At 33.6% G+C, this 144,179-nt stretch overlaps 8 protein-coding genes, 1 long non-coding RNA gene, 2 other non-coding genes and 1 pseudogene across 13 annotated transcripts; 8 read left to right on the plus strand and 4 right to left on the minus strand.

The window, feature by feature from the left end:
* Positions 1-12,885: 12,885 nt before the first annotated feature.
* On the plus strand, positions 12,886-18,999 carry LOC131602889 (alternative NAD(P)H-ubiquinone oxidoreductase C1, chloroplastic/mitochondrial-like). The gene is made up of 11 exons (XM_058875109.1): positions 12,886-13,120; positions 13,236-13,429; positions 13,530-13,625; positions 14,233-14,299; positions 14,382-14,565; positions 14,945-15,038; positions 15,136-15,354; positions 17,582-17,980; positions 18,078-18,154; positions 18,345-18,448; positions 18,549-18,999. Exons 1-11 carry the CDS (start codon positions 13,072-13,074, stop codon positions 18,701-18,703), a joined length of 1,638 nt encoding a protein of 545 aa, XP_058731092.1. The 5' UTR covers positions 12,886-13,071; the 3' UTR covers positions 18,704-18,999.
* A 3,981-nt stretch (positions 19,000-22,980) lies between these two features.
* On the plus strand, positions 22,981-26,972 carry LOC131607628 (fatty acid amide hydrolase-like). 2 transcript variants are annotated; one of them, XM_058879606.1, is made up of 18 exons: positions 22,981-23,207; positions 23,356-23,462; positions 23,556-23,616; positions 23,709-24,029; positions 24,112-24,189; positions 24,271-24,418; positions 24,555-24,743; positions 24,830-24,901; positions 24,984-25,035; positions 25,155-25,226; positions 25,346-25,426; positions 25,600-25,700; positions 25,792-25,884; positions 25,973-26,041; positions 26,135-26,199; positions 26,283-26,344; positions 26,424-26,519; positions 26,765-26,972. In XM_058879606.1, the coding sequence occupies exons 1-18, from the start codon at positions 23,108-23,110 to the stop codon at positions 26,825-26,827; spliced, it is 1,830 nt and encodes a 609-aa protein (XP_058735589.1). In that variant the 5' UTR covers positions 22,981-23,107; the 3' UTR covers positions 26,828-26,972. The 2 variants fall into 2 exon arrangements, with proteins under 2 accessions (XP_058735589.1, XP_058735590.1); XM_058879607.1 differs by having other exon boundaries at positions 22,986-23,207; positions 23,712-24,029.
* A 3,273-nt stretch (positions 26,973-30,245) lies between these two features.
* Positions 30,246-34,117, plus strand: LOC131607629 (uncharacterized; annotated as a pseudogene).
* A 4,497-nt stretch (positions 34,118-38,614) lies between these two features.
* LOC131605645 (uncharacterized) lies at positions 38,615-39,272 on the plus strand. The gene is made up of 2 exons (XM_058877978.1): positions 38,615-39,037; positions 39,096-39,272. Exons 1-2 carry the CDS (start codon positions 38,615-38,617, stop codon positions 39,270-39,272), a joined length of 600 nt encoding a protein of 199 aa, XP_058733961.1.
* Positions 39,273-40,605: 1,333 nt separating this feature from the next.
* On the minus strand, positions 40,606-40,677 carry TRNAQ-UUG (transfer RNA glutamine (anticodon UUG)). The gene has a single exon. It is a non-coding gene; the product is annotated as a tRNA-Gln (tRNA).
* A 5,788-nt stretch (positions 40,678-46,465) lies between these two features.
* TRNAM-CAU (transfer RNA methionine (anticodon CAU)) lies at positions 46,466-46,549 on the plus strand. Its single transcript is given in 2 exon segments — positions 46,466-46,503; positions 46,514-46,549. It is a non-coding gene; the product is annotated as a tRNA-Met (tRNA).
* Positions 46,550-46,588: 39 nt separating this feature from the next.
* Positions 46,589-50,177, minus strand: LOC131602890 (filament-like plant protein 3). Its single transcript, XM_058875110.1, has 5 exons — positions 50,024-50,177; positions 49,303-49,478; positions 48,874-49,078; positions 47,315-48,624; positions 46,589-47,219 (listed from the first exon to the last, which is right to left on the minus strand). Exons 2-5 carry the CDS (start codon positions 49,411-49,413, stop codon positions 46,926-46,928), a joined length of 1,920 nt encoding a protein of 639 aa, XP_058731093.1. The 5' UTR covers positions 49,414-49,478; positions 50,024-50,177; the 3' UTR covers positions 46,589-46,925.
* Positions 50,178-58,884: 8,707 nt separating this feature from the next.
* Positions 58,885-60,820, plus strand: LOC131607630 (H/ACA ribonucleoprotein complex subunit 3-like protein). Its single transcript, XM_058879608.1, has 4 exons — positions 58,885-58,962; positions 59,065-59,145; positions 59,260-59,302; positions 60,488-60,820. The coding sequence occupies exons 2-4, from the start codon at positions 59,092-59,094 to the stop codon at positions 60,583-60,585; spliced, it is 195 nt and encodes a 64-aa protein (XP_058735591.1). The 5' UTR covers positions 58,885-58,962; positions 59,065-59,091; the 3' UTR covers positions 60,586-60,820.
* Positions 60,821-69,920: 9,100 nt separating this feature from the next.
* LOC131602892 (CBS domain-containing protein CBSCBSPB3-like) lies at positions 69,921-78,356 on the plus strand. The gene is made up of 14 exons (XM_058875111.1): positions 69,921-70,193; positions 70,393-70,561; positions 70,671-70,803; positions 72,126-72,296; positions 75,242-75,320; positions 75,425-75,544; positions 75,824-75,890; positions 76,442-76,547; positions 76,621-76,679; positions 76,976-77,082; positions 77,167-77,288; positions 77,470-77,549; positions 77,632-77,721; positions 77,839-78,356. Exons 1-14 carry the CDS (start codon positions 70,069-70,071, stop codon positions 78,004-78,006), a joined length of 1,596 nt encoding a protein of 531 aa, XP_058731094.1. The 5' UTR covers positions 69,921-70,068; the 3' UTR covers positions 78,007-78,356.
* A 3,585-nt stretch (positions 78,357-81,941) lies between these two features.
* LOC131602894 (uncharacterized protein At4g08330, chloroplastic-like) lies at positions 81,942-82,657 on the plus strand. The gene is made up of 2 exons (XM_058875113.1): positions 81,942-82,075; positions 82,155-82,657. Exons 1-2 carry the CDS (start codon positions 81,975-81,977, stop codon positions 82,504-82,506), a joined length of 453 nt encoding a protein of 150 aa, XP_058731096.1. The 5' UTR covers positions 81,942-81,974; the 3' UTR covers positions 82,507-82,657.
* A 59-nt stretch (positions 82,658-82,716) lies between these two features.
* LOC131602893 (uncharacterized) lies at positions 82,717-87,546 on the minus strand. The gene is made up of 10 exons (XM_058875112.1): positions 87,060-87,546; positions 86,427-86,547; positions 86,134-86,219; positions 85,627-86,038; positions 85,439-85,539; positions 85,252-85,318; positions 83,982-84,209; positions 83,363-83,821; positions 83,215-83,287; positions 82,717-83,131 (listed from the first exon to the last, which is right to left on the minus strand). Exons 1-10 carry the CDS (start codon positions 87,440-87,442, stop codon positions 82,884-82,886), a joined length of 2,178 nt encoding a protein of 725 aa, XP_058731095.1. The 5' UTR covers positions 87,443-87,546; the 3' UTR covers positions 82,717-82,883.
* Positions 87,547-122,081: 34,535 nt separating this feature from the next.
* Positions 122,082-127,022, minus strand: LOC131607631 (uncharacterized). Of its 2 annotated transcripts, none has more exons than XR_009285356.1 (5): positions 126,951-127,022; positions 126,624-126,742; positions 126,119-126,161; positions 125,495-125,568; positions 122,082-122,623 (listed from the first exon to the last, which is right to left on the minus strand). It is a non-coding gene; the product is annotated as an uncharacterized LOC131607631 (long non-coding RNA). The 2 variants fall into 2 exon arrangements; XR_009285355.1 differs by having other exon boundaries at positions 126,119-126,218.
* Positions 127,023-144,179: the final 17,157 nt, after the last annotated feature.

Genomic DNA, 144,179 nt, shown 5'->3' on the forward strand with positions numbered 1-144,179 from the left:
TTCAAATTTCAGACCATTGTCATTACTCACCCGACCTCACTCAGAATTTTCTTTGAAACATTAATTTTGAGTCCCAAGATATTCACATTTTTGGCTTCTTCACTACGGGTATTTGCAGACCGATTTAGTTTGATTTTAATAGAATTCGATGTCAAAACCGATTAAGAATATAAGCAATTTTGCATCCCATATGGGGTGTACCTCTGAAAATTCAAAAATATTTTTGGGTAAATTCAGAGATGCATTTCCAAACGCACAAAATACTATTTTTTTTGTTAAAATTTAGTTCGAAAATGCATCTCTGAATTCACTCGTAAGAAAAATCCTGAGATGTCTCTTTGAAGTTACCTTTTATCCTAATAAAATCAAACAACCAACATGTTTCTTAAGGAAATTGGTTCTGAGATGCATCTCATAAATTTTGCTTGTGTTTCTAAGGGTGTTTGTGGTGCGGTTTTGACGTTAAAAATCACCCGAACAGCAAGAGAAAAAAACGTACGATTCGGTTTGGTTCGGTTGACTTTCAAAAATAAAATCGAACTGAATCAATCCAAACTAATGCGTTTTGACTTGGTTCGAATTTTTACAAAAAAATTATTGAGCCATATATACACGTATATAGGAAAATATAATTTTGTATTTAATTGTTCATACATTATCATAAAAAAGTTTATAATTATCAAAATAAATTTATAAATTGATATATAAAAATGCGTCTTATAATTTTATCTTAGGTCTAAAGAATGGTATACATGAAATTGCATTCGTAAATAAATGTAATATAAAGAATACGATAAAATATATTTTATCAAAATAGTATTTATAAATGAATAATATTTTGCTTTTATGATGATATATAAATTAAAATAAATTTCATACAAAGAATATGATAAAATATACACATAATACTAGTAGATTTCTCTAAAAAAAATAAAATTAATTAGAGAGATTTTGTAACACAATGCGGTTTGGTTTGCAAAATACAAACCGCAAACCGAACCGCGCGGTTCTGTTAGAAAATGGCCCAAACGCATCCGGACTAAATGCAATTTTTTGCGGTTTCGGTTTAGTTTTGCGGTTTTCTATTGGACCGGTTCGGGTTTGAACACCCCTAGTTTCTAGAATCATTTTTTAACTATTGTGGTGTTTTCAATCAAAACTAATTTCAATTCGATTAAAAATACTGTTATTTATTTCAACGATTAATAAAAACGAATATTATAGAACCACGTAAAGCTTTAATAAAATCAAATATTATAGAAACTGAATATATTAGTACAACCATTGTTCTCAAAGTCGATTAAAATTAAACAAAATATAATCAAAATACTCTATTGTGTATTCTTAATCCTAACACCCTGGTTACTCCTCTGACTACGGTAAACCACAACACTCCGTGCCTTAGAAAGAATGAACTCTGCTAGGATGACCACTTCATCTCCATCTTTCGCAAGCACCCTGGACTTGATGCTCTGACGTGTAAGCCACATAATGTTCTGATTGCACGGTAACACATCAATGTCATGGTTGCCAAATGCCTGCTGATCCTCCAATAGCTCCTCATGAGCAGACCTAGGTGGACTTCCAAGAGCGTCCCACGTCATGTAAGGGCGTGACACTTTAGAGAACCATGTCATAAAACCCTCAACATAGCTCCACTGAGATGTGGCCTCATGAGTCTGATACTCCTCCGGTACCAGATGATTCACCAAATCCGCCATAATTTCATCCAAGTCTCTCCGGACAATATGTATAGAAGTAGCTTGGAAGGGTGATCTGGGAATAATCTGTACATAACCAAACAGATGCATGCATTGCTTAGTCAGATACATGCACATGATGTTGGCCCCACATGCCAAGCATCCAGCGTATAAGGAAATAGAGTCGAATGAAACTCTGTCCCGGTGAGCACCATATGACCTCATTTTACATCGTCGTGCTAAGTACGGTCAATATACACATGGTACGATAAAATATGATCATTTCCTCTGTTAAGGACAAACCAACTAGCATATGACCAATCATAAGTATAGGTCGGGTCACCTGAAAACCTGTGGATGCAGTGATAGTGAGCAAGTATCCATTCCTGAAAACCAATAAGAACAAAATTATCAATAACAAGTGTAAAAAGAAAAAAACTAGTTTGTAACTTAATAGTGGGATTTGGAAATTACCGTAAACTGGGTGCATGAACCCGTCATCTGCTTTGTCGTCTATTTACAAGCTTCGTTCAGGTTGTCGTACAGATAAACCAAGGACGCTACCCCCCTAATTCCACTTGTGAATGGACTCCAAGTCGATGACATATTTTAGGTAGGCCACATCCATGTAGGTAGCACTTTTTGTTAGACGATGATAACTTATCTAGAGGGGTGAATACATCCCCCAACTTAAAAAAAAAAAACAGATTTTAAAGGTTTTGAAAACATTTAAACTACAACAAGTGGAATTATCATGTTTAGATCGAAAGTCATCTAAACAAAACCAGTTACTGGATACTCAGATATGCGCACAACCCTTTGTATGAAATAACAATGATGCAATTAATTAACAAATAAATTCTCAATTAACAGTTTTAATGTGATCACTAAGCAATCAATTTCCAATCAATTTAAACACAAAAATTCAAAGTGTCAAATTATCGAACACTTGGTGTGCGGTTGATTTTTCAGTTTTTTTCCTTTAAGTTTGTTGATAACAAAATCCTCTTACAATCTAATTGATTGTTAGATAATCAACAAATCAACAATGTTCAAAGCAATTACCAGAAAATCTTTACGAATCAATTGTTCAATCAATGTGTTTAACAATTTGATAATGGAAATTTAAATGCAAGAGATAAAGATAAAGAGAGAGGACATGAGAAGTTGTTTAGGTAGTTCGCCGATCGTCCTCGCTACAACTACGTCTGCCCCATTTCCAATTCGGAATTAAGATATCCATCTTACTATGCAAAAAATTGTTTACAAGAGATGCCAAGCAATTCAACTCTACAAACCCTATGTTTGATGTTGATCCTTGCAATTATCTTCCCTTGATCTAAGTTTGATCATGTCACCTAACAAACACCAATTGATTTACCATCTCGCACTACTCCTTTGCAAAAAATTATTGTTCTTCAAAGCCTTCACCCGGTCGAATCTAAATTGCGAGTTATTGTCACCCAAGATTATCAATTGATTCATCGTCTCACACTACTCCTTTGCAAGAATCACCCATTCTTCAAAGCTCTTCACTCGATCGAATCCAATTGTGTAACTCTTGTCAAAAAACCCCAAATCAACATCTTAATCTTAGAATAAAAACCCTCATAGTTTTTTCGATAAAACCCCATATGATTCTCAACCCAACCTTAGGTTATAACACACAATTGAACGTTATCAACCAAGTCTAAATGACACCTAAATAATGAATGATTATGTAAACTTTGTTTGTGTGTATGCATAGAGGTTGATGATGATGAACAATCTTAGTATGTGTTTATAGAGTCATCAAATTGAAAATGATACACGTATGATGTATTTATAATGCTACAAGTTGGAGGCAAAAGGGAAACCTAAAAATGTGAAAAAAGATGCAAATTTTCTAAAAATAACAGCATGTGTCGACACACGTAAGTCATGTGTTGACCAGTATTGATGCATGTGTCTAGCTGTATCAGGTTATGTGTTGACACATTCAAACAGAAGCTACAAGCTTTAAAACTGCAGCACATGTGTCGACCTAAAAACCGTATATATTGACACATAGACCTACAAAATTTAAAATTGCAGCACATATGTCGACATGAAAATGCATGTGTCAATGCATAGACAACATGTGTTGACACATGAGCCAACACATAGAAATAGAAGTTACATGCTTTATTATTGTAGCACATGTGTTGACATATAAAAGGTATGTGTCAACACATACACTTGTGTTTTGAGCAAAAAGTGATTTTTAAAGCTTGAAAATAATTTTTAATGCTATGTAATTCATTTTTGATGCATGATACCTTTTCCAAATATGTTCTAGGTGCATTCTAAGATCCCTAACGTAAAAGTGTACATCATGACTCATAGGTATCGTTCAATGTACAAAAATGCCAAAGTTTTCCTAGTTTTGACATCATTCAAAACATATAATAGGCAAGTGCACTCACATACTCCCCCTTTTTGATGATCCCGTGCAGGAGCGTCTGCAATTGTATAATGGGAAGACCTTTTAAAGCCATCTTGGATGTTGTAGCCTCTCTTGTGCATCTCAAAATTAAGTACCATAACCTTCAGCGGGAGTTGTCACCATCAATGTTGATCTTGTGGGAGCTAATAAATTCTATCAAACGCTCTGGAGAAACCAAGAAGAGGGAAATACGGTGGAGATCAACCGCTCCCAAAGTAACTTAGATCCTTCATGAAATTCATCATCGCTTATTCTTATATAGCTCCTTTTAGGAAATGTCATCCTCTTTGTATATGAAATTCTGGCGTAACAGATTCAGATTTCGTGAAAGATGTCGAGACATGTGATCTATCAAAAACAATCAGCAAAGAATATACACAGAATTATGCCAAACTGAAAGATAAAAGACACCAGAAATTGTTAACCCAGTTCGGTGAAATCACACCTACTTTGGGGGCATACTAAGTCAGGAATGAAGTCCACTATCAGCAGTATTAATTCGGAGTTAAACTAGTCCCAAGCAACCCCTCACTTAATCCTTACCCAATGACCCTTCTACCTAGGTCATCCCTAGATATGGAATATCCCCATACCAATTCCAATCATCACAATGATATTGTACATATCTCCAATCCCGGAGCTGTAGCAACGACTTAATATCCATCTCCTTCTAGTCTTAAATATCTAAAGGTTTGGAAGACATACTTCCATGATAATCCCTAGCCAAGAACCTTGACTATGACCACGAACTTGGAGTTACTTCAAAGCTTCCTCCAAGAACAATACTCCTCTTGCCTACAGGCTTCGAGGATCACATAGGTAACCTTCCCACAGGTCGGGAGGTTTACCTTGACAAACCCTAATGACTATATCTTTTATGCTCGGTGGTTGTCTTCTTTTTCTCGGTTACAAAGTCTTCTAATTATAACCTATACCCAACTGAATTTGGGCCTTCAATTACAGCAAATTTGTTGTTCCAATATAGCAGTAACTTTTGCTACAATCAAGGTCTTCAATCTGTTAGTTTCCAAGAATATCTCTATAATTAGAAACTATATAATCTTCAATATTCTGATTTGCTTCGCCTGAATGATTCTTCAAATCTTCATATTGATTCTTCAGACCTGTTATATAATATATCACGCCTTTATTTGATTTGCATAATATCCCTGACTATTCTACAATCTTCTGTTGTAATTAAATCACATAGATTTAATTCTTCACTTTAGCTAGGCACGATGTCGTAACATCCCATGTGACATGTTATTCCAGATGTTGAATTTCTCCAACATAACATGTTCTATCATTCCAGTGAGATTATTTGTTGTACCTGTTGTTCTTATATACTTATGCATACAAGTTCTTTTATTTGTTTTATAAAAATTAAGCCAACTCTAAAACCAGAAAACTAACAATATACATATAGCTTATTTCCCATGAGGACATGACTCTCGGTCCAATACTAGGGAACGACTCAACACAATTACCCTTTGCTCCGCCTCCTGCAATGCGTATCATTGCACGAGCTTTTGAGTTGATATGGGTAACAAAAAAGAACCAGTCTTCAAACAATTGCAAGCTATTAGAAAAAACCTGAAGCCCCAGACAATCGACACCATAGAAAATAACCCTCTACCCCGTACGAGTCACATGACCATGATAAGAATGAAATAGATGAAATAAAAGGGTCAGGAAAGGTTTTTCCTTTAAATATTTGCAAAAGCATTAGAAGAATTTCACATACACCCAAATTGATGAATGAAGTTGCGATGAAGTCACTACAAAATGCTTAAGAACTTTCGTCTCAAAAACATTGAAAGGGAGACGAAGGCCTAGGACCGAGAAGATGCATTCATAAAAAGGAATGGCTCAATCGCCATATTCACTACATATGCGATCATTTTCACTAGGGATCAAGACACCCTAATATGATGATGGACCCACCTCAAGAAAGGTTCCATTAAGATTACAGTCTTTGGAAAAGACATAAATGGTTGAAGAATAAGCATAATCCACCCATGAAGTTCTGTGATATTTTACTCCTGATATAGTAACTTTTCCAGATACATGAAAGCAAAAGATCAAGAGGAATTAATATTACAACAAATTGGGAAAACATCTGAAATAAATATAAAGTTGACTCTTCATGAATCGTATATTACAATGCAAAAGAAAGAGAAAATAAACTATATTAAACACTTCAAATCACTCACACACAACACTCAAGTACCCCAGTTCCCAAGGGTCGTAACGAGGATATCTCAGAAAAACGTTTAAAATTCGGGGCATAAAAGACGCGAATTCGCAAGAAACTAAAGTGTCTATTCTGGGATATATGAAATAATGGCCAGCCTCTGAGGCTAATACGACAAGCACTTGCCTTACTACGCAGAAACAAAGGCGTGGAGGGAAACTGTTATGAGTCGACCATATTGATTCCCGACGACCACTCTAAATGAGGCATAATCTTTCCAAAAACTTTCTAACATGCGAGAACTACCTTGAAAGTGAAAATAGAGGATCCAGTCTCCCAATGCATCTAACGGCTCTCTGCAATCCAATTTTAACAATTATCAAGTTTGTTATATCATCTCCGTTATATATACCGAACACACCATTTTAAATATTCAATTTCAAACTCAATTTTAATTTACTTTTCTCCTTCACATACTGACTTAAGCGTTAGAGTGCTAATCTTGCAGGCCAATCCTCTCTCTGCCGCACCGAAAGCTTAGATCCCCATTATCTCTGATCCCCACTCAATTTGTGATTCCAGTACGAAACAAAGTTATGCATAATTCAATTCTATTGTTTGAATTTATAAATAATTGATGTAACATTCCATCATGTTCCATCCAATCCTATCATTTTTATTTCCCTAATTTGAATAAATACAATAGAATAAACTAATTTGTTAAATTATGTACCGTTAAATCATAAATGATAAAAAAAGGAAATTTCTTAACAGACCTCCTAACCTTCTTGGCCACCGCTGCCGAAATTCCCAGAATGCCCCTATATTTCGGAAATGCATCTCCGAAATCACTTTTTTTCTGAAAAAAAGGGTGATTTCGGAAGTGCACTTCCGAAAACACGAAAAAAAGGTGTTTTCGGAGATGCATTTCCGAAAACACCCCCTTTTTTGAGTTTTCGAAGATGCATTTCCGAAAAATCCCCTTGGGGGTGTGTTCAGAGATGCATATCCGAAATATTCCAAGACTAAATTGGTCTTGGAATGTTTCGGATATACACTTCCGAAAGAATTCAATAATTATTAAAAAATTAAAATCAAAGTGAATCAATACAATTAATAGGTATAAAATCAAGGCGAATCAATAAAATGAAGGTGAATCAATAAAATCAAGGTGAATCAAAATTTCCTAAACAATTTTAAAGTTAAAAATTATTTTACTAACTTATATAAATCAAAAACATTTTAATTTCATAATTAAATTTTGATTATTTAGAATTAAATATAAAATTTATTCTTTAAATAAAATTAAGACAAAATCTTTTTTTAATTTTTTTAAACTAAATAAAAATTTATAACTCATTTTTAATTATGAATCAGAATAGAAATATATAAATATATAATAATAATTATTAATTTTATAACTGAAATATATAAATATATAATAATTATTATATAAATATATAATAATATAATAATTATTATAAATTAAAACACTATTTTTTTAATTTTTTTAATTATTATATAAATATATAAATATATTTATAATTAATATATAATAATTATTATATAAATATATAAATATATAATAATTTTTATAAATATATAATAATAATTATATAAATATATCAATATATAAATTAAAACACTCATTTTTTTAATTTTTTTTGTAAATATATAATAATTATTATAAATATATAAATAAAAATTATAACTCATTTTGTAAGTGAAATTATTTTAATTATTTTAATTAAAATTATTTTAAATTTTAAAATATGAATCAGAATAGAAATATATAATTATTATTATTATTCATAACTCATAAATTATATCAAAATATATAATTATTATTATTCATTACTCATAAATTATATCAAATTTATGATATATGAATTAATTAATATCATAAAATTAATTTTTGGGATTTTTTTAGATTTTTTTTTGTTGTTTCGGAGATGCATCTCCGAATTTGTCAAAATCCCAATTTTTGGGATTTTTTCGGAAATGTACTTCCGAAGTTTGAAAAAATTTTGAAAAAAAATATATTTCGGAAATGCATTTCCGAAGCGGGGTAAAATTGAGTTTTCGCAGGGGGTGCCCCCATAGGGAGGTGAATAAAGAAATTTTCTAAAAAAATACACTAACAATAAAATGAAATCTTCATTCCATTTCATTCAACTTGATTCCATTCAATTCAATTCTGCCCGGTGCATTCTAGCCCATATACCCAATCATAGCTTAAAAGTTTTGTTCAAACATCTTGCATTAACAATTTAACTAAATACACTTTTAAAAATCCCAATCCCTTCTATATCGATTAATAGGCCAACTCTACTACATTGAGTTGGGAAAATTTCTTTAGCCACCTCCCTATGGGGGTCACCCCCAGCGAAAATCCCAAAATACCCCTGCTTCGGAAATGAACTTTCGAAGCGTTTTTTTTTTAAAAAAATTTCCATAATTCGGAAGTTCATCTCCGAAAACACCTCATGGGGGGTGTCTTCGGAGATGAACTTCCGAAAACACCTCATGGGTGAATTCGGAAGTATTTCCGAATTATGCAGAAACTGTGTTTTTTTTATGTTATTTCTTAAACAGTCTCGCATTTTAATTAAACGCAAACGCCAAATAAAATAAGCAACAGATAAACAGAAAATACTAATACGATAAATAAAATCCAAATAATATATACAAGCCGAACCAAATAGTAATTGTGTGCGCAATGTACAATCCGAAAACAAAAAATAAATAAACCCGACCACTACTGGGTGTGCCTAACCCTCTCACCCTGAGCCCTCCTCTGCCGCCTGTACCCCGCCGCACGGCCCGCATCAGTGACGATCGCCTCCATCACGGCGACTGCATCTGGACCGCCCTGAAGAACGACACCCCGATCCAAGGCGTCTCGCCCAAGCATCTCTATCCGCTGGCGGATCGGCAGGAGATCAATGGCGTGGTCATCCTCGGCTTGCTGGTTCTCCAGGATCTCCTCATGTGCTGGCCTAGGAGCGCCGGGAACGTCGGGTCTCAGTAGAGGATGGGACACCCGGTAGAACTAGAGCTGTCAATTTAAGGGGCCAATTAATTTGGGCCCCAGCCCCAGTAATAAGAGGGCCTAAAAAGGTTTAACAATAGTAAGCCCTCAAATGCATAGGGCCTAAAGTTAGAAGGCCCTAAAATTCAAAAGGGGGCCATAAGGCCCAAATAAAATTTTAAAAAAAACAAAATTTTGAAAAGTAAAAAATAAATCTGTTAAAAATTTTCAAAATAAAACAACTTTTTAAAAAAGATTTAAAAAGAGTTTTTTCAAAAAATAAAAAAAATGAAGCTCATATTTTATAAATCATTAACCGCACTTACTAAACACTTATGTATTATCAACTTATATATCTTATCAATAAAAAACTTCACTAATATAACAAATTACGATAAAATAATTATATTATGTGAAGTAATATCAGTTAGCCTTTTTAATGGCAAATCAACTATACAGATAGAAAATAAATTCAAATAATACTGATTTTAACAAATATACTTCTCTTTAGTCTCTTTCATTAGTTTGGTTTTAAAATAAAAGTACTTTCTGTTTAACAAATAAACAATTATAATTCTTAAATTTTTAACTTATTGAACATTTAAGTATTTTTTAACAAATGAGTAATTATAATTCTTAAATTTTTAGATCTTAATCTAAGTATACGTGGGAAGTTGAAGCAAGATGTATTACTGACGTGGGTTCAAAGACATAAAAAGATATGGCTACCACTATAAATGTGATTTAAGAATCAAAGGATTATGTTTTAAAATAAAAGTCCTTTTTTTTAACAAATGAATAATTACAACTCTTTACTGAACAGAACACAAAATGGAATATTGGTGCAAATAGAATACTGTGCAAGTTTTGGAACAAAATAGGGCCCTCTCAATGGGGCAAAAAAAAAATGCATTATGTAGAGGGCCTAAAATTTTAGGGCCTAAAATAAATCTTCAACAATAGGGGCTTAATATATTAGGGCCTTAATGGGGCTAAATAAGTGGGGCTTTCAAATATAGGGCTTATTTGACAGCTCTAGGTAGAACCATGTGACGTATCCCTCCTCACCGTGCCAGTCCTGGGTGACCCGAGTGAGACGGTACTCCTGCGGTACCACATGATGCTGCCAGTCCTCCCATATGGCAGTGAGCTGCACTCGGGTCACTGTGTCGGGAGCTGCCTCAAAGGGTGACCTGGGTATCCGCTACACGAATCCGAACTGACGCATGCACCGCTCAGGGAGATACCGGACCATGATGCCGGTCCCGCATGCCAACCAGCCTGAATATAGAGCAATGCCGTCAAAGGGGACAATCTGAGCGTAGTCGACGAACGGCCTCCAGGTGACGTCGTCGTGCATCGTGCAGTCCAAGTACAGACGGTATGGTCCCACCGCATCGTTCCCCCTCTGGAGAGCGTATCTGGCGGCCCTAGGCATGGCGTCCACGTACGCAGGATCGATGTGAAAGCCGTGGATGCGGGAGAAGTAGGAGATGATCCAGCTCTAAAACAGAAACACGATAATGTATTAAAAATAAATACGAAACATAAATAAATAAATAAATACGATAATGTATTAAAATAAAACGTACCGTAAGCAGTGTGCAGGATCCGACCAACTGCCTCGTTCTCCAGTGTGAGGCCTCATTCAGCTTCTGGTAGAGATATGCCAGAGTAGCTGCCCCCCAGTTCCACTGGTGAACGGTATCCAGGTCCATGAAGTAGCGGAGGTAGGTCACGTCGATGTACTTGGCACTCTTATCCACAAAGCATGCAGCGCCTACCACATGCATGTACCAGCACCGGAGAGCGCAGCCGCGGTGATACTCTGTGAACAGCTCGTTACCCACACCCTCAGCCTCGGCAGCCGCGTCCAGGTGGTGCTCAAAATAAGTGCTCAATGTGGTGAACCGGACATGAGGCCCAGAAGTCGTGGCGCACTCATAGTGAGCAACCTCGTGCTCCATGCCCAAGTAGAGCATCATCCACTTAATGGCCTCCACCCTCTGGATCTTGGAGTGGGTCAACAGCGGCCCCCTAATCGGCAGGTGGAGAAGACACTGCACGTCGTGCAAGGTGATCGTCATCTCCCCAACCGGCAAGTGGAAAGAGGACGTCTCCTTGTGCCAGCGCTCCATAAATGCCCCCTGCATGTCGGTGCTGATCGTGGTGTACCCCGTCATGCAGAGCCCGCTGAGCCCTGAACCTCGCACATGGTCGTTAAACCACTCAGCTGCTGGTTTAAACAGACTAAAAATCTTGCGGGCGTGGTTGACCATTTTCAGCGGCTCTCTCTCCTGTTACAAAAAAAAAACAAATAAGCGACATATATTAAATAAGCGGACATATATTAAATAAGCGACAAATAAACGGTTAGATTACAAAAAATGGTGACAAATAAACGGTTAAATTAAAAAAATACCTCTCCCTCCCAGATCCGCCGAGCGACGTGATCGTGGTAGTGAATCAGCACGGAAGTGTCAAAGGGCCTTCCCGGATAGCCATCCTCCTGCTCATCCTCCTCCCCGGCTGGAGGGTCAACATCCGGTACACCCTCCGGCTCGCGGTATGGCACTGGCACCTCCTCCTCCACCTCCTCCTCCTCCTCTCGCTGGCGGGAAGAAGATACCCGAGCCAGCCGACTCCTAGATCCTGAAGCAGATGTACCCTCTCCCACGTCCACGGGAACTCGCACACGGCATCCCCGGCCCTGCCCCCGTCCCTGGGTCGACGCCAGCTGCGCCGCCGCCCGCTCGCGTCTAGCCGACGCAGTCTGAGACTCTCTCCCCTGTCTGATGCGTGCTGGTTGGTTGCCTGACATGTTCCTGTAAACAATTGAAATCGATTAATATGCGAGACAAAAGAAGAAACAAAAATAATTGAAATTCTGATACTGTTCGGAAGTTCATTTCCGAAAACTAGGATGGAGGTGTTTTCGGAAATGAACTTCCGAAACACCCCTGCGATGGAGTTTTCTGCAACTCCCATGGCAGACCCCAAAACCAAACATCAAACCTATGTCTACACATTCTAAACATCCTAAATATCAGTATAAACCTAACCTAATACATTTTTTGCTATTTGTAAATATCCTAATATACATTTTAATCATAGATCTTAAAATCAAAATGCTTACCGATTGAATGGATTTGAGGACTTTTGAATGTAATAGAGCAAGTAGTTGGAGCCTTTGAGGTAGCTTGGAACTGGTTTGCACAAAAATCTCTTGGGGTGTGAGTTTGGAAGAAGATTAGGGTAAATGATTAGGGGGAGGGGGCTGTTTTGCTTAATCTGCAAAACGCGCAGTATTTCGGAAATGAACTTCCGAAATGGTGTTTTCGAAAGTGCATTTCCGAAATAAGTCAAATTTTTTTTTAAAAAAAGGCGCTTTCGGAGATGCATCTCCGAAAACACCTTTTTCTTACCTTTCGGAAGTTCATTTCCGAAGTCAGGGTATTCTGGATTTTTCATCATAGATGAGCTAGAAGGTTGGGAGGTGGCCAAAGAAATTCTCTGAGTTGGATAGCAACCGTTGAGTCGAGAAGAGGCAGAAAGCGTGGAAGCAGAACAACCATACCCAATACTACCACGCGGTTGCTTCATTTCTTCAATTCTATTTTTCTCCACTACTTCCATAAAACCAACCCTAACTTCATACCAATTCCATTCTATCTTTTCCAAAATGTCACACATTGCTTTAACTTCATCACCCACCGTCGTCGCTTTTCACCGTATGCTCTATTTCTCTTCTATCAAATTTTAAATTAACGCTGTTTTCATTTTCCTCTTAACAATTAGTGTAAATTCAACACTATCGGAATCACTTTTTCTTCTTCTTTCTATAAGGTGGAGCGAAACAATGGAGCACGCTGTTCCCGAGTAGCTGGAGAACCAGGGGAATCAATCCATCTTCATTTCCAAACTCAGCCAGAAAACGGTTACAGTTGCGGTTTTTCGCTTCCGGCGGCAATGGAGGTGTTGTGGATGAAATATCTGAAACCGTAAAGGCGCACACGAATTTCGTTTGGCCTGATAACAAGGTTTCGTGTGGATACTTTGTTAATTTTGGATATGGAATTTGTGTAGAATTTGCTAACTTGTTTGTAATTGTTTATATATTCTCTGATTCATGGTTTGCAGAAGCCTAGAGTGTGTATTTTAGGTGGTGGATTCGGTGGTTTATATACTGCTTTAAGGTTGGAATCACTCCAGTGGCCCAAAGACAAAAAGCCACATGTAAGTATTTTAACATTCAAATTCAATTCAGTTCTTTCAAATGTTTGGAAATTCATGCAAAATCTGTGATAGGAATAACTTTGGAGCATATTCCTTGAATTCCGACTTCCGATCATATGTTATGACTTATGATTGCATGGTGAGGAATGGATTAAGAGTTTGTTTGGATTGACTTATTTAAATTTATCTACTGATATAAGCACTTGTGAGTGTGTTTGAAAGAACTTATGAAAACAACTTATGACATGTCTGCAACTGTTTTCAACTTATTTCTATAAGCTCTCCATGATAGGTTATGAAGCAACTTATAGCTTATAAGAATGCAATCTAACTTTATCTTTTATATGGAAATAGTTTATACATAAACACCTATATGATAAACGCTTATGCTATAAGCGCTATCTTGAACTGTTTATCCAAGCAAGGCCTAACTCACATGATAAGCTGCAATATATTTTGTTCTTCTCTTGCAAGTTGAATGTACAACTATCATTATGATCCTTTTTTTATATACATGCACTATGATTTAGTTGTTGATTTTTCTGCACTTTTTGTTTCTTGGGGATGTATTGTATAAAAATAAAATTCTTTATATGATATGGAACAGATTGCTCTTGTTGACCAATCTGAACGATTTGTTTTCAAGCCACTGTTGTACGAGCTTCTATCTGGTGGTATGCAGTATTATAATTATTTCACAACTGCAGTTTTCTTTGTTTCATGTATGATTAATTAGAATTACATTATGGCACACAGAGGTGGATGAATGGGAAATAGCTCCTCGCTTCTCGGATTTGCTGGCAAACACTGGCGTGCAGTTTTTAAAAGATAGAGTAAAAGTCTTGCAGCCCTCTGATCATTTGAGGGCGAATGGATCCAATGCATCTACTCGTGGAGGAACTGTTCATCTTGAAAGTGGCCTTCATATCGAATATGACTGGTACAATATGAACTATTTAAGTACCTCAGGGTATCCTGGCATTAATTAAGTTTATATGCTGCTCAAGATAATATGTTTTTTTCTGGTTCTGTGTTCTTCATACTAACCTAGATTCGACAATTTGTAAAAATTAGGATACTTGCTGTGACCATGCTCTTTAGTTTATTCTTACAGTAATGATTAGGATTTATGGGCAAGATTCTCTGCTGTAGTATATACCGAAATGTTTATTTGTGTATCTAAATTATCTGCAAAAGGAAAATGAACCCATCTATTTTTTTGTTAGATGAAGTGCACCGGAAGCCTACAGTATATATAAAATAAATGCATAGTTTTTGTTGATTTGAACTTTTTCCATTTCTTCGTGCCGGACAGCCAGGCTGGTTCTTGCATTAGGATCTGAAGCTAAGCTGGAAGTTGTACCAGGAGCAGTAGAATTTGCAATTCCTTTCTCAACCCTGGAGGATGCACGTGTAAGTGTGTGATAGGACTGGCCAACTCTTTAATATCTCAGATCTAATATACAATCCTTATATTTTAATGATTTTACATGCTGGTTTCTTGTTGCAGAAAGTTAACAATAGATTGACAATATTAGAGAGAAAGACCTTTGGTAAGACTAAGGACCACCAAATTAGTGTGGCAATTGTTGGTTGTGGATACTCCGGGATTGAATTAGCAGCAACAGTAGCAGAGCGATTACAAAATAGGGGAATTGTTAGAGCTATTAATAATGAAACAACGATCTGCCCAACTGCCCCACCTGGCAATAGGGAAGCTGCACTGAAAGTAAGTCGTTTAGAGTTTAACTTTAATGCTTACAGGAACTCAAATATCTATTTTGATCAGCCATGAGCAATTAGGTGATGATCCACACAATATTGCTTTGCACTACTCTATGGCAGTTGGCAAGGCAGTGAGATATACTGTTCTCTTTAAAATTTTCTTTTATACTGTTTGATTTTAATAAATTGTAATCGAGTGAAGTCAGATATATAGAGAGCTAGAGCTTCGTGTTTGAAGATGTTAAATGAAATACTAATTAAAATGTTCTAGTGACTCTAAAACTAAAAACTAAGTGCTCAAATTTATGATGTGATTGTTCATTGTTTGGGTTGAAGAAATGTAACCCAATTATGTCAAGATAATGCTGCTTGCTTAAGCTTGATGATCCCTAAGCCTTTGTTTGGGAGTTTGGAGGGGAAGGGAGGAGAAGACTTTGAAAAATTGAATGATTGAGAGAAAAGATTGGAGGCATTTAGACGGAGAGGGTTTTGGAGGGTTTATTCTTATTCATAATACAAAGTCCCTCTAATTTGAGGAATTAAAAAATTATATTGGAGGAAGGGTTTGGAGGACTTAAATAATTTGTTCAAATATAATATCTATATTATTATATATTTTGAAAATTAAAAATATTTTAATGATAAACATTTATTTACTATTCTATGCAAAATTATTCTTTTAAAAAATATTAAAGATTTCTCTATATTTTCTCCAATTATATTTTCTTGAAACCATCCCTTCCCCTATCTTCCTAAATCGCAAACCGAGTCTAAGAAAACTCATCGAGTCCTCTATGAAAGACTTGATAATTTATTTGAGTTATTACTTTGTAAGTTCTTGTAATTTTTAGAAAAACTAAAATGGGTCCTTGTAATTTGAAATTTTTATTAGTCTTCATAGTTTTAAATTTTTTTAATATGGTCTTCATTTTTGCCATATTGTTTAGCACTATGGGAAAAATCCTAGAGAACAAAGGGATTAAAATTGCATATATTCGAGCTATCCAAGATATGTATAAAGGGGTATCGATTAGTGTGCAAACACAAGGCGGAGAGGTAAAAGGCTGTCGATTAGTGTGCTAACACAGGATGGAGAGACAGACGATTTCTCTATTACAATAGGTTTGCATCAAGTTTCAAACCTTAGCCCCTACCTTTTTACTTCAATTTTGAATGTACACACGAAACACATTCAAGAGCTAGCATTGAGATGCATGCTTTTTGCAGATGATATAGTCCTACTTGGAGAGTCGAATGAGAATTTAAATGAGAGGTTAGAGACTTGGAGAGGAACTTTAGAAACGCATGATTTTTGCCTAAGCAGAAGTAAGACGGAGTATATGGAATGTAAGTTCGACAAAAGGAGAAGCGTTTCTAACCTCGAGGTGAAAGTTGGAGACCATATCATCCCACAAGTCACGTGGTTTTAAATATCTTGTATGTGTAATTTAAAATGATGGAGAAATAGAAGGGGGTGTAAACCATAAAAATTAAGCTAAGTGACTAAAATGGAGTAGGGTTTCAGAAGTTTTATGTGACACAATGTTACCGCTCAAGCTGAAAGGAAAATTTTATTGGATTGCCGTAAGACCTGCGATGTTGTACGAGACAGAATGTTGGACGGTTAAGAATCAACACGAGAAAAAGTAAGCGTAGCTGATGATGTTGCGTTGGATGTGTGCTAAGACTAGACAAGATAAGATTAGAAATGACAATATTAAAAAGAGTGTTGGGGTAGCACCTATAGTAGAAAAGATGGTGGAAAATAGACTTAGGTGGTTTGGGAATGTAGAGAGAAGACCTGTAGATTATGTGGTTAGGAGAATAAATCAAATGGAGAGAGTCAAATCTAGAAAAACTATTCGGAAGAAATCAGTTCTGAGCATTTTGAACTACAAACTTTCTTATTCATAGTTTAAGTAATTCTCATTCTAGCAGACACATTTCACATCAATCTGTGAATAACTTAATTCCAAACCAAACAAGCATTAGCCATAATTGAATGCTACATCGGTGTTCCATGATGAAATTAAAATATTGAATACTTTTGAACGCATCACTTGTAATCCTGGTTTTGTATGCTTCTCTAGCATGCACTTATCTCTTATCTTAAATTATGGTAGCAGTAGTATTTTCTTACCCTTAAATTTATATCCTTAAAATTCCATTGCTGGTATTATTGCAAGCAATTTTATGATATCTGAAAGGAAACATTATACTGTGGATGTTAGGTTCTTTCATCCAGGAAGGTTGAACTTTTATTGGGTTATTTTGTCAACTCTATTCGGAGGGCCAGTGAGTTGGACTCTACAAATACTCCGACAGGGGTGAATGAAAGCATTGAAACAGTGCCGGATTTTGAAAAGTATATATTGGAACTGCAACCTGCTGAAAGGGGAGTGCAGCGTAGAATCGTTGAAGCGGATTTGGTATTGTGGACTGTTGGATCCAAACCTCCTCTTCCTCATCTGGAATATTCAGATGTACCATTTGTAATTCCACTTAATGCCAGGGGACAGGCGGAAACAGATGAAACTCTTCGTGTTAAGGGTCACCCAAGGATATTTGCTCTTGGTGACTCTTCGGCATTAAGGGATTCAAATGGAAGGATCCTTCCAGCCACTGCACAGGTGTGATTTTATTGACATTGTATCTAATGTTATTATGAAATCTTTTGACAGTACTAACATATTTGTTTGCCCATTTTGTTTTTCCTTTACATTGCAGGTTGCATTTCAACAAGCAGACTTTACTGGTTGGAATCTCTGGGCTGCAATCAATGGGCGCCCGCTTTTACCATTTAGGTATTTTTGCATTTAGAAGTTCTTTATTTTGCTAATAAAAGGGAAAAAGCCAATCTGGTGCTATAAATATCCCATTATGGTGGCCTTCATGGAAGTGTCAGACACAGAAGTTTGTTATTTGCTAATAAATTTGTTTAGTTGTTCCATAATGTACACCTAACTCTACATTTATTCTCAACCTGGGTGTTAGGTTTCAGAACCTAGGTGAGATGATGACATTGGGAAGAAGTGATGCTGCTATTACTCCGAGTTTTATTGAGGGGTTAACTTTAGAAGGTCCCGTTGGCCATACTGGTATGTTGGTCTTACCCGCCATTCTTCACTACGCTGGTAACCTATTAAAAACTTAAAGAGTAAGAAGAAAAATAAGCTTGAGCTTTTTCTGTTTTTGCAGCTAGGAAGATTGCTTATTTGATGAGGTTACCAACAGATGAGCATAGGCTTAAAGTAGGGATCAGCTGGTTTACAAAATCTGCTGTCGAGTCAGTGTCTTTGCTACAAAGTACCTTATCCAAGGTCCTTTCAGATTCCTCTGCTCGTTCAGATTGATGTATATATAAGATGGCTTATCATTTTGATAGAGACACTAAGCCATATTAGCATTTAAATGTTATGGCCATGTTTCTGGTATCTCAAATTACCGTGCAAGACCGGGTATCATTGATCCAACCTCATAAGTACTAGATCCAGTGTACCAATTGTTCAATTTAAGTTTTTAGCCCTCATCTATTGTCAACAACTTTTATTATAGATTTTGATAACATTGTATCACTGGACTTTTCCAGGATCCCTACCACTGTATCTCAACTTAAAAGTTACTAATGTCTTTATCTGTTTCATCGTTATATTATAGTCAACATGAGTTCATGGCTGAGCTGATATCTAACACTTGATTCTTGGTAGTTATAATATTTAACTGATATGATTGTGACATGATTTTAAAAGAAATTGACCAGTCCATTACACAACTGGTTTTATTTGCCCAATTTTACCTTACAGTTGCAGGGTCAGTGAGGAAGTTAACACGATCACATGGTTATGAAACTAGAAAGATGTAACATTAATGCAACTCATTTCCCACACGTCTTACAAAGTTCAAGTTTATTAAATGAACCCCACACATGCACTACAAGACACACCGCTTCTTATTTATAGTTTTCCATTATCACCCATGCAAAAATAAAAATCTCCCATCGTTATCTTATCCTCCTGATACTTTCCTCCACACTTTTCAATTTATACCAATTTGATCATTATCATCATTATTTTCCCAACTGCCATATCATATATTATATTTGGTGTTCGTTGTACATTACATCAACATATCAACACTCTACATGTTAGTAGTTGTACTCCTTAAAATTACTTTCAAAGGGTGAGTAATCTTGAAATTTAGCATACATGTCACTTTACAGAAAGAAAAATTGGACATGATAAAAAGACACACATGGATATGCCTAATGGGTCTTGTCACGAGCTTGATATCTGAACCTTTTACCTAATATGATGATACACTTCCACTCTACTTCACTGGTTTGGTATAACTACTGCAGACAAAGTCTCAGCTTGTGATGATCTTTATAACAAATACATTTTGACCTAGCAAAATTTCTCTCATAAAATCTTACCAAAACCATTAATATATACGAATTCAGTAATACTATGTGTCTTATTTTTACTCAAGTATTAATGCGTCTTCACTTAAAAAAAAAACTGTCGTTTCTACAATTTCTTAGCCATGTTGATTTTTTCCATCACCATCATATTAAATTCAATCATAAAAGGCAAAGTAAAAGCCATTTTTGGATACCAATTTCATTAATAATTGTCCATATGCCCTACAAGTTTAACAAGTTCGATTGCTTCATGTACGCGACTTTAGGAGATGTTTCCACTACAACTCATTAGTAGATGAGAACCGTAATCCCAACCATTTTTTTCACTAGTTAAAGCAAAATATATACAGAGAGCTACAGAAAATCATTAAATGGCCTTGGACTATACATCAATGTTGTCAACCCAAAAAATTCAAAATTGTAGGTCAATATGTTTAAATCTGCTTATCACTATTGGTCAAATCTAAAAAAAAATATTGTGATAGGACTACTTTGATGTCAACAAACAATGATTAAACAACAAACAATGATTAAATATTCTTGTTAAGAAAGTAAGTTAATTTTTTATTTATTTTATATTTCATGTAAAATAAGAGATAAATTTATTAATATATTCTAGATGATATTTAATGAATTAATTTTTCCATATTAAATATTTTTGAACTAAATGAATAATGTATTAAAGTATTAACTTTAAATAGTTGGTTGATGCTAGATTTGGTAGAGAGAACGACGGCGATTGGGAGGAAGTTGTAACCACTTGATGTCAGAACTCCGAACAGACTGTACCTGTGGTGAAAAGTAAAAAAATATATATTTTTATTAATATCACTGATTAAGATTCATGTCATTTTCTTTTTACTTAGAATAATTACTTGAGAGAAAATATTGCATTTACTAACTTGACCAAGAAACCAAAGAAAACTTATAATGCACAAAATAACTCAAATGCTAGCAATGCCATCCTCATTCTAAAATAGTTGAAATAATACACCACCAATTATGAGACATCTTTCTCTTTATGATATTACTTCATCATTTATCAACCACATCAATCCACTTAATGGAAAAAGTAATCATGGATAATTTGACAAATCTATTTCGTTCACCCAGCAAAATTCATTACAATTCTATTGTGTTTAAGAAGACTTTAGAATAATAATTTGACAAATCTATTTCGTTCACCCAACAAAATTCATTACAATTCTATTGTGTTTAAGAAGACTTTAGAATAAGAAAGACGTAATTGATTATGAAAAATTCAATCAAAATTTAGGATGGGTAAAATCTAAAAACCGAAAAGAGTTGTCTTGATGACAATATTTGTCAGAAATTGAGGATACATTAATAATTATATTTTGATGGCATAACAATCACGCTAACTTGAGTATTAAGAGCACATTTTAGAAAACTCATAAACAGAGGGAAAATTTTGTACTCTGATTTGGTTGTCGGTTGCATGTCTATTTGATTGATAAGAAATAAAATTTTCTTTAGGAGTTGTAAGGATATAGCTAATTGAGGATATATAAAATGAGAAAGGTAATATTACTCTTTTTATTAAGAAAGTAGACTTGTCTCTGAAAGAACATAGTCATTGGCTAAGTTTACGATTGTCTCCGCTTTTTCACAACATCGCATATCACATTGAATGTATGATAGCTCAAATTTCTCTCCTTCTCGCCGGCTTCCAAGATAAGTGTGTCAACAACATAGTGACAATAATACTTGAATTTTAAAAGATGATGGTAGTACATTAACGAACTCAAGACAAATAAGTTATGTCAGTGTGGTGTGCAACTCAGGTGATCGATTCTAATTTGATTATTACGGAATATAATATTGTGGAACTTGTCAAACAAGTAACATGTAGATATTCAAGCTCTATCAACATCAATTGCTCTTTATTGAAACATAAGTTTAATAAAATATATTTTTGTGACTCTCTCCATGTCATCGAGTTAGTGGCGGAAAATATATTAAGATTTCATCGGAACTAATTCGAAGTTACCTAATTAAAGAATGAAACTTTTATCATGTGTGGATATTCTTACCAATTTAGGTGCTAATCACAAATAGTCTTCTGTGATGGTGCATGAAAGACTAGCTAGTGTCCGTCTTCAACACCATTAATAGATATTGAAGATAGGTCCTTTATTAGAACATAATATTTTGGTTTTCTCTTTTCCTCATTTAACAAATAAATAAATAAATAAATGAAAGAGTATCAAACTCAACATATTCCATTACTTCATTTAGACGGCTTTAGGATATGGTTTCCCCTACAACCGAGTAGATGAGAATCGTAATTCCAACTAAATTTATCACTAGTTTAAAACCAAACATTTACATAGACCCCTATGACAAAGCATTAAATGGCCGAAATTTATAGGACATTACATCAACGTGTATCTGCCTTCTAGTAGTCAACCCCAAAAATGCTACAACCATCATATATAACAACTTTTTTTCAATGGACCACTCAAATTTTAATGCATTAAAGTAAAAAACCATATATATATATATATATATATATATATATATATATATATATATATATATATATATATATATATATATAAAATAGAATTTGGAATCTTTTATGTATATATAAGCAGGAATGAGTGGTCATTTAAATTACAATTTTAAATTTTAACATTTTCATTTGTAGCATTAATTTATTTAATCTTAAATTTATTTATTTTTGCATTTGATGACGTAGAGTTCTGTCAGGGTCTAAGAGCAGATGATTGGGTGATAGTTTTTGCAATCCTTCGTAAAAGAGGAGTAGATTCTATTTACTCTTGTGTTGAAATACATCATATACCCTTTAATAAATATTTATTAATAAATTCTAAATTTCTTATTTAAACACGTTTAATATTCTATTAAATATAATTAAAGTCAAATATTTTAGATATCTCACCAATAATAATTAATTAAAAATGTAAGTAATTTTTTGAAGTTGTTGAGTTTTAGAAAAGTGTAAAAATTGATCACATTGATGTTTGTCAATTAAATTAACAAACTAAAACAATTTTATATTAATGAAATAGAGTTTTTTTTTTTAAATTTTTTTGAATTTGGAATCTTCTATGTATATATAAGCAGGAATAAGAATAGCAGGAGGAATATAAAGTTGAGTTCTTAGTTCTTTTCATGCAAAATGCTCATTGTTAATGAAAATGACATGTTTTCTAGTAGTTATCAATCCAAATCCAAATCAAAATCATCATTATGAAAATTAGGAATATATATACATCAAGTTCATCTATTTTGTTCATTTTTCCATTTTTCTGTTCATCTTCTAAAGATTAACAAATTCCTTAGACTAATAATGGATTTCTTCAAAACCAAAGGTGTGGTTTACAAGCCTGTGAAAGATGTGAACTTAGGCCCTGATAGCACTGAATTCTATCTCCAAGCCAATGTTAAAGGTTCATAATCTATTCTTTTTTTTAATATATAAGTTTCTTGATTTGGATATGACATGAAATTATTGGTATAGTTTCTTTTATAGAAAGGTTTTTATGATGTTTTTTTCGCTTTCTTAATTGTAATACTCAACAATCATGATCATGATAGCTCCGCGCATGGCTGGAATTTTGATCAAGATTTTCACTTGGTTTTTGGAGAGTATATTTGGAAATTTTCTGTTGTATATATTGAAGAGAAATAATCTTTTTCATAAGGTATGTTTTTCACAAAATTTTGTTCTGATTCAACTTTTTGAACTTTGAGAGACTAGTCAAGTTCTGAGTTTTTTTTTTGGTTTTAATTTGCAGCATATTACAAATGCAGATTTAGAAGAATCACCACTTTATGTTCCCTTACATCAATTTGAAGGTTTCTAAATTATTTTCAACTAGTTTCTTTCAATGATCATAGCTCAGATTTCGTTTCGTGTTAATGTGTTTATGATTTTGAGTTTAATCTAGCAGACCAGAAAGAACAAGAAGTCAAATGCTTGGATTCTGCTTTGACTTCACCAGAAAAAGTTCATCTTGCAATAGATTGTTTACCTACAACTTTAGAAAAACCAATTAATGGAACAAAGCCTTCGTTTAATCGGTGGACCGTAATGGACTATTTCAGAGCCTACACCTCACAAGATATAACACCAAACATTGTTGCAGAAAGATTTATAGCTTCTGTTAATGAATCTTCGAAACCTCCACTTCAAATGGGATTCTTCATCAACTACAATGTTGAAGATATACTGAGACAAGCCAATGAATCGACTCTTCGGTATCAGAAAGGTACTTTATCGAAGCGATTGGACTTGTCTTCCAACCCTCTTCTGAGTTTTGATGCTAATTTGGGGAATGTTGTTTTTTATAGGGGAACCTATCTCTGTGCTTGATGGAGTTCTCGTTGCCATCAAGGATGAAATAGACTGTTTACCATATCCTACTACAGGTAGTGCAAAATTTGAAATGTGTTCGCTCGCAAATTCTATTCACTTGACTCGAGTATTTTTAAACGGTATCTGTCGTGTAGGAGGTACAAAGTGGCTGCACAAACAAAGGCCTTGTAAGGAAGACGCTTGCTGTGTTAAGCGTTTAAGATTATGCGGCGCCATACTTGCTGGAAAGACTAATATGCATGAACTTGGCGCGGGAACTAGCGGTATAAATCCACATTACGGGTAAGAAACCATGAGTTATATATACTATAGTTCTTGTATTCACATTTTTGTTACATTTTTCGGTTTCTTGTCTACTAAGCTATAAAAAAATGAATTTGTATTGACAAGAGCTTGGCTTTTTATTTACACTCCACAGGGCTTCTAGAAATCCATATGATGTCAATAGGATTGCAGGAGGTTCTTCTAGTGGATCTGCTTCGGTGGTGTCCGCAGGGTTGTGTCCTATTGCTCTTGGTGTCGACGGGGGAGGTTCTGTAAGGATGCCAGCAGCAATTTGTGGTGTAGTTGGTCTAAAACCGACTTTTGGTCGCATACCTCATGACGGGTGAGTATTCGATTGAAATATACTTGGGGAGGAATGTCATTGTCATTGTGTAACGATTTAGAATAACGATACTTTGTTACATTCAGAGTTCTTCCTCTAAACTGGACAGTTGGAATGGTTGGAATACTAGCGGGCACGGTTGAGGATTCATTGATCGCGTTAGTACTCGTCCTTTCCATGATTTTTTTTCTTTAAGTTTTAGCATTGGTTTTACAGCTTCTAATATTTCAATATTTACAGTTATGCAGCAATCAGCGGCGAAATTCCGTCTCATCTGCCCTCTAGTTTGCCTGTAAGAAGGAACTTATTCTTTTTAAATTTCAAGTGATTTTGATCACTTGTCAATTTCACAAAATACCGATTTTCTTGTGAATTTGTAAACTAATGAAAGTATTTTAAGCAATACATTAGGCCAAGATAAATCTTCCACTGCTGCCTTTAACAAAGTCCTTATCAGACATCAAGTTGGCAAAGTATGGCAAGGTCAGAAATATCTTTTCACGCTTCGAATATACTTTTTTCGTTTTTTTATTCGTATATTGGAAAAAGTTAGGTTGTTTTAACATTTGTTATGTCACTTAACCACTAATTTCATAAATTAGTGGTTTGATGATTGTAGTGATGATGTCAGATTATGCTGTTCACATGCTCTAAGCAAGCTCCACGGTCGTTTTGGTTGGAAGGTACCTCAAAATATAGTCCAAACTGCATATTTAAGTGCTTATTTCATAAGCGTTTATCATATAAAGTATTTATGTATAAGCTATTCTGAACAAAACATCTAATAAAACCAATGCAACTTTCCTGAGTAAAGTGATTATTTACTAACCTACAAATTTTGTTTTAAATATACAAGATTCAAGATGTAACTTTACCAGAAATCGAAGAAATGCGCCTAGCACATTATGTAACAATTGCATCAGAATGTCACACTTCACTTGATTCCTTTCGAGATAAGTATGTAATTTTAAACCGTTGTGCTTATAATTTATTTCCCTCTAAATTAAGAGGAGTTATGATTACTGACATCATTGAATTACATCCGAAGAAATTTAGCCAAATTCGGATGGGATGCAAGAGTAGCAGTTAAGATCTATGGTGCTTTCAGCAGCATGGAGTATATTAAAGCTCAGAAGATGAGGTAATTTATGACTTAGTTTTCTCATTGAATGATATGAAAAATTACCTGCAAAAGGACTAGTTCATAGTTACGCGTTTTATGAATACAGGAACCGTCAATTGCAGTTTCACAACAAAATATTCTCCGAAGCAGATGTCATTGTGTCGCCAACAACCGGGTTTGTTCCATTTTCTCAAATTTAGCACATTTTTAATATGTAACAGTTTTTTTCTTGGATTACATATGCCTAATGCATATGACAATATGACAGTGTGACTGCATACCAAATTCAAAATGATGCACTCAAGACTGGTGAACTCGACTATGTCAACGGAGGTAACAAACTAATATAACAAACCGACGTAACAAACTATCATAATTGTATTGATAGACTGATTCATTTGTGGCCATTATTTCAGCTGCACTCATTCGGTATTCCATAGCAGGAAACTTCCTTGGACTTCCTGCAGTCACAGTTCCGGTATAACCGATTATAGTCATGTTTTACACTCTCACTTGTCATATTACACTACTCACCTCAATCATGTTTTATGAAACAGGTTGGATATGATAAATTGGGTTTACCAATTGGTCTTCAGTTTATAGGAAAGCCTTGGGCTGAAGCAACACTGATTCACTTAGCATATGCAATGCAGGTATATAATTCCTTGCGTTACAAGTTAATATAAATAAATATAAATTTAGTGGTAATCAAGGTTTTAAAAAACGCGCAACTGCGAATGTGTCTAAAATATAGCAACCTTGCTGTAATGTGACCACAACCGTAATTTAAAGCGCTGCTAAAAGCCTAAAACACAACATGTGTGACCACTTAATTTTGTTAATGAGTGGTGATCCACAATTTTATGAAACTAACATTATGATGTTGTTATGATTACAGACTATATGCTTGTCAGAATACAGAAAGCCAGCTATATTTTATGATCTGCTGAGAAAAAACTAAATAAATTCATTGTGGGCACAACAAGCATTGACCTGTCTATTCAAACAAAGCCAGAGGAAGAGTTATGTTGTCTTTGTTTAATTTGAAGGTAGTTGTTACTATGAAGTTTTCAATGTTTCATCAATTGGAGAAATTTTATGTCCCACCACCTATTCAATTTCAGTACCAAGCATTGCATTTGTATTGGACAATTTGTTTTAAGAAATAAATAAACAAAGAAGTTGTTTGGTTGGATTTAAATGAAATCACGGTATTAATTAATGGTCAATCATCATTCGTGTGATGTACAGTACCTTTTCAAACCATTAATTAGTTAGTTTGAAAATGGACCCTTGTGTCAAAACTCAAATGGTCCCTTTCTTTTATACCTAACTGTATTTCATTGTGTGAGTAAGATGTTTGAAATTTCTGTCTTAAAGTATCTATTACATTACGGAGACAAAATTTATGAGTGTCTTTTCAATAATACTTGCACATAATTAAAATCTAGAGTACTCGGTCCCACTAACTTTAATCAAGTCCATTCATATATGTTTTTCTCCTACTAAACGTCTGAATATCTTTTGACCTAGGTAAAAAATTCACAAACGCTTCTTACTTCACATATAGTCTGACTCGCCGAAATATATGAAATAAGACATTCCTAACTAGTTATTTCGGTATTTGAAATCTAAAAATTCCTTACAATTAATCATGTATTTTCCAAATATATCCAAATACGTCTTGCGACAATGAGAACAAATCTTATCAATAAAAAATAAAAAAATCATAAGACGATATCTAAGAATAGTACGGTACTATATATGTGACATATGTTGGGCTAGTCCATTAATAAAAATAGAAAATTGTTTAACGGACCGCAAACACATTTGTTCTTAAATCAGGCCTTAAGGCTATGTAAAAAAAAATACGGATATGCATCTCCGTGTAACTTATGGAAATGCATCTCCGGACGTTGTTTTAATCAAAAGGGCACCAGACCATTTGTCCTTCCTCACTTCTCAAAATACTCTCTCAAACTCCCAACCTCTCCACTCTCAAACTCTGTAAACTCACATTCTCTCAAACTCATTCAACTCACTTCAAAGTTTCTTCCATCAACATCAAATTGATCAAAGAGCTCACTCAACACCAAACTAAACTCACATTTGATAAGTTTTTGATGTTTCTAAACTTTTTTTATTTCTAAATACATTTGTAGAAATTGAGCATTCAATTAGGTAATAGGTAGTTTAGATATGTTATTTAATCGAACAATATGTTTGATAGGTAGTTTAAATAATCAATTTTGGATGTCTACATGGGGTGCATTTCTTCCATGAACGTTCTTTTGAGATGCAGAACCTTACGAAAATGCATCTTTGAAATTTTCCAACGTATCGATTTCCAAAATCCAATGATGGATCTTTGAAATTTATTACTCTGTTCATTGTGTTTCATATGTATGATGCTTGTTTGGTTGACTTATAGGCATTATGCTGATAACCAAGATAAATTGAGGCACGACAGAGTTGCGCAACATGAATCAATTCAGTGGGGAAAAAGTCGATCATCGCATGCACCTGTCATTTCCAGCCTAGTCGATACGAAATCATCAACTTCTAGGGTTCATGCATTTCTGCATTCGTCTTGCAGAATGGATGCATTACTTTTGTCCTTACCACCATGATTGTTCTGTCGATAAGAGCACACCTTTCGTGTATGACCCTCTTTCTTACAGTGATAACACGCTGACCTTTACCTTTCTTATTTTCAAACTTACCATCTTTCTTCGAGGATTTCCCCTTAACAAACAAACCTTCACCAACAAACGATGGTTTATGCTCATTCCTCTCGTTCAAGTCCTTTGAGTACAAGACAGATTGAACTTTTTCAAAGGTCAAAGAATCTCTTCCATACAAGAGAGTTTCTTTGAAGTGAGCATGATAATGTGGTAAAACACACCAACAACAATAACGTTTGATCTTCATCATCGATCTTGACATCAATATTTTCAAGATCAAGAATCAGCTTGTTGAACATATCCAACTGCTTAGCCAAGACTTTGTCGTCACTCATATTGAATGAATACAGAGCTTGCTTCAGGTAGATGCGAAGGACCAACGATTTGGTGATGTACAAACTTTCGAGTTTCGTCCACACATTTGTCGTCGTCTTCTCCTTTGAAACCTGTCAGAGAACCTTATCACCAAGGCTCAATGCGATGGTGTTGTGGGCTTTCTCTACCATCGGTGTTTTCTCCTTCTCCGTTCACAGTATCCATGGCTGCTGCTATCTTTAATGCTTCTAGAAAACCCCGTCGAATCAATAGGAATTGCATCTTCAAGCGTCACAAACTGAAATCATTCACACCGGTGAATTTCTCAATCTCATACTTCGTTGACGACATCTTCTTCTCCAGGCTAACCGCACCAATTTGTTGTAATGGAGTGACGTCCAGAACAAACCAAAATTATGAGAAAGATTAAGTTTCTTGAACAAACACAAGAAACCCTATTAGGTTTTCACGAAAGAGAGAGAAGAGAAAAGAAGAAAACTAGGATTGGTTATAACTATTTAACTATTCACTTACTCAATAAGGGTTTAAAGATTACAAGTGAATAACAACAATCAACCTCTCTCAACAACTTAGAGAACTAGTTTATTTATAAACTACTAAGCTAACTTAAACAATTGGATTAAACAAACAAGCCCAATTCGATAGGCTAACAATCCTAGCATTTTGACTATTGGATGCTTGAGCGTACTTCGACTACATCATGTAGGACTTCAACATTAATATGTGAACAAACTTCGACAACATATTTAAATTCTATCGAACCAAGAAACTACCCTTGTCGAGACTAAAGATGGATCAAAAATCTTACATTATTAAACCAAATTGCAATTAACTAATAATTGATCGACTCGATATTTTACTAATAGTTTTATAATTAAACCAAACCACAATTAGCCAATAAGTGATCGAACCAGTATTTTACTAACAATTTTAGAAAAAAATCAAGTTAACCAAAAAGTGGCCAAATCAATCTTTTATTGTAAAGATCCCTAAGTGAATAACGAATTGAATACTGAACTAGTGAACTAAGTATTGAAAAACCCTAACCCTCGTAATCGAAGATTGGGAAAGCAAAATCAGAATTGAAGGTCAAAATCACATTTTGTTAATTAGTTTTTTTCGTTTTTCGCTCTGTTTATTATGTTTCTGTGTTTCTGCTGTTATCTGGAAGGTTGATGGATTATGTAGCTGACTAACAATTAGAGAAACCACACCTTTCTATTCAATATTCATCATTATACTTAAAATCAATTGTTAATAATAATCGTTTTATCATCAAAGACCTTAAATTATGCATAAGACATATTAGTGGCTTTTTTTTGTCATATAGGTTGAGTTATAAAACAATTCAATGGCTGAAGAAACACAAGTGACCTTAAAGTTAGTTTCTCCGAGGATGAAGGAGAAGATGGCGATGAAATTCAGCCAGGAATTACTAAATTCTCCGAAGGTTGTAAAGCATTCAAGATGGCCTTCAAGAGTATTATAAAGAAGAGTGTTTCTGATGACTTGTTGGTAAGTTAGGTGATCATACAACATGCTAATGTTTATTGGAGAATTAGAAGATTGGTATTTTTTAAACTTGGACAACTCTATAGGGTCCGGTATTGTCGGCACAAAAGAATCTTGTTATAGAAAAGCTTTGCGGAAGAGGAGGCTGAGCGCAAGGTCAAGGGAGAGGCAAAAAAGGAAAAGCTGATGGTAATTTCAAATTTCAAGTCGACTGATTTTAATGATATCCCAAATAGTACTAAAATTTTGTGTATCTCCAGTTTTCATAGCGCAAAATATTATCTATCTGGTAATCTGTCTGACAATTTCTATCTCATTGGTTGTTACAGCTAGCTGAAAAGGGACATGTCAAGCCTGCTACTTATTTGGACTCGCACGAAAAGTTTCTAATAAGTGTAGCAACCAAAGGAGGTAGATGATCTGCTTTTTCTTTTAAATAGAGGTCTATTTTATTTTTGTTAGTGACTTTCATTTCCTCTTACTGATTTGACTGTTGTTGTGAACATGGACTACTTCCGATTTCTTTCAGTTGTCAAACTGTTCAATGCTGTAAGTCTGTCTTAGCATATAAGCAAATTTTGTTTCCTCCTAATTTTTCACTTCTCTCTCTTTGTTTTGATGTATCTTTAGCATTGTTATATCAAAGTGATTGTTACACCGGTTTCAGGTCAACAAGGCACAAGTTGCTCAGAAAGGACTGGACCCCTCAAAGAATAGGGACGCCAAAGGTAAGTTGTTGCAACAACAAAGTGTGTGACATTAGAAAAGTTCAAGTTAATAGTCCACCTGTAGAATAACTGAATCAAATAATGGAAAAGAAATCTCATTTGGGGGATTAAATGTTTCGGTTTATATAGTATATAGAGAAATTTAACACAATGTCTTTTGAGAAATAAGCTCAGTTTTATTGATTTTGTCAGTGTTATCAAATAGTGGTGCGATAGCATTATAGCGTGGTGGATTTTGAAGAATTCATAAATGAAAAGCGCGACGCTATCCTAGTTTATCTATTAGGTCCTTCGGCCATAGCGGCTGTAACTTCAATACTGGAAAGGAAAATTTTATGTTTTTAAAATAGATAACTGAAGAGTCAGAGTACTATTACTCCTATAATCAGCCTAATACTTAAACCTCTAAAGCATGTATGTGATGTATCTAGAGTGGTTTGTATAGTTTCCATTTTCTATATATTATTGATTTCTTTCAATAGTTTGGATATTTGCCTGCAACGATATCTGGTATTCCACACAGTAGATTTTTGGTGGTCCACTATTTTCTACGATCCACTATTAATAACACTGATTTTTGTTCATGATATCATGCTCTAAGTATTAGAGGAAAAAGTTAACCATTAATCTATTTTTTATATATCTGTTGAAAAATGAGCAGTTGTAACTTGGAACCGTTACTCCCCCAAATGGATCCATCCATTTCAGAGTTCTTTGTTTAGCTTTTAATCTAGTTCTTACCTATCTGTTTTATTATTATGGCTCCTAATATATTCAACTTGCGGCAGAGTTAAGAAAACGCACCAAAGAAGCATTCTTTTCGGAGTTAGGGAAGCCAGCAGTTGGCACCTCTGTAAAGGTGATTGTTACAACTGGTTCTCTTTCAGTCAGTTTTCATTGATAGTCCTTTTTTGTTGACAACATAGGTTTGTTCCTAGTAAAGTAAGAAATTGAGTGCTGGAACAAATTTGAATTTCTTTTTTACAATCCTAATTCATAAATCTTAAGTGTCTATTTTTCTCTTTAGAACCATTAGTGCATGAGCTATAAATTTGATATGTTATTATTTTTATTAGGTCTTCTTCAAAATTATTCGATTTTATCTGATCAGACAAATTGTCAAGTGTCAAACTGGTTAAACTTTGATATATTATGTTCTATTTAGTACACACTGCTATCAGGAGTAAAAGAATAAGATAGATGTTATAGATCTACACTACTATGCTTAATACAATACTAATTTTCTTTGTATAAGCTGCTGCAAGTGTTTCTTGAATATGAAAACTTCCATTTATCGTCTAGTTATCTAATCTCTTGGATTTTGGATTTGCAGGCTAATGCAAGCACGAGCAATGGAGAAGATGAACAACCTTCTTGGGCTCCATTACGAGATAATTATATGCTGACAAGTTCAAGAATAAAGGATTGGGACAAAAACATGGCAGTAAGCATATTTTGAAGTTACTATTATGCTATGATCCAGCTACATTGCTCTTATCATAGTGCTCAACTGCAGGGTAAAAACGAATCAGATGACAATGAAAAGATTTCTGAAGATAGCAGTTCCGATGAAGATTAAGGTTTTGTAACTTGAGAAAGCAGCATTGATGTGTTTCCAGTGGGACAATCAGTCAGAGTTTGAATTTTGTGTTCCATTTCTGTTCATTTGGTTAGTAACAAATGGACTACGGCAAACTTGATGGCTGATTGATTGATATAAGTCACCAATTTTTAATGTGTTCACTAAACCAAATCGACTGAACACGATCAATAGAGTTTCTTTAGCTTTATTAACCAATTGTTTTAGGAATATGATTCTCTGTAGTAATAGACTATTATTTTCAATGGAAGAATGTTACTGTGTTTGTTAGATAATTAGAGAAAAATACAATGCAGAAGCAGATAACTTAAATATGTGCAGTCTTTGATGATGCCTCCTATATAAGTCTTTTGTCATGATCTTTTTTTTGTCAGGACCATTTTGAATAGCTTGATTTCATTGTGTCGACCAACAGGGTTTGTTCCTATGACAGTGTGACTGCAAACCAAATTCAATGTGATGCACTGAAGACTGGGGAACTTGACTATGTCAACGGAGGTATATAGGTTCGATTTAATTTGTATGCACTATCACTGTAAAACAGTTTGCACGTATAATCAATCACATCTCGCCACATTCATGGATAAATTTTGGAAACTAGTATAACAAACTTGCATAATAGAGAGAACGTGTAACAAACTGTCATAATTGAAATGAGTAGTGACTGTAATCTTAGCTGTGCATGCTACTTATAAAGATGTTGGTGACATAAAATCTGATTCGTTTTTCACCATGATTTTCAGCTACACTTATTCGGTATTCCATAGCAGGAAACTTCCTGCTGTCACTGTTCCGGTATAACCGATTATATTCATCCTTTACACTTAAGTTTGTTACATTACACTTTAATAGCAACAATTTTTTGAAAAATCTCAGCCCAATCAGTTTCACTACTCAAACATTGCATTTCTATACTTTTTAAGACAATTTATTTAACAAATAATTAAATAAAGAAGTGGTTCAGTTGGAATTAATTGAAATCACGGAATTAATTAATGGACAATCATCATTCGTGTGATGTACAGTACCTTTTCAAAACATTAATTAGTTAGTTTGGAAATGGACCCTTGTGTCAAAAACTCAAATGGTCCCTTTCATTGCATAAGTATGATGTTTGAAATTTCTGTCTTAAGTTATGTTATTTTATTAGAATCCTAAGACAAAATTTACAAGTTTTTTTTCTCAATAATACTAACACATTATTAAATGTCTATCTAATTGCATGTCAACCACTGCAATATTTTCATTATAAAAAACTATTGCATTTAATCTTTGCCAAGCAAACTTCTCCAATTAACGACTATTTTAGTCTTTTTTCAATGATGAGTATTTTAGTAGAAAGAATCTCAACTCATTTCATTTATAAATACCGAAACAATTCAGAAGTTGGAGGAAAAAAGAATCTCAACTCATTTCATTTATAAATACCGAAACAATTCAGAAGTTGGAGGAAAAAAAGAATCTCAACTCATTTCATTTAAAATTAATTATGGCAAATGCTCATTGCACCTTTATGCCTTCTCTCACACCATTGTAAAAAGACTATAATATTTCTAAGGGAAATACTAATAAGTGTTCCAGGGGCACTCTTTAATAGCTTTAAAAAGTAAGTTTTTCTTGGAAATATGCGTAATTAATGCATCGAAAATTGAAATGGTGAACTTTTGAAAGAATATTTTCTTTATTTAGAATGCTTAAAGAGTGCCCCTGGGGCACTCGTTAGCATGACCCTATTTCTAATATTCAGATATGTATTTTCAAATGCACTTTTTTTCTCGTTCAAATGAAGTAAAATTGGTGAGAGACTCTTATTATGTAAAAATATTGATTTGGAGATGTATTTCCGTATAAATAAAATGTAGATTCGGCGATGCATCTCCGAAATTCTTCTTAGTTCATTATTCAGTGAGCAATCTAGATATGCCTTTTCTATTTAAAAATAATTTGTGGCCTGGCCTGAGCCTATATAGGCTAGCCTGTAGGCCCCTGTTATCGGCCTGGCCTATTTCCACCCCTAGATGGAACATCTATTATTGATATCTATAACTGCAAACAAAATTAGTGATGTTGCCTTTTAAGAAAACTTTCCATTCACAAAGTCATCATGTTTTTCAACCATGAGGGCGAGGCCACAAGTCTGCTAATGTTTTCTTTTTTTTGTGTGTGTTCTTCAAATTTCATTAAAAAACACATTTTATTATATGGTTTGTCCACTCTTTCATAACAATGTCCAAGCTTATTTGATGAATGAAAGTTGTTGGTTGCATTTGCAAGCTTAATAAAAAATTAAATAAAAAAATAAAGTGGCTAACCAATAAAACTCTACAAATTTATTTCATCTCATTATGCACATTACATAGGATTCCATACTAGAAAAAAAACAACAAACCAAACTCTCCCGAGGCTGTCAGGCTAGTGCTAAATAGATAGGTAATAGATATTGATAACAAGGATACCGTAGTGACACATATCCGCATTTCGCAGACAAAAACTCCCTCCTATGCAAAACCAATCCAAATTATGCCATTATAACTCGACCTACACTCTTTGTTTTTTCACCTCTTTTTCATTCTAGCGCAATCACATTAAGCCCGTTATCCGTACACATTCATAGTAAGGAAACCGGTTAGCGACTATGATCCTTTTCATTAGCACAGGGTTCTGGTTACAAAAGTGGCACACCCCTTTTTATAACCCATCGCAATTGTGGGGGATCGGACCGTAATCCGCCCTACCGAGTCCAATACCAGAGACCAATGGACCAACTAACAATGGGCGTTACTTTTTTTTTTAGAATCAACAACCGTTGGGCTAAATGACCGGGTGAGGGTCACCTAACTTAGAAGGTGTATTCCCTTTTTTTTCAATTTTATCGAACATTCATTCGTTATTTTTCAGGATCATTCACTTATATTCATCGGCCTCCAAACGTAGACGTGCTTAAGATGGTGCCGACTGCTAGTATAAACTACTTAAGAGGCTACTTCAAAACTTAGAACTCGAGGTCTCAGCATAATGGTTATTCAAATCGGACACACATACTTAGGGAATTTATGGTGTTAGGACGGTACCGATATTATCAAAACTTTCCTAAGTCTACTTAACATAGCTTAGACGGCAATGGTGAGATGGGCAAGTCTTCTTCTTCTTCTTGGATGGTTGGCATGATAGATAATCTAGACGTCTTGGTTTGAAAGTTTTGACGGCGAATATAAGATTGTGCTGTCGATACCCTTTTGGACTCTATAGCCCTCTTATTTGCAAGCTTAGCCTCCAATACTCTTTTGTTCTTCATTAAATTCTTCATTGCCGTATTCAAGAGTATAATTTCGTTACTTGTGTATCTTATATTTTCCCCCTTGTGTATCTTAGATGGCATTGGTGAGACGGACGAGTCTTCTTCTTGGATGGTAGACATGATGGATAATCTAGACGGCATAGTTTGAAAGTTTTGACGGCGAAGATAACATTGAGTTGTCCATACCCGTTTGGACTCTATAGCCCTCTTATTTGCAAGCTTAGCCTCCAACACTCTTTTGTTCTTGATTAAATTCTTCATTGCCGTATTAAAGAGTATAATGTCGTTACTTGTGTATCTTATATTTTCACCTTTGTGTATCTTAGATGGCATCGGTGAGACGGACGAGTCTTCTTCTTGTACGGTAGACATGATGGATAATCTAGACGGCTTGGTTTGAAAGTTTTGACGACGAAGATAACATTGAGTTGTCGATACACGTTTGGATTGTATAAACATTTTATTTGCAAGCTTAGCCTCCAACCCTCCTTTGTTCTTCATTGAGTTCTTCATTGCCGTTTTTAAGAGTATCATGTTGTTACTTGTGTAACTTATATTTTCACGCTTGATTTTGTAATCATGGTTTTTCTTTGGTTTTGATATTGGTGACAACGTTGCTTTGGATGGATTCATTTTACTGTATGCGAGTAGTAACTATCTGAATTAGGCTTTTTCTTGTGACTTTTTATATGAAAATGAGTCTAAAGAATGAATTATAATTTTGTGATTCTCCATTAAATAGGTAGATTAGTTAGATAAAAGCTGTTATTTTTTTTAAGGAAAAGTTTGTTAAAGAGATTTGAAATTAAGATTATAAATAATTGAAATATATTGACTTGACTTTTAAATTATGTAACCATCTTTTTTCACACCGTGTTTGTCGTTTTTACCTCACTGTTAATTTAAAATAAATTTCAAAAAAAATTTGGTTTATAAAATTGAATAAAAAATATTAAACGTATTTATTATTTAGTATTTTAGTAAGTCTACAAAAAAATTGGTTACACTCGTTTTATAGGAATAGTTTGTTACACTAATTTTATAGGAATAGTTTGTTACACTAATTTCAAATATTATTTAATTATTTAGTCTTTTAGTAACACTCCTTATTAAAACTTGTGATTGAATGTCTAATATTTAATCTACATAGAAGCCGGATTTTATAGGATTAGTTTGTTACACTTTTAAAATTAAGGTTATAATAATTTGTTTTTTTAAGGAAAATAATGAATTAATATCATATATTGCTCTAATTTGTTTCAGCTATTTTTTTAAAATAATTATATAAGATTTTTTCGTTGCAAATTTTTAAAAATAATGTGTATGGTGTTGTATATTTTTCTTCTTTAAAAATTACAAATATTTGTTAAAAAAATATTTTAAATAATTATTTAAAATATTTCAATATTTTTTATTATTATTTTGGATATTAAAATTTCTTAAATTTGTAAACATTTTTAAAATAGGTTTTCATTAAAAGTTATTTTGATTTACATATTTTTATAAATAAAGTAAGATTTTGAACATGTTTTAATCGTGAAAATTAATCTCTCAATTTATAAAAAATAAATTTCAAAATACTTTTAAAATTTTATAAAATTCTTTTATAAAATAATTTTAAAATAAAAAAGTTCATTTTTTTAAAGTTAAAAGGAACCGGCCTATACTTTTGTTATTTTTTTTAATGATTTTTAAATATAATATTCTTTTAAATACAATGTTAATCATCTCAAATTTTATGGATTTTCTTTTAATATATAAAAAAATAATGATTAGTTTAAATGAAAAATTCATTTTAGAATGTAAAATGAGTTATATCTATCATTAATTTATAAATTAAATAATAAATTGCAGATCTATTATAACAATTCCAAAATTAAAATTTGTTAAAATAAAAAATTAATAATTATTTTAGTTTTACAATTTATCCATCTTAGAAAATTTAAATAAAAAATAATGTATGTTGTTCTAATCCAGTCAAATACCCAAAGCTGAGGAATCATATTTATTGTTTCAGAAATGTTCATTCCAAGTTGTTCGAACCCAATATCGTCTATCATATATAACCCTTCTCCTACCTTGTAACACCCTAAATCTCGCATATAATTTATCAAAAAATTTAATCAAATAAATTGTCGTAAGAACAAAATCTATTGATACTCCTTGAGTTTTGATGATAACAAAGTACTGTTTTTTTAATAGGCAATTGATTATAAGAACTCGCACTAGGGGTGAAACCCTTACAATACAGAGAAGCTACACATGATTGAAACAATCTATTGGTACTTTATACCAATCGTAGAAACTATGAGGCGAAAGCGGATTAGAACTAGTTAACCAACTCCAAGAAAAATACAAAATATTGAAATACACCTTATCAAAACTATAAGAAACATTATCAAAGATTATTGCATTTCACATAATCCATATACACCAAGAAGTAGCGAACCAAATTGTGTTAATCTTCTTCCTTATAGTGGCGAGTGAAGTGGTGGATTATGATAGAAAAGAAGAAAGAGATTGTTTGCTTTTTAAAGTGGATTTCGAGAAGGCTTATGATAAAGTTAGTTGAAGTTATTGGCGGTATATGATGAAAAGGATGGGTTTTGGGGGAAGATGGATGGGATGGATTGAGTTATTGGTTTTTAATAGTAAGATGTCGGTTCTTGTTAATGGTAGTTCTACCAAAGAATTCGAAGTGTTCCGAGAGTTGAGACAAAGTGACCCCCTCTCACCTTTTCTTTATGTTTTAGAGGCGGAAGGTCTTTCGGGGTTAGTGAGGAAATCCGTTGAAGTTGGGGATTTAGCCATAAAAGGTTCTTGTTGGGTGGAAAATCTTCAATTTGCATATGATACTTTACTTGTGGGAGAAGGGACGTGGAAGCATGTTTGGGCGATTAAGGCGGTGATTCGGGCATTTGAAATTGTGTCGGGCCTTGGAATTAATTGTCATAAAAGTAAATTGATAGGTATTAATTCAAGGGGTCCGTTTTTGGAAGCCGCACCAGTTCTTGTAAAGTGGAGGAGAGAAAATTTTATTTCCTTGGTATTCCCATTGGTTTTGATCCTAGGAAGGATACGACTTGGAATCCTCTATTGGTGAAAATGAAGAATCGGTTGGGGGTTGTAAAAATCGCTTCCTCAATTTGGGAGGTAGGATTACTCTATTGAAGTCTATTATTTCTTCTTTGACCATATTCACTATGTCTTTTTTACAAAATGCCAAAGAAGGAGGTGAAAGAGTTTAATAGGATCCAACGCAATCGTTGGTTGATCTTTGAATCATCGCATCCACTTCAATCAGACTCTATGTTGAGTAACGATAAAAGGTATTTCACATCACCTTCAAATCATCATTTGTCTTCAGTTCGAGCAATGTGAATTATAGTTTCTCTTTGTTGTCTATTGAGGATGAACGATACTCGAGCTTGATAACTCTTCGATTTTTTGAATATTGTAGGAGACTATTCAGTTTGATTTTCAGATCGACAAGAAGTATGTGCTCGCAGATCTGAAATTATACATGATCATGTTTGAATGAATGACTTGGAGATACATCTTCGGATCCGCCTTATTTTTTAAAAATAAAAAATAAAGGTCGCTCCGGAGTTGCCTCTTCCAATAATCCTCTATTTTGTTTTTTATTTTAATAAACAAGAGGGGATCTGAAGATACATCTTTAGATCCATAAAAAAATTATGCAGAAACCAAAAACATAGTTATGCAGGACAGAATTTTAAAAACAAAAATTATCCACAAAATGTCACCCAATTTGTCAATAGTATCTTACTATTAAAACTATTATTTTGTCAATAATTTTTCATTAATTTTAAAATAGATTTGTAGACAAGTTTTGAATTAATTATTGTTAAAATAGTAGTGCATAATTCCACTATGAAATCTATATATTCTTGATTGAATTATAATTTTCTAACATTTGATAAGATTTTTGTGTATTTTATATTTTTCGTGAGAATTTAAGAGTTAAGTTATTGAACCCTATTAAACAATTTCACTTCATTCCCATATAGGTAATTTTTATCATAAATGCGCTTATAATTATAATTATACATTCAAACATTAAGAGAAAAAGCTCCTTCTACCACTTTCATTTTTATGGTCTAACTAATTTTACTACTATATAATTATATTACTTCAATCTATAATGAGACACTTTATCATTGAACTCAATATTTAACCTATTATTCAAGTGTGAATTGAGTTTAAAAAAAAGACATCAAAGATGAGAATAAAGAGTAACTAAATATATTGTAATTTTTTAATGTGTACTTTACAATACAACAGAGATTTCTTTAAATAAGAAACAAATAGGTCATTAATTAGTCAAAATTGAACACCCTTAACAATTTTTAGCCTCACTCAGTAATAAAAGCAATAGGAATATGGACATAAAAAGAAGTAAACATCCACTAAATATAATGAAATATCATAAATAAGGAAATAATTACCATAAGTGCTTAAGCCATCAATATATAATTTGCACTCCATAATGTTAATAAAGTTTACGCATTTTAACAAGAGAGAAAAAGAAAAAAGAAAAAAATATGATTTTGAAAAAGAAGATCCTACCGGGAGTCGAACCCAGGTCGCAGGATTCAAAGTCCTGAGTGCTAACCACTACACCATAGAACCCTTGATGATGATACTTACCAATTATAGTTATATATCACATAACAAAATTAGTTATCCTTTTTTTTTTCTTCCTGGAAAACATACATTTGCTCTAGATCCTCCTCCTCTAGAAATTAAGAAGTTATTAAATTTTGGATTTAACACTATATTCTAACCAAAAAACTTTAGTCCATATCTTGTTAGGATTTGAAATTGGAAAATGTATCGAGTCTAACAAAAGATTCAATTTATTTTAAATTCTTCATTACAATTAAGTCTATTGCTTTTAATCTGATAAAAAAGACCATGATTGAGCAGACTTTGTTCAAAAGTTAACTTCTAAATACTATAAAAAAATGGTAGATAAATACGCAACAAATATTAAAGAAAATTACAACAATTTCCTAAATCTTACCTGCGAATTTTTTTCATGAATGTTTCTGCATAATCTATAATATAAGAAAATAAGTGGCTCTGTTTTTTACAAAATTACCCGTCCTTACTTTTTGTACACCTATTAAAATTGTTGGTTTTTTGGTCTATTCACACAATTGTCCATTATATCTTAATATTTTATTCAACTATATTATAACTTATTTTCACCATTCTTTCTCTCTCTTCACCTTTTTAGTTTTCTACCCTAATCTCTCTATACTTCATTTACTCTTAAAAAAAAAATGATATTTATAATCCACAAAATTTTAATAAAAAATAATATAAGGGAAAAAATTATTATTGATCTAAATATTTTTGTATACAAAAATTTACTATTTATTCAGATATTTTTTTAAATGATACCTAAACATAAATAATATTTGTATCAGAAAAATCTATTATTGATCTAAATATTTTTATATAAGAAAAATATTATTTATGATTAAAAAAAAATTATTCAAAAATGGTATACAGGAAAAAATCTATTATTGATCTAAATATTTTTTATCAAAAAATTTACTATTCACTCAAATATTTTTATAAATGATATCTAAACAAAAATAATATTTGTATACGGAAAAAATTTATTATTGATTTAAATATTTTATATACAGAAAATGATATTTATGATCCAAAAAAATTTATTCAAAAATGGTATACGGGAAAAAAATCTATTATTGATCTAAATATTTTTATATACGAAAATTTACTATTGATATAGATATTTTTGTAAACATTACCTAAACATAAATAATATTTGTATACGGGAAAAATCTATAATTGATCTAAATATTTTTCTATATGAAAAATGGTGTTTATGATCCCAAAAATTTTAATTCAAAAATGATATGCGGGAAAAAATTTATTAATGATCTAAATATTTTTATATACGAACATTTACTATTGATCCAGATATATTTATAAACGATACCTAAACATAAATAATATTGTATACGGGAAAAAATCTATAATTGACCTAAATATTTTTCTATATGAAAAATAGTATTTATGATTCAAAAAAATTTAATTCAAAAATGGTATACGGGAAACAATCTATTAATGATCTAAATATTTTTATATACAAAAATTTACTATTGATCCAGATATATTTATAAATGATACCTAAACATAAATAATATTGTTTACGGGAAAAAATCTATAATTGACCTAAATATTTTTCTATATGAAAAATAGTATTTATCATCCAAAAAAATTTAATTCAAAAATGGTATACGTGAAAAAATCTATTAATGATCTAAATATTTTTATATACAAAAATTTACTATTGATCCAGATATATTTATAAACGATACCTAAACATAAATAATATTGTATACGGGAAAAAACTTATAATTGACCTAAATATTTTTCTATATGAAAAATAGTATTTATAATCCAAAAAAATTTAATTCAAAAATGGTATACGGGAAAAAATCTATTAATGATCTAAATATTTTTATATACAAAAATTTACTATTGATTCAGATATTTGATACCTAAACATAAATAATATTTGAATACGGGAAAAAATATATTCTTGTCTACGTATTTATATATAAGAAAGATGATATTTATGAGTCAAATATTTATGATCCAAGAATGATATAAGAGGAAAAAAAAATTTATTGATCTAAATATTTTGATATACGAAAAATTTATTATTAATCTAAATATTTTTTCATTTTAAATATTCTATTTAAAATAAATATATTATGTAAATAAATGCGCGTATCAGACCAGAACCCGTGCGTATGCACGGGTTTGTTACTAGTTTGCTCTAAAGATAATATAATATTTAAGAAAATTACAACAATTTCCTAAATCTTACCTGCGAATTTTTTTCATGAAATTTAGATTTTTGAAAGTTAATTTCTAAACACATCTTATATAAAGGAGCTTTTATGGAAGTTGACTTTCGAATATTACTTATAGAAAAAAATCGTAGTCGTAGGCATATCTTTGAAAAATATTAAATATTAGTAAAAGCATGTGAAACTTGTTTAGAAAAACTTTGAGAAACAGACATATTGAAAGGATATTTTTAAATATTGAATTTCAGAGGCATATTGGGTCTATTGATTAACCCCTAAATTTTATTTTTAAAAATGGTCATATGCTAAATTTTATTTTTAAAAATGGTCATATGGAAAGAAAAGAAAAAAGGTTTCATATACTAAATTTTGATGGGGATGGGGATTATTTCTCCCATCACAAGTACTCTATGGAAATTCGAGAAATGCCCCTTTAAATTCGGAAGTACATTTTCTGACGCATTTATTTATACTAAATCAATATGTAATTAACAACACCTTCATTTTTGTTATGATTTAGTTCAGATATATATTTTCAGAATAATCTCTTATGCATATTAATTCTAATTGAGTCACACTCCCATTTTATCATAGTTTAGTTTGAAAATATATCTCTATAATAAAATACGAATATGTACTTTTGTAATCACATTTGTTAGTAAATTTTGAATTTTTTTTTTAGAAATACAACAATGTAATAGACTAATTATTATAATTATACTATTATAATAATTTTTTTTTCAATTAAACCAAACATTGATCTAATAATATGAAATTGCCGAAAAATAGCCATCAAAATAATATGAAATTGTAAAAAAAAAAAATGAAATTGCCATATATAGTCAAAATAGCAATAAAAATAACAAATTAATAAAGGATAATACTATTCATAATCCTTAATACAAATATTATACTACTGTGTATGTCACACCCCTTGTTTCTTCGTTGCCTCCTATACTTTAATGTCGTCTGTGTCTCAGTAAAAATGACATCTACAGTGGCTCTCCCATAAGTGTCTTCCTGAAAGTATCTTATGTCTATGCTCGTTCAGGCAAGACCCATAATACGACGACATGCAGGTAACACATTAACAACATGATCTGTCCTGACCTGCTTCACCTCTAATATCTCCAGATGAGTTGGCATACATAACTTTCCCTCAACATATGGTGTCATGTAAGGATGTGACACTATGAAATACCACTTGACGCAGCCAAATGCACAACTCCGTCCACTAAGATCTATGAAACCTCGTGTTTTAGTCAGTACCAGATGATTAAGGAAATCATCATAAGTGGCATTCACATCTCTACGGATCATAGTAGGAGGAGCGGATACAAAGAGGCCTTTTAGAACAACCTGCATATACTTGAACTAGCGCATGACTCTCTCAGGAAGATGTGGATACATCATACGTGACCCACAAGCTAACCATCCATAGTATAACGCTATAACATCCAAGGGATGCATCTGACAATGAATGTCGTACAACCGAAAGCGTATATCATATGTTGTTGTGCGTTCAAGATACACTCTAAAGGGCTCGGTCGACTTTTTCCCTCAGATCGAGACAAATGCACAAGCATGTGACATATCCTCAATGTAATGATCAACATATAACCAGCAAGAGATGCGTGGGAAGTGCTAGAGAATCCATGTCTGAAAATGGTACATATGAATTATTAGTAATGACATAGCATAAGTGTTATGAAAATGGTACACAAACAGTAAAGGATGCATATATATTGTTGTCAACATGGTGCATCTAGCTGTCGTCTGTTTGGTTTTCCAAAGACAACCTTCATCTAACTTGGAGTACATGTATACAAAACAAGTGGGATCTCAATTGTACTCATGAGTCTGCTTCAAGTCAGTGAAGTATTCGAGATAAACCTCATCAACGTAATAGACTTTTTCCCATAAATGTGGACGTGCCAAATTAACACAAGAGGTATGACCTCAATATGCGTACTCTATTATGCATAACTTGTTCATCATCACTGACTGCCGACATGCACAGGTAGATATTTTAAATCTTAGAATGGTAAATATTTTATCTTTTGGACAAGTATGGTAGAAAAAGTGAATTTCTTAATCTTAATTTTAATCTTGATCCGAGTCTTTTATTTATAGGAGACATAAGTTGCATATTTGAGATATAATTTTGTCTAAATAAAAATTAATTTGATTGTTTTAAAAGTTAATTCTATCTTGACATTTCATTCTTGTTACCTTCTTGTGTCTTCACTCTGTTATCTTTTAAATGTGTAGTTTTTGCATTCAAAAGACTTAATAGTTTTTTAACTTTAAAATTGATGTATATTATTTACCAAGTTATTTGTTCTTTTCGAATTTATGTATCTCACTCAATTTTTTCATTTTTTAATCTTTAAATTTTGAAAATAACACACATCAAATATATTTACATTCACCAATTAAATTGTAAATTAATTTTGAATGTAACATTTCCTCACTCTTACTTAAAATCTTCAATATGACTGTTCATTGTTGCTGTAGAGTTTCTAGAAATAGATGGCTCCCTCTTTCCAACACGAGATCATTCATACGTGCAACCCGTTTTTTTGTGACAAGGGCAGCTCATCACACACGAGTGTGGGGTAGGAGGAGCTATTAGCATTATGACTTATGACTATGAGTATCACTTTGGCTTGAGTTTCTGATTTTAAAACATACTAGTTTTTACTTTCCACAAGTGACTAAGGCCAGTTTATTTTCGTTTTTTTTTTAAATAATTTTTACATATTTTTGTTTTAAATAAAAATTTATAATTTTTTAATAAAAATTTTGAATGAGAAATTAGTTTAAATAGTGCTTTTTAAAAAATTACTTAAACTTAAAACTATTTTAAATAGTGTTTTCATAAAATTACTTTTGAAATACATATTTTTTAAAATTATGATTTTGAATATGTTTTCATCTTCAATAAAATTTATGTTATAGAATGTCAAAATTAATTTTTTATTTTATTAAAAAAATAATTTTTTATTTTTAAAAAATATTTATTACAAAAATCATTTTTAAAAATAAATTTATTTAAATTTAAAACAAATAACCCAAAAAATGATCATTGAATATTTATCTGATTTGGTTTTAGTTTCTTCCAAGTATATAACTCTTTGTTTATAATTTTGTAATATTTATTTATATTTAAAATTATTTTTTAAATGTAGAATTTTAATTTTTTGTGTACTGTAATAAAAAGTTAAGTAAATATTATAAGATTAATTTTAATAAAAATTTTATTTTATTTAAAATGAAAAAAAACTATATTTATAAAGAAACCAAATTATGTTACATGCTTACATCATTAGCAATTGTGTAGGTTATTATGAACATATATTGGCCACGTTACACATGTTACTCCAAGAATCACGCACACATGGAGACTTGTGAGACTTTTTAGATGTTCAGCCTGGCCTGGGGCCATAACAACTAACAAGGCTTCAATTCAAACACACAAACACAAACCTCTTTTTTCTTTATAATACTTCAAATGTTTGTGTAATGGGTAAATATCATTGGGTTGAAAAATGAATATCAATGGGGTGGTGGCGCAGTTGGCTAGCGCGTAGGTCTCATAGCTAAGAGTTATCCTGAGGTCGAGAGTTCGAGCCTCTCTCACCCCAAAACTCCTTTTTTTCTTTCTGTTTTTAGTTCAAAACAGAACATCTTTGTATGAGTACAAATAATTTCCCCTCGAATCTAGGGTGATAATTGATACCTACCTACCTACTACTAGTTGTTAAATTATTGCAATTATATATTGCAAGAGCCACTACCAAACGGTAGATAACACGTTTTAAATTTTGGACTTTTTATGTTATATTTTTGCTTTGTAACCTTTTCAATATTCCTCAAACTTCAAACATTGCTATTTATGAAGATACATAACTTTGGATCCAATTCATACACTTTAAATCCAAAGCTCTGATAAGAATGAACAAAACCAAAATTTACAACTCAGCCTTATCATCTTTTCTCCACCTTCTTTTCACACAGTTTTCAACGAATCTTGCTCACACTTTTGCTTCTTGGTGTGAACTTACTGAAACCGTTACGGCTTTTCTCATGACTAATTGATGGATTTGATGAATCTCTTTTAGATAAACTCAAATCAGTGTGATTTGGTTTCAATTGTTCAACTCCATTTTGAGGACCTAGTGTAATAACTTCACTGTTGTCTGTATCAAGTAGAAAATCTTCCAAGGTTGCAAGCGAGTTTAGCTGCTTCCCAAGAGATGCAATGGTTTTTTGACACTCAAGAAACTTGCTAGTGGCCAATGCAAGTTCTTTATCCTGAAAATAGTAGATGATATGTTTTTAATATGGAAAAATAACTTGAATAACGCAATATGATTAATCAATGTAGTGAATGTAATTGGGGAACTTACCTGTTTTGACTTCAGATTGCGATTAACATTTTCCTTGTGCAAATTCTTGGCGTCTAGATGAACTTGAGCTTCATGCTTAATTCTCGAAAGCTCGTCCTCCAATTTCTTGCTCTTGATCGAATTATCAGCAGACAAAGCTCGCTCCTTCTGAATCTCTTCCTCCAACGAATGGACTTTTGAAGTCAGTTCTTCTACCTCAGTTTGAGCAAGTTTGAGTTTTGACTCAACTATCTCCTTCTTTGTTTTGGTTTCTTTGAGTTCCTCATATGCTTCTTGATTAGACTTGTTGGCTAGAGCTAATTGAGTTTGAAGCTCTTCTACCTTCAACTCTGCTGCTCTTATCCGACTCTCTGATGTCTCAAGCTGCATTTGGCACTCGGCTAAACTCATCTCTACCTCAAGTTTATCTGCCTCCATTTTCTCTAGCTTCTTTTCCAATTCAGCGTTCTTTTGTGTCATAGCTTCCATTTCGGCTTCTATTGCACCCTGACCAACAATAGATTGATCTGATCCTAGTCCTTCCTTAGCATAACGGCTTACACTTTCTGTATCAGGCAAGGCAGCAAGCCTTTCCATCTCGAGAAAATCATCCATGAGATTGATCCCAGTTGAAGTCGCGTTATGATTTTTTCCATTAGTCTTTTTATTCTTGATTTGATCAAGTTCATTAATCAAAGCAGATGAACACGAGTCAGAACAGCTCGGTTCATATTCATTCATCTCTCCGCCATCTGACACGCTATCTGTGAAGGACTCGATATAAACCGAAGATGCAGTCCAAGACCTGGTATCATTCACGTTAAATGTTTTACGAGTCATGGCTCTCAGTCTACGGCACTCAGCTTCAAGCTTAGCAACCTTCTTGATGCTCTCCAAATGCTGCTTACTAGCTGTTTCAGCAGCTTGGGTACTCAAATCTCTCTCTGCAATCCTGAACTCCAGTTCCTCAAGTCGAGATTGTAGCTCAAGCTGAAGACTCAAATTCTCCTTCTCCATAGCCTCGAGTCTCCTGTGAAGATCAGAACGAACAGATGCAGCAGCATCTGCTTTTGATGTTTGAAGTTGAGTCTCAAGTTCAGCAACTTTCCTCTCAAGTTCGAATCTTCTGGAGTCCAACTCATGAGAGTTATTCGCAACAGCTTCATGGATCTTTTGCTCTTGCACTTCTCTAGCTTGGCGAAGCTGCCTCATACATTCTTTGAGTGCCCCATCAAGGTGACTAACCCGGTCTTCAAGACCCGAGTTCTTATGCCTCACAGCATCAAGTTGTTGCTTTAAAGACGACACTTCATTTTCAGCCTTCTCCCAACCTAAATAAAATGAAAAGAACATATCATAAGAGTCATGGTTTCCCTGGGTAAGAAAAATGAACCTTAGACAAGCAAAAAGATGCACGTTTTACTAGACTATCCTAATACTGCATAACCAAAGGATCACGACGATTGTGCGGATAAGTTTAGCTTCAGTTTTCAATAGTCATGCTTCAAAAGCTGCAACAAATTCAGTACTAGAAGAACTGTTAAACAACACAAGTAATTACAGGTGCAAAGGATAGATACCTTCAACGGCTTCTTCAGCAACTTTAGAATGCTGCTTTACCAAATCTTCTTTGGCACCAATCTCTAGCAGAGCTGCGGCTAATTCGTTTGTAAGAGTCTTCACGTCAATAATGCCTTCTTTATATTTCTTCGGTGTACTAACTTCTTCATTTGGCGCAGCCTTCGATGTCACCTCTGGTGATAGAGTAGCTTGGCTCGGATATACCTTCACAATTACAAAACGGAAAAAAAAAAAAAAAAAATTCAGATTCATCCCATAGATGTGGCAAATACATTACAGAAAAACCCTGAAAATGCTCAGAAAAGAAACAAGACTGAAAAACTAGTACACCGAGCAATGACTATTGTTTTCATGTTTCCTAGACAATTACAAACCACCTTACAAACAATCTAACATAGCAATCAAAAATGAGGAAAACGATATATCACCTGTTCATCAGAAAATCTTTCTGAGAGGGATGATACTGATCCTGAACTCTCCGTTTCGCCTGGACTTTTCTCAGAGGACTTTCTCCGCCACAACCAACTCCTCCGGTCCATCTGCAACACAACCAAAAACCACCACCACCACCACCACCTACCTCACTTCCTCAAAATGATTCCACCTACAAAATCATCAAATCAAGACAGAAACTCATAACTACTTCAATCAAATCAAGTACCAAATCTCAATCGCCAAAACCAAAACAAAGAAGAACAACAACAAGAGAAAAACAGAAATCAATCAAATATAAATTAAAATAATCAGAAGGTGGTGTTAGTTATGAACTTTGCTTAGAATCCAATTCAATTCAATTCAACCAATTTTCATATCCATCTACCTCCATTTGACACAAGTAGTGAAGCTTCCCAAATAAGGATAGTGCCTTGAATAAAGATCACCGTCACTCTTTATTGTTATTAATATCACCATACGTCAAAATCAAAATTGAAAAACCAAAATCAAAATCTTCAATTGCTTTTACTTTACACACAAAATTGCAACAACTTAACACCTACCATAACCATATCAATACTAACAAATTCAGTAAAAAATTTCCAAAAAAAAAAAAATTAAAAAATTAAAAAATGAAGTGAAATCATAGAGAGAGAGTAACCTTGTTCTTGTTCAATTGAAAGTGACAGGAGTTAGAATATGATAAAATAGTACCTTACTTTTTCCGGTGTAAGAAAAATGCATTGCAGTTGCAGAGAACAAAAACGAAGATCGGAGAATGTTATGTCAGAGGAATTTTTCAGAGTTCAAAGAAACATCATCTGAACATTCATAATTTATATTAATTCATAATTCATAACAATAATAAATAATAATAATTAAAAAAAAAAGAAAAAGAAATAATGGGTGTGTGAGAAAGAAGAGAGAGATGAGGATAGCATGCGTAGGACCATGTGCGGAAAAAATTAAAAAAGACAACTAAAAAGTGCGATGTTAATAATAATATTAATCTATTTGTTTTTACTTTGCAGAGATTTGGTGGTGATAATTAACGTTGAGAGAGACCGTGGTTGTTGTTTTTCTTGTTTCTTTCTGTGTTTTTCAAATGGAGTGTGCGTTATTCCCGCCCATTGCTTCTGGATTTTTGTTACACGTATATTGTAATCAAATGTTTTTTATTCCTTTTTCTTTATTTATGTTGGTGCTTTGTCTTCTTCAACCAAATGAAATGGATTAGTATTTTGGATGTGTTCTTGAATTGGGTTTGATTTAATTTTTTTCTTTTTTTAGATAAAAGGACCATGGTTACTAAGTTTTGGTAAGAAGTTTAAGTATTGAAATGATTTCTTAATTTTGTTGTAATGATATTTTAGAGATTTGCTTTTAGTATTTAATGGACATATTCCATGCACCTCACTATATAAGTTATTTTAGAACCTTTCAAAAAAATATATCAATAGCACCAACAATCAAGATTTATTTTAATTAGTGAAATTAGCTACATAGATCAAATTTCTAGTAATGTTATATTCAATATCTATCTTATTCGTTAATTTCGATATTGTTTTAATAATTTTTTTTATAATTTTTTTTTGAAGTCTTTTTATGTATAGTGATTTGACTCATCTTCATATGATCTATTCTTCGTATAACAAAATTGTGTTCCTGTAAAAACACATTTGAAGACCCCTTAATAATGGCTACTATCGTAACTTCTGTCGTGCTCCTTTAAGAGGCATAACACTGTGTAACAGTCCAGGCGTTCCTTTGCATCCGTAACCTTCGCAGCCGACTATGGATAGTTGGTCACCGAGGCGATGATTGGACGCTCCTTCCGACTTGGTTAGTGCTCCGAATTGGGAAGATGCTCTGACCTACTCGGTCGTATATTACAACTCGGGTTCCTTGCCACAACCACTTATCTCAGCATCCGAGCTCCAATGTCGGCCTAAATATTTTGGTGTGTACAATAGGTGATACCACAACACTTTTTAATATTGTCATTTTTAATCTTATCTCGTCTAGTCTTTTCACTCATCCAACGCAACATACTTATCTCATTTTGATTCTTAATCGCTCAACATCACATGTCTTACACCAAATACATTAAATGTGTCTAGATTTGTTGATTTACTTATATTTAAGTCAACAAATTTTAAAAGGCTTTTACTTGTAAAAAATGCGCAAGGAAGTATGACACTTATTTTGTGACCGAGGGAGTAATATTTATTAGATTTTTTTTATAAAAAATTGTTATAAACTGAATGTAAAAAAAAGTTCGCCCCAGTTATAGTAGTACTTGCACAATGAAACTTGCATATAGTAAATGATAATCCTCAAAACACAACTAGCAAAAATATTTCATGCTGACTAGGAAATCATGAGTACTTGCATGTTATGGCTTTCATATAGTAAATGATATGCGTCTCGGTAGAATACATGGTATTGACTATGAAAGCATGAATACTTGCACGTTATGGCTTTCATTAAGATCAAGACAAAAAATTTATCTTTTTAATATGATTTTGTTCTTTAAACTGTAACAGACTACAACAAAGGTCCTACAAAATTTTATTAATGTCATTCTTTCAAGGAAAACCTCAGATAACCATTCCATATCTTCATTAATAGACGTTAGACAATCTTCCTTTTACTCTTGCAAACTTCAGCTTAGTTGATGTTGAAGCGAGGTGGAAAATAATTTTGTATCCCATAAACATCAGAGAAGCTCCCAAAAACCCTAGTGCTTTGAGTGTAGTTAACAAGTCCAGCTGCACAAAAACAAATATGTCAGAGAGAAGCACTTCATATAGAAAAACATCAATACTTTTCAGCCATAAGAGATAGAAATTGAACTTCTTGCACCAACAACTGAAAAACCAACAAGGGATCATTCATCATTCACACCAACTCTACTAGTCAGGCATATTATAGTATTGTTTATAATCATCACCACTAATTTATATGGACTAACAGCTATCACAAACAACAAAAGAAACTGGTTCAATAGGAACGTTGAATGGACATACCTTCAACCCGAAAAGTACATGAAGCAATAAAATTGCGGCAACGCCAAATTAGAATAAGGTGGCATATATGTCAGGTGGTGCTGAAGAAGGAAAGTTCTTGAAGTTCACCTCTAGGCACAATAGTTGTGAGTGATGTAAAAGATAATCGCAAAAGTGAATTAACATACAAAAATTTAGTCCAAATAAGAAGAAACAAGATAACTAAACCATGAGTTTATTCATGTAACTACAATAGTATAATAACACATAAGGAAAGTGCCAAGAAAATTATGCCTCCCTTGTCTTATCTGTTGCAAATTGTGATTATATTTCAAAAGTTTAAATAATTTTGATAAATATGAGAAAATAGTTTTTTAATTATTATTCATTTTATTTATGACGTGTAACCGATTGAATTGACTTAGTCAATCCTTGACTCATTTATCTCTCTCTCTCTCTCTCTCTCTCTCTCTCTCTCTCTCCCCCCATATATAACAACTCCCTTATTTTTATATCAGAAGAGAGAACATGACCAACTCTCTTTTTCCTTCTATCCTTTATTTCTTTGTGTTCTTTCCTGGTTTCATCTTCTGGTCAATATATTTCTTGTTGTTCTGATACCTCAGATTGATAATGAGAATCTGGGAAGAACCTGTTGAATCCTGGGGGATTTGTGCTTATGAGGCAGATAAATCCTTAAGGACAGTGTTCTTACACGCCTCAGGTTTATTTAACTTTTATTATTTTGTAGGTTTAATCATTGTTATTACGAGAAGAGAGGATTGGATTATGCAGGTGGCCAAATTATACAACAATCTTATCTTCCTATATATAAGCAAAGTATAACTATATGTTAACGCATACGATGCAAATAATTTATCATTTCTATATAACTTCCCCTGGACTTTATTTTTTCACTTTTTATTTTTCATTTTTTCCATTACATCCATTTCCTATTATAATGATCGCATCAATGTATACATGTGCCACTTTCTAAAGAGGACTATTGCAGGACTTACTGTAACACCCTTCTAAATCCCGCGGCAGTTAATAAAATAATCAGAGTAAAACATAAAAACAAGGGTGCCACAATTGAGAAAAAAATAAAATCAAATATAATTCATCTGTCATGCTTTATTAGGAACGATTCATCAAATAATAATCTCATGTTTATCACAGCGGAATAGTGTAACATCACCAAACAAACCAATGAGACATAATCCAAAAACCAATCAAATAGAGTATAATTATTAAACTCTAAAACTATCATTCTCAGTGTTACAAGACCAGAGCATGACCGACACAACCCAAAATAAATGGATAGACTCTACGAGCTATCCTCACTAAGCAATAAGCCGCTACTCCTCAATCTGAAAATTATCAACATGTAAGGGTGAGTCTCATTCACAATTAATAAATATTATGCATTCCTAAGCAACAAAATATCATAATATATCATTCACCCAATTTGCAATATATTTAGATTTTCAATTGTCATTCATCAACCACAACAAATACATCACCCAACATAACACTAAAATCCATTCAATCATGTTATGACAAAAATTCATATGAACCAATTGACACTATGCATGTGGTACCAATAAGCTGTGGAATTAATCCACCCGATCGATATAAACATCACAGGGATACAGCCCTACTGACACAAATTCTACACAATGGAAATTATGCCTACCATTGATCCAAACATCACCGGGATCCATCACCAAAATGATTTATGAATGAATGCACATATATGACATACTTACACATCACCGATCCGATGAAATACATCGCTTCACCATAACTCACCATCATCATCACCAACAAGTATGCACATGCTTCCGCAATCATTCAATCATTTACACATTTGACGCAATAAACATAACAATAACCACAATTCATCCATCACTACACCAATACATTGTCATACTTACAAATCATATATATATATATATATATATATATATATATATATATATATATATATATATATATATATATATATATATATATATGCACAATATTTCATTTTACCAAAGCAATTAAATCGGGTTCTAAAAAAATAAAGTCGGGCCACTGCCCATCTCACCAAATCATCATAGAAAACATTTATTTAGCTTTGCAACGCCCAAAAAAGCACTAAAAAAAGATACACAAATTAAAAGATACGTTATTTCAAAGTTCAAAATCTTTCTGTACCGCAGGGTCCGCTTAGCGACCCTCCAGCGCGCTAATGGAATCAATTTTCCAATAACCCTGCTTCAAGCGGTCAAAGACAGTAGTGAACTACGTTGGGATATCCGCTCAGCGGGCTAGGTCCATTTAGCGGGCTTAATTAATTTTTGAAAAACGAACAACATCCGCTTAGCGAGCCAGAGGCCGCTTAGCAGACATGCGATTATGTAGAAATTCACCTATGTGACAGAGTAGCAAAAACCAACATCCCTTGTCCAAAACTCAGTCTAAACATCAATTAGGCACGTATTATCATAATTTCAATCATCATTCAACCTCAATACCAAATAAAATCATACTTTCAATTATCCTAACCATAAACTCCCAAACCTAACAATCCTAAACCCTTGCATATCCAATTGAAGCAAACAATATCTTAATCAATCCTATCACCTATAAAACACATAAGGGATACTAATAGCAAGAGTCCTCACTTACCTTGATTCAAAGTTTCTTGACAGCCCTCTTCTTCTTCTTCTTCTTCTTCTTCTTCTTCTTCTCTGCTTTGTACGTGTTTTGCAAACCTCCTCTTCTGACTCTTTTGTTCCTCTATTTCCCAATTTCCTTTATTATTATTATGAAATAAAAATAGAAAATAACTTCAGTAGGGCCTCACACGTAGCACCCCCTCTTTACTAAACGCAACATCAATCCCACTTATATCTTTCACAATTTTCCTAATTAATCTGACTAATTAATTAACTCCAATAATTAATTTTAAATTCCAAATAATTAATAAATAGGAAATATGGGGTGTTACACTTACCCCAACCAAAAATCCAATGAATGGCGAAAGGGTCTCAATTAAAAAAGTATGAGAGATTCTATGGTGGTCGTTTTTTCAGGAGCCTTAAACAAGTGAGTTATATATGTTATTGGCCCATGTCTTAAGTAAGGATTGACGGGTAGTAGGGGAAGATGCGCTGCTTTCTGAGGTGCTTATGGAATATCTAGTTCTAAATGACCAAGTGGCCGCAAGAATGAGTTCTCCTGAAATCATAAATAGTAATTGTTCAGATTACCTTTCCTATTACAAATAGAGGGGAAACTAACAAAATTTAGTAGTGCATGATACCATGACAACATCACCAACAGTCAGCTCAATATCATATCTTCCCGAGAGACAATAAAATTTGTCCACCAAGCCAAGAAAATCCTAAAAGATAAAAGGGTTAAATATATTAAGTCCCCCTTCCATTATAGCGTGTTTTGATTTGGCCCCCCTGAAGTTTTTCTTTTTTTACTAAAAGCCCCTTATAAAACATAAATCCTGGATTTACCACACCCTTTCACCTTATTTGCTGACTGGACTTTGACTTAATTGATGATGTGGCAAAAGGGTATGGGATTCAAATTTTCATTAAGAAACAAAATTGGGCCTGTTTGGATTATCTAGTTAATATGATATAGTACCGTAACAACAACAATAACTACAGTGTATGCTTATCACTTCGTTCATTTGGGTAAGCTTCCGTAGGAACATCATCATCATCATTGTCCATTTCATCTCTAGTCCATAGTGCCTTTTCCTCGTCGCTACCCGACCAAACACTTTTTAACTCGTCACTGTCATCTGCATCAACGAGGTCTGCATGTTTCTTAGCTTCCTGTCTCGCTTTTCTAATATCTTTACGAAGACGACTATTTGAGTCCTTGTCTTCATCACTTTCATCCTCGCTTCATGTCCATAGAGTGGTATCTTCATCCATCTCCTTTGCCCAGGTTTTCTTGAAGTCTTCATCCCTTGGTCTTCTGCCACCAAAGAGATCATAGGGCTTCCTTGCACCACAAGCATACGATCTCAATGTTGCAAGTCAAACCCATTAGCTCAGAGGAACTCAGGCTAAATAACACATCAATATGTGGATGCATTTGAGTTCATTACAAAAATTAAATATATAGCAGGGTTTTGTATTGTATTAGATCAGGAACTTTATTCTCTCAAATTCAGTAATATATTTAACAAACGAGTGATTTCAATAATTACACTACTACAATCAGTTTTAGTTAAAAAATTTCAACTAAAAGTTAACCTTGAAAATTCAGCAGAGAGACACTCTTACAACAATTTTGCGGTACAACTGGACCTGAAACATAAAATGCTATTAACTTGAAAGAGCAACAAAAATGAAGCATTTCAACGTCATGTTAAATTATCAAAAAGCAACATTTGAACAAAAAATTCTCCAAACAGGCATTCATTACAGAACAGAAGTGATAATAATAATCTTAACCTTTGTGAGAGTGGAAACCAATGTGGTTTTGCAATCCTATTAAAAGATGAAAAAAGACTACTGTAAGAGAATGGTCTCCATCCCATTATAAGAAATAGGTGATCTTCCGTAAACCGTTTTTTCTTAACCTTCAATCTTTTGCTGCCTCTGAAGAGTATCCATTACAAAAAAATTAGAAACAAATCCTAGGAAATCCATGGTACACTATTTCGTGATCAAATTAAAATAGTTAGTGCCATCTTCCGTAAAACTTTGGCTTGAATCTAAGTTTGATAACTATGTGAAAATAGAGTTTATGAAATCTATTGGAATATGAAACTTTTATAACAATGAAAAAGAAAAACCAGAGAAATAAAAATTCAGTAAAAATGAAGAAAAAGAAAGGAATTGAAATTACTTTGAATGGTGGAAATGAACAGAGTGCAAAGGAGATGGCTGCAAAAACTAAATAGGGGCGGAATGGAGGTGCGGTGAGGAGGTTATGATTTGGAAAGGAAGATGAAAATGTGGCTGAGAGAGACAAAAAAACGCCACGAATGAATTTCATGGATTTTTTATTTATTAATTTTACAGTGATCAAGTACCCTTTTGCCACATCATCAATTTAGTCAAAGTCCAGTCAACAAATAGGATAAAAGGGTGTGGTAAATCCAGGATTTATGTTTTATAAGGGGCTTTTAGTAAAAAAAAAACTTCAGGGGGCCCAAATCAAAACACGCTATAATGGCAGGGGGGCTTAATATATTTAACCCAAGATAAAATTATGAATTTCAGCAAAAAAAAAAACTATATATGGATAGTATATGAGAATGAAATGATCTATACAGTCTTCGTCAAAACACACAAATGACAAAATTATAATCCCCAAACCCAATCAAGCTTAAAAGTAATTAGGGAATTTTGATTTATATTTAATTGTGCATAGCTCTAGCTTAATAGATAAACCCTTGTCACAGTTCCTTACTTTTATACAACCATACATAAATGACATTACTGATGTTGGTGACAATGGAATTGTGGTTTCCGTTGTATTACATATTTACTTGGATAAGGCGAAGAGTCATGACATTTGATTCAGACGCATTTAGATGTTCAAGTTCGTAACACTCTCAATTGTTTTTCAAGTTGTTTTATGATACTGTCTCTATAGTTAGGAATTCATTACGAGTAGACCACTTGGATAAAATGGATGACGATTCTTAATATAGGTTACCATATTGCTTATAGATATAGTGTCGTATTTGTTTCGCTTTTCATGAGTCTTAGCATAACATTTTCTCCTCTCGCCTTAGTTCCACCTATGTATATGAGCATACATAAAATGATTGTTATTGGTTTTGTCAACAATAGTCATTGTGTTTAGGTAAAGTTGAAACCTGATTGTCCATTGCTTCCCTTCACTGACAGTTGGAGACAAAATTATACTGATGATGCAAAAGCATGAGAATTAGCATATGTGGGTCGCTTTAGTCACTGGAAAGACGAAGTTAGGAAGTCATCATAGTTTGTTTTGTATTCTTATATGTATGACAATTATTATATGTATATATTAAGTCACATAGCTTTTTTACCGATTCAGTTATTCAAGAAAAAACTAGAAAACAACTTACTGATATAATACCGTAAATTTCAAGAAAGTTTTGGTAAATATCAGAAATTTCGAAAATTGTGGTATATTAACACAGAAATTTTAAATTTACTGTACCGGAAAATTTAAAATTTTTGTAACAACAAACTCTTACGGTAAATCTCAGTAATTTTTTGAAATTTTTGGTTCCGAAAGTTTTAAAATTTCGATAACAAACAAATTCTTACGGTAAATTTGAGTAAATTTTTGAAATTTTTGTTTTTTTTTTTTGAAATTTTTGGTATACATATGTGATTTTCGAAAATTTTGGTATTTTCATAAGAGTTTTTACGATAAAACACCAGAAAAGAAGGGTGTCAAATATAACTCAGGGGATGACAAGTTAAATGCTTAAAAAGAGGGTGGGTAAGAAAGTTTCAAGAAACCGGTGGGCCTGAAATATACCCACGGAAGGCCCATTACATAAAACAAAGCCCACAAACCCATCTAAACATTGAAATTCAAAGATCACAAAACCAAAACCCTAAACCCTTCTTTTCCACGCCTCCTCCATCTTAGGGTTTCTTTCTTCTGTTTTTCAACAAGGTTCGTTTCTCACGATAATAATTTCGTTGTCCCGAACTCTGTTTCTAGATCTTCTTTCTTCGCCACACTCTTTGCTAATTTCTTATTTAACTTTTTCTGCAGTAACAAGTTTTCAGTTTTCAGTGAATCATGTATCTTCAGTTTTACATCAACGATAACGGTGACAAAGTCTACACTACAAAGGTAAATTTTATCCAGTTGAATCTTCAATCAAACTCTATAATGTTTTTATCATCATATATTTATTGTTTGTTTCAGAAAAAGTGACACTTTATTTTATTTGATTCTCGTTTGCAGAAAGAGTCACCGGTTGGGTTAGCTACTCAATCTGCTCATCCTGGTAATTTGTTAAACTCAGTTTAGATTTATTGCTTTTATTTCGTATGATTATGATGCCTATCGGTTGCTGTTATACATGTGAGTAAATAAGTGATTATGAAGTGCTTTTCCTCCTATTGGTTCTTTATTTTTTAATTCAGTATTGTTCTGTAATTAGAGGCTTTCGTGATTCCGTGTACCGGTTGTTACAGTGATTGTGGTCGTTGCAATACTGGTATCATGAATTTGTTCTTTATCATAAAAATGACGAATATTGGGATTGATGTACCTTTGATACAGTTTTGGCGCAGCTGTTTTTGCAGCACCAGACAGATCCACTTCACTACTCAATATATAAGAGTCAAATATTTTTTTGTGACTTGGATTTTAAGACCACTTTCTGCTTTAATAAACTTTTGTTTGTTCTTGTAAAATTATAAGGAGGAGCACAATGAACTGTTTAACACAGTACACCGAGAGCCAGCTTAGAAAATTTTCTTAAGAAGTGTTTATGAAAAGTATCTTGTGGTGTTATTATATAGTGGTGCCATGGCCGCTATGGAGGATACTCATGGCGGTTTTGAGCTCGCCGTAATGGTTAATATTGACCATTTTTGTGGTTTTTCTGCCATAATATGATATAACGTAGCCACAAAGCTGCCGGTATGGCGGGATTTTGGCTCACCGCCATCTGCCATCAACAACAACAATGGCATCTTGCAATAATGACCACTTAATTGAAATTAGTTTATGCATTTCTCTTTGTAATTAGTTGCATTGCATCTCAATTCTTATGCACCTGTCTGGTTTAACTTGTCTTTACACTTCTATAATTTCATAAACTGGACCTTGTTTTTTTTTGCGTTAATCTCTTGCAAGGAAATTGTGAAACATTGTTAAATTGAATAAATAGCACTACAATGTTTTATCGGAAATCACGTTACGCTGAATCAAATGCATTATAATGTTCTGTTGTTAATCATCTCTACCACTAAATCAATGTAACTTTATATCGTTCTTAAAGTTTTACATATGATACTTTATATTATTAACTATGATGTCTGTTTTTGCACTCCCTTGATTCTGCATGTGTGAAACGATCATTGCCAATCTAATTTCACATTTTTATGTTGAAAAATTTTGTCCAATATTATTTAGAATTCACACTCCAATAAGTGATTTTTCTTTTATTTTCCTGAAACTGCAGCCCGGTTTTCTCCTGATGACAAATTTTCAAGGCAGAGAATTCTTTTGAAGAAGCGATTTGGACTGTTACCAACCCAGCATCCAGCTCGCAAATACTGATCAATATTCAAGCTTTAGCTATTACAATGATGCATTCAGCTTTAGCTATTACAATGATGCATTCAGTGCTTATCAGTGTTGTGATCTACAGCTAGTGTGTGAAGTAGTTTAGTCATTTATGATTCTGTTTTGAATCAATTTAGTTAAAATCTTGCCCAAATGTTAAGACTGAAGCTAAGTGGCAAATGTTGAAGTACTGTGGAATGAATGATTTAATATTGATGTTTGCAATCTATATGCTTTTCCCCTATTTTTATTTCAGTGTTCTATTTTATTTTTCATGTTTTATGTTTTACTTATACCTTTTCTTTGGATTTTATCTCTAGCATAGTCAACATCACAGGAGACTATAAAATCAAAATGTTACCACAAATGATGATTAGTAATGCCAACAAGATATCTAAAAATACATTTAGTAACACGAAGATGTGATCCTTATGGAGAGGTCTGAAATCTGACACAAACCCACAGAAAAAACCAAAATACAATGTCTGGCCTACTAGCTATATATTGATTGTAGTAATGATCCAATTTTTATCTCTAAGATTCCATTTATCATTCATATGCATTTCAACAAGATCACAAGCATGGTTCTCCTCCATGCCCTTGGCCTTTGGGTTTGTCTTTTGTGGGAGATCACCAAGCACCCTTGTGTTTTTTATTTGCATTTTTATTTGCTATTGTTTCATGATCTAACTTTCGTTAACCTTTATTCATACAAAAACATGTTCAAAGATACAAGAGAGTGACCAACACTTAAGAGGATCTTATTTCATGATCAAAGATGTTCAAAAGCTACCAATTGTTAGTTGGTCCAGTGGTGATTGGCGCTGGACTTGGTAGGGAGAACCACGGTTCGATCCCCCGCAACTGCAATCGGGAGGGGGATGGAACCACTTGATGCCAGAACTCGCCCCCGAACCGGACTAAACCGGTGGTATAAAGCCAAAAAAAAAAGATGTTCAAAAGCTCAAAGTAACTTGGTTTGTGGTTTAAGTATTCCCAAAGATCAAACAATGTTTCCAAATTAGGGTTTTGGTTCCTTGAAGTCAAAGTTGTGGTCAATTCTTGGTCAAATGGACTTTTCTTCAAGGCATGACCTATAATCTTTGGCCATATTCATCTCAAGCTTCATTCAACTTCATTTGATCAAGAGAAGTTCAAGTTTGATGTTTATTTTCACAAATGATTCAAGTTTGGTTCATGGTTTATTTCCATGCATTTTCTTAAGCAATCATCAAGATTAATCAAAGGTCATTCAAGCCTCATTCATATGGTATTCATTTGATCATCATTGAGCTTTAGAATGCAAGAAAACATCAAACAATTTCAAGTTAGTACAAGTGCGTTTCACCTGAAATCAAGTATGGCATACCATTTGATCCAAAATGCATAACATTCTCAATTTTCAACTTTTATGGGCACTTCTTGAGGCCAAATGTCCCTCTTGATGTCCTCTACAACTTTGCTTCAAAGGTGAAACATCAATTCAGCCTCTAAGCATCTCAAATTTTGTATTGGATTTCAGGCCATTTGTGCACAAAACAAGGTTCATGACATGTTTGACCTAATGTCAGATCACATTTTCAGTGGCACGACCTCAACTTTACCAGCTTTCCATTTTCAGCTCAAGTACTCTTTTGAATCCATTCTTTTTGCATTTGATTCTCCTCCATGAAAGGAACATTTGGCTAAAATAAAATAAAAAACGCACGAGTATATTCCATTTGGCCTCAACTTGAACATGGTGACCTAAACTCTGTTTTGTACCGTGACCTATAATTTGCATTCACATGAAATTCAACTTGGGACCACCCAAACCACGTGCAAACTTGCTCCTTGCCACAAAACGCTTTTCACCACTACACAATGACCTGGATTGTGCCAAAACTCACACGTCTCGTGCCATTTCTTACACGGTTTGGTTCTAGAAAATTCTCAACTCATTTCACACGATTGAGATCTCATTTGGCACGTATGATGAGCTCACTCCCTTTACTATAAATAGAAAATCATTTCCCCTTCATTTTCAAGCTTGAATAGCCCCTAAAACTCTGCATAAATCTCAACCTGATACTCTAGAAAACCAGAAGTTGATTCTCCATTTCAAGCTTATTTAAACTTTTAATCACCACCCAGAAACCTTCAACGACATCATATGAAGTTGTTTGAACAAGTACATAAGTTTGAAACACCTTGCAAGCATCATCATCATTTCACCATTCTCAAACCTCTGAAGCTCACTTGGGAAAAGTAGATACGAGTTACATTTCATAATAAAAAAAATACCACTCTCTTACGATTGCTTAATATAGGGCTAAATTGTTCCGATTTGGTTGATTCCATCATTACTACTAACTTGACCTAATATTTGTGCTAACTTTACTTTTTGACACCTTTACTTCAATATCCTTTATCATTATGCCATTTACATTCATGTCATTTATTACTTGTCATTATGTTTATGCTTTTTGTCTTTATTGCTTTATCTTTACTTGTCAAAAGACCAAAAACATCTAAAAATGACAAAACCCTAAAAACTCTTAATAATCTTGTGTGGAGTTGATGTTACTATCCATAGTTTGAGGAGTATTTGAACTTGTGGACTTAGGATAAAATTTCCCTTGCTTGGAGTTTGTTGTATCTGAGAACTTGCGAATTCATATGGATCTATAATCTTCAAAACAAGACTTGGCCCTAATCCTGACAATTTTGTATCTTGGCTTGAACTTAGGATTTCATCTTATACTTTGTGATCTTAATGTTCATCTGATACACTTGTGGTCTTGAATTTCATTTGATATTTGGTTCATATGAGACCTTGGATTCATCTGATCATATGCTTTTCTTACTTGCTTGTTGCTTTTTGTGGCTAAATCCAAAGAGAAAGGAATGCTCATTTTGACTAATGTCAAATGCTTGCTCCATCTTGTGGTTAGTTCACTTGCACATACAAAGGCTTTCTCTTGGGCTACCTAACAATGAGACATTTTATTTTCCTGTCCTTTATCTTTATGCTTTAGGATAGTCTCTTCATCTCATCCCACTTCTTTAATTTTCAAAACTTCTCCCTTTTTTCAAAACCTTTTCATAAGAAACCTTGGCTTTGTCAAGTTATCGTGAAAATATTTTTCTTAAATAAATGCAAACACTTAAGCATATTCAAACGCTTTCAAAAAACCTAAAAAGAATAAAACTCATCAAACTTCTTTTTGTGCCTTTGTTTACTTTTCTTATAAAACATTTTCAGAAAGGAAGAATATTAGTTAATTTCTTGCAGTGATGCAAACCCTTAGCCTGAGTTGAGGTAAAAGTTGTTGATATTTTCCATTTGAATGTGAGACATGCTTGTGAATTAAATCCAAGTAAATCTCTCTTTATCAAGATGATGCAAATACAAACTCCCGCATACTTGTGAATGGCAAATGGTGCTTTCCACTCGAAGACGGCGAAATGCCTTTTCCATAAAAATCAATCAAACAAACTTTCGTGGTTCTTTTTAAGCAGAACTACAAATGCTATAGTTTCTCTATTGCACATAAGGGGTATGTAGGAACAAGATACAACGTCTTTCCTAGCACAATAAAAAATAAATTTCTTTTCTTATCTCATTAATCTTTTGCAAACTTTAACCCTTTAGCCTAAAAACACAGATTTTCAAGAGGTTCATGTAGAGTACCACAGATGTGAGGGGTACTAATACCTTTCTATTGTATAACCAACCTTTGTATCTAAATCTTTTCTTTTGTTGATTTTTATCAATATTTTCCCTTTACTTTGGAAACAATAAAGTTCGGTGGAGAATCTTGCTTTTGCAAGTTAAGTTAATCAATAGCTTAATTTCAATTTTTTCTGCCGCGACACTGAGATTCCATTTTCATCTTTGTTAAGACTGTAGGAAGGATACACATGAGTTACCATAATTTTTGTTTCATTCATGTTGTATTTTTTTCACAAGATCCTTGATATAGTTATCTTAACATAAAAAAAACATCCTCAAGTTGTTTTTTTAATCCAGAAAAAATATAAGTTCTCTCATCATACTCATCTCAAATTTTATTTCTATGAGGTTTGAAAGTCCTCACACATTTGCTTGTTTGTTGAACCAAAGATGATGTCATTTTCACATACATGAATAGGTAAATGATCATTTTATGTGTTTTTTAAAATAACATTGCTTCAATTTATCCTCTGGAGAAATTATTTTTAATGAGAAATATACTTAGTCTTTCATACCAAGCTCGAGGAGGTTGTTTCAGACAATACAAAGCCTTTGTAAGTTTAAAAATATGATTTGGATTAGTTAAGTCCCTAATACCAAGAAGTTGATTAACATATACTTCTTCATTTAAAAAACCATTTAATAAGGTACTTTTATCATCCATTTGAAATTTTTCAATGCATTTATGTACAACATATCAAGGCAAATTCTAATAGCTTGTGTACTTGCTAAAAAAGTATAATAAGGTAGCCTTGTACATGTAAGGTTATTTTAGATGTGTAAGATATTTGGATGATACGTAGGGCTAGCTCACACAACGTGCTGGGAATCTTTGTATGTATATTTTTGAGAAAATTGGAGACCCTCTTTTAGTTCTAAGAATGAGGTATTTATAGAGGCTTTCTCGGGCCTTGAGCTACAAAGCTATTGGAATAACTTTGTCCTGGTTAAACTACCAATAAAATGGTAAAGGGAAAACTTGTTCTTCCTATCGCGGCGCAAAAAATACTCAATCGTCAGAAACACTCAAAATACAATAGAGTCACCACCAAACTTTATTTATTCCAAAGGAAAGAGAAAATATCCATAAAATCCGCGAAAGAAAAGAAAATGGTTGTCGCAACCAGATTGTATTCGGGAGTCAGTTATGAAAGGGGAAAGTATTAGTGTAACACCATAGACTGCTTTCACGATTACCGACTGACCTCACAAACTAACACGAGTCTTTTCAGCATGATATGTCCCCACTCACACGTTTTTTTGGGAAACTTCCCAGAAGGTAACTCATCCAAATACTACTCCAAGTCAAGCACATTTAACTTTGGAGTTCTTATTTGTTAGGCTACCGAAAAGAAGATGCATCTTGTTGGTATAGATAGTACCAATCAATCCTTACAAGCCTTCCTTGAACCATGTAGTCTCATACTTGCTCAGCCTCAAGATCCTTCTCATTCCGATGTGAATTCGATGACCACTCATCGCCCTCTCCGACCTCAAAATTGTCTCACTGTCATGCCTCGTGCAGCAACAACCATTCCTTGTTCTCGTTGGCATCGGGTGTTACGTGCCCACCAACATCCGCATAGTTCGTCCCTGAACCACATCGTACTAGAAGAGGTCTACTCAGATACCATTTGTAATGCCCCTAAATGCTTTCAGAATTACCGACTGATCCCACAAACCAACACGGGTCTTTTCAACAAGATTGTCCTCACTCACACGCTTTCTGAGAAATTTCTCAGAAGGTCACTCATCTAAATACTATTCCAAGTCAAGCACACTTAACTATGGAATTCTTATTTATTAGGCTACCGTAGACGGTAGCCTAATAAATAAGAACTCCATAGTTAAGTGTGCTTGACTTGGAATAGTATTTAGATGGGTGACCTTCTGAGAAATTTCTCGGAAAATGTGTGAGTGAGGACAATCTTGTTGAAAAGACTCGTGTTGGTTTGTGGGGTCAGTCGATGATCCTAAAAGTAGTATGGGGTATTACAATTAGCATCTCTCACATCCGTTATACTCAACATGACCCATTTATTTAGGTTCGCAAATGCGTGTTAGCGTGATGCTTATTTGCGATTTTCTAATTATTATGTGGAAAGAAAAGAAAGAAATAAAAATTAGGTTTTTTATTATTTTGCTCGCCGATATTTCAAAATCCTGTGCCTACGTATTCCAAGTGCAATGGAAAAATTAGAGCGTTGTAGTTCATGGTGGAAAACCAAGAATTTGTTGGTTGCTTTTAAAGAGTGATGCTTAAATCACATTGAGCAGTTGAACATTGCTTGTTGCTTGGTCTTAGAGGCTAAAGCATTAGTCTGTTCACGTCAAAATGGATAAAGCATACTCGTTTACGAAAAGATTCTTAGAGTCATACTAAGGGAGAAAAAGATAGTTTGATGAGTTGACTTTGCTTTTAGAGGATACAAATGTCAAATCACCAAGCTATACAACTTGCATTCAGACACCTGAGGAAAAGGTAGGACATACGTCCATCTCGTCCGTTTATCTGTTATAGAAAAATAATGAGACGAGTTTAGTCATAACCCCTCTACATAAGGTGAATATCTAAATGACCAAGATATACAACTTGTATTCAGATACTAGAGAGAAAGGTAGGACATGCGTCCATCTCGCTCATTTACCGTTTGTGGAATTAAACTAAACTCTTTTAATCATTGTATTTTAATTGAATCTCGAATATTCAAATGACCAAGCGATATAACTTGTATCCAGATAATTGAGGAAAAAGGAGGATATATGTCCATCTCGTTTGTCTAATCCATTTATTAAGAAAAATATAACGCGTTTTGATTTAAAATCGGGTGAAAAATATTTGGTGTTGATCAAACGTTTGCATTACATTCAATTAAATTTATTTTAAAAATTGACTTAATGTTGGATTAAGCATTTTAATTCTTTTGAAAATATTTATTTTAACCTAATATTGATTAATCTAATTAATAATCTAATTGAAAAAGTTAGTAATGTTAAGTCAATAAAAGTTAACTAATTGAAAAATTTGAAAAATATTTGGTGTTGACCAAACGTTTGCATTATATTCTATTAAATTTATTTTAAAAATTGACTTAACGTTGGACTAAGCGTTTTAATTCTTTTGAAAATGTTGAGTTTAACCTAGTCTTGATTTATCTATTTTTCTTGTTTTTTATCATCCAAAATTCCAAATTAACCAAAAAATTAACCCTAAACCTCTCAAAAAAACCTAAAAATTGAACCTAAAATCCTTAAACGAACAAACACTTAACATTAAAATCACACCAAAACTATAAAGACAACGATAATTTAAGCGAAGCATAAAGATCAACACAAACCTAAAATTACTACAATGAAAGTTCAATCAGTTTCCATTCAAGCAAACAACAACATCATCATCAACAAAAATTTAAGCTTCAAGGAAAGAAGCCAAAAAAACTACCTTCCAAAAGTTATCAGAGTAATGGCTCCATGAAGGTAAGTCTCTTTGAAACTCTTTCTCTTTTTGTTTTCTGTTTCTGTTTTCTTTTTTTTTCTTTTCTTTTTCTTCTTCAATTCTTTGTGCTTCTGCTTATTGTGTTTCTCATTTGTTGTGTTCTGTTGTTAGGTATGTGTAACTCTTTTAGCTAAGAGTATCTATATGAAACTATGTCATTGGGAATTTAACAGTGCAAATAACAAAGTAAAAAAGTGAACTCCTGGCTTTTAGTCTTTGTTCCAATGTTGATAAAATATGAAAAATAGATGGAAAAGGATAAAACTCTTGATGTTTCCTTCTAATTCATATGCATGAATGACAATTAATTCTACGAAGAGCAGATGAAGCCGGTCAACTCTGACTGTTCATCTACTTAGGCCTCTAAGAACTGATGAAATGATATAATACTGCGCTATGACCAACAAACCAACCTTTTGGCTTTTGGTTATGTAGATGAATGGATAATGACATAGTTATCATAAGGAAAGTCAAACTCATGACCGTCCGTCTAGTACTTGTATTATGGATGAAATGAAACCCTGAGACATCAAGATTAGATAAAAGTGTCCACTCTTACATCTTATTCTCTTTTGACCTCTATAAATGAATGAAGATGATTTGGGACTAAGATAAAACTCTTGACTCATTCACATCAGATGAATGAATGGGTGCCATCAAGACTAGATGAAATGTCAAACTCTTGACTTTTCATTCTCAACCTCGATGGATGATTTTGATTGATGAGATGCATGACTAAATGAAATGGTCATGCTATACTGACGCATATAAAAAAAACTTAGGGTAAAACACTTCCTATAATCATTGAGGAAATGGTTTCTTCCATTGACTGACTCTCTTTAGTTTGTCAATACATGCCTACGCCATCACCCATGTTTATTGGGTAGGTGGGGTTACCTTGGGCGGACCGAACCCAATAGGAAACTTATCACCAAGTTTGGATAAATGCGTTTAGCCAGTACTGGGTGTGCTAAGGTTTCGTTATGTAGCTCGCCCCTCACAAGTGTGTTTAACCTTCATTCATTTCATGGACCATCTCCTCTTAATACCCAATAAATTTATACTTATACAATACAATTTGTTGAATTATTCTAAAAAGGAGAGTTAGATCATCCTCGTCCCTAGAGTGAGGATCAGTGGACTCTTTATTTTTCTTTCGCTCAAGATTTTGTGAGCATGCAACAACTCTTTGCGTTATGAGTTTCTCTCGGATGAATATTTTCTATGTGAATATTTTTGCACAATAACTCTCAATCAATTCTTCAATTTCCTTTTCTATATTCTTCAATGAAATAATGATCCTTTATATAGGCCCAAAAAGTAGACCGTTGGGAAGGACAAAATGTCACTATCGTTGCCAGTTGACATAACGATGGCATGGGATCGTGGGAGACAAGAGCACAACAATTCTTTTGATCGTACATATGTTTTCACCATAGTGGGATGGGTGTTGTACTGTTGTACTATTTCTTCTAGTGCAAGTTTCTTGATCTTATCTTCTAATGAAATACTTATGATCTGAAGTAATGATGAGTCCAGAAGAGATCACTTAGATGAGTGTTCAAAGAGTATCAGAGTCAGAACCTTGTCTTCAGAATTAAAAGCAAAAATTTATATGAGAAATAAATCTTGACTTCTAAGCTGGAAGAAAAACTTATTTGACTTAATTTCTAAACTAATATTTTACTAAAAATTTTGCTGAAGATTTTGAATTCTGAACTAGTAACAAAAAATTTATTTAAATCAAATTTTGTCGACATTGTTAAATAGGATATTTTACTAAAACAAAAAAGGTATTACAATACAATTATAAACTAAATCATTTTGTTTTTCACAATTAAAAAAAGAAATCAAACCCACTCTCAAAATTGGGGTCCATGCCTAGACAATTGGACAGAAACAAACCACAAGACAAACTATTTCCAATTTTACAAGCAAAACAAAATGGAAATCATTGCCCTTTACTCATTTTGTTACAAAATTTAGCTTCACCTTTATTATTATTATTTTTCTAAAAAAGAAAAAAATTTCTCACAAACTGAGAATCTGAATTTGACTGAAATACAATAATAATTAAAAAAAAGAAAGAAATAATCATTAATTAATACCATGCATTAATATATTTCTAACAGAATGTAACAAAAAAAAAACTGTAACAGAAGAAAGAAGAAAAGGGAGGAGAAAGAGGTTGTTGATGGTGGTAGCTGGTGGAGGAGAAACAGAAACGGAAGAACCCTAATCTCTCTGTCTCTGTTCAGAAACAAAAATGAGCGGTCATTTAACCAGGAGGCACAGTGGGACCCACAAAAAGGCTCCTTCTATGTCCAAAAGGATCGAAAACGGAACCGCCAGCGAACCTTCCAGCAAACCTTCTTCTCCTCCTTCCTTCGAGTAATCACTTTCTTCTCATTTCAATCTTGTTCAATTTATTATCATCGTTATTACCAGATTTAGTTTGATTTTATGGTTAATTTTTGTTTTTGTTAATTCGTTTGTTCAATCTAGAGCTTTTGAATTTTGATAAATTGTTTGTTAATTAAGTTTAGTTAATTGTTTTGGTGTAATTGTTGTTGTTAATGGAATGATTTAGGTCTGATGGAGGGGAAAGGACGGTTAAGAAGCTTAGGTTGTCCAAAGCCCTCACTATATCTGAGGGGACATCAGTTTCAGATGCGTGTCGGCGAATGGCAGCGCGGCGTGTTGATGCTGTTTTGCTGACTGATTCAAATGCTTTGTTATCGGGGATCATGACTGACAAGGTTTGTGAATTTTCTGTGTGAATATGTGTTTATTGAGTGAGGGAAGTGCATAATATAGTTTGAGATTTAATTTTAATGTATAATGCAAGGATGTGCATGTTGTGTTTAGGATATTGCTACTAGAGTTATTGCCGAGGGTTTGCGACCGGACCAAACAATGGTGTCAAAAGTAATGACTCGGAATCCTTTGTTTGTGACATCAGATACACGGGCCATTGAAGCCCTTCAAAAGATGGTCCAAGGTAAGCTTCATTCGTTAATATCAGTGTTATTATTTGATTTTAGGATGTCGTATATTCATGTTGTTGTCACGAGTTTATCAGGGAAGCCTGCTGTCACTTGTGTTATTGAACCATTGGTGACTTGAGCTTGATCCAATGATCACTTCTTTCTTCATTTTCTTTCAGTTGCCTATCTCTGGGACGTAGAATATGTTGGGTGGTAGACTAGTAGTTGATCCCTTGAACTATTAACCATTCACTGTGCCTTATTATGTTTTTTCTTTGTCGCAATATTCCTTTCCCAACCTTTGCTCATTTATTACTCTGTCTGTTTCTTTAAATAATGGTGCCTGATCGTGCAAGAATTCGGCAGTGTTTCTACTAGATTCCGTGTTTACATCTTGTATAGATGTATAGCCTATAGGTTTGTTTGACTAGCACTACAAGCAAGCATGTAAGCTCATATAATTAAAAAGGACCCGTTTGACAACCATCATTTATTCATGAGCTTATTACTTATTTTTATTCCTCCCTCCGTTCCTTTTTAAGTCACTTTTTAGAATTTTTTTCTTCCTTTTTAAGTGTCATTTCAAATTTCAAAGTAGAATTGATTGTATTTTAGTTTAAATTACCCCTAGTTATTTATTATGTATAAAGAGAAAAAGTCAAATAAATTAATAAAAAGTTATGGGTATTGGGTAATATAGACAAAAAGATAATCATTGTTTAAAAAGTAACAACTTTTATTAGCTTTCTAGATATGTGTAAAAAGTAAAAAAATGACACTTAAAAACGGAACGGAGAGGAACGGAGGAAGTAGCTTATAGGACCTGTTTGATTTGCAAAATGACAAGTCTTGGACATAGTAGTACATGGCAAGCCTTTAAGTTACTGGACAACTTTTTTTATCCTGTACGACATTTGATGAACAATGAACAACATAAATAAAATAATGTATTTTTTTACTATAATACCCTTTATACTATATATATAATTTTAATGAATGTAAAAATATAAATCAAGGAGAGAAATGATAATAGAGAGATAGAGAAAGAGAAGAGAGAGGAGGAAAAAGAGGAGAGAATTAATTAAATGTATCTTTTTTTCGTCATGTTAAATCTATAAGCTAGTCCAACCGATAATTTTACCAAACACTACATATTCAATTAACTAGCTTATCCATTATTAGCTATTTGTTATAAAATTCATCCGCCATCAGCTATCCAATATAAACTCATCCACTATAAGCTAACCTATCAGCTACTCACTATTTTTTACCCAATAGAGCCTAAAGTAATTCTTTAAGTGAGGTACAATTTGATTATTTCTTTTTAAACTTCTAGGTAAATTCAGGCACCTGCCTGTTGTGGAAAATGGGGAAGTCATTGCCATACTGGATATTACCAAATGTCTTTATGATGCCATATCTAGGATGGAGAAGGCTGCCGAGCAAGGGAGTGCCATTGCTGCTGCAGTTGAAGGTGCGGAACGCCAGCGGAGTAGCAATGCATCTGGTTAGTTATTAAAAGTATTCTCATGCTCTTCTTACAGTATTCAACTACCAACTGTATTTGAATTTGTAAATTGCATCCACATACAGACATGTGTTTTTAATGTTTATTATACAGTAGGTATCACTGTTGAGTTCTGAAGCATATATATTTTTAAATTTATGAAACTTATCATCTTGTATACTCTTAAGTTGATTTTACTGTTTCTACAATAAAATTCAAGCTTTATTTATCTTGCTGCTGAAATTAGAAACAAGGAAGCTGGTAGTTAATAGGATAAGATAGGTAGAAGAGAATTACAACTGTGCACTTTTTTTCTCCTTCTAGTATAAATCATTTTAATCAAAAAATGTTTGAGGAGTGGATACCATGTCAATCCTCTACTAACTTAAGTAATAACGCTTGGTTAGTTATTTCCTAAGTTTGTTATTATTTTTTATTGACATTCCTCAATTGTGATTTGTGATTCTCTTAAAAAGTTCTTAACATTCTTGGCTTTGACGACTTGAAGTTTTTATCTAATGAACTGGAAAGGTTTTATCTGCGAGTAATAAGCTGAGTAGATAGACGTTTTGAAGTTGTGGGACTTAAGGTAAAAAATGAGAGAAAAATATTATTGATAATTGATAATAGCTTAACATTTACTTATTCAAAAGACTCAATACTAAACCCCATACCCTATTTATATTGATACATAGGCTCAATCCTAAACCAAAAACAAATCATGATAATAATAACTAGTATACAATCTGATACTAATAGATACTCTAAATTAATATAAGAGATATAACATATTTTATAATATGGTATCACTCCCCCTCAGGCTGAAGCTTACTAAGCTTTAAGCTTGTTACAAACATACCTTTTAAAAGAGAAAATGTAACAATTGAGGCAACAATCTGAGGTATGTGATTCAGATAAGCCTTCAATCTTTTTCTAGCATAATCAAAACCCTGGCTTCAAAGAAAAATTAACCCCAATTTGACAACGGATGGATGCCAAAATAGACAAACGGTTAACCAGTAAACAGAAGTAACTACTCAAAGCTTAACCATTTAACAGAATTAAACATGCTTAGCAATAAGAAAAATCAAAAGCATTGGTATTAGGCCAGTGCTCACTTTGGCATCTGAAGCCTTACTTGAAATGTGTCACCACGTCTTCTCAAACCATAACAACATTTTGTCAGCCCTCACTCCTGCAGCGGAAGTCCAAACATGAAGGTTTCACAACTTCAAACAAAAAAAAAGGTGTTAGGCCAGTGCTCACTTCGTCTACTGACACCTTAATCTGGAAGTGTCACAACTTCAAAACAAACTTAAAACAATATTAAGTCCATGCTCAATCCCACAACTGAAACTCTAATTGAAATGGATTATGGTGGCACAACTTCAATCAAAACAAAATATGCAGTGGTTTTTATTTTTTTTACCAATGGCGGAAAATACTTGTGGCAGAACAACCCCAGAGCACATGCAACACCGATCAAATCACAGAAACACAAGACAACGAGCCACCAAAAAACCAAAAAAAGAACAGTAGCAAAATCAAGAACCTGAAGCATGTTCATAGAAACCGGCGAAGGTTCAACTACCTATAATACTGAATAATAAGTCCTCTAGATGGTTGTCCAAGCAAGACATTTGGCAGGCCATTTTTGTTACCCATCAATAAAATCTTAACATCTTGTGATTTGGCCGGCTATTTTTGTTACCCATCAATAAAATCTTAACATCTTGTGATTTACTCTCAAGATTATCATCAACTTAAGAAGAGCATTACTCTCACTCAGTCCAAGCAAAGGCCACATAAATAGTAGGCAGAAAAGACACACAGTGTTGAGGCCAAACGCCAAAACAGGGAGCTTGTTCTTAAAAGTGGGATCCTCAAGCTGGATGGTCCCTACCAAAACAGAATGCGCAGACGAGCTAAATGGGACTAAGGTAACGAGAACGTAACAAAATTCCGAGTCAGACACCAGAAAAATCATGCCGGAAGGCCGACGGACGTGCTCTCACACAGGACTGTTGGCAGCTGCATGCGGGCTTCCCCGACAATGGTGGTAGCATATTTGAGCGCATGGATCTGTTTTTGGAGTTGAGAATTTTGGGATTGCGTAGATCAGAAGATTCGATACACAATAGATGTATGGAAAAATGTCAAAAAAAAGAAAAAGAGAGATCTATTATTATATTCCCAACCTCTTATGAATTCAGAAGCAGAATAGTAGCTAGACTTTTCAAGGAGGATCAAAATAGGCTCTAGATACCATGTTGAAGTTGTGGGATTTATGGTAAAAGATGGGAAAAATAATTGATAATAGCTTGACATTTACTTGATACAAAATACTCAATAATAAGTCCTATTTATAGATGTACATAATACATAGGCTCAATCCTAAATCAATAACAAATCATATAATAATAACTAATAAAAAATCTAATAGTAATATAAACTCTAAATTAATATAAAAGATATTATAAAATATTTTATAATATTATAACAAGATGAATGGAAATTCCAATACTATTAAGGGAGTTGCATTAAAACTTAGCACATTTAGGCATTAATATTACTAGTGTGCCATTTAATGTATGCAGTTTATTTTTAAAACTGTTTGAATGGTTTGTACTTAATGTTTCTTATTTTTAAAACTGTTTGAATGGTTTGTACTTAATGTTTCTTATCTTTAAAGTCAATTTGAGTGGTTGCCAAGTGTTTCAGTGTTGTTAGATTTGACACGGTTGCCACTCAGTACATGTTTGGTATCACGGTCGATGGGTTGAAAACTTGAAATGAGATTTGACTTCTTTTATTGGTCTTTCTGTATTTGTCAACTTCTCTATCCTCGCTTTATCAATTTTTAGAAGTGCTGTATGTTCTCCTTATTTCTTCTTCATATTCTAATGATGCTAATATTCTGTCTCAATTGTTCCCATCTTTATCAGCTCCAAATGCTTTGTTAGAAACATTGAGAGAGCGGATATTCAAGCCTTCCTTGTCAACCCTAATCAGCGAAAATACAAAGTAATTTCCGCATTTTATTTTGTTGTATATGTATGTATTGCTACATGATGCTTATATGGTCAAGTATCATTGTTTTACAAAGTTCTGTAGCTTTATGTTTCTAGGGTTGCTATTGCATCAGCAGCAGATCCTGTGTATGTAGCTGCAAAAAAGATGCAGGAGTTGCGTGTTAATTCAGCTGTTATCGTATCCTTGTCAGGATCCAGGATTCAAGGGATACTCACGTAAGATCATTTTTAGAGGCTTTACTCTATTCTACTTGAGTTCTCATTATATGGAATGACATAATTTTCTTAGATAACACTTCCCTTTAATGATATTGGGCTGAGCTTTGAAACCTCTTTTTTGTACAATATATTGTTCTCTGGTAGGTGCCTAGTATTGTTCTCTAGATTTCCATCCCATCTTGTCAAGTGGATTGGTGGTTACATTACCATTCAGTGCCGATGTTCCTATCTTTTTCCTAATTTGCTCCTTTGTCATTGTATGCATCTTTTATGCAGGTCAAAGGACATACTTATGCGTGTTGTGGCTCAAAATCTCTCTCCCGAGTTGACTCTAGTGGAAAAGGTTAATATTTTATTTTTGATTTAAATATGTCATTGGTCTCTACAAATATACCATATTTTGTCGATGGAATTTTTTTTGTTTGATTTTGGTCCTTGCAAATATTTTTTTATTTTGCTTTTGGTCATTGTAATTTTGTTTGGTTTGGTTTTGGTCTCTGCAAATAATTTTTTTGGTTTGGTTTTGGTCCTTGCAAAATTGATTTTTATTGGATTTAGGACTAAAATCAAATATTCTACATGTTACCGGGATCAATTTCAATATAAATCAATTTTGCTAAAATTAAAACATAAGAACAAAGACCCAAAGCAAAATAAAAAATATTTGCAAGGATCAAAGCCAAATAAAAAAAAACTACCAGAACTAAAATCAATTAGGGGTATAATTGCAGGGATCAATTAAATATATAAGCCTTTTATTTTTCTAAAAATCAACGCAAGTGTAAAGATTTTTGTTTGTTTTATTGTGAGACACTATTTCTTCTGTTGCCTTATTTTTGCTCGATATTGAGAACTGGTTTGATTTTGTTCTTGGTTCTTCCCTTTCTCACTTAGGTAATGACTCCAAACCCAGATTGTGCAACACTAGATACAACAATACTTGATGCCCTGCATATGATGCACGATGGGAAATTTTTACATCTTCCTGTGCTAGACAGACGTGAGCTTACTTTCCTAAGTTTACTGGCAGATTCTAAATTCTTACTTTTCACTGACTATTATTGTTTCTGCAGATGGATATGTTGCTGCTTGCATTGATGTTTTGCAAATAACTCATGCTGCAATTTCCTTGGTAAATTTTATTTTTAACATGCATAAAAATAATAGGTAGCATTTTGTGGACATGTTTGAATGTGATGAAGCGTAACATAAGTGTTCTGTATTATGTACGGTGGATTTAAAAGTGTTTAATGGATCAGTTCAGCTGTCCATATAACATTCCTACTTTTGACATCTTCATTATTTGCAATCCTTGCGGTGTTCACTTTTATTGAAATTGAAGTCAATATTGTGTAGAAAGAGTCATGTGCCATTTTTTAGTTACAATTGATACAGATGCCAATTTCTGATTACTAAGATGTACCCTAGGTTGAGAGTAGCTCTGGAGCTGTTAATGATGTGGCAAATACAATTATGCAAAAATTTTGGGACTCAGCTTTTGCTCTAGAGCCACCAGAAGATTTTGATACCCATAGGTACACTGGTTGTACAAATATTTAAGCATGAGATATTTTTTTCTTCTTTTTTCTGATATTTGAATCTGCGTTGTTTTATTGCAGTGATGTTTCTGGGCTCATGACATCAGATGGAGCAGATACATCAAAATATTCTACGGGTTTTGGAAATTCATTTCCTTTCAAATTTGAGGATCCCAATGGTCGCATGCATCGAATCAACTGTGGTAACTATCTTGGGGAAAACATTGGGAAGAGTTGGTCTATATCTTGTTTGTTTTTGTCTTGTATGTTTGCCTCCAACATCTTGTGCACTGAGTCTGAACATGGGTTATGTGATTTTATGCTCTTCTCTACCCATTTTGATTCTTATAAGAACTCAGTTATTTATGTTGCTGTTTTTTGTAGGTACTGAACATCTAGATGAGCTAGTATCTGCAGTCATGCAGAGAGTTGTTATCAAGGACAGAGAACTCCCTGCGATTGTGGTGTGTTTCATGCTAGTGCAAATTCTTCTGTCTTATGAGTTACATGTCTTTAGTTTCATATTAACTTTTTCCTCATTTATAGTACGAGGACGATGAAGGTGATAGAATTTTTCTTGGAACCGATGACGATCTTGTTGCTGCTGTCAGCTATGCTAGATCTGCAGGAGTGAAGGTGAAGTTATCTGCTTCTACTAGCTTTTTTCATTTGAATGATATTGGCTTCTATGGGATAATTCACTTGGATTTGATCAATACATTCTCATGTAAAAAGTATCTTTTTGTATTTCAGGCTTTAAAGTTGCATTTGGATTTCGGCAATTCAGTCAAACCAACACCAATCCCTGGTACAGCCACTAGACCAAAATCTAGTGTTTTGTCTCTCAAGTCCAGTGTTTTTGCAGGGGCTATTGTTATAACAAGCATTGGCGTATTAGTCTACCTAAAACGGTCCAAGTAACGTGTTTCGCGGTTTAAGCCAGAAAAAGCAATAATTGCTCTGTATGAATCCCAGAGCTCTTTTGCATTTTAACTGCTCATTGCAAAGGAAGTGCTGAATACTGAAATAGGAGAGCTTCTCTAATATTGAGTCTTTTTGTTTGGGGTTAGTATTTATCCCCATGAGATAGTAGCTTATATTTTTTTGGTCTCATGTATCTGTAACTTATGTATAGATAATGTCTTGTTATACAACAATGATAAATGCTGGGGTTCTGCATTTTTCATTGATTTCAAGCATACTTGCAAATTGCAGTCACGCCAAGTCAAAATAATCATTGGTAGAATATAAATTATTTAAATTTATCTAAATCTTACTTCTATCATTCATTTTGGTCTCTAGTCAAATGTGCTCCTTTTCTCCATATTTGTGTTGAGTTATCAACTTATCACTATTTTTGACACATTGATTTCCTCAAGTGTCTTGCAACAGGACAATTTCATGCGTTGCAATTTACAACACATTGTCACATAGGTGTTTAATATGTTTATTCTATAAAATTTTATTAAATTTTTCTTAAAAATACATATCAAATTAATTTTAAGAGTTTTTTTAGTACTAAAATACAACACAAATCTATCTATCTATAATATCAGAAAATTAATGGTTGTGGAAATGTCAAAAATACCTTTATTTGATTTTTTGCCACCACATTAAAATTGTGGTTTTTTTATCTTTGCACCATAAAGTTCTTAATTTTATTATTAAAATAATATAACTCTTATATTTTATCAAATTTATCAACTCTCTCTTCATTCTCTATTTTATTTCTCTTTCATCACTTTCTCATTTCTTTCTTCAAAAAAAAAAAAAAACTATTATTGATATATATTTTTCTATATACGAAAAATTATGATCGAAATATTTTTTAGTCGAAAATGATATACGAAAAAAATTTATTCAAAAAATATATTATTGATCTAAATATTTTTATATATGAAAATTTAATATTGATCCAAATATTTTTGTAAACAATACCTAAATAAAAATAATATTAGTATAAAAAAAATCTATTATTTACGAAAAACGGTTATTATAACCCAAATATTTTTTTATTAAAAAAATGATATACGGGAAAAATCTACTATTGATCTAAATATTTTTATATACGAAATTGACTATTTATCCAAATATTTTTTGTAAATGATACCTAAGCAAAAATGAAGTTTGTATACGGGAAAAAAATATATATTATTGATATAAATATTTTTATATACAAAAAATATTATTTATTAAAAAATGGTATAGGCCAAAAAATTTATTATTGATCTAAATATTTTTTATATGAAAATTTGATATTGATCCAAATATTTTTGTAAATGACACCTAAAAAAATATTTGTATATAGAAAAAAAATCTATTATTTACGAAAAATGTTATTTATGATCCAAATATTTATATTCCAAAATAGTATACGGGAAAATAATCTACTATTGATCTAAATATTTTTATATACGAAATTTACTATTGATCCAAATATTTTTGTAAATGATACTTAAACAAAAATGAGGTCTGTATACGGGAAAAAATTTATTATTGATTTAAATATTTTTGTATACGAGAAATGGTATTTATGATCAAATATTTTTTATTCAAAAATGGTATACGAGAAAAAAATCTATTATTGATCTAAATATTTTTTTATACGAAAATTTAATATTATCCAAATATTTTTGTAAATGATATCTAAATAAAAATAATATTTGTATTATTATTTACGAAAAATGTTATTTATGATCCAAATATTTTTTATTCAAAAATGGTATACGGGAAAAAATCTAATGTAAATATTTTTATATACGAAATATACTAATGATCTAAATATTTTTGTAAATGATACCTAAACAAAAATGAAGTATGTATATGGGAAAAAAATTATTATTGACCTAAATATTTTTATATACTAGAAATGGTATTCATGATCAAAATTTTTTGATCAAAAAATGGTATACGGGAAAAAATATATTATTGATCTAAATATTTTAATATACGAAAATTTAATATTGATCTAAATATTTTTGTAAATGATACCTAAACAAAAATAATATTTGTATACGGAAAAAAAGTCTATTATTTACGAAAAATGGTATTTATAACTCAAATATTTTTTATTCAAAAATGGTATACAGGAAAAAATTTAGTATTGATCTAAATATTTTTATATACGAAATTTACAATTGATCCAAATATTTTTGTAAATGATACCTAAACAAAAACGAAGTCTGTATACGAAAAAAAATCTATTATTGATCTAAATATTTTTATATACGAGAAATGATATTTATGATTAAATATTTTTAATCCAAAAATGGTATACGAGAAAAAAATTTATTATTGATCTAAATATTTTTATATATGAAATAATCAATTTTTTTTTAACATTTTTATTTAAAATAAATGATGTATCCAAATTCACATAACCGAACAGAACACGTGCGTATGAACCGGTTTGTTACTAGTTAAATATAAATATAAACAATAATTTTTGTTTGTTGGTAATAATGGATTTATGTACCATCTGTACAAGATTATATCTTAAATCTCATTATCAGAAATGTGCAATATTTAATTGGGATCTCAACAACATCCTAGAATGGAAGAACTAAATTGTGTGTAAAGCCACCAATTTCAAACAAAAAAAAAATCAGAAACATCTCGTGCTTTCTAATTGTAATTTTATTTAGAAATGTCTTATGCCACATATCTCAAGCAACATAAACTTCTTTTCAATTCTAATGGAAGAGTATCAAGTTGGGTATCATATATATGAGAAAATATGTTTTTCCAAATTTAAGGAGAATGAAATATACCAATAGGAAAAAGGAGAATGAAATATTGTAGATTTATAATATGTAGATTTAAAAGTGAATTTATGAAATTACATTAGTAAGAACTTATAAATCATAAATAAGTAAGAGCATATATAGAGCATGATGATTCATTTTATGCAGGTGCAAATATAAAAATTTATAATTTGCATTTAATAATATTTATTGATTGTAACTTCTATACACAATAATCTTTTAATAATAATTTAGATATCAATATGTTTTCATAATAATATTAATTGTAATTTTTATAAAATAATCATTAACAATAATTTCAATAACAATATATTTTCTTGTAAAGTATTTATTTTTCTATTCCATATTTTAAATATTATATAGTTTTTTTATATTAAAATTTTTTGAGCAACAAAATATGCAAATATTTTAAATATAATATAGTTTTTTTTTCATATTTTAAATATATTTCTTGTAATATATATATATATATATATATATATATATATATATATATATATATATATATATATATATATATATATATATATATATATATATATCAAAATTGAAGATGCTCATAAAAAATCAAAATTATTACATTATCCTATATATAAGATCAGATGACAAATTTTACGCATATTAAAAAAAATAGTAATATATCAAATATGTAAATTTTAATACATTATCCTAGACAAATTGATAATATTAATAACTGGTATATGTAAAAAAAAACAATTTGTAAAATCACATATTTAAAAACAAATACGAATTCTAAAATTTTATAATCATGAACAAGAGGAGTAAAAGACAAAACAAATTAAGAATTATATATAAAATTTAGCTTACACGATTTAAACAAGGAATCCGCAGTAGTACATCAGGCAAATTCTAAGTTGAAATCCGGGTTCGATTCCCGGCTGCGGAATTTGATTTTTTCAATAAACCAATTTTCTTTGCGTTTTCCAATTCTACATTTTGGCACGTATTAAAAAATGACTATTATTTGTCTTTCTTCTATGGTTACCGTTATTAGCTAGTACTAGTGGGCTCCATTCTTCTTGTTCTCCATTATAAACTAAACTAACTCATTTATTTTTCTCTCTGACTTCAGGTTAGTAAAGTTGTAGCAGCATAGAAGAAAAGATGATTGCCTATGAAGAAGAAGAGATGCCTAAGTTATCATCATCATACCAATCTCACCAACCACTTCACCTCTCTTCCTTCATCAGAGATGTCAATTACAGGTCCTCTCTCTTTCTATGTAGTAGTATATATGAATGTTCCTTTTGATTTTTCAATTTGCGTGTGGTGATGCCAATGCAGCTGTGGTTCGTGTGGTTATGAACTGAACTTGAACTCCAGCAATCGCAACATGACATCTGTCGTAGATTCAAATTACGGAAAATCAATTAAGAAGAGGAAGAGATCTCTCATTTCATTCTTCTCTGTTGACGAAACCAGATTCACTCACATTCAGCAATTCTCATTCTCGTGGATTTCATTTTTCAATTTCCAACGCACAGCAACAGCAACAAAACTACTCTGCCGCAGCTGTGGAAACCACTTAGGTTATGCTCGCACTTTCCCTTATCACTCTGGTTCTAGCTCATGGGATGGTATCTCTGATTCTAGAACCTTCTACATTAAACTCAACGCCATTCAACCTTCTTCGTAATCATTGCTCCTTTTCTTATTTAGTTTCACAATTATAGAGGATCCCTCGTCAATTATCACGGGATAATAGAAGAATAAATGTTCTAAGTGTTGAGTGTTTAAAGTGTTATTAGGAACAAAATAATGTTAGTTGTGATTCAGTTAGAGTTAGTTATAATTTATTGTTTCTCATTTTAAGGAAAAAAAATTGTATCATTGTAATTCTATACTTTTGTTCAATATGAAATTACCATATCTGATTCCCTTTCATTCAAGCTTTTCAGCTTTCTCTCTTGTTTTTGTTCGATATGCAAATTTACATTTAGAGACAGACTCTTACAATTTTCGACATCATCTGGATCTAAGCCAATATATATGCAGAATATCAATACTCTCTCTTTACTCAACCCAATTTATGTCCAACTGTTTAAGTTCTGTATGCCACTTGTGTGTGTCTTGAGAAATATACGGTCTAGATGCTGTGTTGATCTCGCTATCTACATCAGGTGATTCCGTTTGCTCATTTTCCTTATCCCTGGCAAGGTTGTCCTGACTGCTTCTTTTCCTCCTCGCCTTAAGGGACAAAAGGCGCGATACCTCATGAAGTCCACCCCACTTTTCTAGCGCTCGTGCAATATCAAATCGGCCTGCGAGGAGTGAATTCCATCATGTAATACGAGCAATGCAAACAATACGGTTAAAGTTGAGAAAAAGGAATATCTCAACCTACCTACGCGTTCAAACGACTTTCTACTAGGCATAAATGACGGGTCCATTCCCCAGCTTCTTTGAAATTTACTTATCTGCATGAAGAAATGAATTATGTTCTGATAGAACCTGTAAACAATGTTATGTTTGTTAATAAGGCAAGTGAGTACCTCTTCCTGCAAATTTTCAAGATTATCCCAATAACCCTTTGGTTTGCGGTTTTTGTAAGCTAGAGCGAGGTTCATCATGGTTGCAATCTTTCTGAATCCACCCATGCGAGTTATAGCCTTCTCAATATCCACTCTTCCGTGCAACCGAAGCTGCTTTCGCATTGGCATAAACCCTTCCTGTCCATGTTCAGCTACGAATTTCAGTAGTTCAGATTTTAGGATTTCAATATCCCTCTGTAACCCTGGAACTCTTGACCTTTGATTAGACGAGCATTGAACATTACAATCAGAAAAATCATCAGCTGAACTAGAGCTGTTATCATCTTCAGAGGCAGATGCAATATTTTGTTGTCCGGAATTTGCATGCTGCTCACAAACTTCCGATGATTGAGATGCTTTCTGGTTCTCAACGTAGTCTCTTATTGCACACAAGTTTGATGGCAGATCTTCATAAATGACCTGAAACAAAGAAATGAATACATTTCAGCCATTCAAGGGTTTAAGAATATCTAAAATACACATTTTTTTCAGAATGTTTTGCCTATATCTCCAAACAGTACATACATCGAAAACAATATGAAATCGATTAAGATAAACCAAATCAAACAAACAGACAAACCTCTTCCATGATAGCTTCAGAAAGGAAAGTATCTTTGCGCATTTTTGACTCCACAGAGTACTTTAGAAGTGTGTGATGATTTCCTAGTTGCTCAAAAGTCCATTTTCCTTGGAAGGAGTCAAAGTCACCTTCAACCTGTTCAAAACTAATCTCTTGTTCTAGCTGTTCACACAAATCTAACACAACGCGGGCGTGAAGCACCATATAAAGCAGACCCTTGCACCCTTCCTGCATGGTGATTTAATCTAAAACTACATCAATCATATACAATTGTGCGCAGGGGCGGATTCACATTGTTGGGATTGGGGGGCTCTTGCCCCCACAAGAATCATAGCCACTTACCAATTAAAGTAACTTTATCTTGGAAATTGTGTACTCAATTAATTACAAACACATATTTAATTTAATTTTTTATTTTATTCAAGACAAACTTTCTAAATGGAGGTTTCTTAACATGTGCCTTTAGGGCACATGTTAGCATTACCCTTTTATCTCTTCTTTTTTATCAATTACAATTAAGTTGCACCCACTAGCTATATGGAGTTAGACAATCTATTACACTTCTTTTTAAACTCACTTTAACATTTGTTTTTTTACAAATTTATTCTATTGTTTATTTTAGATTTTCTTTTTAGATATATTATTAGTTTTATATTTTGTAATATCTTAAATTTAAATATATTTTATTATGAAATATTAATTGAAAAAATGGATCAAAGTGTTAAGATCATTCTTGCAAAAGAAAGAAGATAATTAAAATATTATTTAAAAAATATATTAGTTGATGCCAAAGAGAAGAAAAAATATTATGTTATCCAAAAAAAATATTTGTAAAAAATATATTGTTAATCAAGAGAGTAAGATATTTCTCCAAATATTTTTTTTAATTCTAATTACTTTACAAAAATTGATAATTAGTTAAATTTTACATGTATAAAAAATGTATGTATTTTGTTCATATACAAAAAAGATATATTATATAATATTGATAATATAAAATATTACATTCACACTAAAAAACAAATGCATAAATAACAATTATAATTCATTAAAATTACTTTCATTTTTGCTATCATTTAATTTTTCTTATTAATTTTTTTTTTTGCCCCCACCTTATAAATATTCTAGATCCGCCACTGATTGTGCGTTTGTATCAGTTTTTATGCAGAGATATATATCAGTATCTTTAAGAAAAAAGTGGCTGGAAAATATACAGTTAAGAATTAAGATTCTCTCATTTTAACTCTACTTAGTTAAGATTGCTCCATACCTGAAGAATGCGGACTTTATTGTTATCTCGTGATAAAATCTTACTGATTGCTAAATTTGGAACTACCCTGCAACAAAACATTTTTTTCCTCGGAGTTAAGTCGGGAAAGTGGAAAACAAGACCTAGAAATATTTTACGGCATGCTTCTCAATATCTCTAGTGTAAAAAGGAAACACACATTACTTACTCAGGAAGCGTCTCATAGGAAGACATAACATTCCATACATCACAAACAGGAGCTTTAACTGTTATACTTGCAAAAACACACCGATGAACACCTCCATTTTCCTTCACATGAAAAGCTTTTTTATCAGTAACTTTGAGTATAGCTCATTTTAAGAATTAAAGCCATCTAATAACAATTTAGTAAGTTACCAAAAGTCCATCGAATCTGCGGAGATGAACTTCGTCCACTACACAAGGCTTGTCAAGGCTACAAACTTTTCCAAAAATACCCCAATTGCTGTTTAACTCACTCGGAGATGTAGGCAATGAACTGGAAATTGAAGTGTCCAAACCTTTATCTTCTCCAGCAGTCAATTTGTCGCTTTCACACAAAGAACCATTTATCTTTTTGACATAAGATCCATTAACAGCCAAAGTTTTGTGCAAGCCATCTTCTGGTAGAGGAATTTTCTGGTTTCCCAAAAGAGTCCTTTCAACTCTATAGGCTAAGGCTCGGAGATTCACAGGAAGATCTGATCTGATAATCCTTTCTAAGAAAATAGCTGGGAAGTTGAATCTTGGTATCACATTAACCTCATAAGATAAAATAGTTGATGATGATCTACAAACAAACGGAAATGAAGGATATAAAATCAAAATATAATCTCTTTATATTACACAAGGTTGCTTATTAACTTTCAGATGTATAGGTTCTACCTTGTTCCTGATTTTACAGACCATTTTCCCTCAAACTTCTTAAAATCTCCATCAACCATGGAAAAGTGAAGTTCTCGATCCCATTCCTAGAGCATTAAATTTAGATATTAATACATATGAAAAGTATCACAGTTATGTCAATTCCATATATGTTGGAACAGTGTGTTCATATCCTAAATTGTTTCGACTCTTCAACGTTATCCATATCTCAGTCACATATAGAACTGATTGCTCCTAGTATGCACTCTGCAGTAACAAAATCAACGAAGAAAACGAGGTTTAAGAATGCTTACAGAATTAAGAATTTCTTGAAGATCCAAAACAACACGAGCTTCAATGTGCCAATACATTGCCCTTTGAAATCCTCTTTGCTCTAACCATATCCTTCCAGGAAATGGGCAAGGAATACGCCCGCTAACAACAAAACAACACTAGTATTATCAGAGTCATTTATGAGGGCGTGCAAGGAAGACGCACAGGGCCTAAAATTTGTCAAAGTTAAACCCTGACTAAATAGAACCTCTTAAAATATTGTCACGGTTAAATATTATTTGTTTTGCCATGCTAAACTGCAGCTAACCTAACCTACTCAGGACCTCAAAAACGTGAAACAACATTAGTACTATCCATATGTTGCATGATTCAGTGCCTTTCATATGGCCAATTCATAACATTAATTTTTGGATTTTGAATTGAAGTTATAATGGAGATGTATTGAATTGGGCCATGTTTGGATTAACATGTTAATTAAGTGCCTATACCATAAATGCTTATAGATAATCTATTTCTATAACCAAAGTCAAACTATTTTCATATTAGCTATAAAAACTGAGAGCTTATGAAAATAAGCTGAAAACTGCTTCATAAAATCTGACAGACAGAAGTACTTAAATAAGAAAATCCAACACAAGGCCTTGACAGATTACCTCCAAACAAGATTTGGTATGAAATCAGCGAGGTGTTCATAATCAGTGAGAGCATTCCAAACAGAATCAATATCAGCATTGATAGAAATCTCAGCCTTAACTCTCCGTTCCCTCCAAGAAACCACTTGAAGCTCACAGTGAACTTCACGGTCACCATCTTCTTCTAGCCCATTATTGAAATATCCTTCTTTACCATCCAAATGGCTTCGGGGTTTGAACTGTGTTGGTGAGGAGAGAGCAATTCCCTTGTGAAAAATTCGAGGGAAAAAGAGGAGGCTGAGTGAGAGGAATGGTGGTTTGGAATGTAGGGAAGAACGGAAAGAAAGTGGGTTGGCGGTTGAATAAGAATAAGAATAAGAAGAAGCTCTGCATGTAGTGATCATTGAGTGAATGGAGTGTGAAGAAGAACAAATAGTAACAGCTTAGTTAGTTGTTGTTGTTGTTGTTAATGATGTCTGATGACATAGGGTACATTGTGGCCACTGGTTTTTGGGTTGTTATTATCCGATGGTGTTTTGTTTACACTTTTGCACTTCGCAGTTGGTGGTTCCAACTCTAGACACGTAGGATCTCTTGACATTTAACTTCTTCCTACTTAATTTTTTTACGGAATAATTTTTCTAGTGAGTTAAAAGAAAAAAATTGGAGATAAAAACCAAAATTTTTACACTAATGTCACAAAGGTAAAAAAAAAAAACTGTCACCTTTTAAAATAAAATTATCGCGATATTTCAGTATTTTAAAAATCTGACCGGTCATCAAACCGGTAAAGATACTGAATTACTGGTTTATTAGTTGAACCATTGAGTCACTGGTCGAACCGCATGACTAAATAGAATTAAACCGGATAACTTAGTTAAATAAATCAGTCTCTATTGTAATACTATATATTTATTAATTAGTAAGAACAACATACTAAAAGAGCTGAACTTATGAATGAGAAAGGCAAGAGAGAAGGGAAATTTGAAACTTACCAATAGAGAGTTGAATGAAAAAACAGAGAGAGACCAATGAAAGAAACAATAGATCATGGAAGAGACCAATCAGCGAGACAAGCCTGCAGAGAGAGACCTGCGAGCAAGACAAACAATAAGAGATCGCCGAGGGGAGAGACACCAACGATCGAGAGAGAACATCGAAAGAAGAAAGCTTTCATTCTTTTCTTCCTTTTTTATAATAACTTTTATTTATACAATAAATATTTTAAAATATTGAATGAAAAATTAGACTTGCATTTTTTATGGAAAAAACTTCGGAAACTGAAAAACTAAAGTATATTTAAAGTGCAACAGGGAATATGGCACTTTTTTAAGAATAATTTGTGGCTTTTTTAAAAAAACCCTCCAAACCAATCGTTAGTTGTTCAAGTGGTGATTGGCGCTGGACTTGGTAGGGAGAACCACGGTTCAATCCCCCGCAACTGCGATCGGGAGGGGGATGAAACCACTTGATGCCAGAACTCGCCCCCGAACCGGACTAAACCGGTGGTATAAAGCAAGAGTTCTTGAATTCCTTGAATATTGTGGACCTCCGATTTTTTTAATCCCGGGCCATACCTCTGTTCTGTAGAGATACGTGAACTGACTCTTTTTTATCGCTTAATGCTTTCGCATTTTTGAAAATTCAGAGTCGCCACCGACCTTTTATTTTATCCAATTAAGGAAAGGTTTATAAAAGAAACAGAAAAAAGACCTTTAAGAAATTCTGGGTAAGGGGGTAGGTTATACAAAGGGAAGGTGTTAGCACCCTTTGTATCCATGGTTATCCATGGGCTCTTAAGTTTGCTTAGCTCACTTGTTTTTCGATCACTTTTCAATTGCTCTGAAATTGCTCATATGTGGTTTCAAATACCTTTGTAATTTGAATTTTGTAATGATCCGTGTGTGGATGTATACAAAATGCTTGTTTATCTTTCGAAAGATGTTTTGAAAAGAACGTTAACTTTGTAATGATCCGTGTTTGGATGTATACAAAGTATTGTCTTTTTGGAAAGTTTTGTTTTGAAAAACAACAGTGTATGAGAATTTTGTTTGTTTTGATTTGAGCAAGCAAACTAGGAGGTCTACCCTGAGTTGTAAGGTCTTTATCCTATTTCCTTTAAAAATCTATCCTTTCACCGGATATAAAAGCAAGGTTCGATTTTGTACTCAAAACAGTAGAATTTTGACTTTGATTTTGAAAAGAATGAGAAAGGATTACCTTAAGAGGTGCAAGTGTGATTGTGTTTGTATTCAGATATTTATCTTTGAAGTTAGTGATCTAACGGTTCAATTTTATCTTTGACATACACGCAGTTTATATTTGCTGGAAATTAAAGTGCGGAAATGTAAAGTGCGGAAAGTAAATCTACGCTATTACATCGATTGTGCGGGAAATGTAAACTAGCCTATTTACATGAATTTGACATCCTATACATTTATCTAGGAATTTTAAATTGCAAGAAAAATAAAAGGGCATGTTTTTGGATTTTTTATGATTGGTTTTAATTATAATTAATGCATGATTAATTAAATTAAAATGAAGAAAAAAGATGAAAATTGATTTAAACCTAGAGATTAAGTTTAAAATATGTACAAAATATTTGTCAATTAATTTTAAAACAAAACTATTTTTTTTGGAATTTTTGGAATTTGATTTGAAATTGATTAAGTTAATTAATACATAATTATGCAAATAATTATATAAATAATTAAAACTTAGAGAGAAAATTATTCAAAATATGTACAAAATTAGTTTATAATATATAAACACTATTTTATATAAAGAACAATTTTTTTTATGATTTTTTGATTGGTTAGAATAATTAAAAAGCTAATATATAAATATATACTAATTAATTATGCAAAATATTAAAATTTTGAAGAAAAATAAAATATTTTTATTTCAGAAAATAATATATTATTTTAGAAGTCTAAAAATATTTTTTGTGTATTTTTTGGATTTTTAAAAACTATTTTTAATTAATTTAACAAAGAAATTAAAATAAAATAGAAAATAAAATAGAAAATAAAAAGGATACTGATCCTGAGTGGAAATCAATGAAGGAGTATGGTGTGGTGAGAGATCTGGCACGTTGGATCTGACTGGAAGTGAATCAGAGGGCTCAGATTTTGAGGAGCATGACAAAAGCATGGACAGCGCAACACAGGATCCAAGAATTTGAATAAAAGCTGGCGCGTGCATTCTGGCCAACCAGAGCCTGCCACGCCTTCATCTTCTTCCTCTCTCCGTTGCTATAGGCTCTGCAACTGTAGGTAAAGCCTTTAGTGACGGTTTTCGTCCGTAGCTACAAGACCTGCACATGTCAAAATTTCATACAAGCAATATAAATTACTTAGGAGACCATGGTTAAGCTTAAAATCGTCCCCTGAGTTCAAATATGTCATTGGTTTCTTCTAATTTTGCCTAAATCAGAGGATCCCAAATTTTAGCTTAAGAACCCTAAAATGGTATCTTCGTGTGTAAGCATCTAAAACTCAATTAAAGCTCCAAAAATGATCTACACACCACACCAAGTTCAAATATATGTCTACATCGTGCTAGATATGCTTGGGTTATGAGACACAAGTCAGTTTTAGTTTGGATGAATCGAGACCTGTAGCGTTTGATTCAAGGAGTTTCAGAGCTTGCAAATGATCTGGATATGTTCAGTGAAGTTCAAGGAACGTGTTTGAGTGTTTAGTTTGAATGGAAAGTGACTTAAATTTGGAATTCGAATTTCAAAATTCTTTGAATATTTTAAGAGATTACAAGTGTGTTACAAGCAAGAGTTTTGCTCTCAATTTCTGTCTCCGTTATTACTGAAGTGCTATAGCCTATTTATAAGCATTAGAGTGCTTAGAAACTAAGCCAAAAGCATTGATGAGTTTTTTGGAATCTTGACTTTTTCAACATGGGTAGCTTTGCCTTTAAGCCACCATGGCTTGATTTTCTTCTTCTCCTCTGCTGTACTTTGCTTTGGGACAGAGTTGAATGAGTCATGCTTGGAATACAAGCTATTCTTTATCCATTTCATTTTCTTTTTAATTTTAATCTTAAAATAAGATAAAATTATGCCAAAAATGGATAAAAAATGATGTGGGCTTAGTCTTGGTCGTGGGAGGCCCATATCATCATGGAAATGATGTTTGAATGCTGAAAACTTGGCCCCATTTGGAAAAAATACATTTTTGAGCAATGTTGATTTCATGCATTTTCCCAAAATTTAGCCAACTTCAACAAGGTGTAAATCCTTCAATTTTTGTCATATGAAGGAGATATTGCACTTTTTGGAAACCTCAAAGAGTCCTCTAACCAATGCCTTTGGTCTCATGTCAAAATGATTTTTGAAGCTCCTTGTGTGTCCTTTTGAAAAAAGTGTCTTTTTGTTGACTTTGAAAATGACCTGTAATGTCTTTGGTCATATTTTTCAAATGGTGAATCCAATGACCATGGGATCAATGGCATTTGAAAGATAATTGAATTTCCTTCAAGATGAGCTTTGGTTTGAATTTTTTGGATGAAGGATGAGAGAGTTATGATCAGTCAAAGTTGAGTTGACTTTTCAGGCAAAAACCCTAATTTTGAATCTTAGGGTTTTGTTGATTTTTGATCTTTCCTTGATGAATTATGATCATCCAATGATCAAATGATGAATACTTTGACAAAATATGGACTTTGACAAAAAATTTCATTTTTGACTGTCTGTTGACTTTTTTGGTCAAACGGGTCGTCTGTTGACTGTTTGAGCTGCTGACGGTGCGTCTGAATGAATTGAAGTTTGAAAATTTGTATGATGGTACTTTGAGATATATGGATGTGTATGAAATCCATTTGAGCTCTCAAAAACTTGTTGCTCCTGTAAAAACAAGAAAAACCCTGATTAGGGACTGTTTGTGTAGGAGACAGTTAAGCGTACCTGATTTTTGTGCAGTGCTGAGTTTCTGCTAATCGCGTTATATTCAGAAGACTTCTAGCACAAAAGATCTTGGAATTTTGAATTGTGAAAGATTGATTTGATTGATGGTACAAAACACTGAGATTTGTACTGCCAGCAATTTGGCTGTCAACTGACTGTTCAGGTAGCAGTTAGAGTGAAAAATCAACAGTCAAAGTTAATTTTCTTTTTTTGTTTTTTTTTGTTTTATGTGAAAAATGAAAGTTTATTTACATGACTTGTTAAAAAAACATAGACATAATAAATAACTAATATTTACGGTATGCGGGCAAAATTACCGATAATAACCCTGAAAATCATTTAATGCACAGAAATAGGAATATTTGACTGGCAGAAAACACACAAAATATTATCTTAGTAATTAAGCAATATTATGACAAATAGTACAACATTTAATACTGACAGTACAAATATTACATACTATATTGAACAGTACGACGAATAAACGGTACATTTAAGAAATAAGAAATACGGCAAATTTTAAGAATGACGATTAATGACCCATGCTATGAACAATAACATGTAGATGATTGGGAGTGCAACCATTGCAGGTCCACACTCTTCAGAACTATGCAGGCAGAAGAAAGTCATGATCACCGTAGCAATGGTGATGACTGTAAGAAACAGTGTCTCTATCCACTTTGCCATTCTTGTCAGGGAAGAAGAGAAAACAGATATGAGGTAGGAATTTGAAAGATGAGTTGGAATTTGATGTGATATTTTATGGAAGAAAATGAGAGGTATTTATAGAATGGAAAGAAGGAAAGAGACGTTGGGGAATGATGTGATTCCGTACAAAAGGAAAATTTGAGTGGAAGTAAGATTTGAAAGAAAGTGGAGATAGTGTTGGGAAAAAGAGAGATTTGATTTTTGAAAAAGAGATTTGAAAAGATTTTTGAAAATAATGGAATATAGTACACAAATTAGTGGGAAACAAAAGATAATAATAATCTACTTGTTACCAGTACAGTCTGAGTTTCCTGATTCTGCGCCTGCAAAAAGATTTAACTCTCTACCAATTGCGTCAGTACTATTTATCTGTAAATAAATAAATAGCATGTGTGAAGTAATAAACAGTATTTGGCGTTTGCGTAAGAATAAATTCAACTGCAAGCCAAATTACTGTATAAGAAAAATTCTAAAAACTAAGTATTTCATATGTCAGGATATTTGTTGAATAAAAATCCATGATTATATGAGACTCTTAATTTTCAGATTGGAGTTTTCTTGAAAAATATGTGGGCAAATTTTGGGGTATAACAAATATGCAGAACAAAATCTTTCCAACAATAATGGTTTATTTTGCTGTCCTTGGGTTAATTGCGGGAAATCAATAAATATTCAAAGAAATAAATATCTTGTCAAAATTATACAATGTGGATGTGGCAGGGTAAAGTGGATAAAAATCAAAATGTAATGTTACAAATACATGATGTTGATGAAGATATGGATGATCGATTAGAAGATATGATTTGTGATATTGGAGAATCTTCTTTTAGAAAACCCATATTTATCATACTTTATGTAGTGATAAGAATATGCCTTTATATAAGGGGTCCATAAGTTTTACACGGTTGTCTGCGGTGTTGAAATTGTTTAATCTGAAGACAAAAGGTGGGTGGAGGGAAAAATGTTTCACGAAATTGCTTGATTTGCTGAAACAAATGCTACCAGAAGATGCCAATTTGCTAGATCGTTGTTATGAGGCCAAAAAAAAATTGTGTCCAATGGGTTTGGAGTATATCAAAATGCATGCATGGTGTAATGATTACATATTATACAGGAAAGAGTATGAAAAATTGGATCAATGTCCGGAATATGGTGAACAAGAAGCGTCCTCCTGCTAAGTATTATGGTACTTGCCAATAATTCTAAGGTTCAAGATACTTTTTGCTAATGCGAATGACGCAAAGAATATTAGATGGAATAGGAAAATTAGATTACACTTGCAAATCTAATGACCTAGGATGTTTTTTGTTCGCTGAATCCTAAGGGATTGCCTTGTTTTGTATTGGTTTTTTGAATTAATATATTGTTTGGTTCTAAAAAAAAGAAAAGAAAATGTGATAGAAACATTTTCCATGTAGTTGATTCTTTGCAATTGAAGAAAATTGATTTGTTGTTTCCGAATTTTGTCCTTAAGCCAAGAAACTTTAGGCTTGGGCTTGTCATAGATGGAATGAATCCATTTGGTAATATGAGTACTAACCATTCTTCATGGCTTATTCTTCTCATGATTTACAACTTATCACCTTGATTGTACATGAAGCGCAAGTTTATCTTGTTATCTATGGCTATTTCTAGACCAAAACAACCTGAAAATAATATGGATGTTTATCTAAGTCCAATAGTTGAATATTTAAGACTTTTGTGGGAGGAAGGCATTGATGTTAATGATGTGTATTTAGGGGGAAGGTTTAAGATGTGTGTCATGTAATTTTGTACAATCAATAAATCTCCTGCATGTGGTAATTTGGCCAGATACAATGTCAAGGGACATAAAGTGTGTCCTATACGCGAGTCTAATACCTATTTTCACCAACTTCAGTTTGGAAAAAATATAGTTTACCTTGGGCATAATTTTTTTCTAAAATCCAAGCATCCTTATCATAGATTACATATGGCTTTTAATGGAGAGCAGAAAATTGATATCGCTCCTAAACCTTTAACTGAGGATGAAGTTTATCAACGAAAAGAACACCTTACTATTTTCTTTGGAAAAACTAAAAAATCCCTCATTGAGAGAAATGTTTAGAAAAAGAGATCAGTGTTCTTTGATCTTCCACATTAGTCTAGCCTCGATGTAAGACATTATCTTGATGTGATGCATGTGGAGAAAAATATGTGTGATAGTTTGATTGGAAGACTTATAAATATTCTAGACAAGACTAAAGATAGTAAGAATTCTCGTCTAGATATGGTGGAGATGGGTATACGAAAACAGTTAGCTCCAGAAGAAAGAGGAAAAGGAACTTATTTGCCTCTCACATGTTACAATTTATCTAAAAAGGAAAATAAAATTTTATGTGAGTGTTTGCATGGTATCAAAGTTCTACAAGATTACTTATCGAACATCAAGAAACTTGTATCAATGAAATATCTCAAGTTAATTGGCTTAAAATCTCATGATTCTCATGTCTTGATGCAACAACTTCTACCAGTGGGTATATGTGGCATCCTACAAAAAATGTAAAAGTAACATGTGTTTATTCTTCAATGCTATATGTGATAAATTTCTTGATTTCAAAAAACTAGATGAATTAGAAGATGAGACTGCAATAATCTTGTGTCAGGATATGTATTTCCCTCCATAATTTTTTGACATTATGGTTCACTTAATTATTCATCTAGTCAGAGAAATCAAATTTTATGATCCAGTTTATTCAAGGTTGTATCCAATAGAGCGATACATGAAGATCTTTATAGGATATACGAAGAAGCATCACCATCAACCAGAAGCTTCGATCGATGAAAGATACATCACAGAAGAAGTTGTTGAGTTATGTTCAAACTATTTGTCGGAAGCAAAGTTTATAGGAATTCTAAAGTCTCTTCCTCCTTATAGATATGGAAGTAGAGGTACTCAAAATTTAAATGTTAATGTAATGCCTCATGATATAGTTCTTCGAGCACATTTGTATATATTGAATAATGTTGACAAAGCTAAACCTTACTTATCTACTCACAAAAGACTTATCAAGAAAAAGTATCCTCGAATGAATGACAAGTGGTTGTTTAAATAGCATTACAGGAATTTCATAAATTGGATTAATGAAAGGATTTCTATTGATGATATTGCATATGAGACAATTAAATGGATGTCATACTTGCCAAAATTTAATGTAGTAACTTGGACTGCATACGACATTACTTACTTTTCCTTTTATACAAAATCAAAAGTTTATCATAGTACGATGCAAAATAGCGAGGTTATGGTTGACGCCGAATCCATGTATTTCTCTATTTCAGAAGTTAAGAATTTTATAGTGGCGTCTACAGTGTACTTTGGAGTCATTTAGGAGATTGATTATGTTTTATTCAAATTTCCTTTATTTAAATGCAAGTGGGTTGACAATAACATTAGTGTATAAACAGATGAGTTAGAATTCACACAGGTTGACCTTGACAAGGCAACTTATATGATCGAACCATTCATCATGGCTACTCAAGCAAAATAATGTTTGGGACTCTTAGTGGCCGTGTTTTAAAATTTAGACCGGCTTGTCCGATCGGACTAATGAGACCGTGAATCGGTGGTTATAGTGGGTTGAAAAATTTAAAAGACCGATTATGCAATTGATCTGATGGAAATTTGTGTGATTAGGTCAGTTCAACCGTCAAACCGGTGAATCAATGGATTTATTTGAACCGATATGTTGCAATTTTTTTTACTGATACATTTTGTAAAAAATGAAGAAAAAAAAATATAAATTGAAACAATATCTCCTTATCCATTAATTACATCAAAATCTTCACTCTCATAATCAATTTACTTCCTTATTAAATGATTATTTCTTGTTATTTAATTTCTTTGTTATTGTTGAATTTGCTATTTTCATTTGCATTATTGTTATAGTTATTCAATTATAATATTACATTTTAATTTGTATTCAACATTTGTCATTTGATTTAGACGATTTTGTTAAAGGTTTATGATTCCTTACTTTGTTTTTATTTGATGTTAAGACTTATACTTAAAGATAATTTTGGATATGAAACGATGATTATATTGTTTTAATTTTGTATTACCGCTTATTAAAAAAGAATTTATATTTTTTTTGGAATAATGATACTTTATTAAACCAAAAACACAGTGTTACAAACCGATCCAATATGGATCCAGGTACAGCTATTCAATCAAGCAAAAAACTAGTCTATAGTCATGTGTGTTTTGTCAATATGAATGCTAAGTGTTATATTGAGGCTACCTCTATGAGCTATGATATGCTTGATGTCTTGCTCCATATTTGGGTGTATCTCTTTGCCAAAACAAATTGCATTCCTTGCAATCCAAGTAGCATATATTGTTTCAGTCACAGCAATTTTGAGTAATCTTCTGCACCATCCTTTTCTCTTAATTTCAAGTAGCAGCCAGCTTTTTTCCTCTGTCCATGCCTTAGGCTGTCTATGATATCCAATCCAGCTCATGATATTCCTCCAAGTATCCCCTGTCCCATGACAAGCAAAGAAAAGATGGTCTAAGTTTTCCTGCTCTCCACAGAACACACAGTTGCTATCGGTTTCAACCCCAAATCGGGTTATCCGATCCTTCGTGTTCAGTCTGCCCTGAAACGCCAGCCAAGTAATGAAAACAGCTCGTGGTCGTGCCAGATTTCTCACAAACATGTGTCTCCAGTTTGTGCTTTCTTTCTCTCCTCTTAAACAAGCATACATTTTTGCCGTTTGATATCTTCCCATTTGTACCACTTCTTGCCAGTATGTCATATGTTTCACATCATCTCTGCAGTTGACAATGGTTTTTAAGAGCCACGAGGTAGTGGTGTTTGTCTGCCATTCCATAACATCAGTACCTTTGAGATAGAATGTATTTACCCATTTAACCCATAGCTTGTCCGCCTTTGATTGTAAATTCCACAGTAATTTCCCAATTGTTGCCGTATTCCATTCCCGCAGTGAAGTTATAGTTAGTCCGCCTGCTCTCACGGGGCTGCACACATTATCCCATGCAACTGGGGCTCGTCGTGTAATCTCCTCCGTGTTACTCCAAATATAGCTTCGGCAAATGAATTCTATGCGCTTCAAGACACTCTTTGGCAAAGGAAAAACTTGCATCCAATATGAGGTAACTGCAAAAAGAACACTGCGGATAAGTTGTTTCCTCCCTGCGTAGCTCAGGAATTTTGCAATCCAATGCTTAATCTTTCCAACAATTCTGTCAACAAGGGGGCTACATTGATGCACGTTGAGCTTCTTGCAGGACAGGGGGACACCAAGATATTTAAATGGCAGCTCTCCTCTTTGGTAACCTGTAATTTGCAGCAGATTCTCAATTGCATTTTCATCAAGTCCTCCTGTATATAATTTGCACTTTTCCGGATTAGCCTTTAATCCCGTTGAGGCTGAGAACTAATGAAACACATCCATCATTCTTGCAACTGAATTATCATCTCCTCGAGCAAATAGAATTAGATCATCTGCAAAACATATATTGGTTAGGCATAATTTGGCACACTTCGGATGAAATTTGAAGTCAGGCGTGGTTTGTAGCTTTTTCATGCATCTGTGCATATATTCCATCACATGGACAAATAGCAGAGGTGATATTGGATCACCCTGTCTAAGTCCTCTCTTTGCAGCCAGGTAATCACTGTGTTGCCCATTTATGGAGTACTTGTATGAAACACTAGTGATACAGGTCATAACCCAGTTGATGAACTTATTAGGGAAGCTTAGTTCATGCATTATGTCTTTCAAGGCCCTCCATTCAAGGGTATCATACGCTTTCTGCAAGTCCATCTGTATAGCACACCTGGGGGATATGTGTTTTCTATTGTACCCTCTCAACAACTCATGAGCAATGATTATGTTGTCTTGTATTACTTTCCCTGGTATAAATTTCCTTTATATAAATTTGATTATTCGTTTTTTTTTTAAGTTCTTGAGTTTGATTTTGGCATTGTATTGACAATTTGTTTAAATTTTTATTAAAGTTTATTTTAAAGATTTTAAAATCGTGATTTTATGTCAATTAAAAATCTTAATTTTTTATATATTGAATCAATAATTATGTGGTCTGACAAGTGATCCATTGATCTAATCAGTGACCCAATAACTCAATATCTTAATCGGATTGATCACCGATCCAAACTTTAAAAGATTGCCTAGTATTTTTTCTCTCAAAATCCTTCATGTTGAATACTATAATACCCCCATTCTCCGATACTGGTAAGTATCAATTAATTTGATTAAATGGTGATTAACGGACACATTGGTCTTGTTCCGATTAAATGAATACCATGTATATCTATAAACTAAGAATGATTAAAAAGGGAGTTCGTGGAATAGTTGGAATAAAAGTGACTCGTTGAAATTGGACAAGATGGCAAACTAGTAATATTGGTTTAGTTGAAGGGCATTTTGGACCTTAAAACAAGTTGTATGTATTTTAAGGCCTTGTTTGGTGGATGGACTTTACAAAATCAAAATTTTGATAAGTAGAGTAGAGAGAGAAAAGACCGGGAAATTCATGTTTATCATCGTCATCATCATCATCATCTCCATTTTCGTACTCCAAGAATAACTTTTACAAATCACGTCATAAATTTTTACTCATAGCTCCGATTTATTAAATTCTTGAAGTTCTGAAATCTACACGAAATTCCGTTAGATTTGATATATTAATTCGTGGCCATAAGTTCTTTATTGAAGGAGAAAAAACACGTTTGAAGTTGATGATTCATGCTGAAATGGGTTAATGAGGAGTTGTTAAGTGCCAAATTGTAGTTATTTTGTGTATGTAAATAGTGGCACTTATCAATGCTTTTTGTTAATACCGTTTGAATAATTCCCCGTTTTTGTGTAATTACGTTTACTTTACGAATACTTGTATTTTCATATACTTTTATACCGTTTGATAGTTTTGTTGTATTTTTGTAGGTATTCTTGCGTTTTCGGAGCCTTGAGGAATAAAGTGTCGAAGACACGGCTGCGAGAGCAAAGAGAAAATAATTCTGCTGTTCTGGTGCAGGGCGCTTTGCGCGCTGTAGGGCGCGTCGCGCCCTCTTTGAGTTTGAAGAACATAGTCTGGCAGAAGTTAGGGCGCGTCGCGCCGGATTAGGGCGCTTCGCGCTCTAGGGCGGTTTGGTAAATTTATATAGGGCGCGTCGCACTGAAGTAGGGCGCGTCGCGCCCACTGCGAAACTCAGTTTTGTATAAATAGTTAATAACAGATTTTTTAGGTTTTTTATCACCTCTTCTTGACAAGTTGAGCTCTGATCCTTTTTTGGTAGTTTAGAGGCTTAGGAAACACCATTGGATGCGACGTCATGTGGATTGATCATGGATCTGACTCGATTTCATTGTACCGGTGAGATCTTTCCGGTTCATCTTCTCTCTTCCCTTTGTTTCATTCCAATGGTGGGTGTTGTATGTATGTTTCTACTCTTATTGTATGTATATTTGTGGATCTTGGGATCGTTTATATATTCGCTTTACAAATCATCATTGTTGTTGTTCTTGATCTTTTTGCTTAAATGCTCTGGATTTGTGTTGTTGCAGACATGGACACCATAGATCTTGATTAGGAATGATAACTGTTAGTTTCTGGGTTGCAGACATGGATTCAGGACTAACAATCGTAGTGGGTATCGAGTCTAATGCCTCCGTGTTGTTTGTGTCGGTGGAGAAATCGCTGATGTGAATAGTACGGTTGAGCTTTCGTCGGTGTTGCAGACATGGACACCGATGTGGCATCTCGAGTGATGCCCGGTGATGTTGATGCGTATTGTGAGTGTCGAGCGATAGATCTTCATATTTAAGTATTCGACGGGTAGAACGAAATGCAATTCCATAACTATTTCTCTTAGGCTATTGAGATTGTTTATCTGCTTTTATTTACTTTTCCCGCATTTACCTTTCCGCACCCAAATCATGAAACTTAGAACGCGAGATAGTCGAACGGCAGTTCTTCTCACCAATCTCTGTGGACTACGATACGATATAACCTATATCACCCGGTAATAAATAATACCTATTACTTTTTGCTTGCCGCTTTACCGCTCCAACATGAATACATGTTTAATGGACTTGGAGGTGGAACTTTGGTCATGGTAGGAGCTCAAGGGTAGCATGTTCATCTTCCAAACCTTTATGGATGCAAGGTGAGTTCCATAGATAGGAATTTTGGTAAGAATGGGGAAAATGCATGTTGGAGATTTTGGGAGAGATAACATGTTTGCATGCTTAATCAACGATGAAAATGTGTTCCCCTAATGATTATATATGCATTGGATTGTGATTACATGTTGAAAGCATTTGGATTGAAATTGATTGAGATATTGGTGTTGCAATTCGATAATGTATGCTCTTTTCGATTAAAATCTACTATAGAGGTGTGTATACATGTACTAGAGTAACATTGCAAGTTAGATTGGTTTAAATTAGGGTAGGAATGGATTTAGAACCATTAAAATACAGAAAATTGCTTCTGTTACAGTATAACCCATTATTGTAACCCATTACACTTCTGAAAAATGCATTTCTAGGCTATTTTCGTGCCCGTAACCGGTTACGCATTTTGGCGTAACCTGTTACACTGAGTCAGGAGGGGAAAATTACAAAACTTCGAAAATTCATAACTTCTGTTATGTATGTCCGATTGACGCGAAGTTTATATCGTTGGAATACTAGTAGGATTTACTATCTAGGAAAATTACCTTCAATACCAAATTGTCATTTTTGTGACACATTCGAACCCGATTATGATATTGTTACGATGGAAAATTTGTATGGTTGATCCCACCGGGAGTAGTTCGGTTCCGTAGAAGGAACATAACATCCTTCCCAGTCCTCTGAGACTTATAAATTATTTTGTAGAATTTGTTACACCAAGTATGATCACCTGTGTCATACGTGTGAATATGCATGCTTAATATTTGTGTTACGTGGAAATGCATTATGATGATAAATGTTGTTATATGATCTATTGATTGTTTTATTCTCCTTCGTTCTGGTTGAACGTTTGGAGATGTTTACATGTGTGGCTTGATGTGATTGCAGTATGCTTGAATCAAAGTGGGCCTAAGCTACTAGGTAGTAAACCACAATATGACATAGCCTGTGTGACACTTATACCGTTGTGATGTGCTTGTGAGGGCCATAAAGGGCGTATCCCACTTGCCGTTAACACATCTATGTTCCCGGTATATTTTATACACCTGGGCTACCATTGTGATGTGCTTGTGGAGGTCTCATAGGGAGTTACTCCATTTGCCGTTAACACATCGGCGTGCTTGGTATGGTGAGGTAGTGGTACCATGTAGGATGCACTTCTTGGTAAACTCACCTCTAGTGATGCCACATAGGCAATATCACTAGGATTTTTCCTAGTGGGCTTGTGTAACCGTAATGGCATTTTTGCACTAGCAGTTAACACATTTGCGTATAGATGACTGATGGGGTTGTGACACCATGTAGGCAAGGTCACTTTGGGAAAACTCACCATAAATGGAATTCTATATAGGAATGATATGATTTATCTTGTGGTGTGTATGTGCAAGTTTTTTGATGTTTAGGAACAAGGGATAACCCATCAAGGGTGTTGTCATATGGCCTAGTAGATCGGTAGAACTTCTGGATTCCTTGTACACGAGTACGGGTCTGCATACTTGCTTGTGTTTGGCTGTGTGGCGTTTTGTTTACGGAATGGTTCTAGGCTTATGTGTTACGTGACGAGTAATACTTATATGGGATAAGCAGTGCCATAAATAAGACTTGCCTGGGGTAAGCAGCGTGGTTCGTCACGTAGTATTGGTGTGTAAAACCTATCTGGGATAAACAGTGCAGCGCGTAAGACTTTCCTGGGGTAAGCAGCATGGGCCGCCATAAGTCGTAATCCATGGAAATGTTTCGTTTGTTTTTTTGTTGTTGATCCCGTTGGTTAGTCAAGGGACTTCCAATGTGGATTGTATCTTTTGTTGTGTTTATAACCAGCCGTGAGGAAAACCCCATATCCACGGTGGATCTGTTTGATTGCATGTACCTTGTAGAACCGAGTGAACCCATAAGTAGGGAAACTCACTGAGATTTAGTAATCTCACCCCAATCCTCGTGATATTTTCCAGGAACAGGTTGGAAGTAGAAGAATTACTAGATGGTTTGCATTGAAGACTGTGGACGAGTTGATGGCAGAAAGACCTCATCAGACCTTATCTTTTCGTTGTGCATTGTTATAGACAAGCTAATTGTATACACTTTAAAATTAGAGTTGATTTGTATACAATTTTATTTCTTGTCTTTTCCAGCTTATGAATGTTTCTTTGTACTATTTATAAAATCACTACATATTATTCTAGACGTATATGTATGGGGTGTTACAAATACCATATTTTAGTATCACTTTATAGCCTAGGTGATTAATATGTTACTCTAAAATATTACCAGATAAAACAATAAAAGTAATTTTTAAATAAGAACAACTTAAACTATTGATGAAATGAAATTTTTAATATCACTTTTATAGGAAAAGTGATGTCACAAAATCCAGTATTTAAATATAAACTTAGACTCATTTACATAATGGTGGAGACTGGAAAGTGAAAATTATTTGGTTCGTTTTCTCTTAAACATTTACTTAGCATCTTATTGATGATTATTTCAACTTTAGCCCTAACTCAGGGTCAACAAGTTGAATGGAGTCCCACAAAAACAACAATGCATGTTTCAAATGATCTTGGAACCGATATTAACATGCATTGTAAATCATCAAACGATGATCTTGGCAGCCATGATCTCCCTTAAGGTGAATATACATAATGGTCTTTCCGAGCTAACATTTGAGGTCCCACTTTTTTTACATGCGTCTTTCGATGGGACAATGTGACATAGAACGTGGCAATTTATGATGCCAAGAAAGATGAAGATTTATGTATTTCTCATTGTTGGAGAGTTCTTAAAACTATTGGAGCATATTTTTATAATCAGTATTGTTAGTTCTTTTATTGGCGGATTGGCATCTATGTTTGGCTAAAACATAATAGCAGCAAAATATAATAAATGTGTAAATCTTGCAAATATAAAAGAACAAAACAGGTACAAGCAAGATGTTATATGGAATGTCATGACATCTATTCATGACATCGCGCCTGCAGAACTGGAAGAAAGATTCAGTTTGTTACTCAACAGATACAGAATATTCATGGAATATTTTGTAATCCAATGTGGCGCATAATTAAAGGTCAAAAGAATATTTGAAGAATCAGATCAGAAGATTGAAGATTCAGGAAGAATCAGATCAGAATATTGAAGATTCAACAGTTTCTAATTTAGGAGATAAATTAGGAAACTCATGATTAAAAGACCTTAATTGTAGCAGAAGATTTTTGCAGATTTGTAACAGTAAGGAGTGCTGCGATTTGTAAGCCCAAGTCCAATTGAGAATAGGTTATAAATAGAAACGTTTGTAACCTAGTTTTATATAGAAAACCTTGTTTAGAAAAGATGTAGTCATTAAGGTTTCTATAGGTAGACCACCCAGGTTGTGGGATGGCTGCCATGTCCTTCTCGAAACCTGTAGGTAAGAGAAGTGATTGTTCTCACTCGAAACCTGTAGGTAAGAGTTAAGTATTGTTTTCTTGATTGGAGCTGTGAAGCAAGATCAAGTTATTGTTCATTGTTAATTGTGTAAATAGTTGTTGCAGGGTTGTAACAGTTAGGTATCACTAGCGAGTGAGCAGAGGTTCTCTTGTCTTGGATGAATGTCTGAGATAAAGGTTGCATTGGGTAGTGACTAGGTAAACCAGAGGTTGTTTACATAAAATAGTACTATTGATAGTGAAATCTTCTTCCTAGCTTGGTAGCCCCAGAGTAGGTAGTTAGACCGAGCTGGGTTAACAATTGACTGTGTTATTTATCTTCTGCATTGTGTTGTTTGTTCAGTCGTGGATGTTATGACATCATGTATAACATCAGGATCAGAAGTGTTAGTTGTTCCCTTACAAAACCATGTGAAATTTACAATCTGGTTATGTTGACTGAACATATATGATCCAAGTTCTCATTGACTCCTTCTTAGGGGTAATAAAAAATGAGAAATCTTTCTGTTCTGCCTCTGCTACATTAATAACAGATCAGATGTCTTGACATCGTGAATGACATCCTGAGTCTGTCATTCCAGAATTTTCCAGTACAAAACTTCCTAGGAGAAAAGATAATCGTGGTAAAAGCTTTAAGATATTTTTCTATGTATTCAAGAAGAAAATAAACTAAATATTACTAAATTTGTTATACTTGTTCTTGCTTAATATTTATCTATCAACTTTTATACTAATAAGTGGTATTTTGATTCATTTGGTGACATGTCTGCAATAAGGTTTACGTTGGCCATCCATACATGTCAAGATCCGGAATCGAAGTTTCATTATCTTGAGCATTATTATAGATAAGTGATTGTATGAAGTTTTTGTATATTTGTTAAAATCTAATGGAATTATGCAGGTACTCTCAATAGTGCACATAGACTTACGCGAGGACGAAAGAGTCAAAGCACTTTAAATCACTGTGTCATCTCTCTCTCTCTCTCTCTCTCTCTCTCTTTAATTTTCATTTCGTAGAACATATGTGTTTAGGTTTACATTTTGGTAATAGTGATTTAATTCGAAAAGCTTAGGTTTTGTTGGAATTGGAAAACCATTAAGAGCTTTAGTAGTGATTAAAATTTGCGAAACATCGTGTTTTTACATTCTCTCTCTCTCTCTCTAAATCATCCGCGGGCAAACTCTGAAAAACCACAGATTATTCTTATTTGAAGAATCGGTTGAGTTTTTTTAAGTCTATTCATCCCCTCTAAACTATTTTCTGTTGCCATATTCACACCTTACAATTTTCACCAAAGGATTGAAGATTGGAAAATTCCTAACCTTGAGAAAGAAATTACGAATATTTTAGATCGATTATGATTAGTTTGTATACAACAACTTGGATTTCAAGGGGGTATGTTGAGAGTATAATCAAAACTAAGTAACCCAAGCCTAAGCCCAAATTAGTCAGGGTTTGTTATGTTAGTTTCTTAGTATACAAGTCACATAGTAGTATATAAATACATATTGTAATTCAATTTTTACTATCACATTCAATAATAACCCTAATTCAATACTTTTCACTCTTTCTCATTCCTTATCTCACTCAAAGTGCATCAAGCACTAACATTTAACACCAAAATTAAGTTGAGATTTAAATATGTTCATCTTCTCCTTAAATAGGGTTTTAAACAATATTAAGTTGAGGGTTGTTTGAGAAATCTTTAATTTTAGATAGAAAGCTTCTATCTGGTTGAGAGAGTTGTCAAAGGAAGCCCGCATTACTTGGCTAACCACATGTACATCATTCTTATATCCCGCCTTCAATTCCTTTAGATAGTTTGTGAGGGTTTCACCTCTTCCTCGCGAGCCTCATTCACGCTCGATAGTACGGTCTCCATATCATCCACCGTCTTGATCGCGATATTGAGAGAAATATGGGGTTTAGTGAGCGATTTCTCAACCTTAGGCAATGATACCTAGACTTTACCTACAATTTTTTCATTCTCTTTCTGTAACTCTTTTAGTAGTTGAACCTTTGCAGCAGGAACAAAATAAGTGTCTAGTTTATCTACCTCCTCCTATAGCGGGGAAAAATTGAGACTAAATACATTGATTGACTTAGCTCGTTATTTTAGTGAAAATATCCACCGCGCTTTATTGTTTCCAAAGGAAAATGGAAAAGAGCGAAATAAAACCCAAAGAAGTTTTTCAAATCAAAACTAATAAAAAACAAAGATATTAGGTACGGGGGTTTATTATGTGAGGGGAATGTGTTAGCACCCCTCACATATGTGGTACTCCACAAGGACCTTTTTGTGAATCTGTGTTAAAAAATAGTTATGATTGTGTGCCAAAAAGAGTTTGTTTGGTTTTAAAATTATGCTCGGAAAGACATAATATTTTGTGTCTGCATGCCTACTCAATGCAATGGAGAAGTCATAGAAAATGTAGTTCCACTTAAAAGGGAAACAAAAGGTTTTGGTTTAAAATAAGATAGACATTTGATTATCATAGGGGAGAAAACTCAGTCAATCAATCTTGAACATGAGAAAAGATGGATCCTTTGCATCACAAATGAAAGAAGAGATGCCACTAGCTTTCTCAATTGGAAAATGACCAATTACATCAATCAATATCAAGACATTTGGGGGATTACATCTCCACTAAAATAATCATTCATGTCCAAATTTTGAAAGAAAATCCACTTAGGGCAAAAAGATTTTAAAGAAAGTTTTAAAAGAGTTTGCAAACATAAGAAGATTTTGAAATAAAGGGATTAGTTTTGAAAATTAAAGAAGATGGGAGGAGATGAAGGGACTATTTTAAAGCATAAAATAAAATCTAAGGACAAGAACAATATAACCAAACAAGAAGTTAACACTTGACATTAAGAAGTCAATGAAGAATTCCCATCCTTTGGATTTAGCATATCTATGCAAGCACAATACCAACTACCAAATGAAATAAGCTCCATATAAACATGACTTCTTCATATGCATAACTCGTACCAAGCTTTGGAAATACACCATAAGAACTTGAGACAAAAATTAAGAAAAGTAACGACTGTATACAGATGAATTCCCAATCACAATGCCTTGGAATTAAACCTCAAGAACTTTATACAGAATAACCTGGACACACAAAGAAAACAACCCAATTCCTTGGAGTTAACAGAATACAATCAAGATATCAAGGTCTCAGTCCAATAGTTCATCCTCCAAGCTTAGGGTATATTATACAAAGTCCGAGTCCACAGTAAGTCTTTTATGGTTCATGTTTAGTTATTAGTGTTTTAAGAACAAAATAAAAGGTCCAAATGGAAAAAAGAAAAAATGCATAAGCATAAACATATGTCCAAATGGACAAAGGGTAAATGTATATAAACATAAACATGATAATGAATGAGAAATAGTAAAATAAAGCATAAAGTATAAATTAAGGCAGAATAAGAAAGAAGCATAAAAATAATGTTAGATGTTAATGGTTAGAAGTTAGTAGCCAACATGAATGATCAGTAATGGTTAACTAATGAACTTAGGTCAAAATTGATGAAAACTCATTATAGGATTGATAGAATCAAAGCCTCTACACAACAAGTTTTCAAGGGTCTTGAACCAATTGTCAAATAATCAACCATCCTTGGGCTTGTAAACAAAAGTTTAGGCCACAAATGATCATTTTCCGATACAAGACTTTTTTTGATAGGGACAAAATTCAGCGCTAGGTTAAGCAATCACCAAGTAACTTATATAGAAGTCACCCTACAAAGATGCCGGTCAATAACAATTTATGTGTTTAAAAATAAATTGGAGAAATGATATGTAAATTATTTTCCTATATTTGCAACACATGTTAAATAACAAACAATAACAAGAAGGGATTGAGATGAACAATAACAAGAAGGGATTGAGATGAACAGAGGATGGGAATGATAAGCTACATTTGATAACATTCTCAAAATTCTTTCATCTTCAAGTCCAGTCACTCATCTTGGTGGATTAAAGCACTAAATATATTACTAATTCAAAGCACCAAGAATGAACTAAATAATTTATTCTATGATAGATTTGAATTAAGGAACATTTATCCAACTTTATCTACACCCGAAGTCCATTGAATTTGAAGAGAAAATTGGACATTTAAAATTGCAATTCAAAGTAACCATCAAAAGATTGAGTAGAAAAAGAGAAATCACCAAAAACACCTTTAAAAGGCAAAAAATGCATTATGTTATCAGGAAACCGGTTTCCTAAAACAGGGAAATTAGTTTCATGCACAAATTTTCAAATCCGGTGCATAAAGCAGTGAAGGAAATCGAATTTCAGAAACAGGGGAATCGATTTTTTGACAGATTTTCCGAAAAACAGTATAAGAGAGAAAACTTTGATCAAACATATTATCAAACACCTTATGATCTTAGTTGAAATTGAGCACGAAAATTTCATTAAATCATGAGCAATTAGCACCAATGGAATCACAAAAAAAGGCTCAAATAATCAAGCAACCAAAATTAACAAGATATCACATTGTGAGAGATGAAAATAAGTTTACCAAATGTGGATCTAGAAAATCACCAATCAACTTTAAAACTCGCTTCAAATATACTCCAAGAATCACTCTCCTAAACTTTGATCTAGAGAATTAATAAAGAGAAAATGTTTGGATGAAGGTTTAGCTTTCTAAGATTAGTAAGCTTCAATTAAAAGCTTACTAACTTTTGGAAAATAGAGCTTTGAGAGAATTTTGATAGATGAAAAGAGTTGAGAGAAATTATTTTCAAGGTCAATTTGGCTATCAAAAGCTTCAAGATAATTTTTTGCAAGGTGAATTTGGCTATCAAAAGCGTCATGAGAATTTTTTGCAAGGTGAATTTGGCTATCAAAAGCTTCAAGATATTTTTTTGCAAGGTGAACTAGGCTATAAAAAGCTTGTTGGATGAATGAAATGAGGGTTCTATTTATAGAGTTTAGGCTTGGAATTAGTGGTGGTTTGGAGTTTGGTTTGGAACCAAAATTAGGCCTAGAAATTGATTTTGGAGCCAAAATTAAGATCAAGTGGTGCACATGTCATCAAATGAGGGTGTATGATAGAATTTAATTATGATGAGGTAGGAAATTATTTTGAATGATCAAGAATATTCTCTCAAAAAAGGAATTGGTGTCAAATACCACCAAATTTGAAAATGCTCTTTTTTTGCCAATTTCGCTTAGGAAACCGGTTTCTTCAAATGAGGAAACAAGTTTCTATATTGAAAAATTGAAGTCCAGGCGTCGAAAATCAAAGGGAAACTGGTTTCTGCAGGGAAAAAGTGACAGACAACTGATTTTGTTGGATGCTTTGGCTCGATACCTACGAAACACAAATATACAAGAAGAACAAAGCAATATTTTTGGTATTTTGATTAGTATAACATAACGAAGAAATATTCACAAATTAAACAAACCTGGGTGCTTGGTGATTCCCCCAAAGGCAAGATAAACACAAAGTCAAAGGTCAAACATAAGATAGTGATCTTGTTCAGTGGTAAGAATGCAAATGATTGGAATCTTAGGGTAAAATTTTTGGGTATGACACATCCCGAGCAGAAGTAAACTGCTCATTCATCTCGACCAACTTCTTCTAGAGACCATCTTCCTAAAAAAGATGACCTTATTTTAGAGGATTGCACTGTAAATTTGTATGAGTATGAGATGATTGATGAAAGATATTAAATTTGGCCCGGTGGAAAATTGTAAGTTTCTAATTTATAAAATTTTATTTAAGTATACATGTTTCTATTTTTAGATTTAATACTTATTCAAATTGTTGTTGTTTAGTTTCGAGCCGAACCAGGTTGTTGCCAAATGTATAAATTATGTTAGTCATCTAATGTATACAAAAGCTTAGAACCCATTTGGAAAACTTTCCTCGAATGAAAAAGATGCTTGGTTTAATAAATTTAAGGTATAATGAATTTTTTTTAAGTTATTGTTATTTTAATTATTTTTTATTATAATTAACAAACAATTTATTTGAATGTCACACAACATTGCAGGAAAAGTGTACGTGGGAAGTAATGAACGAATATAGGATTAAAAAAATTTTGAGCCAGAACATCAATTTGACTTTCTGATATGCTAAGGCGTGCTAGTCTTTGTTGGGAAGGACAAAATGTTCTTCCTAACTTGATAGACAAAGAAGTATTTGATGAACTTCTTGTCTATTCAGATTCAAATGGTTTTCAAGCAAAATATGAAAATGCAAAGAAATTGAGAGCATCTGAAAAAGAGAATTGCCTTAATGTAGTAGGAAGTATTAATATCGCCAAATATGTTTGATGAATGGTAATTATAACTACTTTTTAAAGTTATATTTTGATTTATATATTTTTAATTGAAGTTAATTTTATTAATTAAGCAAAGGATAAGAGGAGACCCCACAAATTTATGAGCTGGTTGTAAAGACTCGTACCCAAAAATTGCGAGTGCTTTGGTAAGTTGTTTATATTTTTATTTTATTTAATTCTTGTGTATAACTAAATAGTTTAAACTATATTTAATTTAGTGAAAAATTTGATCATGTGGCAACTAAGATGCCACATCATGATGAGATAGTGTTGTTTGTGGCGTGAAAATCATGTGGCTATATATCATTATTTTATTTTATTTAACTCTTGTATATAACTAAATTGCTTAAACTATATTTAATTCAATTTTTTTCTTGTATTTGCAAGAGGACTATCAGACATTGCTCACACAATTTCTAGTTGAAAATCCTCAGTATACTCCGATAGGTTCAGATCCGATTGATTCACGTGTGGATCTTTATATTTGGAGTTTAGAAAATGGCAGGAAAATACCTAATGGATATTTTTTTGTGTTGGATCTTTGGCCGACAACTACACAAAATGGGATATAACTTTATTTGAAAGAGTTGCAAATGGGGAAAGAATGTCACGTCCACCATAATTGACACCCGAAATGATGGACACGATGAGACAACCGACGCTAAATGAGTTGAGACGCGAGATGGCAGAAGGCGATACATCACTAAATCTCGAAATGGAGGCAATGAAGAAGAAACAATTTGAGATGGAGGAGAAAATGCGACAATTGCTCGCACAAAGGAACCAAACAAATGGCTATATAGGTGGAAATCAAGAGTTTGGTGGAAGTGGAGGAGTTGGCGGTCAAGGAACAAAAAATGAATGATGAGGATGAGAACTTATTTTCGAAGATGATTGCTTTTTTTTATTTATATTGTACTTTTAAATATTAATTTTTGTATATTATTAAACATTTTTAATATAAATTTTATAAAAAAAATCATATTTCTAATTATTAATTAAAAATATTATTATTAATTAATTTTTAATTAATCATTAATTATTTTATTTTTTAATAGAAAATAATGTGCAAAATGAAAATCATGTGGCAAATATATTACACGTTTTCATTTTTGTAGCGTGTTTACTCCGATGCAAATTTGACGCATTCCTTTTTGTAGTGTGAAACTCACGTGGTAAACCTGTCACCCTACTTCTGCGCTCCTGAATTGTAGCTGAGTTGGCATGTTATCCATGTAGAACTTTATGGCGTGAAATTCACATGGCAAAGTGTTGCGACGTGAAAATCACGTGGCAAAGTTGTGGTATGATTTTCACGTGGCAACTGAGTTGCCACAAGCGCTCATGGCGCGTGTTCCCTCACGTCGCTAAAAGATGGTTTGTGGCGTGATTTACCTATTTATAGCGTGAAATTCACGTAGCTAATGACAATTTTTTTTGTAATGTTTAAATAGGCTGACCTGGTATGTTAAATAGTTTTTCTATATTTCGTGACCTAAATTTTTTAACTAAATAAATTTATAAAATTTTTAGGTTTTTTCTATTTAAAAAAACTAGCTTAAATTGATTCTGTTTAAGCTAAACTATAGAGTCCAATTAATGGGCTAAGGTATTCTCACCCTTGGGACATCAAATATTAGACATTAACTATGATTGAAATTTTCTTAGGAAAATCTTCTCCCACCTTTACTATATGAGGCGCAACCTTAAAATTTCAAAATATCTCTGAGTGAATTCAGATATGTATATCCGAACGCACCAAATTCCATTTTTTTATAAAAGTTTAGTTCGAAAATGCATTTCAGAATAAATTCAAAGTTAATTCGGAGATGTATCTTTGAAAATACCATTTATTCCAATATTAACTATGAATTTTAATGATAATTATTTATGAGTTATATGAGTTATTAATAGTAAATAAATAAATGTTTATTTGTATAATTAAGAGAAAATACAATCTTGTCTAAAATAATTGAAAGACATATATCAATATAAATTGATGGTATAAAATCATACAATTAGTCAAGTTTAATAATAATAATAATAATAATAATAATAATAATAATAATAATAATAATAATAATAATAATAATAATAATTATAGTGAAATACAATTGAATTTTAAATGTCTATTATTAAAGAGAAATAAATATTTAAGTGCTTATGCCTTATAATATTATAATGAATGATAAATATATTATTTAAAAGTAATATATTTTATCACATATTTAATATTTTTTATGTAATTAATATTTTTTTTATAATTTGACAAAAAATAAAACTTTAAATTTTAATTAAACCTTTTTTAGTTTTTATTGTTGACTTGATAAATATTTGTTAAATTCAATTAAAAATATATTCAAATTTAAAAGATATTATAATATAATTAAAGGGAAGTATTATTAGTAAAATATAACTTAAATTGTAAAACTAAACATTAATATAAGTTTATGATATAAAATCAAATAATAAATACAATAGTCATTATCCTTTCTTTCATTTTTATTGGAACTAAAGGCATTTTCGGAGAGACATTCTGAATTAAAATTGGATTTATTCGGAATGTATCTCCGAACTAAAATAAGTAACAAAAAAAAAGAGATTTAGTGCGGGCAAAGATATATCTTCAAAACCAGGGAACAATTTAATATTTTCGTGCAAGGCTCGAAAGAAATATAATAAAGGTGCCATGAGAAATTGTCTTTTTTTTTTATATATATGAATTACACTTGTAAAGTAGAATTTTCTTTTATGAAAATCCTCCGCATTGAATATCATATTTTAATATCACTTTTTTAATTATCTCATTAATATGCTACAGTAAAATATTACCAGATAAAACAATAAAAATAATATTGAAGAAATGAAACTTTTAATATCACTTTTATAGAAAAAGTGATGTCACAAAATCCAGTATTTAAATATCAACTTAGACTCATTTGCATAATGGTGGAGATTGAAAATTATTTGGTTCATTTTCTCGCAAACATGTTGAAGTCCTTAACTTTACTTAGCATCTTATGGATGATTATTTCAACTTTAGCCCTAACTCAGGGTCAACAAGTTGAATGGAGTCCCACAAAAACAACAGTGCGTGTTTCAAATGATATTGGCAGCTATATGACTATGCATTGTAAATCAAGAGACGATGATCTTCGCATTCGTGATATCCCTCCAGGTGAATATACAGAATGGTCTTTTCGAGCTAACATTCGAGGTACCACTTTGTATACATGCCTCTTTCTATGGGACAATGTAGAAAAGAACATGGTAATGTATGATGCTAAGAAAGATGAAGATTTATGTATTTCTCAGTGTTGGAGAGATATTAGAACTGATGGAGCCTATTTTTATAATCAGAACAAAAAGTCCTGGGAGAAAAGATACTCGTGGTAAAAGCTTTAAGCTTTTCTTCTATGTATTCAAGAAGAAAATAAATTAAATATTAATAAATTTGTTATACTTGTTCTTGCTTAATATTTACCTATCAACTTTTATATTAATAAGTGCTATTTTGATTCATTTTGTGACATGTCTACAATAAGGTTTAGGTCGATATTGAGATTTAAATCTATCAAATACTAAGATAAAATAAAAAAATTACCCCATACACATACTCCTACAATTATCATCTACTCTTATATTTTTTAAAATAGATAAATTACCCTTATTTATTTATTATTTTTTTGAAATAGGAAAATTTTGTACCGCTACATTAGTGTGCCGGAGAAAATCACTTAAAGAATCCAGATACTTAATTTATCTTCATCGGATAACTTGTAATATATTTTGCGATATTATGATTTTTTATCAAATTTTTGTTCCCCAGGTAACTTGTTATAAATTTTTCGGTATTATAATTTTTTACTAAAATTTTGTTCACCTGTTAACTTTTTATAAGTTTTCCGCTATTATAATTTTTTTATCAATTTTTTTTCATCGGATAACTTGTTATAAGTTTTTCGGTATGTTTCTTTTTTGCCATTTGGCAATGACATATTAGATAGCGGTTTTAAAACCGTTTCCAAAAGTGAACAATTAATAACCTTAGCCAGATCACCCAAATGTTCCGAATTTGGTAACCAAGTGTTTACCAGTGATTTCTGACAGACAACCGCTAGTCCTCCAAAATGTCTAAACAATCTGGTTACTCGTAGGATCGACTAGATTGATCCTAGGACATTGTCGAATAGTGTTTTAGTGATTTGATTCATATTCAATAATCTTTCTAATTTGCAGAAATATACAACTTTCTAATGTAAATTGCAATAAGTAAAAGACTTTGAAATGAAACAAAGCAAACGTATAAGCAAAGAACTGTTAAATATAACTTTGCATTTAAACAAATAACATGAAACACAAATATGATGTTCTTCACACATACATTGTTTCAGCAAAGACTCTTTTCTCTCGCACCGGTACTTCGAGTACTTTTGTGAATTTTTGGTATATTGATTCGAACATCCCAAACTGAACAAAAGTACTCTTATTTATACTACTTCGACCCTAACGGTCATTACACAGATATCTGCCACGTTCGACGTTTCGAACGTTTTATGTTACTTCAGATGTTTCCACGTGTTTGCTAGACGAAACTACTCCATTTGAATTTCAAATCTTCCCGCTCTAGTGTTTCGACTATACCAGCGCCTTCGTCAAAAGATACTTATCAAATATTACCAACATTACTCTTAGTCGAATAATACTTCTTCCAAAGAGAAAAAACCTTGAATAGCTTTATGAAAACTCTTCCTTCATCATAATCCAACACTTCAAGGTATCATAATCCTTTAGTCGAAATCTTCAGCTAACACCAAGTAAGACAATGGAAGCAACTTTTTTAAACTTTAGGTCACAGGTTTTCTTTGTGCCTAAACTCATTTTTGTTGTAATCACCAGATAACTTACCTATAAGTTATTTGAAATGCAATTTTTTTTAAAATATAACACGGACGGATAATTTCGTAAAAAGACTACTAGAGAATAGGCAACATTTTTAAAAAGTAAAAAAATCTGGACAGAATTTTTCGTTGTTTCCTAAAGTCATCTTTGTTATAATCACATACTAACTTAACATAAGTCATCTCGAATGCAATTTTTATTTTTATTTTTTATTTTTTTCCAGATATAATATAAGAGTCTTTTGGTCAAATCAAATAATTGTAAAACTGGAGTATAATTATTATTTGATGACGTGTTATTATAACTTTGATTTTTTTTTATAATTTTCATTTATTTTATATTTAACGTGACGTTCATCATACAAATATTATTATTTATGTCACTTTAACCACTAATAAAAAATTCATAATCAAATCACATTTTCGCCACTATCCAAAATTCATCATCATCATCAAATTTTGTATGAATAACTTACGGATATTGAAATCTGTACGCACCTCAACACACCCCAACAAACCCAACCTTAGAACCACTGCCAAATCAAAGTTAATGATATGTCTTAATTTCAAAATTCTGATTCAACCTACGAATATTAAAATACATACACATTCATTTAAGTAACAACCCTCTATCTTTCTGTCTTCTTTTCCTTACATTTGAAACCAAACAAACAAGTGTAGAATAAAACTCTCACGAGTGCCTACTCCTTTTCTAACATTGTTCCAATCTTTCTATCAGGCTCTACTTTTTTTCATTCAAACCTAGCATCTTCATCAACTTCCTCTCCATTCAAGATTGTAAGTTCTGTAATTTTATGGTTGGCATTAATTTTTGTAAAACAAATACTAGCTACAAGAATGAAATATAGTATGTCTGTATAAGAACATGTACATGAGATGATGAAACATGTTGAGTTAAAGGGATTCAACATATGGAACAACATGTCCTAGAAGATGTCGAGACTTGCTGCATTCGACATTGTGCCTGCTGAGTTGGATTCAAGAAGATTCAGCTTGATTTAAACAGATACAGAATATTCAGAAGAATATTATACAAATCCTTTTTGGCGCAGAACGAAAGGTCATAAAGAATCAAGAAGAATATTGAAGAACAAAGACTTTCTATAATTGGAGACAATTTAAAAAGATTTGATTGAAAACCTAATTTTTAGCAGAAGTTTTTACTGATTTGTAACAGCAAATATGATGTGATTAGAAACCTAAATCCAGTTGGGAATAGGCTATAAATAGAAGCATTGTAACCTAGAAAAGTTATGATAACAATTACTTGTGTTGTTTATCGTTTTTCAGAATGCTATGTTTATACCTCGCTGCACTTAATGTTGGATCAGATGTCTAAACATGACGTATGACATTTGAGGTCTGACCTACCATAATTTCAAAGATAATCCATTCATCACTTACATTTGATAAGTTACTCATATCCTTGTGTTTTGGACTAGCCCAATCGTTCCAATTGGCCTAATCCGCTCATTAGTATAAAATGGCCCAATAAGCATTGGCCCAATCCATAGAACCGGCAGGAGGCAATCTCCCCTTCGGCTGAGCACTGCTAGCTAGAAAACCTCCCACAACTAAGGGTCATTCGAGCATGCTGAGCGCATGTTCTCGCCAACGACTAGTTTCCTCCTGCTCGGCTGGACAGGACCTGTTCCACGGATTCCTATATTTTGGGCCCGGAAATCACGCTCAGGCCCATAAATATACCGTGACCCAATCTTCACTAAAGAGAACATTATAAATATCCCTCTACCTCTAGAGGGCAAGGCAATCCAAACTTTGCTTAAAATCTCATACTTTCAGTTGTACCTTTTGTTCTCTTTCTTACTTTGGCATCAGAGTGTCTTGCAGGTACAACCCACTTTTTCTCTCATCCGTCGCCGAAGATCAAGCCCTCTATTGCTGGCCACCTATTTTTCACTGACTGAACACCTTGCTTGATGCATGCAATTCCTTAATAGATTATAACTATGCTACATTAGGAAATCTCCAATAGAAATGTAATATTTGTTTGGTCCTAATTAGATTTGGTAACAATTTGGAACATTTGAGGGTTAGGGTATGTGCATGAACACTTTTGCTATGGTGTGTGTAGTTTGGATTTTGAAATCCAGACAGTTTACCTAGATAACAGATGGTTGCAATGGAAAAGACTAAAGGGGTATCCACTTTCTTTGTAACAATCGGAGGAAGGTTGCATTCTTTCTTCTATAAGACTTGCATGATTTCCATGGTCTGATTCATTTGGCTTTTCAATTGACTAACTTCCACTCATATCAACTCTTGGTCTTGTTGAAGTTCTTTCATAGTCTTCAGATACATGCTTCTAGTTTAATGTGTCGAGGAATCAACTTGATGGTAGACAGACAAATCTGAAGATGCAGAAAGACGAGAATAAATTTTCAGGACAACCTAAATGTATGCATGAAGTATGCAAATGATGCAATGTTGTGTGCAATGCAGCATAGCAGGATCTATAAGTAAAGTCAACAAAGACACATGGGGAACCACGAGCATGAAGTCAAGGATAAAGAACCACCCACAAAGGTATGTACTAAGGGTTTATTGTACCAGTACAACAGATTCTACAAAGTTCCCAATGTCTACATTCCATCTTTTAAATATTGTCTGCTTAAATTACTACTTGTCAGCCAATAATATTCTCAAGAGAAACTCACCTGAATGTAGTATCGTGTACCAACAAATCAGGTATACACCTGTCATACCCCAAAATTTTCCCATCATATTTATTCATATTTCAATCCATCTGACTTTCAACTGCTCAAAGATACACAAGAAGGAATCATGTAGTCTCTCTCCTAAACATTAGCCTCTAAACTAGGGTTTTGTATTTCTCAAAGTAAAATCAACTTCTGATACCTCAAATGGAACCCATGGTCTCTCATATGATTCAAAGTATCCTCATACCAAGTTTCAAGCCCTGATTCAAAAGATTGCTCACTCAATGGCCCAAACGATCAATAATCGACTGGTTGACCTAAAAGTCAAACTATGCTCAAAGTATAGTCAAAACTCCTGATTTTTTGTCAACATAAAAATTTTGAAGTCACATTCATCATTTGATCAAATATTGAATATGATTCATCAAGGAAGACTTCAAATTCATCAAATGTCCAAGTTGCTAAATTAGGGTTTTTTAGGTAAAAGTCAACCCAACTTTGACTGATCATATCTCTCTCATACATTATCAGAAATCCCTCAACCATTGCCTATTCTCAAGGGAATTTCATTCTCTACAACTTTTATGTTGGGCCCAAGGTCAAGAAATGCTTCCGCATAAGAGATATGAGCCAGAATATTACAGGTCCTTCTAGAAGCTCGCAAAAAGCTATTTTCTTCCAGGAGCCATATCTTCAAGATAAAATCTTCAAATGCAAAAAGGCTTCCAAAGTGGATTGTAGAGGACATCTTGAGGTTTCCAAAAAGTCCTAGAACATCTTCATATGATAAATAATGAATGAGTTATGACTTGCACAAGTTGGGGAAATTTGAGGAAATGCTTGAAAGCCTAAGTGATGGAAATTGCATTTTTGGCTAATGGGCTTATGTTTCTTTGATTCAAACCTATTTATAAAGTAGCCAAGAGCCTCTAAAGCCCAATGTCACGCCATTCCTTCATTTATTTTAATTATTTTTGGATTAATTCAATTAAATTCAATTTTAATTAAAATAAAATGCAAAAATCAAATTAATAAGTGTAAGGTTTGTTATTCAGCATTCTTGAGGTCCAAGATACTCATTAAAGGCTAGCAATTTCGAAAATATTTGATTGGTAGGAGATTTGAGACAAAATAGAAAGATTAAATATATGAATCAAAATCATATTTTTTCTTATCAATCATGGGATTTTATTCAATCTTCTAACCCTAAAAAATATCACTCTATATAAAGGGAGGGCTTTCTGCAAGCAAGGACACGAAAAAGAGCAGAAAAAACCCTAGCCTCTAGCCTTGCAAGAACTTTCAAGAAACCAAAAAATTAGGGCATAAGATATATCCCTCTACAGTCAATATCAAAGGATTTGGAGACTTGTACCACGTTCCTGATACTATCAGGAGCAATTTTATTCCATATTGGAAGATCACAGCGCACCAGAATGCTCCCTTTGAGTTTCACTATTTGGTAAGAACTTCCATGCCTAAAAAGTCACATGTTACACATTATGAATCATATCCAGGTCCATATTCATGCTTTTAATGATCCTTAGATGTGTTTACGCCATTCGTTTTTAAGTTATGATGCAGTAATGAAGATCCGCCATTGTTAGGGCGTGAAGCTTTCGCTTCTTCGGAACCTTAGATACAAGATGTTTCAGCCAAAACTAACACTTCCATTGAGTTTGCAGGGCTTGAATTAGTGGACAAGGATATTCCTGGTTGTTGTTTCACGTGTATTTCGCAGGTACATGGAGAGGATCCCGTTGGAGAAGACTGTGGCTCCGGCGTCCCAGGCGGCATGGACCAGTCATGTGCATGCGTGGCGTTTTCAGACACTTCCATTGGCCAGTCAATTCTTCAACGCCCTCTCTCCAATCTTGATTGGCTCTGTATACAATCCGCGAGTCCCACTTTGGCTTTTGTTTTGAATTTAATACTTAGTGCGTTGTTTGTTATTTATAGATACATAGTGCATCATTAACAAATGAAATCTGCAGTGCAGCTGGTGATGTATGTTGTTCCTTGACCTCGTGAGCCTTGGTTCAAGTCCCGCTGTGGACGTTTTATTTTTTGTAATGTTTTATTCACGGATCATACGTAGCAAATCCAGACGTGACCACCACGCAACCTCACGTACCAGCCGTTAGATCCACGTCCAAGCCAAATCAGAAGGACCAGAACGCTTCCACACCATACACTCTCTGGAGCTAGCTGTACCAGATCTCGCGCCTGGGTCTTACCTCACTATTGTGCCTAACTCAGCTTGTGGCCCATGTCTCCTCCATTTTGCAGGCTGCACCCCCCAGGTTTATTAAAATCATTCTCTTTCTTTTTCCCCTTTTTATTTCTTTTTATTAATTTGTTTAAATTATTTTGCATTAAAACCAATTATTAAAAATACAAAAAAAATAGGTTTAGGTTATAATTAGTTAAATAATTTTAATTTATTAATCTAACTTTGTTTTAATTTTAATTAACTTTAATTTAATTAAATTAATAATGACAATTTAGACTTAGTATTATTTTCACCTATTTTTAAACTCTAATTTCAGCTCGCGATTCTCTTCTCATCTCAAAATCCATTGAATGCCGCATGTATGAATATTTGCTATTTAATTTCCATCATTATTTAAATTATGTTTTTGTTTAATTACGCTATTTATTTAATTGTTTAATTTCCGTCTTTTAAATTCTAGAAGGTGTATATGTCGCTCATTCAATTTTGATGTAATAGTAATTAAGACTTTTTACTTTCCGCATTTTACTTTCCGCACCCATAAACTGTTTTAAATTTCTGTATACTATTAACTGCGTGGTTAGTAAAATAGGGAGTGACAACTAATAATTAAACGTAGCTCATAAACTGCAAAGATAAATATTCGAATTGAACTCACGTGATTGGTGCACACACACACACACCCCTTTAAGGTAACCACTCTTATGATGCCTTCTCGATCAAAAATAGTCAAGTCCCCCGGATATAGGGATACCTTAGCTTGCTGCCTTCGATTCAAAATCACCATGTCCCTCTGATAAAAGATCATAGCCCCTTCGAGTTGCCTACGATAAATATGATCTCGTCCCTCGATAAAATGGTGATAGTCCCTTCGAATGCTAAGGTATCTTTACTGTTGCCTAAATGACTATTATATCCTTCCCTTAGACTACCTGCCCTCTTTATGGTAGGGACAATTTTATGGCGAACGATACTTTTCTCGATGACCCTTAAACATCCAATTGAAAGACTTCCTGCCCTCTCATGGTATGGATAGACCCTTTCGCCCGAAAGACTTAAAGAACAAAAAAGACAATCTTAAGGTAGGTGTTCTTAAATGCTTGCTCACATTCAAATCAAAACTTTCAAATGATTTTCACACCTCCTTTTCAAAACGATTTCCAAAAGGCTACGCTTATTTACAAGCCAAAGTCCTTCTTCAAAAACCTTTTCTATTCACACACTACATTTCAAACAAACGAAATAAACAAAGTGAGCTAAGCAATTAAGAGCCCATGGATAACCATGGATACAAAGGGTGCCTTAAACCTTCCCTTTGTATAACCTACCCCCGAACTCAAAATCTTTCAAAGGTCTTTCCTGTTCTTTTTGCCTTTCCAATTGGATAAAATAAAAGTCGGTGGCGACTCTTGCTTACCGTGACATTTTCTTTAAAAGTCAGTTCACTGTATGACAACACCCAAATAGTCTTTGCACTACATCCTAAAAAGGCCAAGATGGGTAAAAGGTATTCTAGGTCCTCATCTTCTCTTGTTCTCAGGTTGAAAAACAATGCTTTCACAATTAACTTGTTCAGCATCACCACTTTCAAGGAGACATCCATTGAGTTGGGGGATATCAAGTCACCATATTAAGGATTAACTTCACATAAGCCAAAATGATTATACCATCATCCTATCTTAATGTACACTCAAGTTCGGATATAAGACTTATCTCACCACAGAGGAACCACCAAGCATCCAAAAAACAAACAAACAGACAAAGCATACAATAATATAGAGATAACAATTCCTTAATAGGTTATAACTACGCTACATTATGAAATCTCCAATAGAAATGTAATATTTGTTTGGTCCTAATTAGATTTGGTAACAATTTGGAACATTTGAGGGTTAGGGTATGTGCATGAACACTTTTGCTATGGTGTGTGTAGTTTGGATTTTGAAATCCGGACAGTTTACCCGGATAACAGATGGTTGCAATGGAAAAGACTAAAGGAGTATCCACTTTCTTTGTAACAATCGGAGGAAGGTTGCATTCTTTCTTCAATAAGACTTGCATGATTTCCATGATCTGATTCATTTGGCTTTTCAATTGACTAACTTCCACTCATAGCAACTCTTGGTCTTGTTGAAGTTCTTTCATAGTCTTCAGATACATGCTTCTAGTTTAATGTGTTAAGGAATCAACTTGACGGTAGACAGACAAATCTGAAGATGCAGAAAGACGAGAATAAATTTTCAGGACAACCTGGATGTATGCATGAAGTATGCAAATGATGCAATGCAAATGCAATGTTGTGTGCAATGCAGCATAGCGGGATCTATAAGTAAAGTCAACAAAGACACATGGGGAACCACGAGCATGGAGTCAAGGATAAAGAACCACCCACAAAGGTATGTACTAAGGGTTTATTGTACCAGTACAACAGATTCTACAAAGTTTCCAATGTCTACATTCCATCTTTTAAATATTATCTGCTTAAAAAACTACTTGTCAGCCAATAATATTCTCAAGAGAAACTCACCTGAGTGTAGTATCGTGTACCAACTAAATCAGGTATACACCCAAATAGTCTTTGCACTACATCCTAAAAAGGCCAAGATGGGTAAAAGGTATTCTAGGTCCTCATCTTCTCTTGTTCTCAGGTTGAAAACAACAATGCTTTCACAATTAACTTGTTCAGCATCACCACTTTCAAGGAGACATCCATTGAGTTAGGGGATATCAAGTCACCATATTAAGGATTAACTTCACATAAGCCAAAATGACTATACCATCATCCTATCTTAATGTACACTCAAGTTCGGATATAAGACTTATCTCACCACAGAGGAACCATCAAGCATCCAAAAAACAAACAAACAGACAAAGCATACAATAATATAGAGATAACAATATACACAGATAAACAAAAATAAACTTAACCCACTTAGAGGACTACTCTCCAGTGAAGTCGCCACTTTTCTATAGCGGGGGAAAATTGAGTCTAAATCCATTTATTGACTTGGCTCATTATTTTAGTGAAAGTCGACACCGCGCTTTATTTTTTCCAAAGGAAAAGGGAAAAAGCGAAATAAAACCCAAAGAAGTTTTTCAAATAAAAACTAATAAAAAGCAGAGATCTTAGGTACATGGGTTGATTATGTGAGGGGAAGGTGTTAGCACCCCTCACATCTGTGGTACTCCACGTGAACCTTTATGTGAATATGTGTTAAAAAAGAAATATGATTGTGTGCAAAAAAGAGTTTGTTTGGTTTTAAAAATTATGATCGGCAAGACAAAACATATTATGCCTACATACCTCCTCAGTGCAATGGAAAAGTCAGAGCAAATGCAGTTCCACTTCACAAGGAAACAAAAGTTTTTGGTTTAAAATAGAATAGAAATTTGATTATCATAGGGGAGAAAACTCAGCCAATCATTCTTGAATATGAGAACTGATGGATCCTTTGCATCACAAATGAAAGAAGGGCTCCAACTTGGATAAATCAACAAGTATGCCACTAGCTCTCTCAAGTGAAAAAGGACAAACCATATCAATACATATCAAGACATTTAGGGGATTACATCTCCACTAAAATAATCATTCGTGTCCAAACTTTTGAAAAAAAAGCCACTAAAGGCAAAAAGTTCTTAAAGAAAGTTTTAAAAGAATGTGCAAACATAAGAAGATTTTGAAATAGAGGGAGTAGTTTTGAAAATTAAAGAAGATGGGACGAGATGAAGGGACTATCCTAAAGTATAAAATAAAAGCTAAGGACAAGAACAATCTAACCAAATAAAAAGCCAACACTTGACATTAAAAAGTCAATGTAGAATTCCCATCCTTTGGATTTATCATAACCAAGCAGGCACAATACCAAGTACCAGATGAAATAAGCTCTAGATGAATGTGACATTTTCATATGCATAACTTGTACCAAGCTTCAGAAATACACCGTAAGAACTTAAGACAAAAATTGGGCAGAGTAACGACTGTATACAAATGAATTCCCAATCACAATGCCTTGGAACACTACAAAAAAAGGTCACCTGCCACGGCCACGAAACCGCAGCTATATGCAAAATAACCATGGTGTAACGCTTTGGCCACGGAAACGTGATTGTGGGATATGCGGGCGTGGCCTAAAGTATAATCCACGGTTTTCTTGTTTGTGCCACGTTTTATGGACATCCGTGGCTTATATAGGCCACGGTTTAGGTATCTAAATTAAGGTCGCGGTTTGTCTTTGCCACGAGTACAAAACTGTGGCCAAATCGTAAAACCACGGTTTTGATTTAATGTATAGCATGCAGTTTAGTTGCCTAGGTATTGCCACGGTTTGTTTATGGCCACTAATTAAAACCGCGACTATATGTAGGCCAATTTTACATGTCAACTAAACATGTCAATTTTACACATAAAAAATCAATTTTAGAATCAGTTCTAAGTACTCCAATAGTGAAACCAAACTTGCCCAAAGGGCTGTTTTCTTTTTCAAACCAACACACCAATCACTTGCGCCAATTTTGAAGAATCTAAAGATGAGTTAATAGTAATTCACCCCCCTGTAATGTTAGCGAATTTTGTTTTTGCCCCCTCCCTACCCTTTGGCAACGGTTTTTTCAAAAAAACCGTTGCCAAAACCTGCCTTTGGCAACGGTAGGGGGGTAAACCAAAACTCGCTCATATTACAGGGGGGTAAACTACTATTAACCCTTTAAAGATTGATTACTATAATTGTATGAATACAAATTATTTTACTGTCTACACATCAATGACAATAGCATCAGTATATGATTGACTAAGTAAATTATATATCTAATAAACCTGAATAAAAAATAAATATAAAAACTTGAGTGACAAATAGAAAATGTCAGACACATACACACACCTTCAACATTGCTCTTCGGAATTTTAAGAAAAAATGTCAGAATTTGATTTTATGATAAATTCAATCCAATCCTTTCAAGAAAATAAACTTTATAATTACTGATTAAAATAGTGCTGAGGTTTCCATGAAGGTTGAATCACAAGGTAGCAGAATAGCAATCTCACAAAAACTTCACATAAATATTGATAACTTTATATCACTTACCGCAATTTGCGCCAGAGTTGGTAAATGCCAGTTCCTGCCATTGCAAGGTTTACACTAACAAGGTTCCAATTTTTCTGCAACATCAAAAGAAGTTACCACTAACATATCAGGATTACAGAATCTTAGAAGTTGAGTATATCATAGTCTTGCAAGAGAGATAATGTAACTATAAACCAGAATTATTAAGATAATGAAGTGTAACTATTGATTTTATATATTGCTGCCTTTGAGTTAGTTATCGCCATCCAATAGCTTAAAAGCTGATAGAGAATGCAACCACACACCTACCATAAAGTGCAAATCTAGCTCTAACAAAAAAAACAATTTCAATTCATTTAGGCCACCTACACCTTAGATGCCAATTCACCAAACATAAAATTCCAACTAAATGGCATTAGTGAGAAACTCATAATTTATTGGCTTCACTTTTTTAAACTGCGTCTTAAAGTCGTGTCATTCACTGCATGAATTTGTTATACATGCCAATCTTAGATATACATTCACATATTATAGTTAAAGAGAATTGAATTTCAAACCACAAGGTTCATCATTAATCTAGCACCAAGTTCTACCACTTCCTACATCAAAGTTAAATGTGCAATTAAGTAGATTGATTTAACTTACCAATAACAAGAATATTTACCAAGTCAATCCAGAAACAGTCAAGCTTCAAATTGAATAGTCAAGGTAAAGTTAGTGCTGCAGCTGACATTCAAATTTAAAACTGCATGAAAGAAGCTTAGGAGTTTATTTCCAAAAATTGGAAATAGACAGTTTTACAGATTAAATATGAAATCTATATCAGCAAAAAAATATTGTAAGAATTTGTATCAGTTGAATAAATCAGAAAATGAATAGAGTGGTTTAATTTTGTGGTGTGTCATAGCTAGTGATCACAATGTCATCAACATACACAAGTAAATAAATGATCTCATAGAATGATATGACTTTATTGAGTGTGATGCCAAATCATTGATCAAAATTTAGATCAAGCATTGACATTCTAATAAAACACTAACCAGAGATCTAAATCCAATGAATGTATTATCAAATTGAAAACAACGAATTCATAAACATAAACACTAAAGAATAAGAAAAGGAAAAAAAGCGTAAATACCGAAAATCTTACATAGATTTGTGCTTATCTTCAGCGAGAATGGCATTGTTCAGTTGAATATCTTACTGAATATGTGGTAGAAAAAGAAAGAATTTGTCTTTATCCTTCTCCCTGGTACTCCACTTATCATCCTTGTACCAGGAAAAGCAACAAGCAAACGCAAACACATCAATGACTCAAACACAACAAGGAAAAGAAAAACTAGATTCGAATTTGATTAATCAAACTGTGAAAATGTTTCAACCGAAACAACATAACTATATTTGACATCCAAACCAAGACACCAACCAAACTTAAATAAAACTTCTGCAACAAATCAAAATAACACAAGGTACTCACCCATCAGTTGGAATACGAGTTGTAGTCAACTTCATTGGAAATAAAGGGTGTGTCATTGAAACCGAATACTTGTAACAAAGAGAAGAGCATGTGTATTGAAGAGTAATTCAATATTCAGAAGTTGTGATGTGGGCTGATCTTCTGATGGTTACTCAGAAGATGTCGTTGACCAGAAGATGTTATCTTCTGGGTCCCATTAGCTTAGCTGTTTAGTAGTAAGGGTACTTTAGTATTTTGTAGTACTGTTTGTACCTTAGACTTGTTCACTAAGTTTACTGTTTTAGGGCTTATGTGGCAAGATTCTTTTATAAATAGCCTTGTAGTAGCTATCATTTATTAATAACGCAAGTAGAATACAACTTTTATTCTCTCATCTCTTTTGCGCCGTTATTCTATTATTCTCTTTGTCACCATCTTTATTCATTGTGCACCAACAATTGGTATCTAGAGCTCCGGTTCCAAACACAGGGAAACACGAGTGAACGTGAGTTTGTGTGACTGTGTGATTGATTTTGTTTCTGGGAAACAAAGTTGTGTTGAATCACATTTTTCTTGATTGTTTGTGGGTTGGGAAACACTGTGTGAGTGTGAGTGAAATCTGTTTTTGTCTGCACAAGTTTAAAGATGAGTGGAAGCAACTTGAATACCAAACTTCCAGTTCTTGATGGTAAAAACTGGAATAGATGGATGATTCAAATGCGTGTATTATTTGGTGCTCAAGATGTTCTAGATCTTGTCACTGGAGGATATATTCCGGTTGCAGCGGATGCAACGGAAGAACAAAGAGAAGCGCAGAGAGAGACGAAGAAGAGAGACCAAAAGGCGTTGTTCTTCATCCATCAGTGTGTGGATGTGAATGTGTTTGAGAAGATTGCTGATTCTATGACGTCAAAGGAGGCGTGGGATATACTGGTCAGATGTTACGGTGGTGACGTATCAGTGAAGAAGGTGAAGCTTCAATCCCTGAGAAAGCAATATGAGAATCTCAACATGAAGAACAATGAGAAAGTCTCTGAGTATATCTCTAGAGTGATTGTGATCACTAATGAGATGAAGGCTTGTGGAGAAACTCTTTCTGAACAAGTAATCATAGAGAAGATATTGAGGTCACTTACTCCTCAATTTGATTATATTGTTGTATCCATTGAACATTCTAAAGATCTGGAAACCATGAGAATAGAAGAGTTGCAAAGCAGTTTAGAAGCACAAGAGTTGCGTCTGACTGAGAGAACTTCTGAGAGAGAAGTTGAGCAAGCTCTGAAGGCTTCTTTTGTCAAGAAGGACCAGAAGCTGAAAAAACATGGTAGGTCGCAGAAGTCAGAAGTCTTCTATTCTGATGAGGAGAAACATCAGAAGGGAAAGGAGAAGTATGACAAGAGAATGGTTCAGTGTTACTGTTGTAATAGGTTTGGCCACTTTGCTAGAGATTGTTGGTCAAACAAAGAAGAAGCAAAAATAGCCAGAGGAGATTCTGATGATGAACCTGTGCTATTAATGGCTTATGAATCTGATGAGGAACCTGTGAGTTTGTCATTTTCTGATGCTGAAGGGGAAGAAGATAACTCTGAATATTCTGAAGGAGTATTTTTATATGATTCAGGATCAGAAGATGACTTTGAAGATTCTGAAGAAGAGTCAGAATCTAAGGTTTCTGAAGATGACTCACAGTTAGAAGATGACTCTGAAGCTGAAGACAAGTCAGAATCCGAAGGTGATTCTGAGTCTGAAGGAGAATCAGAAGATGAGTCAGAATTTGAAGAAGATTCTGCTTCTGATGATGAGTCAGAACTTGAAAGTTCTGAAGAAGAGTTAGAGTCAGAAGATGAAGAATCTTCTGGAGACTCTGAAGATGAGTCAGATGGTGAATCTGATTCTAATCCAGACTTTGATGATGATCAAGAATCTGGTGGTGGTGATGCTTCTGGAAGGGAAAACTCTGAAGACATAGGTTCTGGAGGACAAGCTTCTAAAGATGATCATGTTTCTGGTGTTAATCATGACGTTGAAGGTGGAACTTCTGAAGGCGGAGCTTCTGAAGGTAGTCCAGCTTCTGACGGTGGTCATGATTCTGAAAGAAAAGATTATGAAGTTGGAACTTCTGAAGGCAGAGCTTCTGAAGGCGGTCCAACTTCTAAAGGTGGAACTTCTGGTGGTAATCAAACTTCTGAAGAAAATCCAGAAGGAGATATGGTTCCAGAATCAGAAGGAGATTCTGAACTATTGGGTATTGAAGAAGCACTCGAGAAGAAAGGCTGGCTGAATGCCATAAAAGAAGAACTTGAGGCTTTAGAAGGAAATAAGACTTGGAAGTTAACTAAGCTTCCAAAGGAGAAGAAAACCATCAGCGTCAGATGGGTTTTCAAGGAGAAATCTGCATTTCTAAATGGAGTATCAGAAGTTGCACATTGTAGCAACCAGAAGAAACTTGCAGATGTTCTGATGAAGGATGTCAAGACTGAACACCTTATCCGTTTGAGGGATGGAGTTGGTGTTGTAGATTTTGGCTAGCTGAATATGAATTAAGGGATGGTATTGAAGAGTAATTCAATATTCAGAAGTTGTGATGTGGGCTGATCTTCTGATGGTTACTCAGAAGATGTCGTTGACCAGAAGATGTTATCTTCTGGGTCCCATTAGCTTAGCTGTTTAGTAGTAAGGGTACTTTAGTATTTTGTAGTACTGTTTGTACCTTAGACTTGTTCACTAAGTTTACTGTTTTAGGGCTTATGTGGCAAGATTCTTTTATAAATAGCCTTGTAGTAGCTATCATTTATTAATAACGCAAGTAGAATACAACTTTTATTCTCTCATCTCTTTTGCGCCGTTATTCTATTATTCTCTTTGTCACCATCTTTATTCATTGTGCACCAACAATGTGGAGTAAAGAAAATGAAAAATACAAACACAAACCAAAACCAGATCTCAGAATACACAATCAGATCAAAACCTCCATCCAAACCAAACCAAAAAACCGTTTTCCCCAAACCAAATCAAACCCCTTTGTTCAGCCAATAAAAAAACGCAAAAAACAATCAAATCAATACGAAAAACCCTGAATTCAAAGAGTGAAAATCACATCCACATCAACAAAAAAAAGAGAGGAAACCGAAAATAGAGAGAGTGAGCTATCAATTGAGCTGTTGTTGTTATACCGTAAGAGAGGAAAATGAAATCTTTGGGAAAAAGCATACCTGGGTTTGTGAGTATGTGAGCTTCTTCGAGCTTATTCCATGGCCGTCGTGAGAAACCGAAAGAGAGGTTTTTCTGTTGTTGTCGTCGTTTTCGCGAGAGAGAGAGAGAGAAAAGAAAATAATTAATGAGAGGGAAGCTAAATAAATTAGAAAAGAAAATAATTAATGAGAGGGAAACTAAAAAAAAGAGAGGGAAATTATGGCGGGGTATGTGTTTTTGGGCTTGGGCCACACTCTGAAGTGAAAATTATAATGTCGCGGTTTTTATTTGCGGCCTAAAATATCTACAATTTGTTAACCGTGGAAAATGAAGAAAATGCCACAGTTTCACACTCTGGATTCAATATTTCAAAACATATGTCTACGATTTGAAAACCCTGGCCAAAGCTTGTATGTGGCCACAGTTTTCGAGTTGTGGAAAAATTTAGCGTGGCCGTAGGCCAAAAATGTTGTAGTGGAATTAAATCTCAAGGACTTTATACAGAATAACATGCACACACAAATAAAAAACCCAAGCCTTGGAGTAAATGATCGGAAAAATAGCAAGTGTACTATTTTCACCGATGTAGTAATAATGGGTTTTACCCCAAGTATCGATCACGAGGATTGCGTAGGAAACACAAGTTATTTAAGTCAATTAAACAAAAGAGCAAATAGGTGTTTTGTTATAATGCAATAAGTAAATTTAAATAAAAGAAATAATAAAAATAAGCTGAAATTAAAGTTTGACTTTTTTAGATGTAATTTGAGGTAATGCCAGGGTAGGTGTTTGATCTTCCTTATAATGACTCTGTAAAAAGATCTCTTCAACAAGTTCATAGACTGCAACTATTTGTTCTTAAGGGTGTTTCACTAAGTCCTTAGTGGAAAGCCTTTTGGTTTGAAATCCTATTGCCTAAGTCCTTAGAAACAAAGGTTTGCAAACCAAAGATGTAAATAATCAAGAATGTTCAAATAACCTTTCGGTATCCCTAGTCCTAGGTGATAACTACTAGATCAAATTGTTTAAAAACCTTAACAACCGTAGTCCTACAAATTGTTAACCGTAGATCAATCTTTGTTTTTCCGACAAAGAAAGCATAAAAACATTAAACAATCAAATTGCATAAAACTAATACTTGATTAAAGAAATACGGAATTCAAAAGTCATTACAATTCAAATCAGGGACACCCCCCTGGCATTGGGGGGTTTAGCCTCTCATAATATTCAAGAAAGACAAAGTAAAGAATTTAGACATTACAAAGATAATTGGGAACTTTGATCTTCAATGGTGTCCACCGTTGAATCTCTCCGTCTCCGAAACCCTTGATGAAGCTATCTTCTCTCTTCTGTGAATTTCTATCGTATGATGCAAAAGTACCCTCTAGTGTTTTTAGAAATTAACTTAAATAGTCTAGGTCAATTACAGCCAAGTCAAATGCCAAAAATGCCCTTCCAGATAAGTGTACTTGAAAATTCCAAAAAATAGAAATTCTGTTCGCGCAACCTGCACGGGCCGTGCAGTTCTGCGCAGCCCGTGCAACTCCCAGACTTTTCCAATAAATCCTGCACGGGCCGTGCCAAGCTGCACGGGCGCCCGTGCAAACTCTCTGGTTTTTGTATGGGAGATGACATTTGATTCTGCACGGGCCGTGCAGGTCTGCACGGGCCGTGCAGCCTTCAGAACTCCACTTTTCTTCCTTATTTCCAGATTTATTCATATGATCCTGAAAACATTAAAACATACAACCAAAGCATAAAATGACGAATAATGAAATAAAACACTAAATAACATAACTTAAAAATACTTAAAAACAATGGTAAATATATGTGTGAAAACCACTGATCAAACTCCCCCAAACTTAAACCGTTGCTTGACCTCAAGTGACAATTACAAAAGTTAATGACCCTCAAAGCACCCGGTGTTCATACGTGAGATATCCGTCTGTATTTATCAAGAAACAGTTGGTTCGGCATTCACATGACGCGACGAGTTTTGTTACCACATTAAACCTCAAGCTCCCGTTTCGGATACCTCTCCAACTATGCTTTGCACTTAAGTCTCTTTCCGATTTTCCTCCTCTTTCATTCGGACAATCATATTATGGCACTGCATCTCTTATAATACTCATCACTTGCATGAGACGAATCAAGGCTTCTTATTTTCTTTTCGTGGCACCAAACTAGCAGCATTGGCTACTTTTTATTACCGATGAAATTTTCAAACTTTGCAGTTATATATTGTCCTTTTGGACGACGTTTGGGGATCAATCTCCTTTGGGCTGAATAACCGGGTGAGGGTTACCCAACTTAGCGAGCCGATTGCCTTTTACCGCCTTTTCATCATTTGGTGCCAACTTTATATCTCTTTTTTTTTTCAACCAGTCACCATGCAAGTGAATCTGAATTATGCCCGACTGTATCAATAAACTACTCGAGAAGTACTTCTCAGGAGACAAGTACTATGGTGCAAATCTACACGTTAGACTCGTATTTCTTTTAGGGAACCAAGGGTGTTTAAACAAACCTCTTCTTGTCACATTATTCCGCACTTCCTGTCCTCAAACAAACCTCGCTTCATCTCTATATACTATTCCCGATCGCTCTTTAGGATCAAAACTTCTTCAACAAAAATTAAAATTTCGGTCAAAATTTGGGCAGAATTCACTTTATGGTTTCACATCATACCAATAACATAAAAATAACATAAAAATAAAATGCAAAGAGAAGAGCCTCCCCCAAACTTGAACTAAACATTGGCCTCAATGTTTCAGAACGAGCCTGAGAGAGGTGACTCACAGAGGGTAATGCACTCTAGTAATCACTTCCAAGCTTTCACCAGAGACGTCCTCTTTTATTTCCTGAAAATAACAAAAACAAACAGAAAAATTAATTATTAAAACCGTGGGTTGCCTCCCACGAAGCGCTTCGTTTAACGTCGCATGGCTCGACGTTCCATTACCCTTTATTATGGAGGGTATTTCCTTTTCCAAACCTTGTTGCTCATCACTTCCGCAACCACGAACTCATGAAGATGAAAAGCCTGGATAACTTTTCTCTTCAATTTGCTTCCCACATTTTTCTCGATTTCCTTAGCTTTCTTAGGACTTTTGGCGGCTACATAAGTTGGTTCCAACAGAGAGGCTATGCTTGAAACTTTTTCTTGGATATTTTTAAGATCTTTGTCTTCTTGTTCACCTTCCCTCATACCAGTTGAAGTTTTCTCATTCACATCTGACTTATGTTTCCTGACTCCTAACATCTTCAAGGTTACTTCTTCATCAAATGATTTCAGCGTTAGCGTCCCTTTTTCAATGTCAAAATTACAGCGGCCTGTCGACAAAAAGGGTCTCCCAAGAAGGATAGGAGTTTCTTCATCTTCCGGAATGTCCATGATGTGGAAGTCAACAGGGAAAACAAACTTATCAACTTCCACTAGTACATCTTCAGCTACCCCATAGGATTTCTTAACGGTGTGATCGGCGAACCTTAACTGTGTCTTACTTTCATTAATCTTTTCTAATTCAAGCTTTTTGAAAATGGATAAAGGCATTAAACTTACACTAGAACCAGAATCGAGGAGTACCTTTTTAAATGCTATATTCTTGATAGTGCATGGTATCGCCACCGGCCCAGGGTCTTTCCTCTTAATTGGGATCTTTCTTGCTGAAGAGACTATACCACACTTCTCGATTACAATTTTTGGTTCTCCTCCTAGTGATCTCTTTTTCGCCAACACCTCCTTCATAAATTTCTTATACAAAGGCATGTGCTCAAGTGCTTCAAAAAAAGGTAGATTCACCTCTAACCTTTTGAACAATTTAGTGAACTTCTTAAAGTCTTTCTCTTTTGAATTCTTCTTTGTTACTCTTGAAGGGAAGGGTAGTTTAATTACCGGTTCAACACCTTTTTTAATTTTTTCTTCAGCTGGTTTAACCGGTGGTATCACCACTTCTGGCTCTCTTGGGTTCTCTCTTATTTCCAAATCTACCTCTATCACCATAGGGTCATCTATCTCTTCTTTTTCCTTTTCCGATTCTAACACCTTTTTACTCCTTGTTGTAACAGCATTGATCTTCTCTAGATTTTTCTGATCTTTCACAGTTTCGTTCAGAAAGTTTCCTTGTGCCTGTAGAGTGAGATGTTGTGCTATTTGACCCATTTGAACTTCAAGATTTTTGATTGAAGCCGTGGTGTTCCTGAGGTTGGCTCTTGTCTCTTGTTGAAACTGAGAGTTTTGGGTTGCCACTTTTTCAAGAGCGATCTCCCAATCTTCTTTCTTTGGTACCTGTTGTTGAAATTGTTGAGGATGATGTTGGAATTGTTGTTGTGATTGCGCTGGAGTTTGAAATTGGGTTGATCCTTGCTTTTGAAAGTTTCCTTGTTGGTCCTTCCACGCGAAATTAGGATGATTTTTCCAACCCGGATTATAAGTATTGGCGTATGGATTATTTTGCCTCAACATATGAATCTGTTCCACCTGTTCCTGCGTTGCCACACAATGCATAGCAAAATGTGGTCCACTACATATTTCACATACAACTGAGGCAGCTGGTTCAATTTGTGCTACCTTTTGTTCACTAAGATTCATCTTCTTCAGTCTTCTTTCTACTTCAGCTGCAATTTGGTCTTCCATTTTAACTACCTGATCAGCAAGCTTCAAATCAATTTTAACTTCCGGTTGGCTCATGGCACGGTCATATAACTCGATGTGCTCATTGGCAGCAATAGCTTCTATGATCTTCTTGATACCCGTGGCTGTTGAAAAATTAGTTGATCCACCGGCAGCCGTATCAATAAGTTGTTTTGTCTTAATTCGGAGACCATTTACGAAAGTCTGCATTTGCTCGGTTGGGTCCATATTATGAGTAGGACATGCAACCAAACATCTTTTGAACCTTTTGTATGCATCCCCCAACGATTCCCCTTCTTTCTGCTTGAAGTTTACAATATCATATCTTTTTCGGATGAAAACTGATGCGGGGAAGTATTCGTTAAGAAAAGCGGTTTCCATCTGTTGCCATGTTGTGATGCTTCCAGCTGGAAGTGAGTAAAACCACTCTTCCGCATCTTCAGATAAGGTAAAAGGAAACATTACAAGTCTCTTAGCTTCTTCAGAGTGACCTTCAATCTTTAATGACGTTGTCGTGGTGAGGAATCTTTGTAGATGCTTATTTGCATCTTCATTGATTCGTCCCGCAAACGGCTTGCTCTCCAACTGTCGGATAGTTGAAGGATGAAGTTGGAAGTGTGCAACATTGACCGGTTGGTTTACAATGGTCATTCTTCCAAGTGGTGCATTGTCCCTTCCATAATCACCCAAAAGTCTCTCTGGAGGAGGTGGATCAGCTGCCATAGTTTCAGGCTCAGAATCTGACTGCTCGGACTGAATAGATATTACTTCTTCGTCTTCTGATTCTGAAACTACAGGTGAGTCTTCTTTCGATGCTAGTCTTTTTCGCTTGACTTCTCGGAGTCGTGCTCTCAATAGTCTTTCTGGTTCTGCGTTAAAAAGAAGTTCAGCTGAGGCCTTACCTCGCATACAAGATTAGAAATCGATTAGTAGATAAGTTAAAAAAAAAAAAAATTAAATTAAAATAAGCAAATAAAAATTTCAGCAAAAAGAATTTTAATAGCAGAGCAATAAAATTTTAATTGACTAAAATAAAACTTATATTTTGGCAATCCCCGGCAACGGCGCCAAAAACTTGATCGGAAAAATAGCAAGTGTACTATTTTCACCGATGTAGTAATAATGGGTTTTACCCCAAGTATCGATCACGAGGATTGCGTAGGAAACACAAGTTATTTAAGTCAATTAAACAAAAGAGCAAATAGGTGTTTTGTTATAATGCAATAAGTAAATTTAAATAAAAGAAATAATAAAAATAAGCTGAAATTAAAGTTTGACTTTTTTAGATGTAATTTGAGGTAATGCCAGGGTAGGTGTTTGATCTTCCTTATAATGACTCTGTAAAAAGATCTCTTCAACAAGTTCATAGACTGCAACTATTTGTTCTTAAGGGTGTTTCACTAAGTCCTTAGTGGAAAGCCTTTTGGTTTGAAATCCTATTGCCTAAGTCCTTAGAAACAAAGGTTTGCAAACCAAAGATGTAAATAATCAAGAATGTTCAAATAACCTTTCGGTATCCCTAGTCCTAGGTGATAACTACTAGATCAAATTGTTTAAAAACCTTAACAACCGTAGTCCTACAAATTGTTAACCGTAGATCAATCTTTGTTTTTCCGACAAAGAAAGCATAAAAACATTAAACAATCAAATTGCATAAAACTAATACTTGATTAAAGAAATACGGAATTCAAAAGTCATTACAATTCAAATCAGGGACACCCCCTGGCATTGGGGGGTTTAGCCTCTCATAATATTCAAGAAAGACAAAGTAAAGAATTTAGACATTACAAAGATAATTGGGAACTTTGATCTTCAATGGTGTCCACCGTTGAATCTCTCCGTCTCCGAAACCCTTGATGAAGCTATCTTCTCTCTTCTGTGAATTTCTATCGTATGATGCAAAAGTACCCTCTAGTGTTTTTAGAAATTAACTTAAATAGTCTAGGTCAATTACAGCCAAGTCAAATGCCAAAAATGCCCTTCCAGATAAGTGTACTTGAAAATTCCAAAAAATAGAAATTCTGTTCGCGCAACTTGCACGGGCCGTGCAGTTCTGCGCAGCCCGTGCAACTCCCAGACTTTTCCAATAAATCCTGCACGGGCCGTGCCAAGCTGCACGGGCGCCCGTGCAAACTCTCTGGTTTTTGTATGGGAGATGACATTTGATTCTGCACGGGCCGTGCAGGTCTGCACGGGCCGTGCAGCCTTCAGAACTCCACTTTTCTTCCTTATTTCCAGATTTATTCATATGATCCTGAAAACATTAAAACATACAACCAAAGCATAAAATGACGAATAATGAAATAAAACACTAAATAACATAACTTAAAAATACTTAAAAACAATGGTAAATATATGTGTGAAAACCACTGATCAGTAAACTCCAAGGACTTCCAGAATATTAACAGAATACAATCAAGGTATCAAGGTCTCAGTCCAATAGTCCATCCTCCAAGCTTAGGGTTTAGTATCCAAAGTCCGAGTCCACATTAAGTCTTTTAGGGTTCGAGTTTAGTTATTATTGTTTTAAGAACAAAATAAAAGGTTCAAATGGACAAAATAAAAAATGCATAAGCATAAACATATGTCCAAATGGACAAAGGGAAAATGTACATAAACATAAACATGATAATGAATGAGAAATAGCAAAATAAATCATAAAGTATAAAATAAGGCAGAATAATAAATAAGCATAAAAATAAAGTTAGATGTTAATGGTTAGAAGTTAGTAGCCAACATGAATGATAAATAATGGTTAACTAATGAACTTAGGTCAAAGTTGATGAAAACTAATCATATGATTGATAGAATCAAAGCCTCTACACAATAAGTTTTCAAGGGTCTTGAACCGATTGTCAAATAATCAACCATCCTTTGGTTTGTAAACAAAAGTTTAGGCCACGAACGATCATTTTCTGATATGGGACATTTTTTGATACGAGACAAAATTTAGTGATATGTTAAGCAATCGCCAAGTAACTTATATAAAAGTCACCCTACAACGAGGCCGATCAATAACAATTTATGTGTTTAAAAAAAATTGAAGAAATGATATGTAAATCATTTTCTAATATTTGCACCACATAATAAATGACAAACAAAAACAAGAAGGGATTGAGATGAAGAGGGGAGGGGAATGATAAGCTACATTGGATTACATTCTAAAAATTCTTTCATATCCAAGTTCAATCACTCATCTTTGTGGATTAAAGCATTCAATATATCACTAATTCAAAGCACCAAGAATGAATTAAATAATTCATTCTATGATAGATTTGAATTAAGGAACATATATCCAACTTTATCTCCACTTAAAGTCCATTGAACTTGAAGAGAAAATTGGAAGTTTAAAATTTCAATTCAAAGTAACCATCAAAAGAATGAGTAGAAAAAGAGAAATCACCAAAAACAACTTTAAAAGGCAAAAAACTGCATTCTATTATTAGGAAATCGGTTTCCTGCACAAATTTTTAAATTCGGTGCAAAAAACAGTTAATAAAACCGGATTCCATAAACAGGGGAACCGATTTCTTGACAGAATTTCAGAAAAAACAACATTTAAGAGATAAAACTTTGATCAAACATTTTATCAAACACCTTATGATCTTAGTTGCAATTGAACACAAAAAACTCCATTAAATTATGAGCAATTAGCACCAATGAAATCACAAAAAAAGGCTCAAATAATCAAGCAACCAAAATCAACAAAAGATCACATTGTGAGAGATGAAAATAAGTTTACCAAATGTGGATCTAGAAAATCCCCAATCAACTTCAAAACTTGCTTCAAATAAACTCCAAGACTCTCTCTCCTAAACTTTGATCTAGAGAATTAATGAAGAGAAAGTGTTTGGATGAAGGTTTAGCTCAAAGATTAGTAAACTTCAATGAAAAGCTTACTAACTTTTGGAAAATTGAGCTTTGAGTGAATTTTAATAGATGAAAATAGTTGAGAGAATTCTTTGCAAGGTGAATTTGGCTATCAAAGGCTTCAAGAGAATTTTTTGCAAGGTGAATTTAGTTATCAAAAGCTTCAAGAGAATTTTTTGCAAGGTGAATTTGGCTATCAAAATCTTGTTGAATTAGTGAAATGAGGTTTCTATTTATAGAGTTTAGGCTTAGAATTAGTAGTGGTTTGGAGTTTGGTTTCGAACCAAAATTAGGTTTGGAAATTGATTTTAGAGCTAAAATTAAGATCAAGTGGTGCACATGTCATCAAATGGGGGTGCATGATAGAATTTAATTATGATGAGGTAGGGAATTATTTTTTGTATGATCAAGAATATTCTCTCAAAAAAGGAATTGATGTCAAATACCACCAAATTTGTTTTTTACAATTTAGCTTAGGAAACTGGTTTCTCTAAATGAGGAAACCAGTTTCTATAGTGAAAAATTAAAGTCCAGGCGTCAAAAAGCAAAGGGAAATCGGTTTCTGCAGGGAAAAAGTTACAGACAGCTGATTTTGCTGATATCTCCGAACTAAAATAAGCAAGAGCGTCTTTGAGGGCGTGCAAAGCGGGCTACCGTACAGGGCCTCAAAATTTTCACACTTAACATGTGGCTAAATAGGGCCTCATAAAATGTTTATATTAGTTAAACTATGGTAAGATAAGGCCTATATTTTTTCCCATAATTAAACAACGACTAATCTACACAGGGCCCGAAAAAGTTTAGACGACCTTGAAAATAAGCACACAAAAAAAAGAGATTTACTGCGTGCAAAAGTGTATCTTCAAAAACAGGAAACAATTTAATATTTTCGTGCAGGACATGAAAGAAATATAATAAGGATGTCATGAGAAATTGCCTTTTTTTATATATGAATTACACTTGTAAAGTAGTATTTTCTTTTATGAAAATCCTCAACATTGAATATCATATTTTAATATCACTTTTTTAATCATCTCATTAATATACTACACTAAAATATTACCAGATAAAACAATAAAAATAATATTTAAGAAATGAAACTTTTAATATCACTTTTATAGAAAAAGTGATGTCACAAAATCCAGTATTTAAATATCAACTTAGACTCATTTGCATAATGGTGGAGATTGAAAAATATTTGGTTCATTTTCTCGCAAACATGTTGAAGTCCTTAACTTTACTTAGCATCTTATGGATGATTATTTCAACTTTAGCCCTAACTCAGGGTCAACAAGTTGAATGGAGTCCCACAAAAACAACAGTGCGTGTTTCAAATGATATTGGCAGCTATATAATGATGCATTGTAAATCAAGAGATGATGATCTTGGCATTCGTGATATCCCTCAAGGTGAATATACAGAATGGTCTTTCCGAGCTAACATTCGAGGTACCACTTTGTATACATGCCTCTTTCTATGGGACAATGTAGAAAAGAACATGGTAATGTATGATGCTAAGAAAGATGAAGATTTATGTATTTCTCAGTGTTGGAGAGATATTAGAATTGATGGAGCCTATTTTTATAATCAGAACAAAAAGTCCTGGGAGAAAAGATACTCGTGGTAAAAGCTCACTACGCCAAATTTGGCTTTTAGCAGCACCCCTACGAAAGCGCTTTTAGGAAAAGCGCTGGCATAGGCTTCGCTAAAGACAAAATTAAAAAACACGCTAAAAAAGCGCTCTAATAGTGGGGGGGTATGAAAGCGCTTTTAAGAAGCGCTCTGGTAGGGGGGGGTTATGAGAGCGCTTTTCAAAAGCGCTCTGGTAGGTGGGGGGTACGAAAGCGCTTTACAAAAGCGCTCTGGTAGGTGGGGGGAACGTGGGGGGAACGAAAGCGCTTTTCAAAAGCGCTCTGGTAGGGGTGTTTAATGAGAGCGCTTTTTGTCAAAAGCGCTGGTATAGACCAGGCTATGAGAGCGCTTTCCAGAAGCGCTTTAGTAGCCTTATTACTAAAATTTGATATTACGCGTTCAGAATCCCTAATTCATCTTTTTTCTCCCATTGACGCTAACTTGCCCAGAAAACCCAGAAAACCCATTTTGTCTCCCCCATCTTTTTTCTTCCACTTCGTCTCCCCCACTTTGTCTCCCACAACTCAAAGTTCTTCACCGCCGCCGCCGCCGTGTAGCATCTCGCCTCCACCGCCGCCGTCATCTTCATCTTCATGTATGTCACCTTGTTTTCTTTTGCTTTATTTTTAATTGTTTTTGTTCGACTGGCTATGTTTCTTAATAGGTTATAATCCATGAACACAATTTCTTGTTGCTTTGTTGTTGGGTACTGAATGTGTTGTGCTGAAGAACACAATTTTTCAAGAATAGAACACATTAGTGCCATTATTTTAGCTAAAAACAGAACTTTGATATTTTTATATCTAAATTGCAAACACATTTGTCAAGAATAGAACACATTAGTGCCATTTTCGTTTTTAATTATAATGGGTTGTTTGAAATGAAAGCATGAAATGAAAGCTATAGTATATGATATGAAATGAAAGCTATAGTATATTATGAAAGCATGAACTACTTGCTGCATAATTTCTTCTTTGTCATATCATTGAGTTATTTGAATTGTAATGGGTAGTTCAATTGAGGGTTAATAACTTGTCTACACCAAATGATTATTAAGAGAAACTACGTTCACTTTAATGTTTTATGGTTTTACTTGATTCTAAAATATGAGTGAGGATTCTTTCATTTCTTAAAAGGAGTAGAGTTTTGAAAAATGGAGACCTTTGTTACTAAAGTTTGTTTAATTGTATAAATGCATATATATTTGAAAGTGATAATATGTATTTTGTCTAATTTGATTTCTTATAATCTCAAAGCATTACTAATTCGATATTTATTTCATTTCATATTAAAAGTAATGTATGAAAATAAATTAAGATTCTATTTTAAAAAGACCGTTAGTTATCACTTAATCCTACTGGTGGTTATGTTGTAAGTTAGTTATAAAGTTAGACTGTTAGTTGAGGTTAATTGTTAGGACTAATGAACTAGCCTCTCATTTACGAACCAATGTATGTTGAACAAGCCGTGGTACACATGTATGCATCTGTTCTTTCTCTTGTTTGTAGTTACTAGCTAATTGATAATTGATTTCATATCATTTTAAATAATTGAGTTCTAGATTGGGTTTATTTTGATATTTGTTAGTAGTGGTGTATTTAACCGCATGGTGTGTGTGTTTAATTTTACAGTTACTTTGAAGTCTCTGGTTTCTACTTGTACAACGCCGATTCAAACCTACCCATCTCCCACATCAAGTCTAACTCAGGTTACTATCCCTTTCTTCTTGCTTATAGTTTGTTATTTTCTGCTTATAGTTTATTGTTTATGGTTCTATTTAATATCAATTTAGTGTCTCTCAACCAATTTTTTGGTTTGTGGACTTATATTACCTTGAAATAAGGTAATGTCTTCTTTAAGAATTCGGGTATTCTGATTAGGTTTTCTGATTAGGTATTCTATTATGATGATAGCTATTTATTATCTTGACAGAATTCCTTAGTACCTGATAGAGAAACCAAGAAGCATTTGTTTAGCTTAATTAAGACATGGATAAGACATGGATGAATTCAAACCGATTGTCGAAAGAGTACGAGAAAGGGGTATGGGAATTTGTTGAGTTTGCGGTTGCGAACTCCAAAGACCCGCTTCGAATGCCGTGTCCTTGCTTGGGTTGCTGTTATGCCGGGGGTAAGGTTGACGGGAATCAGTTGGGATCTCATTTACTACGGTTTGGAATTGATAGAAGTTATACATGTTGGACAATGCATGGTGAGAAAAGTACCGGGAATGCTGGGTCGAGGTGTAATAGGAAGTATGCTTCAAACGACGATTGCACAGACACATACGATTGTGATCGAGTCGAAGAGATTGCAGAAGCGCTGGAAGAAGATCTAGCGGATTGTCCCAAAATGTTTGAGAGGTTGGTAAGCGATGCAGAGAAACCGTTGTATGATGGTTGTTCAAAATTCACAAGATTGTCTGCGGTGTTAAAGTTGTACAACTTAAAGGCGGACAATGGATGGTCGGATAAAAGTTTCACAGAGTTATTAGCCCTTATGAAAGATATGCTACCAGAGGATAATGTTCTTCCCAATCGAACGTATGAAGCCAAAAAGATGTTGTCTTCTATTGGAATGAGCTATGATAAGATACACGCATGTCCAAACGATTGCGTTTTGTTTCGAAACGAGTATGCAGCGTTGAATGAGTGTCCTAAATGTGGTGCCCCTCGATATAAGAAAAAGTTGTCTCCTGCTAAAGTCTTATGGTATTTTCCTATAATTCCGAGATTTAGACGCATGTATCGTAGTGAGACCGATTCAAGACACTTGACTTGGCATGCAGATGAAAGAATTATTGATGGAAAGTTGCGACATCCGGCAGACTCACCACAATGGAGTAAAGTTGATACTGAATATCCTGAATTTGGAAAAGAAGCAAGAAACCTTCGGTTGTCATTGTCTACTGATGGAATGAACCCGCATGGTATTCAAAGTATCTCGCATAGCACATGGCCTGTGATTCTTATGATTTATAACTTACCTCCGTGGCTATGTATGAAGCGTAAGTACATGATGTTATCTATGCTAATTTCTGGGCCTAAACAACCAGGGAATGACATAGACGTATACTTGGCACCCTTAATCGAAGATTTAAAGTTTTTGTGGGAGAGAGGTGTGGAGGTTTACGATGGGTATAGGAAAGAAAGTTTCAACTTGAGGGCGATGTTGTTTGGAACAATTAATGATTTTCCAGCATACGGAAATCTATCCGGGTACAGCAACAAGGGTCAAAAGGCGTGTCCTGTTTGTGAAGATGAAACCGATACGACACGATTGGCGCTTTGTCAGAAGAATGTCTTTCTCGGCCATCGTAGATTCTTAAATTCTAATCATCACTACCGTGGGTGGAGAAAAGCATTCAATGGAGAGGCCGAACATCGTACAGCCCCGCCTTTTTTGTCAGGTGATCAAATTTTTGAAAAGGTGAAAGATGTGAGCACTCAGTTTGGCAAGCCTTTTGCACATTCAATTGTCAAGGGTGGGTGGAAGAAGAAGTCAATTTTCTTTGAACTTCCATATTGGAAGTCGTTGTACGTAAGACATTTCCTGGATGTTATGCATATTGAAAAAAATGTATTTGACAGCGTTATAGGTACGCTACTCAATATACAAGGAAAGTCTAAGGATGGCGTTAACATAAGGAATGACATGGTAAACATGGGGATGAGAACTGAATTGGCGCCCGTGACGAAAGGAAGACGAACATATTTGCCACCTGCTGTTTACACTCTATCTAGAAAGGAGAAGAAAACATTGTGTAAGTTCCTCAGTGAAGTAAAAGTTCCAGAAGGCTACTCTTCAGATATTAGAAGACTTGTGTCCATGAAAGACCTCAAGTTAAAGAGTTTGAAGACGCATGATTGCCATGTTATAATGGAACATTTTTTACCAATAGGTATACGTTCTATTCTGCCAGAA

This window comes from Vicia villosa, linkage group LG5, assembly GCF_029867415.1.
Source record: "Vicia villosa cultivar HV-30 ecotype Madison, WI linkage group LG5, Vvil1.0, whole genome shotgun sequence".
Lineage (NCBI taxonomy): Eukaryota > Viridiplantae > Streptophyta > Magnoliopsida > Fabales > Fabaceae > Vicia > Vicia villosa.

Excerpts from the sequence above, each read along its gene's own strand:
- LOC131602889 (XM_058875109.1), top strand. The coding sequence starts at position 13,072 with ATGTCACACATTGCTTTAACTTCATCACCCACCGTCGTCGCTTTTCAC. Across the intron at positions 13,121-13,235 it reads CACCGTCGTCGCTTTTCACC|GTGGAGCGAAACAATGGAGC; the intron begins GTATGCTCTATT and ends TCTTTCTATAAG. Across the intron at positions 14,300-14,381 it reads GTACGAGCTTCTATCTGGTG|AGGTGGATGAATGGGAAATA; the intron begins GTATGCAGTATT and ends TATGGCACACAG.
- LOC131607628 (XM_058879606.1), top strand. The coding sequence starts at position 23,108 with ATGGATTTCTTCAAAACCAAAGGTGTGGTTTACAAGCCTGTGAAAGAT. Across the intron at positions 23,463-23,555 it reads GAAATAATCTTTTTCATAAG|CATATTACAAATGCAGATTT; the intron begins GTATGTTTTTCA and ends TTTAATTTGCAG. Across the intron at positions 26,345-26,423 it reads TTCCTGCAGTCACAGTTCCG|GTTGGATATGATAAATTGGG; the intron begins GTATAACCGATT and ends TTTATGAAACAG.
- LOC131605645 (XM_058877978.1), top strand. The coding sequence starts at position 38,615 with ATGAAAAGGATGGGTTTTGGGGGAAGATGGATGGGATGGATTGAGTTA. Across the intron at positions 39,038-39,095 it reads TGGAAGCCGCACCAGTTCTT|GAAGGATACGACTTGGAATC; the intron begins GTAAAGTGGAGG and ends TTTTGATCCTAG.
- LOC131602890 (XM_058875110.1), bottom strand. The coding sequence starts at position 49,413 with ATGGACCGGAGGAGTTGGTTGTGGCGGAGAAAGTCCTCTGAGAAAAGT. Across the intron at positions 48,625-48,873 it reads TGCTGAAGAAGCCGTTGAAG|GTTGGGAGAAGGCTGAAAAT; the intron begins GTATCTATCCTT and ends CATTTTATTTAG. Across the intron at positions 47,220-47,314 it reads GCAATCTGAAGTCAAAACAG|GATAAAGAACTTGCATTGGC; the intron begins GTAAGTTCCCCA and ends TACTATTTTCAG.
- LOC131607630 (XM_058879608.1), top strand. The coding sequence starts at position 59,092 with ATGTATCTTCAGTTTTACATCAACGATAACGGTGACAAAGTCTACACT. Across the intron at positions 59,146-59,259 it reads ACAAAGTCTACACTACAAAG|AAAGAGTCACCGGTTGGGTT; the intron begins GTAAATTTTATC and ends TCTCGTTTGCAG. Across the intron at positions 59,303-60,487 it reads TACTCAATCTGCTCATCCTG|CCCGGTTTTCTCCTGATGAC; the intron begins GTAATTTGTTAA and ends CTGAAACTGCAG.
- LOC131602892 (XM_058875111.1), top strand. The coding sequence starts at position 70,069 with ATGAGCGGTCATTTAACCAGGAGGCACAGTGGGACCCACAAAAAGGCT. Across the intron at positions 70,194-70,392 it reads TCTTCTCCTCCTTCCTTCGA|GTCTGATGGAGGGGAAAGGA; the intron begins GTAATCACTTTC and ends GGAATGATTTAG. Across the intron at positions 75,891-76,441 it reads AGTTGACTCTAGTGGAAAAG|GTAATGACTCCAAACCCAGA; the intron begins GTTAATATTTTA and ends TTTCTCACTTAG.
- LOC131602894 (XM_058875113.1), top strand. The coding sequence starts at position 81,975 with ATGATTGCCTATGAAGAAGAAGAGATGCCTAAGTTATCATCATCATAC. Across the intron at positions 82,076-82,154 it reads ATCAGAGATGTCAATTACAG|CTGTGGTTCGTGTGGTTATG; the intron begins GTCCTCTCTCTT and ends ATGCCAATGCAG.
- LOC131602893 (XM_058875112.1), bottom strand. The coding sequence starts at position 87,442 with ATGATCACTACATGCAGAGCTTCTTCTTATTCTTATTCTTATTCAACC. Across the intron at positions 85,540-85,626 it reads GCAGATTCGATGGACTTTTG|GAAAATGGAGGTGTTCATCG; the intron begins GTAACTTACTAA and ends TTTCATGTGAAG. Across the intron at positions 84,210-85,251 it reads ATAAAGTCCGCATTCTTCAG|GAAGGGTGCAAGGGTCTGCT; the intron begins GTATGGAGCAAT and ends ATCACCATGCAG.